At 46.9% G+C, this 126,320-nt stretch overlaps 3 protein-coding genes across 5 annotated transcripts; 2 read left to right on the top strand and 1 right to left on the bottom strand.

Moving 5' to 3' along the window:
• Window positions 1–969: 969 nt before the first annotated feature.
• ABCC5 (ATP binding cassette subfamily C member 5) lies at window positions 970–50,791 on the bottom strand. 3 transcript variants are annotated; one of them, XM_059822596.1, is made up of 30 exons: window positions 50,772–50,791; window positions 49,190–49,364; window positions 33,903–34,060; window positions 33,497–33,652; window positions 32,580–32,727; window positions 27,677–27,910; window positions 27,391–27,564; window positions 25,911–26,058; window positions 25,251–25,399; window positions 24,489–24,596; window positions 22,360–22,710; window positions 20,801–20,872; window positions 20,547–20,671; window positions 19,848–19,920; window positions 19,083–19,286; window positions 18,280–18,423; window positions 16,370–16,472; window positions 15,477–15,661; window positions 14,253–14,399; window positions 13,328–13,457; window positions 12,649–12,802; window positions 12,374–12,502; window positions 10,794–10,980; window positions 9,365–9,454; window positions 6,872–7,061; window positions 5,990–6,149; window positions 5,481–5,559; window positions 4,476–4,589; window positions 3,255–3,419; window positions 970–2,525 (listed from the first exon to the last, which is right to left on the bottom strand). In XM_059822596.1, the coding sequence occupies exons 2-30, from the start codon at window positions 49,316–49,318 to the stop codon at window positions 2,424–2,426; spliced, it is 4,308 nt and encodes a 1,435-aa protein (XP_059678579.1). In that variant the 5' UTR covers window positions 49,319–49,364; window positions 50,772–50,791; the 3' UTR covers window positions 970–2,423. The 3 variants fall into 3 exon arrangements, with proteins under 3 accessions (XP_059678579.1, XP_059678580.1, XP_059678581.1); XM_059822597.1 differs by having other exon boundaries at window positions 33,903–34,063; XM_059822598.1 differs by lacking the exons at window positions 16,370–16,472; window positions 19,083–19,286; window positions 19,848–19,920; ... (11 more) ...; window positions 49,190–49,364; window positions 50,772–50,791 and having other exon boundaries at window positions 18,280–18,319.
• Window positions 50,792–68,741: 17,950 nt separating this feature from the next.
• On the top strand, window positions 68,742–88,426 carry EIF2B5 (eukaryotic translation initiation factor 2B subunit epsilon). Its single transcript, XM_059822503.1, has 16 exons — window positions 68,742–68,894; window positions 70,114–70,238; window positions 70,953–71,138; window positions 71,236–71,413; window positions 72,495–72,575; window positions 73,315–73,392; window positions 73,473–73,785; window positions 74,415–74,560; window positions 74,871–75,009; window positions 75,638–75,739; window positions 76,383–76,490; window positions 77,383–77,473; window positions 78,254–78,377; window positions 83,857–83,982; window positions 85,509–85,619; window positions 86,681–88,426. Exons 1-16 carry the CDS (start codon window positions 68,742–68,744, stop codon window positions 86,744–86,746), a joined length of 2,127 nt encoding a protein of 708 aa, XP_059678486.1. The 3' UTR covers window positions 86,747–88,426.
• A 3,905-nt stretch (window positions 88,427–92,331) lies between these two features.
• On the top strand, window positions 92,332–123,890 carry DVL3 (dishevelled segment polarity protein 3). The gene is made up of 16 exons (XM_059822392.1): window positions 92,332–92,498; window positions 112,862–112,931; window positions 116,761–116,882; window positions 117,290–117,396; window positions 117,975–118,110; window positions 118,394–118,487; window positions 118,897–118,966; window positions 119,256–119,395; window positions 119,593–119,669; window positions 120,099–120,166; window positions 120,527–120,577; window positions 120,699–120,848; window positions 121,686–121,817; window positions 122,070–122,237; window positions 122,882–123,094; window positions 123,387–123,890. Exons 1-16 carry the CDS (start codon window positions 92,332–92,334, stop codon window positions 123,809–123,811), a joined length of 2,190 nt encoding a protein of 729 aa, XP_059678375.1. The 3' UTR covers window positions 123,812–123,890.
• Window positions 123,891–126,320: the final 2,430 nt, after the last annotated feature.

A 126,320-nucleotide genomic window follows, 5' to 3' on the forward strand; every position in this document is an offset into this window, starting at 1 on the left:
CAAGATCAGGATGGCTCCCCTTTTGCCCAGACTGCCATTAGCTCAGCCTTAGCTGCAAAATGAAGCCACACTCTGACCCCAGTGGCACTTGAGAACTAGGTACATTAGCCCTTTTTCTTCTAGGGAAATACTGAAGTTCATGGGGTAAAGTCAGTTCTGCAGGGCCCAAGACAATCCTGTCCTTGACAGAGTTACACATGACAACTGACTGAATTGTTTTAACCACAGTCAGGCAGATGCATTTCTTGTCCTCAAGTTTCTGATCAAAAAAGAACCCCCCACTTAGCTGGGTGTTCTTTGGAGAGAGGTCTATTACTTCTCCCTTTCCTAACCACAACATAAAGTCAACTCTGTTCCTTGAATTGAGTAACACTAAGCAAAATGGCAGCCAGTCCCTGACAGAGTAAGCTTGGGTCCAGGCCTGTGAGCAGGGTAAGATCTGTGCTAGTTAATTCTTGCTTAGGACAAGACTTAAAGAACAACTACAACAAATGATGCTTTATGTGCTATCTTCAAGCTACAGTCTAAGCTCTGTTAATGCCATGATTTGCCTGTGGTATTGGTAGGTAGAAATGCTTGTTGCTGTGACTTTGTAGTCATGTCACATTACAAACAGTAATGCTTGCAGGTAAAGAAAGCGGAAGAATCTGAGCCTAAGAAGGATATTCTGTATTCCATCTGACCTACCCCCTTGCTACTTGGCTTGAATACTTTCACTGTAAATTATTAGTGCCTGTACTACTCAACACAAACATACATATATTGCAAGCCACCTCCATGCTGGAGGGCACAAAAATTACCCCCTACACTTTTAAAGAAACACTTCTACTCTGAAGGAAGATAGATCAGGCCACGGTACATAGACAAGAAAAAAAAAAAACAGCCTGCAAAAACTGTCCCCCAGGGCTCAAAAAGGTAAGAAGTGACTTACATGCCCAAAACAAACCACTTAAGCCAATAACGTTTACAAAACCCAAAATAGTTTTATTTATTTTTCAGATTTCTGCCTCAGTGAGACATTTTGCAAACATGCTAAGGCTACAAAATGTCCAAGTTGACAAAGACATGCAACGCTGACCATTCAATAAGTCACGGCTATTATAGGAGCGACCGTGCCCACCCGGGCCACAGGTCCCATAAATCAGGGATGGTGTACAGTGATCATGGCAACGTACTACACAGGACCTAGTAACCTGAGGTAGGTCTCTTTACAGTAAGAAAACAATGTCCTACACCAGTGTTACATCCTGATCAACAGGAACCTGTTGAAAGTTCCAGAAGATGTGGGGTGGGGGACTGTTTCCTTAACAAGTGTGCAATAAAGAAACAGGAAATATTGATGTTGTTTAACCTTAGTGTAAGTGAGCAGAACAAAGAGTTAGTGTTACCCATGCCAATGAAAGCCAACCTAAACCTCTGAGGAGTGTTAGCAGCTTCAAGATAAAGAAGCCAGTCAGCTGAAGCAACTCTGAAAAGGCTTTCCTGCTAGCATACGGGTACGATTTGAACCTTATGATGAACTTGTTACAGATCATTCCACAAACAGTAAGATTTTGGTTGCGTTAGATCAGCGAAGCAGGAAGAGCTTGGGCTTGCTTGCATTAAAATAAACCCTGCTGATACAGTAGGAAATACTGTATCAGGACACTGAGAAAATATGAGGCATTATTGTGACCCAGAAGTGGTTCTCCACTCAGGAGATCACTAAAAACTCTGCTTTGGGAAAGCATCATGGGAAGCAGCAGCCACTGCCGTGGTGAACATTAGCAATGCTCCAAATAGCTTTGATAAATTACAATGCAATAGAGTTACACCACAGAGCTCTTCTCCCCTGTGCTAGACAACAAAGATGTGACAATAAAGGACACTATTGCAAAGCTTCACTTCTACTCAGACACGCAGAAAATCCGGCACTAGGAAAAGACCAACTGTAAAAGACAAAATGGTGTCTGATACAGTCCGATAACAAAGCCAGATCTCTGGAACCGTAAACTGTACAAAAATGATAGAAAAGAATATGCACTGTTATTAATACAGTGCTTATTTTAATATAAAATAAACAGCTTACATTTCCACTGTAAATATAGGCTATATACAGAATTATGTATAGATATAGCTACATGTATAAAGCTTCATTATAGGCCTCTGATACATTTATAACTATGGCTCCCTGAGCCATTTGTAGAGTGCATTTAATAACAAAAAATTAGTACTATGATTATGGAATAAATACAATAATAAAAACATGAAGAATTTTTCTGACACAGTTTTAAAAATCTCTCTGGCTTGACACATTGTGCTAAAAATTAAAAGATGAAAAGGCAATAATCTGCTTGAAGGAGGAGGAGGAGGAGGAAGAAGAGCTGGCCTGCCACAGGCAGGGAATATAGCTCTCCAAAATTAAAGTGACTTTGCCCTGAATTTTAGCCCTTGACAGCAACCTTGTTCTCCGCAGCAGCAAACATAGCATAGAAGCGCGAGTTCTCATTGGCCAGAAGGGCAGACGGCGTGTCGAATTCCACTACCTAAAAGCAAACAAGGCAGGTAAAGTATGTCAGTAAAATCCAGCAAAGAATGGATTCCCACCCCTTGGACTTGTGACACAGTAGTAAAGAAGCCAAAACATGGCAGTAATCTTTAGATGAGACAACAGGCGATGAAAGTATGTGCATTTATGCATAAATACAGTAACCTGGGATGCTTCAAACTAGCTCAGACAAACACTGGAACAACCCATCAGGAAGCAACCTCTTGTGGCTCTGGCAAAAAGAGGCAGATGCTATGGGTTTTTGCCTTCTCTACCTTTAAGAGCCTTGCCAAGTGTTCTTACATTTGATTTAACTGTTTATGGCTCCCACGCAGAAGCCTGAAAAGCGGGTAAAGTATCTCTCACATGCCTGTTTGATAGCACAGGGCTTTCATGAAAGTAATGGGAAACTGTCACTGAGCCCCAGCAGAGATACTTACGTTATTACTCGTCTCAGAATTAACGTACAAAGGGAGTTTTAAAAACACTTTTAAAAGAGCGATTGTTACTCTAGGGTACTGTCTTGGAGACTAAAAGAAATTTTGTCATCTTTGATCCTGTCACGGTCAGGCAATAACTGATTCTGTTGGAGTATTATTACCAAGGATGTGAATGAACACAGAGGATTTTCTACCCTGCAATACTAGCTGTTCCTTCAGTTCAGCCTGCACATATGGCACCACCAGACTGCAACAGGAACTGCAGCCACAAAAGTCTTTCTGCTTACCTGTCCTTGTGTTAGCACCATGATCCGATCAGAGCCCAGTACCGTATGCAGGCGATGAGCAATTGTTAACATAGTGCAATCTGCAAATGCCTCTCTGATAGTCTCCTGAATCAGTAAGTCTGTCTCTGTGTCCATAGCAGCTGTTGCTTCATCCAGTATCAAAATCTGAAAGCAGCACATAATCCTGGCTGTTACCTATAGTAACACTTTCCCTCCCTGAACATTAAAATACATAGAGTGGGCAGAATTACCATAACCAAGAGTTGTCACAACTGGCAATCATTATGGAGCTGTGGTCACAAAGGTAGTTTTTACAAGCACCCTTCCAGTTTTCTTTATGTAATTGCCTTCAACAAAGTTACCTTATGGATCACACTGCATTTTATGGTCACATCCTAAAGTCACAAGATGACTGGGTTCTGACCTGGGCCTCAAGTTCCCACTACTTTCAGTTTTACATTCAGCAGTTAAATCTCAAATACAAATTTTACTGGTAAACTAATCTCACACCTGCTTGGTAGTGACAGCTCTTTCTGGAATGAGTCAATGTGACTAGGCTTAGTAGCTTTCTTATGCTGGAAAGAACTACCCTTCCTCTCAGACTCAGACATAAACTGATCTGGACTGGTGTCTTGTCAAAGCTAAACTAGACTTGGTTTGTGCAGGTACTGCAGAGAGAGAGCAGTAATTTCTGCTGAGTAGTCTTAGCTTTAAAACAGATGCAGAGGGAACCTTAAAATATGGTGTGCAACATTTAAGAAAAAAGGATGTTAAAATCAGAATCCTGGTCAATCTCAAATGTCCTTTCTCACTGTAATTATTATGTGTCTTCCATTCCTGCAAAACCCTTAACTCCACTGGTACAGCATGGGCCCAAATTCCACTTGGAGACTACATTTTAGTGGAACACCATGTAGAAGGAAAGTACTTGGCTGTCATTTACAAAAAGGTGGAAGAAGGAAAGAATCTGATGCTCGCCATTAACAGGTCACTGAATAAGTGATTAGGCCAGTCTGACACACTATTATTAACACTAATGAGCAATACCTTTCTGCAGCTGGCTACAGATGCCTTTCTAGCTATTTAACCCTACACCATCTGTGGGTCGCAATAACTGTTGGTGTGATTCCTCTGACAGACAGAATGAATCTGGCACAAAAAAGGCTGGCTCAATGCTATCCATTTGCTATCTCCAGCTAGTTCTCTCATCACTATGCTCACCTTGCAACGACGCAGTAGAGCTCTAGCTATGCACAGTAACTGTCTCTCTCCAACTGAAAAGTTTTCCCCATTTTCCATCACTTCTGAGTCAAGTTTCATAGGCAGCTGGGCAATCTATGTTGGAAAGAAGAGGCAAAAATCTTAGAGCATTGTACTTTTTGTATTTCCATGGCATGAGACAAACAGTTGCTCCTCCTGCAAATCTGATTTTGCCCATGTTCCAAAACATCTGTCACACTTTGCTGACCATCTCTCCCTCTCCCTGTTGAGGAAATTAGTAACAAGCAACTAATGCTAAAACAACAATACAACATCAGACCTACTCAGTCAGGTTGAAATGCCTGTGACTCAGTGATAGCTCCTGAGAACACTACTAGTTGTTAAGCTAGAAGAGCTATATCCTCTCAGTAGGCAACTTTAGAATGACTTAAGTACAAAGTATTTAATTTCTAGAAAAAAGTGTGCCATGTACAAAATCGTATCACCATGAATACAGATGTCCTGACAGTCTTTCTCACCAAGAGAAAAAAGAGTGAACCAAGTCCCTGCAGGAATTACTGCAGTGTACGTAGTATAGCCACACACGCTGCCCCATGCCACCTTACTTACAAGAAGAGAAGAATTGGAGATGTCATGGCAGTGAGACTTGCTGCAGAGGGCCATGCAAAGGGCATATTTTAAGCTCAGTATAAATGTGCATGTGTGACACTTACACTCACAAATATAAATGCAGAATGCTCACTTAAGGCATATATATAAAAATATCATGTGAAATATTGTAATACCCTAAGAGTCCCTGTGATGAAGCAACACTGCTATGCTACATACTAAAAAAGTAAACATCCAAAATACGGCACGTTCTCCAAATACTCAGTCTCTTTACTAGAAATAACGCATAGCCAATAAGGGAAAAAGTTAAAGGTCTCTGAAACAGCTACTAACAGAGCATGTAGGTTTGAAAGCCAACACACAAACATGTATTCTCATAGGGCACATAATACTTACACACTCCTTCATGTGAGTCCTTTCCAAAGCATCCCAGATTTGTTCCTCACTGTACTGATTGAAAGGATCCAAGTTTGATCTGGAGAGGGAAGCAGAAAACATAACCAGAATTTTTATTCAGCAATGAATAGCAAAGCAGCAGCATGCTAATTCATCCAGATGGATGATTCCCATCTAGCCTTCCACTGACAGAATTTCCTTGCCAAGGAAATCAGATGCTCCCAGCACACTAGGGTTAGATTAGACAAAGAACAAAGAGTAGCGATGGAAGACAAAGATACAAAAGCTTCAAGCAGATCTAAATGGAAAGCAAGACTTTCATAGCAGAGGAGCACATCCAGTTCTGCTTTGGGCCAACTAAAATCATTTAGCTGTGCTTTTTTTGCTTCAGAAACAGAGAACAGAAGCTAGGATGGTTGAGAACTAGTATCTCACCAGGCACCTATTTGAGTTCAAGTATAAGCTGGTAGCCCTTTTTTTCCTTCTTGCCTTCTTATGGTCTCACTAACCTCACAGTGCCACTGAATAGCACAGGTTCCTGAGGAATTATTGAGAGTTTGCTGCGAAGATCTGCCAAACCAATGTCATTTATTTTCACACCATCAATTTTAATGCAGCCTCCAGATAGCTCAACCAGACGAAATAGTGCCATTCCAAGGGAAGACTTCCCTAAAAATGAGACAGGAAAAACAATACTAGTTTATACAGTCAGAGCAGCTTTGAGATGAGAAAGCATTTTAAAAGCTGCCCATGTGTAAGAAAAGTGTTTTAAAATACCATAAAGTCCTGGCCAACAATGCTGGGGGGTTCAGCATTTAAACTTCTAAGCAATTGTAGGGGCAGCTCCTAATCTCTTCTCACAGAAGCCACCCCTGCAGTGGCACCCCATCCCAGCTACCAAAAACTTGCTACATAAACCCAATACAGCAATATTAATTGCTTATTTAGAAAACTACATTTTGGAGCTGGTTTAAGTCATCTCAAACAGGGGTTTTGATTCTTCGCATTACAGATTTCTGAGATAGTTTAGAGACAAACCTGGCTGCAGCATCAGTACGGAAAACTTTCAAGAGAGTCAATGAGCATGTTGTAGGTAGCATTCTGTGCTGGTAAGTGGCTTGGGGTGTTAAACGTTGTAAACATACTGGCTCAGGCATAGTAGGATATCCCTCTACTTCAAATGAAAACTTGTTTTCATTATTGTTTACAGGGATCCTACTTACATATGCACAGGAACAGAATCCACCACTGACATACTGCTGGATACTCCTGGGCAATTAATGATTTATTCAAACAGAAAAGACAGAGGAGAACCAGCATGACTGCCCCACTCTATTCCATTCCTATTCTGCAGAAGTAGTAATTTAACTCTGCTTAGTGTTTTTCCTTACCTGAGCCTGTCCTTCCCACAATGCCAACCTTTTCCTTCGGTTTGATAGTAAAGGACACTTTTTTAAGTACTAGAGGAAGGTTCTCTCGGTACCGCATCTCTGCGTTTTCAAAAACAACTTCACCTTCCTGTGGCCAGTCCAGAGGAGGAGTTTTATTCTTAATTCGAGCAGGAGCTTCCAGGGAAAGTGTCTTTAAAATAAAATCAGAAGTTCAGTTTCCAGTAAACAAAACACCAGAAAGGAAAATTATCAGTTGCAGCTTTCAGCAGGAGTTCTTCCCTGCACACTCGGCCCATATCAGTTTATGGCAGTTTTATACTGAGCTGTGTGGCTGGATGCAGGCCCAGTGGTTCAGAAGTTTGCTGTGTTACACTGGCCACGCTGCTATTCCCTTCCCGTTGCCTCAATGACGACATTGGTCCTTCTACACAACAATGTTTTTCATCAACGGAATTCAAAATATATTTTAGGCCTACTATTTATGAGCACAATCCTATGAGTTTTGTGGCACTCCAAAGACTGGATGCTTCTGGATGCAAAAATCTGCTGTATTTCTAGGTCTCATTTACTATGCCATGCCAAGGTCACCTCTTGATTCTGACACAGAAGAGAACGCCCATGTGACATGTTATACAAATGCTACCCTCCTCCTTCTCTTCCTCATGCTTCCCTGTTCTATTAAATCACTGAGCAGTCGGGCCCCTTCCCGCTTGCTCACTTTCACTATTTTACTCTGCCCCTTAATAGGTCACTCATTAAGCAGTTCACAGATTAAACAGAAAACCAGAACCTCTGAAAACCAAACATGTGCCTTTATAGCATGTTTAGAATGAAGCCAAGGTCGCTTTCCCATATTTGGCACAAGCAGCCTCAGAGAATGGCAGAAATCCTGTCATGGGATTCATCTCGTGTAACTTTAAACACATACAAAGTAAGAATCTCCAACTGAACCCGGCCCCATCAACTCCTTTATAGTCACTACAAAGAAGCTAGCATTTCTGGAGTGTGATTTTTCTCATTCTAATGTAAACACTTAGAATGAGTAATAAATTGCCCTCCAGAGACAGCCATTTCCTACACTGACTATAGAGAGATCCCACAGGGACTATGTCAGTTGTGGACATCTGCAACATCTAGTTAGAGGCAGATTAATTGTACCCCCAGGGTTTGAGAAAAACAGCGATCTTCTACAACAGTACTCCAGTTCTTTGAGCTTGGTGCTCCTAACAGCAACCTTGGAGCCCGCACTGAAAGAAGCCAAGCCTGCGACTTGGTAAGACACAGAACCTGCATGGCATTTCATTGCTCACCCATCCTTTCACTTTTGATTCAAAGTAGTTTTACAGTTTCATAATGAAATGGCTGTCTAGAGATCCAAATAAGAAAAATCACAGAAAGTGTTGCTTAATGGTGATATAAAATGATAGACAGTAAATTAAAGAAAAAAAACCCCAACAATCTACCTACAACAGGTTTTGCCACTGAAGGCCTGACAGTGGTAAACCCATCTCAGCCCAGTGAGATACCAGGCAGTACTTGGCATATAGTTCTCACAGTTTGTGTAGTCACCAAGTCTTCCATACACAGAAATTTTCTATTTAGATGCCACAAGAGGACTGGGGGAGTGGGCAGTTTTAAATTTTTTTCTTCTCTTCAGTATTAAATCCACAGGCTAAAAAAAAATTCTACAAATATCAACTACTACATAGCCCCAATTTACCAAACAGATATGTATCTCCCTCTGAAGTTCACAGGGAATGTGTACTATGTATTAAATAAAAAAGCCTTTCACCTCAAAGACCAGACCCAGTAGGCAGCTTTCCCCTGCCTACACTTTCCCCATTGACCTACACCCTGTTCTGCATACACAAATCCTAGTTATGAAGAAAGGGTTACAGATAATCAGAGCAGCTTGCTAAGCATTTAGCCTGGCACATTTCTCACAACTGCAATGACAGCAATTCCTTGACTTTTTAAGCATATAGAAATATGTTATATAAGATAGCTGTGGAAAAAGAAGTAGACTTATTAGGATGAAGCAGAATTACATGTAGATAAGTTACAAACAGTTATCTGTGTTTAAATGAAGGAGTTCCGTTAGGTTTGGAATGAAGGATGCCAGACACCATCCTTTTACTGTACAATGTTGTACTGAATTCCCAGTTACTCCTTTCACACACTCCACTCTCTACTGAGAATGTCAGCAAACTTTCAACATCCTTCTGTAACTTCAGTGATGCCAGGCAAGTGATGCCTGTAAGCTTAGCCACGTACCAGCTCTTGTGCCATTCATCTTGCCAATGCTTACATACATGCTTCATAAAACAAATTCACTCTGCAGTATTACAATAGATGCATTAATGTGTTTACAAGATCAGAAACATACATTCTGTACTAAGGCAGACTATGGCTGACTTTCTCTTCTGTTATGCCAGCAACATAACAAGCAACAAGAAATTTTACAACAGGCAGTTGAATATATTATTGTCCTACCTTGATATAGTGATCAATCCTCTCCACTGAGGTGAAGCGAGCTTCTGTTTCTGAAGCAAGTCTGACTGTAAACTGGAATAACCCTGTTAACTGGAGTGATGGGAGAAAACAAAGACACATTTAGAAAGCTGTGATTTATTATTGAATTAACAGACAAACCTAATGGATACTGTGGCCAGCAGGACTAGGGAAGTGATCATCCCCCTGTACTCGGCATGGAACCTCAAATACTGCATTCAGTTTTGGGCCCCCTCACTACAAGGAGGACACTGAGGTGCTGGAGCATGTCCAAAGAAGGGCAACGAAGTTGGTGAAGGGTCTGGAGCACAAGTCTTATGAGGAGCGGCTGAGAGAGCTGGGGTTGTTTACTCTGGAGAAAAGGAGGCTGAGGGGAGACCTTATCGCTCTCTACAACTACCTGAAAGGGGGTTGCAGCGATATGCATGTCTGTCTCTTTTCCCAAGTGACAAGTGATAGGATGAGAGGAAATGGCCTCCAGTTGCACCAGGGAAGGTTTAGATGGGATATTAGGAAAAATTTCTTCACTGAAAGCGTTGTCAAGCATTGAAATGGGCTGCCCAGGGAAGTGGTTGAGTCACCATCCCTGGAGGTATTTAAAAGGCATGTAGATATGGCACTTAGGCACCTGGTTTAGTGGCGGACTTGGCAGTGTTCAGTTATCAGCTGGACTCAATGATCTTAAAGGTCTTTTCCAACCTAAACAATTCTATGATTCTATGATATTTGATAAAGTAGTCTTGGCATTGGACACCATATAGCTAAGGTGCCCAAGGCAAGTTAATTTTAGTTATTAGTTAATTTTAAAATAACCATAATTTATTAATCACTTGGAAAACCAGCAGTTTAGAAAGGCTTCCCAGAAGCAACAGCTTTAAATATTAGCCGTCTAAGTTTTGTAATTTCACCTTATTACCACCAGGAGGCAGAAAAGGCCAATAAACGTCTCTAATAGCAAGTATTGTGTGTGAGCACTGAAGTCTCTCCAACCCCCCCACACCTGCAACACTGGATGCTCTTCGCTGTGAAAACATATTGCAGGCAATACATTAAGAGATCAGTTTGGCAGATGTCTGATGTACCATCAATCCAATTTCTGGAAATATCCAGGAAAATTGTAATATGCAGCATATTAAGAGCCTCAAACGGTTTCTACTTCATCATTTAAAAAGAGGCAGCTCCCCAAAACAATAGCCTTAAGGTCCTAGGCTCCTCTCATAATTTGTAATTTCGCTGCTAGCAAAAGGTCCTGACTCTGAATTGCTTTCCCCTCCATTACCAAAAGGGGGTAACAGTACCTTCTTCCATTCTAGTGTATTAAGGAAAGTTTTCAATGGTGTGTTACTTTTACTTACTAGCAATAACTACATTAAATGAGAAATGAAATATTACAGTACAGGGACATACTTACCTGCACAGCATATGAGATAGCCAGCCCAGCATAGGCAGGAGGAATCTGGCCATGCATTAAGACAATCATAAGGCCAGTGGTTGTGATAAGAGCAATGCTGATAATGTCCAGCCGTACAGCTAGCCAGCGCATCGCACAGCTGAACAGGTAAAATGGTGCTTGATTGTCATCTAGGAGCTCCTGATACCTGAAACAAATACAGGAAAGGTTAGTAGATCTCCACAAGCCTGATGATCTACAAATAGCAGACTACTTAAACCCCTGTTTCAGTATCGGAATTCAGGGTGGGAAGACTAGCACATCATTGACAAAGTCTCAAACTAGGCCATGAAAGCGGTGTTTACAAACTTTCCTGAATAATGTCAGATACCTACTTAGCTCAAACTCTCAAAGTCAAATTACCAAGTTTCTGTGTACAACAATGAATTATACTGGGGGTGAATCAAAATTCAGGGACATTACACACACTTTCACCACAACTTCACCTATGCAAGACCTTCCAGAGGATGCTCAATGACTACAAATTACTTCACAGGTAACAGGAGCAGTACTTCAGAATATGCACAAAACATGTGCTATTTTATACACAAGTGTAAAAGTAAAGTTACACTAAGTTTTGACAGGACTGGTGACACTAATTAAAACACATCAATAACCATTTAATTTACAATCCTGACACTGTGGAGCTGAGAAAGTATATTTAAGGGGAGACGCTTGAGAGATTCACAAAGCCAGTAACTAGATTTTCTGATCATGCAACTCAGTTTTACACCAATTGCTGTTGCACAGTATGTGCAGTGCCTTAGTGCTCTAGCACCAGCAATGCTAAGGGACTGCTATTCACACCTCTGCAACCTTTCATCTAAGCTGGTGTAGCAGTGTCTTTCCAGAGCTTCTGTGGCAATTTTCCCTGTGCTCCCACGCTGTTGGTCTCATGACCTTGCACCTGTAAAATCCTGATATTGTTATGGCAGGTTCTCACGGGAAACAACTACCACTCACATGAGAAGTGTTTCACTTTCCCACACTAACATTTGTTCTGCAGCTTGTAGTTTATACTAGAGAAAACCAAGCATAGTGCACAACAAGGTGGCTAACAATCACTTAAACACTTGATAAATGGTATCCAATTATACATGTGCTCAGAGATTAACAGCTCATTAATATGCACACTGAGGTTTTGTCAGCACGCTCTAACCAATGCTAATACCATCATAAGGAGAAAAAAAAACAATAGAAAATATGAGTAGGACCTGATGAAAATTATGTACTACTAGAGAAAAAGTATGGCCAAAAAGTTGCCCTCACCATTATCATTGCCACCTGCTGCACCGCAGAGAACTCCAGAGGAAGGTATTCACCTGGGACCCCATCGCTGTTCTTCCCTATTTGCTACTGGGGAGTTTTCCCTTTCCTTTTTCCTTCTTGTTCTCCCTCATTTTTTCCCCCGAAAAGTAACTTTCGCTCTTAGAGCCAATGTATGCCGTCAGCTATAGACCCCATTAATAAATCTTTCTGAATGTAAACCTGTTGCACCCTGCTTTGTGCTCCACCACTCTCAGATGGGTATCTAGACTGACCTGTGCAGAAATTCCTGTCCTTTGTGGTAGGCATGGATTGTGGAGAGACCCTGTATGCTAGATGTAATATGAGACAGGAATGGAGACTGTGTGATGTTGTCCAGACGCTTGAGCTCTCGAATAAAAACTCTGGAAGGAAAGAAGGACTTTTAAGTGACATGTACAACCATCATATACCAACCACTACATTGATGCATATATACTTGAAGAACCTTATGTCCTTACTAACAGGTCAAAGTATCTCTACTTTTTGTCAAAGCAGCTGATGCACTTACCTAGACACAACATGCAGAACTGTGAACAGGACAATGAGGGGCCCAACTGCCACCAGGAACCAGGGGAAAACCCCAGAAATCACCCCCACACAGAAGAACACAAGGATAACATTCTGGATGAACATTTCTGCTTGAAACGGCAAACGAACATCAACTGGAAAAAATGGAAGGAGAAGAGGAAGATCTTGAGTACAGAAAGCTAAAACAATCTATATAAAGCAATTCAGTCCAGCTGTACATCATCATTGAAAAGGGCAGTGATTTCTCATGGCTTATTCAAATTAAAAATGTACATTTTCATTAGGTGTGCTTTTATCTTCTGAGATGCTAGTAGACTTTCCAATTATTCCCATTTGCAGAAATAGCACTGGTGCAACTCTGACCTAACTACCACCTTTGCTGCACATAAGCTTCACCCTGACACTCTAGGTTCCTCCTACATTAACTGCTAAGAGTCCATGTGCAGTCTGTAGGTACAAAAGCAGCTGCACATTTTCTTCTTTATATGTCGACAGACCTGAGATATCAGCTGCCTTCTAGAATCATAACCCAGGTACGTCCCAATTCCTGCTTTGTCTATTACAAGTACGCATTTGGCAATCACCCCAACAGCAAGAGACCAGAGAGTATTAAGGAGTTAACTGGGAGGTCTGAATGTGGGATCTACAGTGAGAGATACCTTCATCCATGTCTTTGGAAAACCTGTTGAGAATCCGCCCAGTGGGTGTAGTGTCAAAGAACTTCATGGGGCTACGCAGAATCCGTCGGAAGAGCTCATCATGGAGCCTTGAGGATGCTCTGAGAGTTCCCTGACAATGCAGAAAATGTTGCAGTGTTATGGAAAGAAGGACAACAAAGCTGGTGAGGGGTCTAGAGCACAAGTCTTATGAGGAACAGCTGAGGGAACTGGGGTTGTTCAGTCAGAGGAGGAGGCTCAGAGGAGACCTTATCACTCTCTGCAATTACCTGAAAGGGGTTTGTGGTGAGGTGAGCACTGATCCCTTCTCCCAAGTGACTAGTGACAGGACAAGAGGAAATGGCCTCAAGTTGCGCTAGGGGAGGTTCCACTGGGTATTAGGAAAAATTTCTTTACTGAGAGAGTGGTGAAGCATTGGAACAGGCTGCCCAGGGAGGTGGTGGAGCCACCATCACTGGAGGTGTTCAAAAAACCTGTAGACATGGCACTTCAGGACATGGTTTAGTGGGCATAGTAGTGTTGGGTTGATGGTTGGACTTGATGATCTTAAAGGTTTTTTTCCAACCTTAATGATTCTGTGATACTGTGAAAGGATGTTTGCCTTCCTGTCACTGCTCCTCCCCTGGGCACCAAAACATTTTGCTCATTGCACCTCTCCAACCATAAGGGGTTTTTTTCTTGCATTCTGTGCTTCCAACCAGTGGAAGGAAGCTATTAATTCAGAAGAAGTTTAACAGAAAGCATGGTGCAACCCCAAGAGAGGACTTTTGGAAACCTCACAATCTGTGATCTGACTTCCTCTGGTTCAAATGTCTCTCTTGGGAGGTGATCAAAAGAACCACGATGACAGCAATATGCTGGGGGGTGAGGGGAGCAGGATAAGAAAAACCACAGCATTGGTACATACCTTTACAAAGACGACACCACGAACAGCTTTCAGGATCAACATAACTGCCATAGACAGTGCATAGATGCCAGCATAGTAATGCATGTGAGGGTTATCTTTCATACTGTTGCTTATGACAGTTTCATTTCCCAAAGTCACAGTGGTGTTCTGCAGAAAATTCAAGGTTTCAGTGAATAGTTAAGACAAGGATTAAGCATGTACACATTACACATGGTAGAATTTAACTGTCTTGTGTCCCCTCCCACCATATTTGATATTTCTTCTTTAAATACAGTACTCCAATGATCTTTGAATACTTTAGAAAGTTTTCCCTAGCAGAGATACTTGACTTGTAGATTTGTAGCCCTTGGCCTTTTTCCTACAATATCTTTGTAAATACTACCCCAATACCTACTTCCTTTGATTCCTAATTTCTCATTTCATGCTTATCATTTCTTGTGTTCTTCTGAACAATGCCAGATACTTGCATACCACCACTCCTATTAGACAGCAACATTCACCTTGGATAGGTTATACAGTCTTCTTATCAAACATGGTTGTTATTTTCTGCCAGTACGCAGTAAATTCTCTACGGTCACTGTTGTACATTTTCACTCTCTTGTTTTTTTTTAAATCTTTAAGTATGTTTAAGGATCACATTGCTTATTTTATTATTGTTGGCCATCTGCACTTCATTATCGCTTCTCTGAGGTTAGTAGTTTGCTCCCACCGCCCCCCAAAAACATCTTGCAGATATATTTAAATCTTTAAATGCAACAAGACTTGCAATCAAAGCCCCTAGAGTGGGAAAAGTCCTAAACCATCCCAGGTCACCACAGTCTTCAAAGCAACTCCCAAAAAAGTCATTTGACTTAAAGCCATATACTTTAACAAGATTATCCTGTCAGATGTAAAGTCACATTCAAACAAAAACCAGCACTAAAATTAGTAATTCCTCCTGCAGCTTGTTGGCCCCTTTCACATTTTCACTTCCTTTTCTTAGACTAACCAAGACAAGGAACAAGAGGGCAGTATAAAACCACATAAGCTATTATATCTTTCTTATTAGTGGAGCTCTATTATTCTTGGAGATGAACTCTCTAGTGAGACCACCTCCTGGGGAGCCTTACAACTTGCTTAAATTAAGAAGCACCATTTGGTCTCATAGGACTGCTTGGGATTAGTCTAGGAGAGCAATCCCCCTGCCTGTTAGTCACAAGAGAGTAGAAAAGCTATTTATCTTACTCCACTGCCTTGCTTGATCCAGAAACTCAGCCACCAGTTGCTAAAAGCTGTACTGCCCACATTCAGCACAAACAGTGCCATGATGACGAGGAACGCAAAGGGGCCTCCAGCTGCCTGAATGTAGATACCATAAACAGACCAGGGGACAGAGCCTTTGCCTTTCTCTTCCATCTGGACCAATTGGCCTGTGAAACAAAAGAGGAGGAGGGAGTGAGGAAAAGAAACCTGTTCCATTAAACTTCTCTAAGTTTGTGAACGCACAAGAAACTACAGTCATTTTCAAACTGTACAGAGTACTTTCAGAAACACAGACATTTCTTAATACGTAGAACTCAATGGTTCAAAACAGTTTTTCAAAAAGTCACATTTCCTCTGCAGAATCATTCACGTCACAGTATGTCTGAAAAAGCGTAATCAGCACAGACTTAAATACTAGGCTGGTATCAGCCTCACTATTGCTTTTTAAACCCTGCTGAAGTTCAAAGTTAACATTAAACAGAGAAAACCACAAAACAGAGGTCCGATCTTCCAATTCTTCATACATAAATGCTATGTCCTGCCTAGGACTCTGCGAATATGAAGGTATACAAATTGCCCTCTTAGGACAGGACAGAGAGGTGGTGTGGGAGACAAGGTACTATAAGCTCCTTTGTGCCGACGGCATCTGACCAGCAGCAGCCTGATTGAACTTAAAAACACTGTGCAGGCACCCATATTTAATAAATGAATGTCCTTTGCCCACTGCCTGTGTCCTATCAACCACACTGAGTGACCAGGACTTGAGACAGCTTTCAAAACCTGAGAGGTACATTCATAATACACTTTGAAAGCAAATGTTTTGAGCTTATTGGTGTATGAAATAATTACAGCCAGAAATCTGATTACATAGTTACCCTCTTCCTTCTTTACAACTTTTTCCTTCTTCACAGACCCTGTTTTGGTACTTTTATCCTGGGGTCTTTTCAGTGAACTGTTTGTGTTCTTCTTTATATTAATCTGCAGGAAAACAATGACACTAAACATACCGGAGTAATTTGCTTTGACATTTTCATATCTGAACCCAAACTTTTTATAAGCTACCTCCTAAGGACAAAGGCTTCCAATAGCTTAGCATTCTTATCAAGGAGGATATTAACTTTGCTGTTATTACAGATGACTGCCAAGTCTGGTGGATTAAATTCTCCTCCTTTATGAATCTGAACTGCTTCCAATCTGTACTGGTAGTGTGCAAGGTTAATTTCCAGAATCAGTGACACTATGAGTGTACATGGTAGAGGAACGAGACCCCTACTACTGAGAGAAAGATACAATCCCCCTGTTCCTTGTAAAAATAACTCACAGTTTTATTAAGAGGGGGTTTTTTTTTCCCCCAAACACCCTAGTACTTCACTCAGGAAAGCTCTCATGAAATGCCTCTAAGGATGAAGTCAGGTTAACTTGGTCTTCCAGAAATCAAATGTCCAAACACTAAATTGCATACACAATTACTGTTCTAAACCCAACCATCCTCCCACAAATGGAAGTTACTGCCTGTTCAGAGACAGCCTACATTAATTGGAACGCCCTACACAGCATCTTCAGGGTCTTCTTCCCACACTTTACATGAGAAGAGACATCTCACATGTCAAACCACAGAGAATCTAACTTTACCATCCATTTCCTCTTATCCCATCAGGAATGCAAATTAATGCTCCTTCCATGAGCTAGTGTTTACAGCGAGACAGTGAAGGTCAGCCAAGCACGCAGACTGGAGAATCTCATGTTAACTGTCATTACATTAATCTTAAAATGGCAGAAATATAATCTTCATGCCTCAGAAAGGACATGCAGAGTAATGCATTATATTCTTTTGCTTCTTTCACTAACCTCTCCCAGGTGAAAATTTCACCAAGAACCTTCTCTATCTGTGTATTTAGCACAATGCTACCTTTTCAGAAACTTCTTTTTAAATGTCTGCAACTTGTGAATAAGGAGCCTCTCATCTCTAAAAAGCACATCAGCAGTTTATTTTTTATCTCTTCTTACTAAGAAAAAATGCACAAAACACTTAAGAGAAGTAAATACTCATCAAATAAAAAGCAACAAAGTTGCTTACTACAAAGAATAACTGCAGGAAACAAACAGGAGAAAGGTGGGAAAAAATTAAATTGCTGAAAATTTAAATGCATGTCTTACTGAATGGTTCTTATTATTTTCTAGATTTACATTTTTTCCACCAACTAAAATACTAGAGCACAAATCCAAGTTTGCACTTACAGACATTGTTTCGTAACAGAAGCAGTGTCAAGCCACAATTTTTTTTTCTCACAACCCCCCAAAACAAAGCATTTTCAGTTACATTTCCAAAAAACTGTTACATCTAACTTTTGCCAAGTTCTGCCACTTTTCCTGTGCCTCAGTCACACCCCATGTGAAAAAGTAGTAATAAACCAGTAACAATTTTTTCACATAAAGGTTGGTCCAGGTCTGTGCTAATTTGGAGGTAAATTAAGAAGTGAGGTGGTACAATAAAAGAGACAACAAGCTTCCTGCGCTGAGCATCACCAGAGGAGATGATACATTACTTCGATGTTCAACTCATGAGCTCACTGGCAGAGTCCTCCCTACTATGCATTCCCTAAATACGAACTGTGACTGCAAATACGAAGTGCTAACGAAGCACAAATTATCCTACAGCAAATCTATTGGTCAGATCAACACATGAACATGTGAAGCCATTTTCCAGTCTTCCAACTATGTCATTTGGCTCATCTTCATCAGAAAAGCCATCATTCACAGCACCTTAAAGTAAACAAACAAGTACCTCAATATGTGGTGTTTCTCCCAGCTGTAGGTTATTAAAAATAGTTGCATAGTCCCCATTTAAATTCATCAGTTCCTCATGACTTCCTCGCTCAGTAACACAGCCTTCTTTCATGAAGATCACTTCATCACAGTCAACAAGATACTGGAGAAAGTGGCAGTAAGAACAAGTCTTTATCATTATGTCCGATAATTGGACACATTCCCACACAATCCTTTTCAGTAATTTATAGACATTTGCACACAATACACCTCTTCCAAAGTAACAGACATCTGATTTTTAAAGGTCCTGCATTGACTAGAGCACCATGATTACTCTCACTGTACAGAAATAAAAAGTTTTTACGTTCTATCAAAAACAATCTGTTATGGAAGACATAATTCCGGATACTTCGACACTGCAAATACTAACTATTAATATTTCTATACACAGAAGATAACAAAAAAAAAAAAAAATCTCAGAATACATCCATTCTGATTTACTGACACCAAATCTAAGTTTTTCTGATGTGATAAACTAGCTTTATAGCAAATTAGCAAAAGCGGTTTTGAACAAGGCATTTATTTCTCTGGTAAATTTTCTTTAGCCAAGTGTTACCAGTCCAAAGCAGACACCAAGCAGCACTGGTATCAAATAAAGAATTAGATTGTGCTCAGTGCATATTTGCAATGTAAACCATGCAACCCATAGATGTACAGGGCTGTGCTGTAACAGGTCAGGGCATAGAAATTTCCAGTATTAAGACAACTGACTAAAGAGTATTTCAAGAAAGTCCAAGAAAGAAAGTATGAGAGATGTAGTACCTGAAGCTGATGAGTGATGAAAAGGACAGTCTTTGACTTCAGGTGCTTCCTTATTGCACTGTTAAAAATGTGATTTCCAACATGAGCATCTAAGGCACTAAGGGGATCATCAAGGATGTAAATGCTCCTGTCACTGTACAGGGCTCGAGCCAGACTGATTCTCTGACGCTGTCCTCCACTCAGGTTAGCCCCTCGTTCACCAATCTGTACAGAGACACATACGTTATTTCATTTCTACAGCACCATGCAACACAGATATTCAGAGCTCAAGAGGTGACCAGAATGAAGCAGACCGTTATATATATATATATATATACGCACACCCCATAATATCATATATTGTTTTAATGCATATATATTCTAGTTTAGGTGTCTGCTTCTCTGAAGTGTGTTATATGTTATACTCAAGGTTAATATGCTTGGAATGTGGCAGTACTTTTTTGCTTATTTTACATTTTTTGTATTAACATAGCCATGCTTTTTTCTTAGCTATATTAAATCATGTTCAAATAGGTCCTGTTAAGGCAGCTAAATTTACAACACAATAAAAAACTCCCAAATTGTCACCGTCTTGACTCAAAAACATGGCACAAACTCCCAATGGCCCAGGGCCTGCATTGATAAGCTCAACTCAAGAAGGTGCATTCAACAGCTTAGCTTATATGCATACCAGACTGATGTGCCCCTCACTCCAGTCCAGTCTACCAAACCAAAACTCTGCTTTTCTCCATCTACTAATTAGTTTACTATAAGCAAAATTTATACCTCTGTCAGGTCCCCATTTGGAAGGATGGCTAGGTCAGGCCTTAGACAGCAACCATTCAACACCGTATTGTATCTAAAAAACAATTAGATACGTAGTAAGACCACTGGTTCCCCCTCCCCCAAGTATCTAGCCAGTACAGCATTATCTCACTTTCTTATACTAACAGCAGACATTCCAGCAGCCTAAAACAAATGATCTGCCTTGGATTCCCAGAAGGAAACTGAGGATAATAATTAATCACCTACTTCTGAAGTTCAGTGAAGGTAAGGAGGCAATTTCTTTCCAGGGATAGCTAGCACAGGCCACAGGGAAGGTCCCCTCTGGGGGAGGGCCATGGAAGGTGCCAGTACATTGCAAACAGCAGTTGTTGCATTTAAAGAGGGCAAGGGCAGGACAGCAAGAGCAAATGTCAATTCAGTGCTGCTCCACAGCAGCTGCTAAAAACAGATCAGACAGTACTCCAGCATGAGGTACGGCCCCCACTGCAAACGAGCAGTGACAGATGCACTGACAGCCATCAGCCACAGTGACCATGTGCAAGAGAGGCAGGCTCTTAAATGAGACTTAAATGAGTCTTAAAGACAGACTCTAAAGGGATACATAGGCTTTAAGTGCAGCATACTCTGCATTAAATTTTCCCACACTTGGGCCAAGAACTACTAAGCTTTCATGAAAATCAGCAAACAGTTCTAACAAACCTTTCTTCATCATATTCCTTGCCAAAAAGAATGTTGTCCCGAAGTGTAGCATTGAGAATCCAGGCCTGCTGGGCCACATACGCAAATGTTCCACTTACTGCAATGCTACCTTCTAACAGGGTCATCTGAAATTAAAGACAAACTGAAATTATGCTATTCCATGTTTAGAATAGACTTTCTTCTACAGAGTACAAATAAGTGAAATAGGAGATAGGAAAGAGAAGAGCAGAAGTAGTCAAAATAGAATTTCTCACCTGTCCTAAAATTGCTGAGATAAGTGAAGTTTTTCCGCTCCCCACACTGCCACAAATTCCAACAAGTTTTCCCTAGAAAGAAAAAGAAAATAAAATATGGTAGTCATTTTTTACATTCTCCGTCCCTTTCAGAATTTGGACTACCTTTAGTACCTCCGAGGGTCAGCTGGACATTAACGACAGCTGAAAAAGGACACAAAAGACAAAAAAGACAGTATTTTAACTCTCAAATAATAAAGTGTAAATACTATCCTACAGTGGACTAAAACTGAATCAACTCTACAAGTAAAAATGAATGTATTAAGATCAGCTTCCCTTTGACTACACCTGATACAGGCCCAGAGAATGCTGCACTCAGCCAAACGCACCAAGGTTTGCCTGAACAGAATGCACCAAGATGCTTTTGAGAGTGGTAAGTAAAGGTATAAAGAGGGAAAGACCAAAAGAAATGCAGAATTTAGGATATGGGTCCAGTAAAACTCCCTGCCTATGAGATGCAGGTTGCTAAGGAACACAAAGCAAGAAAAAGCTAGAATCCAGTCATTTTGAAGCATTTCTCTGCAATAAAACAGGTGGGTTGATACCCACATTAAACAATTCATCAAAACTATTTTTGTTCCGTTTGTAAAAAAAGGTAAAGTGGAAAAAACAGGTATTTAACCACTTGTGGAACACATTGCTGGCCTCCTCTTGTTCACAAACTTCTGACAGAAAACTAGCCCTTAGATTTTCAAGTAACTGTGTACTCCTTTTTCAAAACTATTTTTTAAACTATATGCATCCTTCTCAAAAGTTTAAAATACAGGGAGTTTATAGTTTAAAATAGTTTAAACTATCCCTCTAGTCATATGACTACAAGAGACAATTTAACCATAAATATCTTGATAAATGCATGGATCCCATTACTACAACATCCAGCTGCCAGACTGCAAAACTTTTGTATTTGTAGAAGATGCCATGTACTAAGTTCAATGCTTTCTCTTTGACATTTTACATGCTTTTACCCATCTTGGAATGAGGACTCCAACCACTTCTAAACTCTTGAAAATCTCTGCATCCTTCTAGTGTACAAAAATTCTCAAGGAAGAAAATTGAGCATTCTTCAATGAAAAGCACTGTTATGCTCCATTAGAACACCTAATCACCTAAAATGTTCACCCAGAACATAGCTGAAACCCTGCAAAATTATCAAACCGCCGCAGGAATACACCATCCACCAATACCCCACTGATACCCCTGTTGCCCAGTTGATTCTTTAAGCTCAATGACTCATACACTGTACTGAGAGCTACAAACAGCAAAACCATCAGTTAGATGTGAAAGCTATACACCCCGCAGTTGTTTCATGGTTCTTTGCAAAGATCTAGTTTGCTAAAATGGCACAGCTGTTTACATCAAGAGCAGACACTGCATCCTGGATACTGCAGTTGCCATGGATATTACAGGAGTGCACAAAAGCAATATGCTCCATTTCATGCAAAATACACAGCTCTCTATTCCAAGGGACAGCTAAAAATGAGGTCTTTTGAAAGCTCAGATTTCCTCCTTTCTTCTCTTACCTTTTCTATCTCCAAGTCAATGTTGTAGAGAGTCCTCTGAAGCCGAAGGTTAACCAGGTGGATGATTTTGTTCTCCTCTTCGGGGCTTGGATGGTCATCATTGTCCACTAGAAGATGGCCCTTCTGTTCTGCCAGCACAGCTTGCTGTCCCTCATTCTGCAGCTTCATTTTCTCTTTCTTGCCCTTGGTGACTTTCTTGTCTTTTTTCACTTTGGGGGTCAACTTTGGTGAGCTCTGGACGCTGGCGTGGGAGAAGTCCCAAGCCAAGGTAGCATTTTTCACCTCTATCGCGGTGTGAGGATTGGCTGGTTTTTTCTTTATCATATGAACCTCTTCCATTAGAAATAAACTCTGATAGGAGTTGTGAGAGAGGTGTAAAGATGAGACACCTGATCAAGACTGGGAGACAAGCCTATGGCACACTCACGCAGCAAAACACATCAGGCTATATAGTAGAAGGAAGCTGAAGAGCAAAAGGTAGCTCATTAGTGTAAACTAACTCCAGCCCTGCTAAGTGGCCAGGGCATTCCTGGATGTGGTGGAAGCACTTAGGTACACTAAGACTTTTGGAGAACTGCAATACTCTGGATGCAATACAAGAGGGGCTTGTTCTTTTAACACTGTTTGCAGCTGCAGCTCTGTAATTTCCGTATTAAAGACACATGAGTAGAATACATGGGTTGGAAAGCAGAGGTCACTTCGAGGGAAAGTGACTGACTTATCCTGCGCACCAACTCATTATGGAAAGAGATGGAATGACTTTTAACTTCAGCCTTTACCCTTCAACTTTTCTGCTGGGAAAAAGTAATCTCACACAAGTTTAGCTAACCTATCTTGGGCTGCTTGACAATAAGTAAGACATTAAGTCCATTGTATCATGTTTTCCACCACATCCATCAGTATTTACAATCAAGACAAATTAGGAAGAGATTTTTCACACAGTTCAATTACAAGATAAAATGTTTTCTACTTACATAATTTATGTTTTGAACTAAGAAGCCTTTTGTGATTAAAGACTTCTCAATTCTCAGTCTTATTTACTCTTGCAATTGCTATGCCCAAATCATACATTCATAAGAAAGATCATACTCATTTACACAGCCAAAAAGTAGTTACATTTTTACTGTGATGTTAGAGTATCCCCACCTTGTGTTACACTCCCTACACAGATTACATTGTTTACAGTCAAACTGGGAGATATTACAATTTCCCCCCTCCTTCCCTTCCCCCCAAAACTCCCTTCAGTGCATTTGGATTTAAGAAAGCCTGATTTAGGGTGACTCAGAAGATGAAGCAAAAATGCTCAAAAGCAGTGGGATCTCACAACCATTCTGCAGATCCCACTCTTCTCACACACAAATTTGTTTCATGAATGCATTACACAGAATCCATGTATCTGACAATATTTGTAGAATCTTATTTGGAAATTTCTGCACTGTGCAATGCACTACTGTCTTCAAGAGAGAAGACAAAATAAAGGCCTGTCCTCCAAGTTCATACTAAAGTACACACAGTGTATTCACTTCACAGCGATTAAAGGATGAGATAGGATTGCTTGTTTTAAGGGTTATAATTTTCTGCCATAGATTCTGTTTCATCAGATCACAACTACATTTTATTCATATAGTGGAGTATCGCTGAGTCTGCTCTGGAAGTATAAAACTGCAATTTTTCATCACTACAAACAAAACTCTACTAGTTTGTGCAAAGCTGCCTACATAATACATGACACTTGCAAAAAGTTTCACTAGCAAAACATGACATTTCATTGCAGACATCTTGCACTGCCTTTTCATGCAGATGGTCTTAAAAGAAAGTTTAAGAATTTTTATACTGTGAGCCATCTAGTCCTGTATTCTATCTCTTAGAGCAGCCAACATAAAAATCCTAAAATCATTAAATAAGAATATTTTGCTTCCTACACTGGTTTTATCTTAAACTTCTAGTAATCCTTGACTAGATTTATAGCACTCCAGATTATTGGATTCTGCAAAAGGGGTAAGTGTAAAGAAAAAGAACTCCTCAGACATTAAAACAACATTACCTTCCAAGTATTCCCTTAGCATCTATTACACACATAAAACACTCCACACCTACAGTTAAAACAGCAAAGCCTTGTAACTGCTTACCTTAAATCTGTCAACAGAAACAGATGCCTCAGATAGAGACTTCACTGAGAAAGGTGTTACTTTTAGAGCAAAAGTCATTGAATTAAAGACAGTGACCACTGTGAATGCCTAAAAATGAGACAAGAGAATCACGTTTGAATGCAATATACGCCCTAATAATTCCAACCTTCTAAAGGCTGAATTGTCATAGCAGCCATTCAAAGCACAGAAAAGGCCCCCAGTCCAAGAATAGCTATTTAAATACTCAACATATTTTCGAACAGCAGAAAACAGCAGGTCTACCCAACTCCTTCCCCAGTGCTTTGTAACAGACCAAGACAGACATCTTCAGTATTTGTAGGTCTATTTAAAGCAGCAGACAGCAAATTCTGCATTGGCCTATTACTTGTGAAGACCCATGTTCAAATTCTGTTTTAAGACTGATTTCTGCTGTTTGCATCCAAGCGCACTGTAAAACAAAAACATCCAGTAATCCCAATGTCCTATCTGAATAGCAAACAGGAGTGCTTGTTTACATTCAGCTCAAAGACTGTTCTGGGGAAGGTCAGGACTGAAACAGCATTGAGAGATTTTGGTGCAAAATGTAAGACTACATCTGCTGTGTCACACCCATCAGATGTTCACTTCTGTGACCAAGGCTACAGCCTGGCCACACAGGCACAGTCACAAAGCAAAGAATATGATGAAGAGAAATAAATGGCTGAGCAGAAAAGCTACTGTAGCAATATTGTAAAGAGTATTTTCAACATTGCAATAAGTTACCTGAGCTGCTGTGAGATCGTAGCCAAGGATCATATGGACAGAAAAAGTCACCACACTGGCAATGACTACAACTATGGGAGCCACACCCACAGTGATGCTCTGGAAGTAGCCCGCACGCTCTAAGATTTTACGTTCTTCCTCACGAATTTCTAGAAATATAAATAAGGGCACCATATTTGAAGTATGATTCAGGGGGTACATACACAACAGACACCACCATAGCGCTATAAACACTGAGTAAGAGAGGCCTAACTCTACGCTTTAGCACTTATCACATTATATACCTTCTTATAAAGATCGCAGTTATAGAGGAGAAAACTATGATGGTCTGTAAATATCCATAAGAACAGAGGTCTTTTTACTTTATTAAAAACAGAGCAGCCAGCACATTTTTATTAAATGATAAAAAAATGGAAAATAATTTTAAAAATTAACATTAGTGCCAAGCCACAAACATCATTATGCTAGAAGGTGAAACTTTAGAAGCTAGTCTGTTTGTCCAACCCATCATGCATAACAAATAGGAAGCCTGAAGGACAAAAGTGTTACTACACTGCATGTACATCAACGTCTATGGTACCAAGCTAGGAGGATGCACCAGGATACTAAGCAATGGGGCATCTGCACAAAAGGAAACATTTACATATTGTGTGAACTCACTTTGAACATTCTGAGAAAATGGTTTGACCCAGGCATACATTTTAATGAACTTAATGTAATTAAGAACTTCATTCATCTTCTGCACACGCTCATCTGTTGTTGATACACATTTTCTTCTGAAATAAGCTGTGAGCCGTGATACAAACATCTGAAAAAGGCAACACCGTGCAACATTAATAGCAACTCAGAAAGAGCAAGTACATTCAACTTCTTCTCGTTACCAGAGAAAGCCAATTTTGAATCTGAAAAAGGGATTCAGGGATGGGGCAAGGCAACTGTTGTTCTAACATAAAAGGCAGGTTGGAAACACTATTCACATCCTCCCACCCCATGTGTACTGAGCACTAGACTCACAATAGCAACTTTCAATAAAAATAAAATTTGTGAAAATAAAAGTGCGGGCTTTTACCAACATTGAATAGTACCAGGTTTGTTAAAGTTTCTGAAGCATAAAGACTACAAGCACATAACCTAAAGACACACCCAAATTGGCCTTCATGGCAAATGAACCCATTTTAGCCAACCTTTTAACCTGGTCCCATAAGACAAAAGAACAAGCTGGACTTTGCACAGCCAGATCAATTTCTACCATATACCAGTGCTATGAAGGTGGTAAAACAGTTTTAACATTTTTACTAAATCAATCTAAAAATAAATAGTTGTTCATGTGTTTCTAAGTATCTGCTACTCTTACATTCATCCCATTCCTGGTCTGAAATTCAAAACCAGCACACTACATTAGGAAGTTTTCAGCTCTTTGCCCTTCATACTCCTGGCAATCTCTTTTGGAGTCCCCATCAATAGAAGAGGACTGCTGAAAAGAACTGGAAAAGATGATCAAACTCCACTCCTTATCCCCCTCTTTAAAATATAATTCCCATTATTTTAATCCTTAGTGTTGGCCAGACAAATTGGACTGAAGCAGACCTCACAGTACTCAGCCTCCATGCTTTTAAAATGTGTATTATGAATACAGCGACAAATTTTCAGCAGCCTTACAGGGCATTTTAAAGGCAAGAAGGTTTTGGCTTGAACTAGCCTATTTCACAGCTCAGTAGAACCAGAGGCAGGAGTAACTAATCAAGAATACCATTTCCCAGATGCGGTGCTTTTCACCATCTTTTGTTGAAATCAAGAGTGGTATGCTCATACAACACCAAGTCCCTGTACACAAACTGGAGACCTTGTGTCTCTCCAACCTCAACCACAAGCACCTGAGCATGCTGCAGTTTAATTTAGCTACACGTATCTATCTTAGTGAAACCTATCAGCTTTCCTATTTCCATTTTCTAATTTTCTTTATAATTTTGAGTTTACTGTTTCCAAATTTCTGCTTCATACACCATCTTTAGAAATACCTTCAATAACACGCAGCGCCATAAACGGGCTGAACCTAACACATTTCAACACCTTCTATTCAGAACTATACATACATCTGGCCAAATAAAAATGAAGAAAGTCTTAACTCTTTCCTACTCACCATTGCTGGGTAAAAAAGGATGAAGACAGCAGAGCCCAAGAAGCCTGTTGGACCCAGAATAATCACATTATAAACCATTCCTAAGATGGCCACAATAGGGCCCCCAGCCAACAAACTACCAACTGCTGCAGCTTCAAACATCCTTTGACCATCATTGGAACATACATTTATGAGCTGAAAAATACACATAACAGATTATTTAGATTTAAGGCACAGCTCATTCTCAAAGGAATATATTGCATATCCCTTTTCACACTGCGGTTTCCAAAATGATGCTGCAGCTTACCTCTCCAAGAGACTTCTCCTTGATATTCTTCAGCTTAAGAATTTTCTTAAACGCCATTGTCAAGATAGCTCCACGCAGTCTAACCCCCGTGCGGTAATTCAAAGCCCAGGTTAGTGCAAGGGACCAAGATCGCACTATTTCCGTCATAAAGATGCCAAAAACTAAAAACAAGCTGTACTGCAGGTTGGACTCACTCTGTTGGGTATACTCCAAAAGATGTTTCACAACGAACGCCTACAGGAAGAAATGCAAGCTTGCATGAACACCCCATCATCCCAGAAGACCATGTAACAACTTTATGTTAAGTTAGAAATAAGTAGGCTACTTTGCTTTTAAAAGAGCCGTTTGAAATAGAAAGCATCTTCTTTCTAGAAGTAAAAGGTGTCAATACAAGAAGTACTGTAACACAAAGCCCTGCTGAGAGCCAAGCACTGAGTCAAATTTAGTAAGTAAAGAGAGTTTAATTTGGAACCATATTCCTCGCAGCACGCTTCTAATCCTCCGTGTCTTCTAACTTAACATAAATCAGTCAGTTAGCTGAAAGCAATGCATTATCATATAGAAGTTTTAAAATATAGTCACTACTTATACATCTGCGCACATTAAGAAACATTCGTTTACGTGACATTAAGACCTTTTTTATTTTATCTTTGGTTTGCTTCAAACGTGCTTATTTGATAAAAAGGAACAATGTACCTACAGTTGTAGAGGGGAAGAGTGAGAAGGACATTTGCAAAACATTCCTGGAAATAAACATCAGCAGTTTAATAGTAAAGAAAAAAACAAGCAGAAAGCACAAGGTACGCAATACCACAAATCATCAGGGACAGGGGAAAAAAAAAAAAAAAAGAGACAAAAAATTAACCATTCAATCCCTCCCCATACCCTCTCCCCCCAAAAACATAAACACTTTACCTCAGGAATCACATTTCAAACATCACCTGCAGAAAGAGGACAGCCCCCAGAACCACCGATTCCCACCTCCAGCTTTTTGTGGTCCAACGGCACAATATAACATCATACAACTCACAATCACCAGCAATATTAAATACTATTGACTGCGAAACAATAGGCTTTTATTTGAAATAAAGTGCCATCTTGAATGGTAACATCTCAAAAACACTGTACAACAAGTAGAGCATTGTATAAACATACAATCTGCACATACAGGATAATTATGAAGGGCTAGTATCTAACAAGTCAGTCTTAGCCGCTAACAAACTAGATTTGAAACTACACACAAAATTGTAAAGATACAAAAACAGAACAGTATGTGTTCATGAAGTCCAAAAGAAGTCAAACTTGCAGGTGCCAACAGAGGAGGCTTCTGAGGCTGCACAAATTCTGAAATCTGGTTTAAAAAGTATCCTACAGCAAGGCTTCACAGACAGCAAAAGACTTCCTAGAGAGCTTTTCAACAAATGATGCTTTAAGATACTGGTGCTTTTGATATGCTAGTACAGAGCAGAGAATTACCTTTGCCCACAATAAAAAGCAACAAAAAAAATCTGAAACCAAAGAAAATATTTGAGAAACCCTTCACATCATAGTCCGTTGAAGTCCTCTTGGCTAAACCAGGTTTTGCAAATAAGAGTTCTGTATAGTTTGAAGAGAGAGGAAAAAAACAAAACCCCACTACTTCAGCAAAGGTATTGATAGCTATAGCCCAGCACCAAATAACAGAAAAAAATGGAGATCAAATTCATCTGTTCTGAGGAAAATAGTTCTGCACATCAGAACCAAGGAAACATGCTGTAAATAATTTTGCTCTTTCTTTTTCACAGGTGTGAATTAAAGCCAGATGTCCACCAGGTTCTAGAATGGCCACTGAGAAAATTTACATACCAATCCCTGAACAAATGTGAGGAGCTCACATTCACAGATCTATTGCATTCCAACTTCCTCCTTACTTGGATTTAGTTTTACATCCACTGTTTGGACCACAACTGCATACAGTGGTTTGCAGTTACTAAGAAGATTACTGACTTCTTTTTCCAGTATTCAATCCAACATATGCAACCGAGTCACTGAGCAATTGGGGTGAAAATCCCCCTTTTTCCTCACGAGCTGTAACTCAGCATGGTCGCAGACTGCAAGCATTTTCTCGCACACCACAGCATTGCTGAAAGTCTCCAAGAGAGGATGTATAAAGATAGCAGATGTTTCCTGGGGTCTCATTCCTCCCAAAACTTTTTAGTGCAATTTTTCAGCACTATTTTATAGATTCAGCATCTCCCGTGATGAAACAGAGACCAGCTTACATTATACCCCCATTTTTTTTTCCGGAAGAAAGAGAAGAGGAAAAAGTAGATTAAAGAATTTTGAAAAGGGAGGGGAGAAAAGTCACACAGAATTAACATTTACATCTGAACACATACTATTTGAATTCAAACTAGTTTAATGACAAGAATCCAGCATAAAGTTATTTACAAAACAAGAAAGTTACAGTACAAACACTAAAACTCAAGCTAATGGGGAAAAAGGAACTCCTGTGACTATTACCGTAGTAGTTGGTATTAGCTGCTCGGCTGTCTTAAGCATTCCCATTGAATAAACATTACCTTACCTTTGCTCTTGGCGTTGGCTCTGCCCAGCAGGACTGTCTCATTCTGACGCAGAAAACAGCCATCCTGAAAATTCTAAAGAACAGCTTCTGTCACTGGTCCCACTGCAGTGCCGGCATCCCTGCTGCAGCCAGCGTGCGACAGCACGGGGCAGGCTGCAACTGGAGCCAACTGGGAAATCGGGAAACTTACCTCCAACAGCTTACCACTCCCCCCTCCAATAACTGACCAAACTGTCAAGCTGTACTCCACTAAGATAGCAAGTTTCCCCATCTCCCAAACAGGAAGAATAGCTCTGAACAGTTGCAAACAGGTACATTGTTCAGACCTGGAGTTAAACTGATTATGTTTAGTAATCAAAAAACTTCTTTGCTCCTCAACCTGAACATGAAAGTTTCGATAGCTGATCAAATGGCAGCAATATTCGCTGGAGATAAATAGTATCTCACCTATACTAGTACATTCTGATGGTTACTACAAGGCAGTCTGACACGTGCGGCTGTCTCACCAGGTTATGGATTTGGATATTGTGCCAGATGCAGAATTTATCAAAATAAAAAAAGGTAGACCCTTGAAGGATCTATCTGATATAAAAAGAACCCAAAACACCCCATACAGAAAGTCAGCAACAACTCCTTTCCAGTTATAACCATCACAATGCTCATTAGCAGAGCCAGAGCTGTTGGCTGGCATTTCAAGGTCACAGACATTCAATTAAAATTTTTGAAGTTTAATATAGCGTTTAACTCCATTTTGATAATTTTTACCAATACATGAGGTCAAGTCAAGTGCTTTTCCTGATCTCCCTTTCCACCTTCACATGACTGAAAGGGTGTAACAATACAAGAAAGCACTGATACTTCTGAGGAGACAGCATAGGCATATCTATGAGGCATGCCATTTTTTAAAAACAGGGAGGAGGGATGGTAAAGACTTATTTTTCATGCCAAATGATGGTACCAAAAGGGAATTGTTCCTTATTCAGAGAAATGAATAAGGTTGCCTGTAAATGGGCAAATGTCTATAGATAATTTTAAATTACCCAAATTGAGCATCAATTGCAGAGGTAGCCCCTAGCCTAATCAAGTTGGTTTGTTTTTCTCCTTCCCCTCTCGCCCTCTCTCTCATTCAGCAGTTCGGCTGAGACAAATTGAGGAATTTACACTACAGAAATTAGGGGCAACCCTGCTGCAAGTTCTTTGCTAAAGGTAAAAGTAGCTACTAAGCCCTGTAGTGAAACAATGACAGAAGCTCTTCTTGGGGAAAGCTAGTGCTGTTAAAACCTTAATCATGATTTATGGTTATTTACCAAAGTATGTTCATATGTCTTATAATACAAGCTACTACAAATTATTACCAAGAAAACAATACCACAGAAGCATTTATTGTTATTCGTATTACATGAAACAAGGCAAACTTTAAAAAGGTTTAAAAAGTAGAACATCATTTTGATAAGACATTTAAAAGCAGGAAAACATTTTAAAAAGATATTTCACCTAACAGTGGACCCAAGTGTACTTACCCAAGAAATGAACCTTCAGCTTACCAGCACACTGAAACGTGTACTACTAGCAGTAATACTGCTCCTACTCCTCAAGGGAAATGTGTAGAGAATAAATTTAGTCAAAATTTCAACTGTAAATCTGCACAGCACGTGCAACAAACAGGTGACAAAAAATGGTGTGAATGTCAAGTCCCATATGTTGTTATCTTCATTACGACCCATAGCAACAAACAGCAGCAGTTCCTAGAGGCAATAACGTACTCTAACACTTCTACATGAAACCTGTCTGACCATTCTCTGTCACATCAGTAAAGACTATACCCACAGACTTCTTGAGACCTGCTCACATTAGTTTAAGTAGTGCTCTAATAATATTGTTTCATTCCAATTCTTGAAGACTGTGCTATTAATGCCAATAATCTAAGATTAGTTTTATCAAACTGGATTTTATTCCAAGATAAATTTACAGAATTGCAAAAAGAAAAGAGAACAATTAAAAGACCTGCACATAAAAGTTTTATGCAAAAAGACCACATACCACTTAAGGAAGAACTTTAAACTATACTCAAAACCAAAGAGAAAAATCAAGTGTGCATTTCCTCCAAGACACCTAAACTCCCCTTCCCTTCTCCAAGAACTTGCCTCGGCATTCAGCAACTGGTCCACCAGCTGTAGGAAACCTATCTTGGAATATCGAATCACTCTGAAATTTTGCCCCAAAATTTCTAGCTAGTCAAAACATTTAAGTGATTCTGCAATGAAACCTTAAGATTTTACAGTTGGCCATGAGATGGAGCTCTCTGGGGTTGTTAAAAAAAGGATGGATATTACTTACTGGTCCACTAAAACCCGCGAGCTGCGTGATCATCAGACACACTATGGAAATGATGAGCCTGGTGCGGCAGAAAATCCACACAACCCTCTGGAGAGAAGCATCATCAGGCCCACTTTCTTTAAGTTCTTCCTGCCACAATCTCTCCAGCCTAATAATAACAGAAGCCTTGTGTTATAAATTTTTCACCATGAAAGAAGGTACAATCTCCTAAGTACTTTTTTGTGAAAATTCCAAGCAATTCCTAGCTCAGAGCAACAAAAATTACTAGATATCAAGAGAAATAAATACATGGTACACTCTGTGAGGTAAAGAGAAATATCTGCATCTTGAAATATGTCTGCATCTTGAAATAACTATGTTGTGTTACTTCTATAGAAGAGAGGGATGAAAAACACAATTCCTTTTGCTTTGCCTGGAGTATCTTTGGCAATCTTAATATACTGACTTGTCATACTCTTTACTTGCTGATCTGACAGAAGCGTTGTGGAGTCAAAACGTGAGAAAAATTCTCATTAGCCATGAAAGACTAGCCTGATCACAAGATCTGACCCATATTCAAATCACCTTGCTACTGTCAGTATTACTTATCATTATTTTAGCACAATATCTTTTTCAGTGTAGCCTTGAGAAAGAACTTTGTTTTAATAAAAAATAATTTAAAGACATGCAAAATCAGAAAAACAATTGTAAAACACTCCCAGAGACAGAATGCTCTAAGTTCACTGAAATCAGCAAGAATACAGAAATGGTGCAGCAGGAAGAAGTGGTCTATGAAGGATAAAACTAAATTCCACTAGTCTGAGAAAGGCAGAACAAAATATAAGTGCTGCTTTTCTAGGGCAATACTACATCATTGTCTGTGAACTAATGTACAAAAAAAGGAAACAAGAAAATAATAAGGAACAAGATGTCTCTACCTTCTACAATTGACATCCGAAGACTCATGCCTTGATAAAGACCATATATCATCCATAAACAATTCCCCTTTCTTGTACGCTCTGTGGGCCAAAGGAGTGAGCCAGGAGAAGGTCATGCAGGAGAAAAGCCCAGCATTATCAACAGGGTGCTGGTGTCTAAAACAAAAAAAAAAAAACACAACAAAAAAAATCACAACAAATGAAAAAGGAAACAAAATTGTAAATCTGTGAGAAAAACAAAGCCTCCTCTCATTGAAAGTACTCAGAGTACCAAATGGCCCATGCCAGTCATACTTGCTAAACAAACCCAATGTTTTCAGTCAGCAGACCTACAGCTGCTATCCTACTTTGTGACTGGTTTGAAAAGCAAATGCTGTATCAGTTCTTTTGTAGCCTAAAACCTTACTTGGAAGTAGTCCTTATGGGCTTCAGCACATTCAGGCCATGGCGGTATTTGCCCTTGTGATGCTCTTCGTCCAGCATTCTCAGCTGGGAATGCACAGAGGTGTCCAGTGGCAGGCCCTCTGCCCGAGCAGCTGCTTCCAAGGCATCCTGGCATTCAATCTGCTTTTACAAGGAAGACGGCAGAGTCAGACTTCAAAACTATGTTTAAACTCCACAACTCCTGACTCCACCAACTTTGCACCTCTTTCTTCTGTAAATTATTGTGCAACAGCAATCACTATCATTTAAATGTCTTAGAGGACAGGCTTCAGCCTCACAGCAAAGACATGAAAGGCACACATCCTAGATCTGCATTAGATCACTGCATTTGTAAAACATAAATTAAAACCAGTATTATGCCTTGTGCATTCAAAGGATAAATGGATAGACCAGACTAATCTTGCATCCTGCCACAGGAAATGCAATGAGGAAAATTACAAAATCAAGTACCTATGACATCAGTTCAGGAAATCAATGACTGGCTTATGCAGTGAAATTAAGACATACATTCTTGATGAATGTACACCCTCTTACTGTAATTTACATATTCTTATCCACAGAAAATTCAAATTATTTTCAGAATACTACTAAACTCCCTTCTTCAAGAATACCTTGGATTAGATAAAAAAACAAATATGCACTAAGCAGAATTGTGCCTTCCTTTATCATGTTTCCTGCTTTTTCTCTTCTTCCCTAAACTAAAGGGAACAAAGATGACATTTTCTCTGCTCCCAGCCACACTTCTCAATTGCTCAGCAACTTTATTAACAACCATTTAGAAGGCCAGCCTTATCTCAGAGGAGTTTTTCCACAGCCCCAGTGAAAGGCAGACCTAAATGCTCATCTAAGAGGAGAAAGGAAACAGCAATGATACAGACTAGTCAAAATGCTGCAGAGTTCAAACAAACCTTTTGATCAGAAGCTAGATGTGGCAAAACTATCCCAGGAGATTAGCTTGCTATCTATACTCCCAAAGGGCTCACTACCGGTTCTGCTAACTTAATACACCATTTATTGCAGTGCCATGTTACCTGTTGGCATCCTAATTTTTTGAAATGGAGCTACTTTCTGGAAAAAACTCAGCTCTGAGGTAAAAATCTTCCTGGCATTCTCACAAACAGAGATACCATGTTTATCCTTATTAGTTGCCTTACCAGAGCAAAGTTATTTTATGTCTTTGAAAACAGCAACTGTAAGTGCCTTGTAGCCTCCTAAAAACACAGTATCTGCAAAGCACTAAATGCATATCAATAGCAAGCACTTTGTTCCTACCTTCACATCATGTAATTTTTGTCAGAAATGCCACCATTTATTGGAGACTTAGTCTGTACTACATTAACATGTAAGCATATAGCACATTAAGACACGTAGCTTCCACTCATGTAAAGGACAAGAACAGGAAATTGATAATAGCATAAATCTGTCCTTTATTTAACCAAAGTACTTAAACAGTGCTTAAGCATGTTGTCAACAATCCATGGTCCTGATCTCAAAAAACTTATTCACTAAACCTAAAGCTATGATTACAAAAGGAGATAGCAAAGTAATAAGAAAACAAAAGACTATTACAACGTTATGACACATGGAGTGACTCAAAAATATGCAACACTTGAAATCTGAATTAAAAGACTTCTCACTCAATTTATATTAAATCACGGACTCACTAAGGTCAATACCTCCTTACTCAATCTACCCAAATCAGCATTAATACAGGACCTGCCAAAGATACCTCAAAGGACTCAGTAGTGGGGAAAAGTTCTGCACCACTGATTTTCTGGTTACAGCAGAGGAATTCATAGCTAGTTTGGTATGTTACCCTTTGCAAGAGCCCCAGGCAGATCTGCCCAAACGCCCTATTGCTGATAACATGCTTGTTTGTAAGTGATGCCACAGGCTATTTGCAGAATCATTGTTTTTCAGACCACACAAAAAGTGTCTATAAGTTTAAAAAAAAGTCTTCCAAAACCGCTGTGTTTGTCAGCATAAACGAAGTTTTTCACCACTTACTTACAAACAAGAATAGTTTTTTAATAAGAAAGCACAATTACAAGACACTATTTTTAGGCAGTCCAAAGATAACGTTCTTAAACACTCACTGTGAAAAACAATTAAACTTCACAGAGCTGCTCAAGAGAATTCTCTCAGCAAAGGTGGAAAAGATGCATTGATAAGAGACTAGGGCACTGCCTTTGAAAGTCCTTTATAATAAGGCAAGTGTAAGCACAAACCCCTAGTCGAGAACATTCCTCATCTCCATCTTGGCAAGACTGTCAAAATCCCACACGTATGACTATCAAGAAAGAAACGGATCACACTACTGCACAATTAAGTTTCTAAGAAAGACCATACAGTTCTGTATCATGTTAGAAAACCTTGGAAGCATACAGTTCAGCAGGAAGAAATTAGACTCCTAAGCAGTTCTACCATGCATTTCTAGAGCAAAAGAATGAAGTACAAAAATTAGCAACAACCCCAACACTGTATATTTAGGTTTCTGAACCCCTAATATTTTTTCAGGTGTTCATCATTGCTGATATCCTGATTGCCTGCATGCATATACAGTTTTCTTGGAAACTAAAACCTTGAAGAATTCATTAGCAATGGGATATAACAGGCTCCAGCACTGCTCTTGAAGCAAATATCTAATAAATCATGGCTGCACTACCAAACAGAGATCAGACAGCACTTTTTCTAATTCAGCAACTTATCAATATACCAATACAAGCAATGAAACAGGTGATACAACCCAGTATTAACTAAATAAATGCTCACAGAAACAAAACAACCCTAAATCAGATCTCACTGGGGGGGTGGGACAAGACACAGAATCATTCAGACATTTCTTGAAAAACAGCAGCTCACTACTCAGGAACATCAAAAATGCCAAAAGACAAGGAAGAATTGTTACAAAAGACACAAAGAATAAAGCAGGAAATATTACCATACCATATAAAAAAACCTAGGGTTTGCCTCCTTTTTGAACATTACAGTCAGTCCCCTATCACTTCAGTTCAAAAAAGGGTATTCTACTTCAAATTACTTTCTGCAAAGAGCAATGAGAACAGTTGGGATTGGAACAGCTTCCATGCAAGCATAAATTTACAATTTTTCAGCTGTATAGAAGAGACGAATAAAGATAAGATACAGGTATTTGAGAAGTCCATAACGTCATGAATGGCATGGAGAACTAAGGAATGATCACCAACTGTTCTTACAATAAAAGAACTAGGGGCACTCAGTGAAATTATGTTTTTCACACAAGGCATACTTAAATTTAGAATTCTGTCATAGGATGCTGTAAAGGTCACATGCATAAATGGACTAAAATTGGGAGAATTAAACTCACATAGGATAAGTATATCATGGCTTATTAAATGCATGACAGAGGGGAACAGCAATTATTTATGCAGCATAATAGCCACTGGATTCCAAAAAAGTTTCTGAAGCCATGGGCTGCTCCTAACAGAGGGTAATGGTTCTGCACTCCACATTTGGTGAAGCTGTGGCACACCTGGGTGCAGGCTGATAGATTCAACAGATGACTGAGAAAATTAACACATGAAGAACACAGTTAAGCTTTTAATCCTGAGGGCAATCTCTGGAAGTATTGAGGGTACTGAGGAAGTATCACTACACACATGATCTTGTTTTGTTCTTTTACCTTCACAGCCAGCTCACAGACAAGCAGAGAAAGAAGCATGGCCAGTGCTGCTACCACAGAGCACACCTGCTCCCTCTGACTTTCTGCAAACGCTACCAGCAGCTGTTATCATGATTTCTTTGTCCAACAAATTGGTCATAGCAGTGGTAAGCACATAAGGTAATGTGAGAGCCAGAAAGATAACATGGTTGGCTCAAGACATGTCATGACAGGAAGTCTGGGTGAGGTGAGGAAAGTAAGTTGTTTAAGAGCAAGGAAAAATATTTGCTCATTAAATGAGACAGCAGTAGCAAATTCACAATCCACATACCAAGGTCATGTGAGGCAGCCATGAAAATACAGAAAATTTAGGAACCAAGCTACAAAGCTGTCAAATATACAGAATGTCAGAGGTAAGCAAGACAGAAGTTCTGTAGGAAGCAAGAGGGGCATCAAGAACATTATGCAGAAAGGCAAGCAAACTCAAATATGTGAAACAGAAGGAAACTTCCAAAAATCTGCTAAGCAGCCAACATGGGCATTTATTTGAGGATGTGGAGCAGGCAAAGAGAAAGGAGGCAGCTGTGTTCTATATGGGGAAAAAACCAACCAGTGAGATCGTAGCCTTCCACACAGGCAACCTCATATTTAACACAGAAGGTATCAATTTATTGGTTTGACAACTGTAACATCAGATGATAATAGCAAAACCAGACAAGCCTGGAGGCCAAGCAAAACAGATTTTCCATCCCTTACTCATCTTGCAGAGAAAGAATTTGATGTGTATGTAGTCAACATACGAACAAAACCCCACCCACCAAACAACTATTGCATCCTCTTCCATAAGGCAGAACATTTTCCAGGGCTCAAATCACTTCAGGGAAGAAGCTGCATCTCTTCTGGTCCAACTGCTACCTGACAGGAAACTACAGCAGGCATGAAGGCTTCTTTTATTAATTAGAGAATACAAAAGCTACTGTGGTTGATTGACTATTACACAAAGTTAAAATTGTTTTATTTAAGTAGTGAAGAACTTTGAGTTGGCAATGCTGCAGAACCACCTCTTGCATTTAGAAGGCAGAGCTCGGCAGGCCTCCTCACTCCTTCATTCAAGTTCCCAGTGAGGAGAGGCAAATGGGAAACTAACAGACCAGCACAACAGAGCTCAGGACTAGGCAGGCATATGGTGAGAAGTAGAATTCTATGATCACCAGTCCTGCTCAGTGTTTAAAGCATTTGCCATATTAGAATTCCAGGCTGAACAGCAGTTTTAAAATATTTAAGAGACTTCATTAAAGGACTGGTGTTTCAAAATGAGACTTCATTAAAGGACTGGTGTTTCAAAATGACATTAGTTATTAGTTTGTGTAGGCTGGGGAAGACAGGATAACTGTCCCAGTTAGCTTAAGGATAGCTACACCAAAACAAAACAAGAGTCTAGGAAAAGATACTCTGAAGTTTTAATTATATCCTTCTTTCCAAAAACTACTGAGTCTCTCCAAGCATAACCCCACTTTAAAGTAATTAGGGTTTTATACACTGCTTTTGCAGGTAGCACAAGCAATCCCTAAAGCACTGTTGTCCAGACTTCTGCAAGTCACCAAACCCAGGAGCATCTGAAAAATGATGTATTAGGTTTGCAGGTCCAAACACTGTCACATCCGCCATCACTTGGTGAAGCAGCAAGCACTCTATGAACTTTATATTCCACTAAGGAAATCTTCCTCTTCTCCTTTCACTGGATTTGATGCAGTATACAATCTACAAAAGTATTAATAAGGGGATTTGCAGTATTAAGACTCCCAGCCTACTCCATAGCTAGACCACTTTATAATACCCTGCCCAATTAGAACATAAGCCTCTTTAAGACTAGTTTGGCATATCATCCATCCATACCAGCTGTCTCCCTGAAGTAGGGGCAGCAAGGAGCAGGCACTGGTCTAGATCACAATGGGTGTGAGGAAGGAGGCATTGATCTTTTAGACACCTGCATGCATCGATTGCAAATTACAGACAGCAGAGTGAATTCACACAGCACCAAGAGGAGACCACCAGTCAGCTTTAAATACCTAGAAATTATGGTTTCAGCTTCCAGGATTGCTGCAATGAACTAAAGTCATGAGGTTAGGGCCTCCATTTTCTTCCACCTCCTGACAAGTGGAACATAAATGAAAGCTCATATCTCTGCTGCCTTCCCAGCTTCTGCTACAGAGAAGAACAGCTCTTTACAGCACCAACCATATATCCAAATGCAGGAATAAGTGCAGCTGTGCCATATTTCTCTTAAGTTAAAGAGAATTAGCTGTTCAGAGGTGTGCTCTGATTTGACACAAGAATTCAGAGATTCAACAATTTAAAAGTCCAGTCACTTACTCTAACACACTCCTATATGTGACTTCATTACACAAGACCTCTGCAGTTGCTCTTCTGGGCTAGGATTAGCAGAAGTAGAATTAGCATTCAAGTCACAGTTTCAAAGCTAGCCTGAGTTTATGTATCCTCAGATTAGAGCAGAAGTCTCCCAGTAGTGTTTGGCACTGATATCAGGGCTCTGTACCTGAACAAGATCAGGGTATGTATGTTTGTGATGAGCCTGAGTATTTTACAGTTTACTCAAGTGGCAAATGAACTAGTAAACTGAAAGTAAACACCACAGGGCTCCAAACATGTTGACTCTGAAATACTGTAACCTTAGTCCTCAAAAAGACTGAAATACAGATTTGGGTTGTGGAACAGCCTGTTCACAGTACACAGTTCAGACTGCAACTGACTACTCCTTAGCACTAGGATATGAATGTTCAAAAACGAATAACTACCTCAGTGTCTCAGGGTATCAGAACTGCCTGCCTATCAGTGAGTTTTGACTCATTTCAAGTTAAGCTCTCCAGTAGTTTGGATAGATCCATTAAATCCTTCTGGCAACTCTTATAACTGTACACTGAGTTTGAGACAGCCACAGGGCAGAATGTCTCCAGCCCTAATATGGAATACTACAATGCAAAAGATACTGCAAGCTTTCCTTCACTGACAGTTAATCTGCTCCTTACACACTTTTGGTCATGAGCAGGCTGATTTACAAATCTGCTTTGGACAAAGGAAGAGCAACCAACAGTAGTCAAAGACAATACTGGCAAGTGGCCAGATTGGAGGTTTTATCATGTGGCTAAGACTTAGACAAAAGATGGTTAGTGCACTAAAGAGGACAGCTGACTTTAAATGGAAGCCATGAATTAGCCAGAACACCATGTTCCTCTAGAGAATGTCTCTGCCCAGTGAAGGGTTTTGCCTTTTTGTTCCTCCTATTACTGAATGTAAGTCTTCTCAGATACAGTTAACCACCCTCCAAGTTTCAGGTAAACTTTTGATACATGACTGGCTGATGGATATGCTCCTTTCTCAGCTGGTAATATGTACATATATGAAAGGTAGAGATATCACTTCTTCAGAGTGATTAGAGAACCCCCATAAAACATTCACCAACCACCAAGTCAAGGATCTTGGATCAATTAGGGAGTACTTTAGTAGCAGAAGTTCAATAGTAGAATTTGACAGAACATGATTCTAATCAAGATAATACATTCAGTTGTTTGGGCATATCATGGAATTAATGCATCTTTAGAAAGCAACATGAGTCTTTGCTTCTGCATAGTCTAATTGTGTTCAAAGTTTTCAAAGATACAGAAATACTGACAAGACAGATTTAAGTTCTGCTTTCATTTGACTTTAAAAAGTAAAAATAGTTAACATTTAGAGAAAAACATGCCTTCAGTACATAGGCACTTGTCTAGATTTGCCTTCTTGAGCTCATTACATGAACTTATCCCTGAGCTCTGCTGATCACACTGAGAATCTTCAGAGAAGTTTCTGAAAGAATCACCAGAACAATAGCTCAAGATTGAACTTGAGAGCGTTTTACAAGCTCCTGTTACAGCTGCACTGTCTACTCATCCCTTAACCACTTGTAGACAGCATAACAGTAAGCCAAATTAGAAATGCTAAGGAAGACAAAAGTTTCCATCTTCCTCTCCTTCCTGTGCACTGCTTAGAAAGGTTGAGTATCATCAATTTTATAACAGGAAAATTCTCTACAGCTTTTAACAAGGATACACTCACAGATATTCTAGGCACTGTCAGGGCAGTTAAGTCACTGAAACTGGGTTTGATGAATGCTATCCTTCAGTTTCATGCACTGTTCACCTTAGTCTCCTTCAGCATGGAGGCTTATGTGTTCCTAATTTTAACTTTCCTTTATATCTAAGAACCTCTCCTTCCTGCCACCTCCCTCCTCTCAGCATGACACATTATGGTGGCTGCTTTTTCCCCAGAAGACTCCTGCAGTGGCCTGTACCAGCAGTGGCTTCTCTTTGTCTAAGAGTCCCAGCCTACAGGCACTTGTTCTAGAATAATGAATTGCAGAGGAAAACGATTGCTCTGAAACAGAAATTCCCCACCTCCACAATTTTAGAGATTTATTAGCACAACATGATTCTACCCACCATACTGCATGTGTTCAGACACCACACAAGTTGCATCAGAGTTGCAGACTCTGCATCATGCTTTGTTCTTATGACAGTATATACACCATATAGTGTTCAGCTAAAACTGTACCAACAAGGAGATTAAAGTTATGCAGCACCTTACAGGCACTGTCTGCAGAACTTGTCTAGTCATCAACTCACCTAAATTCCCTGCTACTTCAGCTGCTCAACTACAGCATTAGACTTTTAGCCCTTGGAGTTGATTTTACAGACACTGTAACAGATCTGATCCACTGTCTGTTAGTCAGTAGGAATTGGTTCATTTTAGAACGTATCACACCTACTCCCTGCATAAGCAGCCTTACACTGCAGCAGTTTGTTCACAGAAGGGAAAAAACACACCACAGAATCACTAAGGTTGGAAAAGACCTGTAAGATCATTAAGTCCAACCATCAACACAACACCACCATGCCCACTAAACCTTGTCCTGCACTCCTACATCTACAGGTTTTTTGAACACTTCCAGTGATGGTGACTCAACCACTTCCCTGGGCAGCCTGTTCCAATGCTTCACCACTGTCTCAGTAAAGAATTTTTTCCTAATATCCAGTGTAAACCTCCCCTGACGCAACTTGAGGCCATTTCCTCCTGTCCTGTCGCTTGTCACTTGGGAGCAGATACCAAATCCCACCTCACCACAACCCCCTTTCAGATAATTGTAGAGAGCAACAAGGTCTCCCCTCAGCCTCCCCTTCTCCAGATTGAACAACCCCAGTTCCCTCAGCCGCTCCTCATCACACTTGTGCTCCAGACCCCTCACCAGCTTCGTCGCCCTTCTCCAGACACGCTCCAGCACCTCAATGTCCTTCTTGTAGGGAGGGGACCAAAACTGAACACAGGATTCGAGGTGCGGCCTCACCAAGTGCCAAGTACAGGGGCACGATCACCTCCCTGCTCCTGCTGCCCACACTATTTCTGATACAGGCCAGGATGCCGTTGGCCTTCTTGGCCACCTGGGCACACTGCTGGCTCATATTCAGCCAGCTGTCAATCAACACCCCCAGGTCCTTTTCTGCGGGGCAGCTTTCCAGCCACTCTTCCCCAGCCTGTAGCATTGCATGGGGTTGTTGTGACCCAAGTGCAGGACCCAGCACTTGGCCTTGTTGAACCTCATACAATTGGCCTCGGCCCATCGATCCAGCCTGTCCAGATCCCTCTGCAGAGCCTTCCTACCCTCAAGCTGATCAACACTCCTGCCCAACTTGGTGTCATCTGCAAACTTATGAGGGAGCACTTGATCCCCTCATCCAGATCATCGATAAGATATTAAACAAAACCAGCCCAAAAAACTGAGCCCTGGGGAACACCACTTGTGACTGACCACCAACTGGATTTCACTCCATTCACCACAGCTCTCTGGGCTCAGCTGTCCAGCCAGTTTTTTTACCCAGCTAAGAGTACACCTGTCTAAAACCAAACACCAAAGCAGGATCCACAGAGGAGCATGCCTCACCTAGCACAGAGACTTTTATATAAAGCTTCCATCGATCACTGGACAAACACTGTTTTCTTTCCTACTTCATAGAAGAGTCAAGTGAAAATACAATAATGTTTAATAGCATTAGTTTCCAATTTTGTCATAACAGTCCCAGGAAATAAGTATTTCCTTGCAGTCAGACTGTAGCAGAGTACACAAATGCACTACATTGCAAAACCTGAAATTTAAGTCTAGGTTTAAATTGGAAGAATTCAGATTTATTGTTATATACCTGCACTTGTGTCAATTTTACATGTTTTATGGCAACATGAGCTAAACTTAGTCCTTCCTCACCTTCTATGCAGCTATAATCTGAGAAAATAAGATATCTAAGACTGCACTTGTGTGTAGTCTGTTAATAACAGACAAGAGATCCTCAAGCTGCTAAGCATAGTCATAGATGAGCATGACAGCAGCAGTTACAAGTTTCAGAAACACATAAACACACATTCAGATTTGCTCTATTCTTGCACATCTAGCACAGCCAAACACCAATGAGATGCTCAGCTGGGTGGCAGCTAAAATGAATCTAGCACTTTACCAGTTATCTTGATCAAGTAGTCAACTGCACTTTCACCTTCTCGCACAGTGAGCACTCATCAGCTCAAACTACTGCAGCTTCTAGCTGTAATCTAAGCCAGCCATATAGCAGTATCTATAGATGCAGGACACCTAGAGCCCCTAAGAGCCTACTCAGGCTGTGATTCCTAAAGCTCTGTGTTTACTTAATTATGAAAATATGAAATCTTGTTGAAAAATGTGTACATATCCAGCAGCTTCAGCTACAACTAACAGCTTATAGTTAAGCCACCTAGAAGGACTGCTCTGAGCATGGAGTGCCAAGGCACTACTACCCAGTCTACATTCACATGCCTATTTTTGAATATGTTGTTCAGCACAGTTGGTTCAGACACTTCAGATGCTCCAGAGGTTGAGAGGCAGAGTTGGTCTGACCATTGGACAGTCAGGCAGTGATAAATCACTTCAAAGCTATCAGTGCTTGAAGAATTTATACCAACTCCATTAAGTTCTGATCACCTTCTCTGCTGTCTTTGGCAAAACATGTCAGAGACAAACCTGAAAAATAAAAGATCAAGGTGAGGACAGGAGCATTAGTAGGGCTTCTGATAGCTAGTTAGCAACATGTTTCTCCTGCATGTTTAAAGCAATCTCTACAGTTCCACACTGCCCAGTGTCTTCAAATGCAGCAATTTGCACTTGAGGCTTACCACAGATGCTGCAGATGCAGTTATGCTTCAGCAGCAAGAACCTGATCCTGACTACTACATTCAGTCAGAATCAATTACAGCTTGGAGTACAATTTGTAAATTAGCGCCCTAGCACTGTTAACTTTGGGACTAGAATTTCAAGAATTGAGTTCTCACAAGCATTGTGTATCACGAGAACAAGCTGCTTTTACATCCTCTTCTGTTGCAAACATAATGGGGTAGGGGAGCAAAATACTCACTTGCTTGCTGTTCCATCAAATAAAACACGAAGTCTACATTTGAGAAGGTCCTATTCCAAAACCACTTTGAGAACAAATTATTTCTCTTCCTCATCTGTTATTTTACAGTATGTTTCAGGGACACAATGGGATCTGTCCTCCTCAGGACACACTGCTTCCATGAGAAAAACTAAATACAATTACTTCAGGTACCACTTGAAGGGCACACAAGCATTCCAAGAACAAAGAGTTCTAAAGGTATAAGTATAAAACAGTATTTCAAAACATCCCTTAATTGGTATTCACTGGTAATGTAACAGTTTTACAGATGAAGACGACTGACCATAGTGCTAGGCAGCAAGCACACCTTGAAGTCATCTTCATTCAAAAGAGCCATGCACCCACATACAGTAAGTCCAATTAGTATGGTATTATGCATTGGGAACATGTAGTTAACACCCTACTTTGTAAGGTACATTAAGGTCTCCAACAAAGACTTAAAAATCAATTGTTATAAGAACACACTGCAGAAACTTATTCATGAGGTGAATATATGCATTCACAAACTGAATAAAAATTGTTTCTTGAATTTCAGTCCCAGAGTGCCTATTACAGAGGTCCAAATTTCTATAGCAACATTCCCATTAAGCACCACGAAATGTTGGATTAGACCTACTTATATTGCAGCATAATTTCAATTATGATTCCAGGAAGTCTATTTGAAAAGCTCCTGTCTTCCAAAGAAGTGATCTTTCAGGCTGTGACCAAAGAGTGTTTAAGCTTCTAAGGAAACAATCGCAAGTTCTTTTTCATTATTGTCATGAACACCCATTACAGCATCCTTTCAGCAGGAAACCTGAACACCAGTATGGAGGTTTCAGGACAGAAAGAGCAAAGTTGAACAAAACCTTTATGCAAGGCAAAGACAGAGACATAGAAAAAGGCCCTGGGATCTTGGCTCAGTAGTAAAAAAGGACTTTCACCTATGAAGATCTTGATCAGGCAATCAGTCTTACCCACTTCAAGTTAAGGATGTGTAAATGCAGCAATACAGACAACAGGAAAACCAATGAGTCATGTTATTGATCAGCCAAATGTACCTGTAGCCCTGCCAGAACTGGTCACCGCCACCGGCCATTAACCAGTGGTCCTTGACTACCAGAGGCAGCATGTTCCTGTATTCTCCTCAGAGGGAACTACACAGTTCTACCTCGCTCTACAAGGTATGAAGTACCCATGCAACATGTCAGCAAGAAGTCTACCTCATGCAGTATAAGTCTGTTGCAAACAGTCCCAAACCTGCATTCCACAAAGATCCGAAGTTAGTGGTGAAATAACAGCCTTAATCTGCTTGCAGCTTGTTACTTGTGATACAGATCATACTTATAGCTTAGTAATTTTCTGGTCAAGCTAGTTCAAATCCTGAGCTAGGTTTTCTACAAGAAATTTGAGACTCCCAAAATCTCTACTGATGGCACAGTGGACTTTGTTGTCCAAATGACAGAGTCCCACTACAGCTTAACCCCCCTATCTGAACTGCTGTGGTCTTACCCTTCCTCATCACATCAGCCCTCCATTGTGTTTGTCACTCACCAGCTGTGCCAGCATGTACCCAATAAGCCAGCTTAGGCATCTGACCCAAACCCAGGTTTCATAAAGGATAAAGTAGTGAAGGACACAGTCCCTTCTCACCTTGAAACACCATTTTCTTGAAACACCATTTTCTTAACAGCCAAGCTACAGCCTCTACCCTTTTGTTACAGGCAGAGAGGACATGTTTGACCAAACAGGCAAAGCTCAGCCTTATGAAAGAGAATTCTTTGCTTATCCCTGTTACCAAAAGTATAAAGCATCCCAACAAGTGATAAGGCCAAGAATGCTGCTGAAACCAGAGCTTGTTTCAACTAGAAAGGACAAAGCTTGGTACACACAAACGTGAAGATGTAACAGACAAGGTGTTATGAATACAGCTCCTTTTACTTAACATCAATATTTTGCAAGTAAGCAGGATTTAATCTCACTGACATGCAGCAACAAATTCAGAGCTGTTTGTTTATGGACTGTGTACATCCAAGCTGTAAGGCTAGCAAAACAAAAAGGGTACCAATGTTTGAGCAAAAAAATTATCTCAATCCTGGCATACCAAACAAGATAACTAAGCAAGTAAAATGTCACAGTAACCATCTGTCAGAACTAGCCAATTCCATCAGCAAGATAGTTAGGTTCATTCCTCTACTCAAAGAAAGCAAAACAGATAAAGTTCTAGGTAAGAACTGGGGTAAGCCATTTTCTTGCATCAGTAATGACAAATTTTACAGAATCACCATTTTGCAATCAGTTATCTGGGTCTACTACCCTGTAGTCATAGGCAGCAAATCAAATGGTAGAAGGGTAAACAAGACTACAGCAACAGAGTTAATCTGACCTGAAGCTGCCTCAAAGTTAAATATTTTAATGCCACGCTGTACAGATGTGCAGGACGAGCTTACTTTCAGCCTTCAGAAAACACAAATGTGCTGGTTTGATTGATTTCATTCATTTAAAAAGTTTAGAGGTAAAATTAGGATTTCGTCCTCAGGAGTTAAACCAGGCATCAATATGATTAGATGATGCAGACCAACAGGCAGAGATAACATGCTATGATTACTGCTTAACTCCACTGCCACTAGTCAGGAAACAAAGCTGTCCCCCAATGGCACTACTGTTGTCACCACTAATCTGACAGAGCAGATTTGCTACTGGATGGTGTACAGTGGATGGCAAGCCCATGACATCAACAAAATAAATGCCATTAAGAAGCTGCACTGTTACTCCAGAGGGCTCTTGGTTCTGCATCAGTGCCTGCTCTAATGCAATCAGACACTCTACCTTCCTCCGAACACCGTCAGCAATAGTCTGCTGAGTCATAGAGCCTGTAGGAACACTAGGAGCTGCAGGGCCTGCAAGTGCAAACTGCACTCAGCCTGCTGCAGAGCAGATCGCTCTAATCTCAAAAAACAGCAGTGCAGCACTGTTAGCCCACATAAAAACCACCTGGCAAAACCCTTTAAGCCCCAGTGAAACAAGGTAAGCCTTATCTGAAGTACATAGTATCTCAGGGTCCTCTATAATGGAGCAAAACTTAAGCCTTTAAAAAAAACCAGTCTTCACAATTCCTCCATACAAATACGGCAAGTTCCCCCATTTCCAACCCTCTCACACCAAGGCTGTCATGGGCAATCTATATGGCATGCCCAGCAACACATTTGCAAGCACCTTGTCATTGCAAGAAAATCAGACATAGGCAGTATTAACTTTATTTGTCTGGCTTCAGAAAGTTCTACATTAGTATTTTAGGAAAGGTTAAGAACAGGACATGCAAGAAAATATTTCAGTGCTAGTATTCAGAGCAGCTAATATTTTTGATCTTCTTCAGCTGGCACAGGTTATTAGTTTCAGACCATATCTTTCACCACTGTGGGTGTTTCCATTTATATGAGCATTTTTTTTTGCACTATAGCACTTGGTATATGCACTCTTTTCAGTGAGAACAAGCTCTAAAAGTTAGAAGCTTAGAACAATGACATGCAAGGTCTAAGCCAGCAGTTATTTCAAGACTCAGCTCTCAAGTTAAACTAGAAGTAATTATGACTGCACCTCACCATATTAAATACACAGATGCACAAGAAACAGTACTCAATACAGATTACTTTCATCTGAGGGGAAAAAAGTAAAAGTCTTGATACTAGAGCAAGCTAGACATCTGCTTTAGAAAATTAATCCTTGAGAAAAACTTGGCATGATTAAGAGTTTTTTCAGCTGCCAGCACTGAATGGTGCATGATTTGTGCTGAGCTCTTCACTATTCTTTTGTGGTTGTAATGATTCTCTTAAGTACAAAAGCTTAAAACATTTCAAGATCTGAATACTAGAAAAGTCAATTTTGTTCAAATGTTATTAAAAAGTCACATTTAAAAGTAATACCTAGTAATTGCTCAGACTTGTTACTAAGATGGCTACAGTACCCCTTGGAACGACCTCTTCCAAAGAAAAGGGAATATTCATTATTGACCTTCAATGCATGAATCTATATAGAGCTGGCACAGCAAAAAGGCTGCTGCTGCATGTAATTTAATAAGCATAGACTGCAAAACAATGAAAAACTGACCTTATGTTTAGTATGCTGAAATTTTGACCCTTCCTGCTCTTCATGCTGCACTGAGTTGGCTCTCTCCCTCACACTTCTATACCCAGGACTGGGTATAATGTACTCTTTTCCTATGTCGATGTCTTTCATCTTCTGTAAACGCCAGGGTTTACACGTGTATTTTCACCTCAAGTACCTGAAAAATAATTAAATTCCATTTCATTATATGCCATGCCCAACACACCAGTTACTTTTAGACAACTATTTTTAAAGTTTATTTTTGAAATACAAATCAGAAAGCAATTATAAGACTTTTATTACAACAGGACTGTAATAATGTGACTTTAGAAACCCACACAAGACTAACTTCTCCTGAACTAGTTTAAACATACCCTGAGGTAACCAAGTAGTATGACTCTCAAGGCACCAGAGTACTGTCATATTTCCTCCCTTAGAAGTCCAAAATACAATTATGCAATCTGGCAGATTAAAGTAATAACTACAGTGTTTAGTTGAAACCTTGAGAAACTTGACTTGGAAGATCAAATCCCTGAAATCTTTTGTTAGCATCTGAAGTTGCACATACCCATCGAATTACCGGTACAAAGTTTTGCAAAACTGATCCCTCTAGAGATATCGCATGATAAAATTAGTCATTCCACACACACTCTAGAGAAAAATACATTCTTTTTCTATAGCATTATTCACTTACTCCATAGGCTTGAACTATCACTAAGTACGAGCATGCACAGGATGGAGTCACATCTTCAGTGCTGCAGGTTTTCCCCTCAGCCTATCAAATTGCGCTGTACAGTCAGAAGGAGAATCAGAGTCCCAAAAAGAAAAATCACCTCCTACTGCAAGACTTTATTTTATAACTCAGTTGTATTGCATTCTGTCACTTGCCTTGAACTAACACGATGGAAGAAACCCGAGTAAGTTACATTAGTCAGAACCTGCATCAGCAGGTTTGGCTCGGTGCACTGGGCTGCCACCTCTCCGCCGCCTGCAGAAACAGCCTCCTTCCCCCCTCCGCTGACACAAGTCCCCTCCAACGCAGCCCTCCAGCTGCCAGCCCCAGCTCACCGGCCGCCCCCCACCCTGCACAGCTCGGCGCTGCTCCCCCACCCCCGGGGCCGCAAGTGCCAGCGCCGGGCGAGGACACTGCAGAGCAGCAGGGCCCGGGGCTGCTGCACCCTGCTGGTTCTCCATCCCTCCTGCAACAGGGATGCGAGCCAGCCTCCCCCGACCTGCCACCCCCCGGACAACACGGGGCGGGGGGAGGCGGGGGGAATCCCCCCCTCTCCTATTCCCCCCCGCCTCCCCGGCGTGAACGAGAGAGGCCCTCCCCGCTGAGGGACAAATCCCCCCCCCACTCCAGCCGGGGTGGGACGCACAGCCCCGAGCTGTCGGCGGGAGGGAGCACAGCGCAGCCTCTTCACGGGGGGTGGGGGCTGCTCGACCGGCCTCCTCAGAGGAAAGGGGGCCGGGGCGGCAAAGCCGCCTCCTCAGCCGCGCGGCGACCCCTCACCCACACAAAGGGTCGCTTCCCACCCCCACCACAGCACCCGCCCCCGGTAACGGGCGGGGCGGCCCCGCTCACCTCCGCCCGGCAACTACCCCCGCTGCGGCTTCTCCACTCAGCGGCCGCGAAGCCAAACAACATCCCTTATAGCGGTTCCGGCGTCCCCACTGCGCCTGCGCGAGGAGGAGGGCGGGGGCTGCGGCGGCCGTTCCTTCGCGGCGCCCCACGGGAAATGTAGTTCTCGCCTCCGCGCTGGCCGCCCACTGGCTGGCGGCCGAGGAACTACGTTTCCCAGAAGACCCCGCGCGGGCCCCCTCCGTGTGGCCGCCCGTCCCAGCCGTGCCCCGCCCAGTCCCTTCCCGCCGCTCCTGCCGCAGCGTGGGGGGTCTGGAACGTTCGCCGCCGGCCGGCGCGAGCCGCCGGGGTGGGGCGCGCGCCCCGGCAGCAGCGCGATGCAGCGCGCTGCAATGCAAATGCAATGCGGTGCAGCGCATTGCAACGTAGCACAACGCGAGGCGGTGCAACGCAGCGCAGCGCAGTACCGTGTACCCCGTGCAGTGCGGGGAGGACGGGGCCAGGCGCCCGCCCCGAGCCAATGTGGGGCGGGAAGAAGGACCCGGCTCTCCGCCCGGACGGCAGCACGCAGAGCCGAGAGACCGAGGGAGCGCCGCGGGCACTGCCGCCGCGCGGCTCCCGGCAGCGGGAGCTGCCGCAGGGCGCTGCCCGGTTTGCAGCGGCGGCGGCCGGAGCCGTAGGGGCTGGCGGCCGGAGCAGGGGGAGCGGCGTCTCCGCCTTCAGCCTTGGTTGCAGCCGCCTGCTCTGCCGGTTGGTGGTTTGCAGCAGCCTGTCGCTTGCTGCCGGTTATTTACAGCCTTTCGGCCGGGGAAAGTGCGGCTGTGGCCTTACCTGGGGCTTAAGCTTTACCACAGCTTTACCACAGCTGTGTCACCGCTCAGCTGCGGCCGCAGGCCCGCGACGCTCTTTGCAGCAAGCCAGGCTTGGAGCAGGACATGGGGGAGGCAAAGAAAGCCGTTGCTGTGCTCCTCTGAAGGGATTCAGACCAGCTAAAGGGACTGTGAACTTGTCCCAGGGCTTTCCCAGTCAAGCTTTGCACGCTGGAAGGGATGGAGCAGGGGGGAGGGAAGCTGCGGCTGTGCATCCCTCTGTGGCGGTGGCTGAGGGGCAGCAAGGGCCCCGCTCCCCCAGAAAAACCTGACAGGGTATCCAGCCCCTGCCTGGGGGAAGTCGGTGAGGGAGGAGGAGGACACAGCCCCATTTCCTCTCTCAAAGGGCTGTAAATACCCTTAACAAACCCTGAGCTGTAGCTTCTCCCCTGCTGTGTTTAAATACCTTGTCCTCATCTGACATCGTCTTTCCACCAGCCAAATTTGGCTGAGGTCTCATTTAAGTGGTTTATATAACGAGTGCCTGTTTGCACTGCAGTCCTTGCTCTCCTTTCAGGAATGTTTGTGAGAGTCAATTTGATAGAAAAGCTGAAATAAACTCAGGTAAAGATGGGAGATGGGAATCTGGAAGTAAAACTGCACCCAGAATACACCTTCCAAGCTCACAGGCCAGCAGGACAGGTAAAAGGTGTCACAAGCAACAATTCAAGGACACCCTTAAGGTACCAGAGAATCCCTTCAGAGCTCCCTGACACATACGGTAACACACCCGGTTGCAGCACTCCAACTCCAATTCTGGCAAGAATGAGAATTGGCTCCATTGCAGGTGCTCTAATATTTTGGGGTAGGAGAAGTGACAGACACACAGAAGCAGAGCCCTTCCCATGGCACAGCAGGCAAGAGCACACGTGGCTGCTACATTTTCCTGCAGTCTGTTCCCCAGGACTCACACAATTTCAGATTGGTTTGACTGAGATTTTATTGGGGAAGAAGCTGCAAGGTGCACTTCATGCTTTATAACTGCTATGTCCCAGCAAAGGGTGGATTTTAAGACAGAAGCCAGTCATTAAACAGACCTTTGCCTGCATCAAACACACTGGAGTGTAGGAGTAAATAGATGTGCAGTTACTGAGCAACATAGTTAAACAGGATAAACAGAAAGGACAAAGTATGAATGATGGAGAGAATTAAAGTGTGTTAAAGCTTCAAGGTGAATCACTTGTACTGTATTTTAGGGTGTTGACCTGACATTGTTCTCAGCATGAGCTTGTCTTTGGCCCCTGGGCTGTGGAAGCAACCAGAGCTGCTTTTCAGAGGTGGCTGGCTGTTTTTGAACTGATGACATGGTGAAGCCCAAAGGCTCTGGATCATGTGCCTGGAAGGAAAGAAGAACATGACCCTCCATTATGCCAAAGTGTTTGCAAAATGTGTTAGGAAAGATGAACAGAGAGTGGTGTTCAAGCCAAGAGAGCCAGGGCTTGTTCTGTCCTCTATTTCACCAGTGCTGGAGCAGATCCAAGAGTAAAAGGGAGGGTGTGAGTGCTAGTAGAAAACTGTGCTGGTAAATAATGATGTGTACACTCCACTCAGACTAGCTCTGGGTGATGGGCTGGTGGCAGCATCAGCAGCGTTTTCACACCTGTGGTCCTGCGAGTGTACATACTCCCTTAGTATGATGGTGGGAGGAAAATGCTTATGTAGGCATAACCCACTTTTAAGTGTGTCACGAGTCTCCTCCAGCATTCGTTCTAAAGGATATAAATGTACTGGTGCTACCAACCAGAGGAGTTACATCTTCAGCTCCAGTGGCACCAGCTAATGCTTTTAGTGCTGCAAGTCCCAGATTCATCCCTGAGGGATGGCAGCTGTTACATAAACAAGGCCTGTACAGTATTAAAACTTGCCCTGATTCAAGATCTGGGATTTGCCGTAATAAGCCTTGACTGCAGCAAGAAAAGCACAGCCAGACCCAAGAGCCAGTGGCAGCTTCAAAGCCAAGACCTGCAGACCATGTGGGCTAGGAAGCAACACCTGACAATTAGTTTTCTTTAGAGGTGTACAGTATCTGCTCCCCCACACCCCAAAACAAACATCAGCAACAAATTTAAAGCAATGCTTGAAACAAACTGACTTGAGCCATTGGATCTGGTAGTGGAGCATTGCCAAGTTGACCAGGAAAACCAAGGCTTAGTTTGTGGGAGTGATGGTCTTTATTTATCCAGCTCTCCTACCACATCTTTCCCCATAGGATCTGAGGACCTGCTTCTGCCTCCTGGGGAACATGGAGCACATTCTGCCCGGCAACTTAACTGAGCTGAATCTTGGACAGAAACAAACAGATGTCCCTTCAGGAGATCTTCTGAGCTTAAGGAGCATTGCAGCGCTAGTTTGGGTTCGCAGCACTGCAATCAGCCACACAAAACCCTGTTACACACAGGACTGCAAAGCAGGGAGTTACTTGTGCACCGATGGGATCCAAATGCCTGGCAAGCCCAGAAGACGCTGGCTGCACAGGTCGAGTGCGGGGAGCAATGAGGTGGTGCAGTCACTGTTCTACTATTAGCAAAAAATTGCAATGGGGCGCTAGGATGAAACAGCTTTTCTCTTTGCCTTGAACAAAAAGATATCTGCCAAAGAAACAGCGAGATGTGATTGGACTGATGTCCGTGGAGATACGTGGAATACCAGGGGATGCCTTGGGCTAACAGGAGTGAAGAGCTGTCACATAATGCTTGCCACCCACCCAGCGCCTCCTTCCAGACCTGTGGGCTCTGCGAGGCTGGCTGGGGAACACAACATGCTTCGGTCAGAGCGGATTGTGCTTGAGGAGGTGTCCTCCTTTGACACAAATCCAGACACCCCTGTGGAGAGCTGTTCTTCCCTCTCTCCCCAGATCTCCTTTCCTATGTACCTCATACACAGAGGACATCATCTTCTTGCCCTTCCCCACTGGGATGCTTGGTCCCGACTGTTGAGGCTTGCATTTTTGGCACGAGTTTTGTGGGGTCAGCCCCTCCCGATGAGCATGCTGACAGTTGTTATGCTTGCTGGTGCTTTTTTACTCTCTTGCTGATCAGAGCTCTCAGCCATGAAGTGCAGAACTCAGAAATTAATTGGACAGCTCAAGGAAAAGTCCCATGACCTCAAATTTAGCCTGCAGCACTGCAAACCGTAGCAAGTCCAGAAATAGGGAGGTCTGGAGAGACTGCATTCATCAGCTTGTTCCTGATTCTCTATCCCTGTGCAGTGCCCGATCTTTTATTGTCCACCATTTCCAGGTCTCCCTCCCACACACAGCCTATTAGTTCAGGACTTTAAGCTCTCAGAGCAGACTGGAAGATTTCCCATTGCACTGCAGCGGCTGCCAGTCACTCTTCTGGAAAGCAATAATTTAGCCTCAGCTGGGCCATATTTCTCTTTCCTAGGAGCCGCCAACCCATGTGGGCAGCTTGGCAGATTGAAACAAGCCTCAGAGGTCTAGTGCTGCTGAAATACCTGTGCACTGCCTACAACTGGAAAATGGAGAGACCTCGCTACTCATTTTCCTTTGTATCTTATATTGACCTTCACAGTTTAAAAGGAAGAGGAGAATATTTGTGGTAAAAGCATTAACAAGAAGATCACTGAGAATAGTAATTCTTAGTGTATCATCCTTAGGCTCCAGCGTTAACATCCCGTTGAGAAGACAGGGAGGAGGGCAGGAGCCTATGATTTGGTACTTGCAGCAGGGCTGTCAGAGACTGCTGTGACTTGGTCAACCATTCCCCTTTTAAATCTCAGAAGCATACAAACTATTTCAGCACATCAGTGGGCTGGGCTTGTCACATGAAAATCACAGTCCCGTTTCCTGCAAACAGTTTCCTGTTAATAATCAGCAATAATGTTATTGCATAATAGGTCATTACTTGTTACAGTAAGAAATGGGTATGGTTGCATTTAATTTAAGAGAAGTTACAGTACCTACTGGATTTGGTCCTGGTTTGCACTGAAGAACAAGAAGAGTCACAAATATTCCCTGCACATATTTAGTGCTGCTAGTGTCCAAGTCTTCCTAAAAATCCCATTGCTGTGTGTGGGGTCAGGGGAGGCTCGTGGCTGCTGCCCTCCAAACTGCCTACAGCAATACCTGGTTGGACCACAGATGCTTGCCCACAAGACTACACGCACACCACCATACACGCTTCATGCCTACCTGGCTCCATCCAAACCCACAGCATGGAGCTAATAACCTCCCCATGTGGACCTGGTACCAAAACCCTCTCTCCCATCCCAGTCATAACTGCACAGAAAGGGGTTAGCAGGGTTGGAGCATGAAAGACCCAGTGCCATCAGCCAATCATTTCCTGGAAATCAGCACTTTCCATGCGGCTGCTCTGATTTTCAGGCCATGTGGGGCACAGAACCCTGTGGGATGCTCAAGACCTAAGCAACGCCACAGGGACCCCTTGCTTTGCAGCATGGATTCTGTGATTCTGTGACCCCCTCCAACCTCCCACCTTTTCATTACTGCAGTCTCCTTGTGCTTGCAGCTCTGCAAATGACTCATTCAGACATTGAAGTCTGTGTACTTTATGTTGCTTCAGTGCTGAACAATCCATGTTGCAGATCAGAAACTGATCTCACGCAGTGCAGCGGGGAGCAGTGATTTCCCCACCCTTCCCCCGCAAAACTACAGAAGAGGGATGTGATGCATTTGGATGTAGAGAAAAGATGAATCTTTCCCGTTCCTCCTGACCTGTTTTAGGCAGGAGGAGTTCATTAATATCTTAATACACCTGTTCATTCAGCTTTCCTGGAAATGAACTGTACTTGCTTGATGTTTGTGCAAAACATTAACAGTGTGGGCGTTCACAGTGATGGTGTTTCAGAGGACAAGGCTCCTAGGCTGATCCAGGCAGAGATACTGCTCCAGAATACAGCAGTACCACTCATCACCTTCCCTTCAATTCACATGGGAGGATGAACCTTCCTAGCCAAGCCAACGGTGTTTTGTTCTCAAAAGCATCTACAAATAGCTGTGCTTTTGCAACAAATGCCTTTCAGTGTTATTTTATATTTTTTTAGGTTTTGATCATCCTGACCTATTTCTTCAGCATTTATGCTTGTCAGAGTGCAGAAGTAAAAGGTGCAATACTGCACTGTATCATACAGATTGAATTTGGTCTGTAATTCATCATTCAGGTCGGGAGGAGAGAGCATGGAAAAAGCGCACCACCTTATTTCATGTGCTACTTTCTTTGGGCTTTGGGAGAATGGGATACAAATAACACCTTCCCGACACAATTACCCACAACTAATTCAAAACTGTTTTTTTCTTACAGGGAAAAGCCAGAAGGTCTCAAAGCTGTTGCAAGGTTTAAAGTGTAATCCAGCACAGAAAACCAGTTCAAGGCAGTTCATCTCCAGACTGATTGTTCGATCTTTCTTCTATAAACCTGATTATTCAGAGGACAAGATCAATTCAAGGGCAAAGCACTGTCCAGAGACCAGAAGCTGGTGCAGACCTATGCACAGTAGCAAGTTGTGTGGTTCCTACCGCTTGCACCACACCCATGGTTAATGAGTAATGGACAGAAATCTGCAGTATGGGTCAAGCTGGAGCCTGCCCGCTCTCACAGGCACAGCAGGCTTGAGCCTTGGGTGTGTTGTACAGCTGGTTATTTGATGAAGTTAGCGAAAAGGCCAAAAAATGCTGAAATAAAAAGAAAACAGGAGATGTGTCTAGATGAACATTAACAGGCTGGGATGCATCCCAGCTATGGCTTTGGGAGTTACTGCCTTTCAGCTATTAGCTGTAGTCTGTAGATGTGCAGTAGTGGCTTTGGTTAGTCTGCAGTGCTAAGCATGTGGGGAGCAACCCCTCTACCCCCTCTCCGAGAGCAGAGCAGGATTGTCCCCAAGCCAGAGCATAAGGAGAAGACAATGGCCACGTCAGAGTGGTGGGTCAGAGACACCGTGTGCTGGACACGGGCTGTGGCAGGGGAACTGGTTTAAACCTTACAAAACCCGGAGGTGGTGACCGGGGCATGACGCAGCACAACCTTCCCATCGGCTCCCAGGGACACAGTCACAGCCCGCTGCCAGGGCAGGGCACACTCTGTCCACTTGTCTTCTGCTTCTGCGAAAACAGGGCTGTAGGCTCAGCAAGGTGAAGGTGTCACTGCTTCCAGCTGTGTGGAAACAGCAGAGCCGGAGGTGGTGACAAGGTCCCTCGGCTGACCTGTATTGAGATGTGGTTTTCTTACCCAGCTGCTTATGTGGCTGCGCAGGGCCTGCTGGACGGGCATCATCAGGACGTATCACAGAAAAATTATGCATGGATGCAGCTGTGAGAGCGACAGGTCAGCGTGCAAAGTGCTCCCTCCTGCTGCTCTCCCTGCCAGCATCCACAGTGCTGCAGATCATCCGAGTAGCTCCTGGTGCACGAGGCGCACATCAGGCATGGACAAGCACCACCTCTTTGATCTTCTGGCAGATGATGAACTTAGCAGTAACTGTGTGTTCCCTCTCATTCCTGCAAACGGTCCCTGTTTCCTACATCCATTGTGAAGTGACCCTGTCAGCATCCATCCAAGGTCTCAGTGATGCTGCGTAGCAGTGACGCCCAATACCTTCCTCTGTTGCACTCTCCTCCCCCAGGACACAGTTCATGGGTGCCATTAGCTCTCTCATCACCTGCTGTCATCCTCTGCAGAGATGCTTGTTGACGATAGCTCAGATGGTCATTACATACTTCACATCTGTGCCAGCTGCGCTGCTGGGAAGACGGGATGTTTCCCCAGTGCCTGGCAGCAGGTCTGTAAGGAAGGCAATGCTGCAGGGACTGCCACTACCACTGGAGTCAAGATCTCTATTTCCCCACATGTCCTCAAGCCCTTGGGCTTTTCCATTGTGCATCCTCTGCCCTCCAGCCTAGCACATGCTGCCAGAGAACTGCCAGCCTGCGTTTGCCCTTGTGCTCCCGAGCGTCCCTCAAGGTGCGTGGGAAGGATAAGCCAGCCTCAGCGAGCACACAGCAAGCAGCCTGCAGGGAGAGGAGCTTTCTGTCCCATAGGAAACACCACAAGCAGCATGAACGAAAAGGGCTTCAAAAAAAGTAGAAAAATAATTAAAAATGCTGGGAGCCCATGGTGGTGCCTGGAATCCCATGTGGCAGAGAGGAGGCCAGCTGGGATGCCAATTTTGGAGCTTGCCAGTGTGATCAGTCAGTTTTAGAAGCAAACGAGGACAGCCAAGGTCAGAGAGCGTTGTGCCTCTGGGACTGCCGCTGTGCAGCTGAAAACTGGGAAAAAGGGGAGGCTGCAAGTCAAACGCAGCTCTGTCCTTGCTGCTGCAGCTGGTGCTGGGGCTCTCCCAGGTCCCGGAGGGGCCAGTTCCCAGGGGACACCCCTGCTGCACGCAGGGGTGATGGGGGCAAGGAGCTGTTTTTTGGAGACTCCTGCTTGGGGTCGCAGGGGAAAGCAAGCAGCTCTGTGTCCAGACAGCAAGGGGATGGGAACTCAAGGTAGCAGTGAGTAATTAGCAGGGCTTGCAGAGACTTGCTCTGCTCTGTTCCTGGGGGAGAAAGCAGCAGAGACAGTTGTCTCCTGCTTTCTCCCCCTAGGAAGATGAGGACTGGTTTCGCGGGGGCTCCTGAGACAACCCCGCTGCGTGCATCTTGTTTTGCTGAGCTAATTGCTTGTGCTTCTTCGGGAAGCTCTGCCTCAGTACCAGCAGCCATGCTGCAATGCCACCACAACACCCAGGTGGCCACGTCCTCTGGAGCCCCACACTCCCCTCCGTGCATTGCTAGCCCCCACGCCTCCCAGGGCTCTGTGTGAGACTGGCACAGTTAATGGCGAGTGACCGTGTGTCCTGCAGGACTCTTGGTCCCTGAGTGATGGACTAGAGCCACAGTGCAAGGAGGATGGGTCTCAGTCTGGGTGGCCGCAGCACCCGCTCATATCTCCTCTCATTGCATCAACCAGTGGGACACCAAAATGTTTGGGACAAAGCCTGGGCAACAGCCTGTGTTAGCCAAGGCAAAGCATGCAGTGAAGATGTACCCCAAAAGGAAATACTGATCAGTTTGAAATCTTGAGGCTGTTTGTTAAGGCTCCAGAAATCCCCGAACAGGAAAGCGTACGTCTGGAGCAGGTCTGCTTTGCCAAGCAGAGCCATGTCACGTGCCTGTCCCATGCTCTGCAGACGAGGCGGGGGGAGTCCCCCAGCTGTTTCTGAGCCACTAATAGGAAAAGCCCCATGTGTAATCATGGCTTAGGCGGGTCAACTGGAAACAAAGCACTCCGGCTGCTCCGTGCTGCTCTCCATCGCAACGCGGGAGGACAGGAACTTTCCCAGCTGTGGCTGCAGAGATGAGGCTGGTGCTTGAGGAGTGGAAAGCAGCTCTAAGGTCTGCAGCCTGGTTAAGACAAATCACAGCCCCACAATGCTTATAATAACAAACCCAGCCTAATACTGATAACCGAAGAATGACACAACCTCCAGAACCCCCGTGCCCTCTCCCCAGGACTGGGAGTGCAGCACGTGGGAGCATCAGAGGATGTAAAGATGGGAAGCATCAGAACCACCTCCTCCAGCATGTGGTTGCATGATGGGAGTAGGGTGATGGTGCTCAATTCCTGGGGTGGTCACCAGCTTATTCTGTGACCACAACTGTATCACATCTCCAACTCGTGGCTCAGTTCTTCCTCCTAAAAAAGGCATGACTGCCGGAAACCGTGTGACAGAGGCAAAGGAGGGTCACTGTATGAAAAGCAGAGCACAGTCTCAAACCACTGCTGTGCAAAAGATCCTCCCCCTCAGTAAGCAGCATCTGGTTTCCTCTTAAAGACAGAGGATTGAACCAGTTTGAACTAATGGAAAATACCCTGTTCAGACCCAGCTCCTTGTTGGAGTGAGGCGCACGTAGCATCAATCACCAGCTGCTCCTGCTTTGAAAATATAGCAGCTCCTCATGTGGGTGGGAAAAATGAGCTCAAGCATTGTATGGCCTTTGTGAATCCTATTGCTGCCTCCCCTGTCTTTAAAAAAGCCAGGGCCTGCTGTCTGCAGTGCACTTAATACGGCTACAGTCTGATACGAATTAAGTCCAACTTTCAATGTTGGTTTGTCGCTTTCCTATTTCCTCGTTGTATTTGCAGTGGTCGGCACACAGGAAGGCACAGAGATGGTTTAAAACACATTTTACTGCAGGTGTTTATCAGATCTGATGTCGTGTGATTGCAGGCAGAGATACAATTTAGATCAAGTTTCTAGCTGAACGCCTGCATCACCTATAGGTAAGAGTAGGTCTGGGTAATGTCTCTGTTGCAGGGATGTTCCCTCCAGCCATGGAGGGGGGAGAGTTGAGCCCTGCCTGTGCATTTAGAGCTGCATGGTCTGGACTCTCGCATCACCACTGAGTTACTACAGCTGTGGTGCCTTTGGGCTTACCTTTGCCCTGTTTTGCACTTCGCATCATTGCGGACACCCCCACAAAGTCCAAGCCAGGTCTTCACATATGCCTCTACCCAAGCAAGAGGTTGGTTGTGTATCTGCACTGCGCAGGGATCAGAGCTGCCAGGTTATCCCTAAGAGCCAAGGATCAAAGCTGAGTATTACAATCCTGCTAAGAGTGTTTATTCCCTTATATAGTATTGGCACTGCAGCCATGCCTGGAGTCCCTCTTTGGAAGTAGCGGCCCTGTGATGGGGACAGACAGCCCCAGAGGCACTCCAGCCCAGCTCTGACAGCGTGCATCAAGCCTGGCTGGGTCAAGAGCTGTCTGAGTGCCGAGGAGGGGGCATATTCCTGCCTCGTGGAGCTGATAATTTCATTTCATCTCAGGTGCCTGCATCAAGCAAGAAACAAGTTTGATAACTACAAGGTGGCAGGTATCAAACCTTGTGATTGGTGGTGTCACCAGTGCTTCAGACTGTGGTTGATTGCGAAAGGATGAAAAGAAGTAGAAATAATACATCTGTTTAGGGCACCCAAGCCAGCACTCGAAGGAGAGTGCTGCAGACAAGTGGAGACTGGGAAGCTGCTCCCAGAGATAAGGTATCTCAACTGCCTGTGCCTAATTTTCCCACTGATGTGACAGAAGAGTGGTCGGAGCACCGCAATGAATTCCTCAGCATATCTTAGGTATAGACCCTCATCATAAGGCTTAGCACATTGCGTTATAGCATTATTAATTTCTTTGACTTGGAAGCAACAGAAAAAAAGAACCTCTAATCCAAGAGACTTCATTTTTTTCTGGTTTACAGTATATTACCTTTTCTTTGGTACCTACTACAGCTGGAACCAGCTCATCTACACTACCAGGAAAAAGGTCATTAATCAGTTATTTCCTTCTACTTTTCTGCAACCATGTGCATATTACAGCTTGAAATATATCCCCAACAAATTAAAAGAAGTGTTGGAATGAGTCCATGGGAAACATAAGTTCAGTAACCAGATCTGTAGTGTACAACATCCGTCAAGATAACATGATCTCTCATCGGCTTTGATGTGATGGAAGAGGGCTGCTGAGTTCCCCTGAGAAAGTTCCCCTTCTCTCTCTTTATTAATTAATCTTAAGGCAGCCCCAACACAAAGCTTTTCTAAAACAAAACTCTGGGTGCACGAGCAACTGAATGGATCCTTGAAATCACACAGCTACCGAAATATCACTCAGTTCCCAGCCTTCACTGGAAATGTGAAGCCCTTTGGGCTGAGAGCTCTGATAAATGTGCCCTTCCTGTGGAGCTTCGGGCTCGCAGGGAAGGAAGGGTTAAAGGAAATGTGCCCTCTCCTCTGAACAGGACCGTTGCAGGAAAGGCAGTGATCAGAGCACAGATAGCTGTGCCTTGATCAAAGCTCCCCCTTGCTTCTGGCAGATCAGGCGGTGGGAAGCAGGGCTACCTCCTTCCCGAAATGGTGCATCTGGTGCCAGCAGCAGGGAGAAGGCAGAGGGATGGACGACTCCTCCTTCAGCATCTACTCTAGGCAGGGCAGGGACTGCTCCGGGAGGGGATGCTGCAAGAGCCCTTTTCCTCCCGTGGACTAGATGAGGGATGAGGAACACCCTGTGTTCTGCCTTTGCACAGGAGAGGGGAGCAGCCCCATCTCTGAGCGAGGGAGGAGGAACAGAGCAACAATTCCTACTGGTGGCTGCTCTTTGTCGGTGGCATAAGGCCCTCGTGTGGGAGGGAGTGGAGGGATGGGCTGGAGCCAGCTAGGGAGCTCTCGAAATGAGGCCCTGGGTCAGAGAGTGGCCAGCCATCCTTCTCCTGGGTATTTATTTTCCCTGGCTGTTTAGAGCCAGGGAATTCCCTCCTTGCCCCCCACAGCCCTGGCTTGGCACCGCAGGTTCCTTTCCCGTCATGCAGGAGACACCAGGTCCTGTCCCCGTAACCCTCTGCAGCACAGCATTTCCCTGCCCATCCCCACAGTCCCAAGGCTGTGATTACCCAGCTCCACATCTTGCTCTGCTCTTTATCTTTCCAAAGGAGACATCTTTTTCTTTCCAGCTTGGATCTCTTCCTACCAGACACTGTTTATTACTGAAGTGTGAGCTTCTCTGGGCTACCCCTACATACCTGCTTGGGGAGTGCTGTTCCCAGCTTCTCCCGCTACAGGAATCCATGTGGATCAGATATGGAAAAGAGAAAACAGGAGGCAGCTCTGCTACCTCCCACCTTGTGCACCACTGAACTGGGAAAAAGGACCGGCTCATGGGCTGCCGCATCATTTCACATGGCTCAGTGCAGAGCCAAACAGGAGCTGGGGTAAACCCTGGACTAACCTAGGCTTTGGAGGCTGGGGACCCCAGGGAAGGAGGTGTTACCAGTGTAGCACTGGTGCAAAAAGTTGTATGTGAATAAGGAACATAGAAAGGGCAGGGGAAGTATTAGTCTGCAGACTCATGAGCCTTACTCAGGGAGAAAGTGATCTCCTGGGTGTTTATGCTCAGGCAGTCCCCTGTGTGATCGGGAGTGATGGTTCCCGTGACTGCTCCAGCACTGTCCCCGATGGGAAATGTGTTTTGCTCTTCAGACTTGAGCCGCTTCTGGGGTCGTGCAGGGTGGCTGCCTCCAGGGCTTGCCATCCCCGGGGCTAGAGCACATGCCCAGATGGCCTCTGACTCATTTCCCACCCCAGGCAGGGTGTCCTAGCCGAGCTGAGAGATGAATCAGCAAAGGATGGAGCCGGAGTGTGAGCAGCGATAGCAGAAGAGCAGCACATCCATGCCCCTGCATCTGCGCTGTCGTTAGCTGGGTGAGACCATGTCTGTTAGCTGGATGTGAGCACCGTTGCTCCGGGGCTGGTGTTTCTCCTCGGGAGAGCAGCTGGTGAGGGATTATGGAAGCAGTGTCCTGAAAGATGCATCCTGTCATACAGACTTCATTCAAGGGCTACCTAAGGAGTCTGGAAGTAGCTGTTGCTTTCTGAGGCCATTGGGAAAGAGCAAAACCATTGCAAAGGGGAGAAACAGGAGTTAGGCTTGTAAAGGGCTGGAAACTCAGCTTAAATATCCAGGGCAATATAGCCTACAGCCCAGTCTGTGTCTGTGAGGGGAGAGCCTGGGACCAGGGAAAGCCCCAGGGAAGAAGTAAATTAGAGGGAAGTTTACTCTGGGACTTTGCAGTGCTTTCCCCACCTCTCCTCTCATTTCAGGTTCCTGAGCTCCAGGCAGGGCTCGTCAGTGGCAGACAGACTGTCACATGGATGTCCCTTCTCCAGGCACTGGGGCACTTCTGCTGTCCCCTGCCCCTCCCAAGAGACCTGTGCCACCCATGGGGAACCTGCTCAGCCTGGCACACCTGTGTGGTACCCAGCGGCACGGGATGAGCATCCACCAGCAGCACTCCATGCTGCACTCTGCTCACCGCAAACACTCTGCTCCTTGCAGTGGGACCCCCCCAGCCCTGTCTCCATATTCTGGCAGTTGGGGAGGTGCTGATAGAGCAGCTGCCTGTCTCACTGCACATCCCATCTGGCACAGGGGCAACACAAAACACAGGGCAGCTGAGCTACGGGGGGCTATGGCAGCCCAGAGCTTGGGCAGCAGTAATGCATCCTTCCTGTTAGCAGGTGAATGATGCTGTGCCCAGCATCTCGCTTGTGGAAAAGGCCACCAGGGAGTTCTGCGAGCAGCACCCCAGGATAGGTGGAAACCCAGGGGGATGCAGGTAGGGTGGCCTTGTGTCTTTGGCTCCCCTTTTCAAGGCTGCCAACCAAACAGCAGCAGGATGCCAAGAGCGGAGGAAGCCCAGCAGTTCATCTGGCAGAAACCCTCTGCTGAGAAGCACAGGAGAGGCCGAAAAGAGCAAAGAGCAAAGAAATAGCCTGTGAGTCAGTGTCCCTCCCCAGCTTGGCCAGAGCCCAGGGCACGGGAGGGAGAGTATGCAGCAGAAGGGTCGGGATGCAGAGTCTGTCTGGCTTTCATGTTTGCTGACTTACTTGAGGTCTGCAGTTTTCTTTTTACCTGCAGGCCTTGGTTGGGTGCTAAGATAAATCTTGTGTGAAGCACAGAGCCATTCAGGTGTACAGGAGGGCTGGACAGCATAAGCATGTCCTGGCTATTGCCTCCTCCTTCTCCCAGGGGCAGGAGCTCGTCCAAGGGTGCTTGGGTCTGGCAGACCCCTCTCTACACCTGCAAGTGAGCATCAGCCATCCTAGGTAAGCTCAGGACAGCCTCCTGAGCCCAGACATACTGCTCCAGGGTGCAGGGCCTGCCCCATGTCACCTCTGACACTGTCTGGGGAGAGCCCCAGCAAAACCAGGCTCCCTGCCAGCATGGCATGGGCCAAGCAGAGCTGAGTTTAGGCACTAACTGCATCCCTGACCTGCAGTCAAGATGACATACATCCCATAGCTCTGCTGAGGCACCGAAAGATGCTCCAAGGGCATCAGAGCTGCTGGCCACCAGGCAGGACATATGAGTGGAAATCAGCCTCGTGCTAGGTACATCGTTCCTCCATCACCTCCTGTGATCCTCTCATTGCAAATCTCGCCACGCTGGGGACACAGGTCCCTCTCAGCCCTGATGAATACAGAGCCCCAAAGCTGTCTAAAACAGGACCAAATGTGGAGCTGCCTGCCAAGGCTTAGCAATGCCTCATGGGCCATCGTCTATGCAGAGGGAAAAGCCAGAGATCAACCAAATGCTCAGAGAGGACAACAAACGGAAAAGAGGGAAGGGTTAAAAATGTAGGAACAGAGACTGGGAGGATGCCCCAGAAAGCACAGCATCCCCACTATGCTCATCATTCCCGGAGCTGATGGATGCTGCCCCATGATGGTCTCTCCAGGGGTGTCCAAGGATGGGGGAGTAAGAAAAAGCCCCACAGCCTATGCGTCTTCCCACTCCCCTGCCCAACCACTGTGGGATACTGGGATTGATGGACGTCCAGTATAACCCAGTCCAGCATCATTTCAATTTTCATGCACTATTTTTTATTTTAAAAGCTCCCCTGGAATTATATTGCTTTCAGAAACTGTTTGGCCTGGGTGTTACTAGCCTGCAAGTCCCCAGTGAGACCAAAGGGAAATGTGTGTGCAAAGCCTGAGGAATATTTATCAGGCTGATTTTGAGTTCAGTTCATTAGCAATTACCTTGATTTGTCTTCCCCTGCTCTTGCCAATTTACCAGGGCAACGTCTTGGAAACTCGCCTCATTTGGAAAGAACAGGATGTAATTAGCCAGATAATCTGCTGATTCTCCTGTTGAGCTCTGTGTGCCCAGTCTCGACACAGGCAGTGGCTGTGCAGGCTGGATCAGACCTGATTTCTGGTGCTGTTTATGCACTTAGTGCTATGTAGGCAGGAAGGAAGATGCTGTCCTGCCCTCAGGCAATGTCAAATCCACCTCTTGGATCATTCCTCAAGCTGTAACCCCTGGGCTGAAACCATCTGGGAACTTTTGTTCTGGGGCTAGCTTCTTTGAAAAAGGATTCCCAAGGGTATGCGGATACCTATTTTTGAAAAGGATGGGGATGATTTATTTCCCTAGGGCAGCTCATTTATATTTTCTCACTGTGTCCATCTTTGCTGTTTTCTGAACCACTAGCTAAGGTCAAGCAACTCAGCCATAAGGTGCAGCACAGCAAGGGCTCAGTCACAAGTTACTGGGCGCAGATGGCACCATGTAATTGATGCCTGAACCATTTTAACTGGTAAGGGAGATTTCAGGGAATACCCAATGCTGCAAAGTCCTTCAGGAGACAGAGAGTTTTTTTCTACTAACTCAGTCCTGAACCTGTAATTCAAGTAATGAAAAGGGACGCTGCATGTTGCATATTATACTCTTCTCCCACTCACAACCCAGCAAAGACCCCTCAGCACTGCCACGGGGGCTATACAGGCTGCCTGCAACACTGGGACAGTACTGTAGGTCTACCATTGAGTTGTGCCTCCCCTAATTACCCCCATCACCAGGATGGAAAGGCCATACTGTGTGCCTTGGGCTGATAAGTGTGTGCCACGTTCCACCCTGGGGAAGGGCGCTGTCTCAGAGGGGGAGGTGCAAGCACCCTGCACTTCTTTCTCGAATCGCAGTTGAACTGTGTATCAGCTCCTTGAGTCTCTGGCTGGTCAGTCAGTGGGTAGGTGCAGAGTTGCTAGCAGATGAGAGCAGCGAGGACCAGAGCAGGGTGTCATAGTGGGGCAGTTTATGGGGAGCAAGGGATGACAAGAATCCAACAGAGGCCAAGTGAGGAGACAGAGCAGGGGCTGTGAACGCCTGTCCCACATGGAGAGGGGCAGAAGTGTGACAACGGGGCAGGGCAGCAAGCACCAGGTCCTGCAGCACCCAGCACTGGTAAGGGCCCTCCTGCCACCAGGCTTGAGGCTCTCCAGAGCCCCCCTGCTGCCAGCCTGTTAGGAGCTCCCTGGAGAAGTCTCTCAGCCTGTTTTCCTGCTTTTGAATGCAGGGGTTATCATCGCACAGTTTTCTCTAACTGAAAAATGAGCAGGCAGCAGTGCTGCGTGAGCTGCGCCAGGCAAGAGGGACTGCAGCACTGTGACTGGCAGGAGAGAGGGGTGGCAGAGGAGGGATTCAGCCAAGGGCATGCTTTCTGTGCCGAGGACTGGACGCAGCCGATCCCCTTCTGAGGGCCAGGCCAATATTAAAGCACGTTAGGAGGGACGACCAAACCTGCATGAGGGCAGAGCCCAGGCTGGGGCAAGGGTGGCTGGGGAGATTGGGATGCACAGAGCTGACAGTGTCTGAGCAGAAGGCACAGCCAGGCACCATCACCTACAGCACCCAAACCGGGGCTGCTTCACCAAGCTGGGGGGAAGACGAATGCCACCCCCACCCCCAGAAACCATGTCTTCTTTCCTCCCCTCCTCTCTTGAAGTGTCTCTGGGTGGGCTCCGAGAGGTCCCTCAGGGACTGTGGGTTGTGGGGGTCAATCCTTGATGGAAGGTGTGAGTGCTGAAGGGCTGGTTCACAGCCTTTGCAGAAACAGCGCCTGGACGTCTGGAACTGCAGCACAAACACGTCACAGCTAGGAAGCGTAGCAAGAAAATGTAACTTTTTCTAAACTGGAAATCCCTGGGGTCGCATCAAAGTACTACGCTCATCCCAAGGTCATCTGGGAAATGCCTGTGCGTGGGAAATTCGGCCTTCCCCTCGCCTCCCCTGGTCCTGGCTGTGCCCTGTAATGGCAGGGAGCGCTCCTCTGCTCTCCACCCTCTCCCTCCTTGGGGGATGCTGATAAAAACGCCTCTCCCCTGCTCCTGAGGGGCAGGTATGTGGGCCAGCAGCGTTGTCACAGCCTGTGTGAGCGACTCGCTCCCACAGCTTTGCCCGAGGAAGATCCATTTGGCAATGGCGGATCTTCACGCAGGTGCTGTCGGGCGGGGCGGAAGGCCGGGGAGGCAGCGAGGAGCTCCTGAGCCCCTCCTGAAGCTGCCCTGTCAGCCTACGCTCACCCCGGGCCCTGCGTTCTGCTAGGCTGGCTCATGCACAGGGAGCGGGGCGCTGGCGAGGCCTGCCCCGCTCACCGGGGCTGGGATCCGCCGAACGGCCCCCCAGGGGCGGGGACCAGGGCCGCCGCCAGCCCGCGAACGCGCGCCGCCGCCCCGCGCTGTTCTGTCCCCGCCGAGCTCCCGTCGCTGCTTCCGGCGCGAGCCCGGAAGCGGAAGGGGGGAGCTGAGGCAGCGTGAGGAGATGGCGGCCCGCGGCACGGCGAGGCGAGGGGCTGGCGCGGGGGTGGCCCGCGGGCCCGACCCGCAGGAGGAGCCGCCGCCGCCGCTCCAGGCCGTGCTGGTCGCCGACAGCTTCAACCGCCGCTTCTTCCCTATCTCCAAAGACCGGCCGCGGGTGAGAAATCCCCCCTGCCTGCCGCCGCCTCCCCCGGGCCGGTTCCTCCGGGGCCGCCGATCCCGGTCTCTCCCGTCCCTGGGGGGCCAGAGCGGGCCAGGCCTCTGACGAAAGGCGGAGTGCTTGCTGGCGGCGGTGGTTGGGCTCGCGATCGCGGCGTGCCCCGCCGTGAGAGCCCCGGGCCGGGTCGGGAGAAGGCGAGGCCCCCCACCCGCTCCCGGCAGGTCCTGGGGTGTTGCTGGGCCCCAGCGTCCGCCCAGGGCTTGGGCAGCCCCCACCGCCGCGGCTTTTCCCGCCTTCCCCCACGCTGTGGAAGCCTCTGACCAGTTTTCCTCGCTTGTAAGAGTTTATATTCCCTGCTGGAGAGGCAGCGAGGATCTAATTGCTGCGTTGGTGCTGTTTGCTTTTCTATATGGCAAGGCAAACTGTGCTGTTTGCTTTTCGTCTGTCGCTGATGCAGGAACGGCAGTGGGCTTGGGCAGGCTTGTTTCTGGAAAGAAGCAAAATCTTTGTTCGTGCCAGCAGTAATGGGTAAAAGAATACGGCCAGAAAAATGGATGGGGAAAGCACTTTAATTATCGAGATCAGAAACCTGTATGTTAAAGGAAAGAGCACTTCTGGAGAATTTAGGTCTGAACAATTATCTTGCCGCGTTTGCAGTGGTCATAATTATACACGCGGGCTCAAGCCTGAAACAAAACATCACCAAAAATTAATTAAAGAATAGTATGAGATCACTCAGTTGTGAATCAGTAACTTGGTTTAAAAGTGTGGCTTGAATCTCAAGAGAATACTCACTTCACTTTAGATTGGGGTTTTTTTCCCACTTCTTTAATTCTGGACACTCATATTCCTGTGACTTCATCATTCATGTCTGACAGGTTTTTCTTGTAGCAGTTAAAGCCTGAGTCAGGGAATCGGCACTCTGGGATTATTTTTTGTTAGTCTCTGTCACTTACTTGAGTCATCTTGAAGAGTTTTATGTGTGATAACTTCACTTTTATGCTTTCTTCTCTGAAGTGAGAATCTGCCTCTAGAAGGTCAGAAACTAGCTCTTGCTGTTCAGATCAACTCTGAAATTTTTTGATAAAAGGAGGTAGAGCAGTTATTTGTATTGTTTTTCTGGTGCTGCTATGTTCTCAAGTTGGAAGGGACTGTTGCTGATGTTGGGGTACAGAGTGTTTGTTCTGCTATCTGTGTGTCTTTTTGTTATTTTTAGGCTCTTTTACCTATGGCAAATGTGGCCATGATTGACTATACCTTGGAGTTCCTAACAGCAACTGGAGTGGAAGAAACCTTTGTTTTCTGCTGTTGGAAATCAGCTGAGATAAAAGAGCATTTACAGTAAGAATCTCTTCTTCTTTTTAGCTTTATCGTGGAAAGGATTCTTCTATCCTCTAGCAAGCCTCAAAGGTCTCACTGATCCTTCTGATGAAAACTGTGTGCAAGAGATTCCCTTTCAACAGTTTTCTCCTAGCACATCTCAAAAAAGATCATTCTTCCTGTGAAGGAGTGTGGTTGTGCAGCGTATTAAAGGTGTTGAGTGTTTTGGGACTGCATTTATATTGGCATTTAACTTTTCTTGTCTAAAAGCAGGGAATTCCTCTGAGTAGCCATGTAAATTATGCATCCTTTGCATTATGCCCTGTCTTGGCATGTCATGCAGCATATGGAAACAGCTCTCTTGGCACCTTTGCCTCTGCATGCTGCAGGTTTGCAAGCTAAAGAGACCCATGCAGTCTTTTCCCTGCCTGAGGTACTGCTTTCCAAGAAAAAAAGTTTGGGTTGTGTGTAATTTTTCCATCCTATCAAAACTTGGCTCACAGTGGAGTTGGGTTTCCTAAGTTTCCATAAGCTATGGTCTCAAAGTCGAACCCTCTTCAGTTCATCTGCTGTGTGCAAATGAGCATACCTAAGCCTATTGATAGTGGGCTCATTGTAATAGGATTCTCCTTGCACTCACTTACAGATGAGGTGTGCACTGGGGCACTGTGTCCTAGCATGTTCTCTATAGGAATATCCTCTTTATGCCTTCCCAATGTGTTTTTCTCCTTCCAGAAAATCCAAGTGGTGCCGCCACACCTCTCCCAATGCGGTGCGCTTTGTGACTTCTGACCTGTACCGCTCCCTTGGTGATGTGTTGCGAGACGTTGATGCCAAGTCCCTTGTTCGTTCTGACTTCATTCTTGTCACTGGAGATGTGGTGTCCAATTTCAACATCTCCAAAGCCCTGGAGGAGCACAAGTAGGTGTTGAAAGAAGCGTACACTTGCCTGGTGTGCTGAGACTCTGGGCTCTAACTCTCTGAAGAGTGATTTTGAAGTTCTGCCCTTCTTTTTCAGGTTGCGTCGTAAGATGGAAAAGAATGTTTCTGTGATGACCATGATATTCAAGGAGTCCTCACCTGGTCACCATGCCAGGTGCAAAGAGGATGACATTGTTATTGCTATGGACAGTGCCACAAACCGTGTCCTTCACTACCAGAGAACCCAGGGCCTGAAACGCTTCCGCTTTCCTATGGTGCGTCTGGAACCTGATGGGTGGAAAAGGGCTGCAATAGTGAATCAGCCCGCCCCAAGGAGGTCCTCCTTGAGTGAGGGCTGGGGAACTGTGCTCGCTGCTTCTTTTGGAGGAGCAGATGATAGGAAGTAACGCTTGGTAAACTGGCTTTTTTTCCCTTTAACCTTTATTTGAGGCTTGGTGAAATTGTGCTGGGATACATAAGTTTGGGATTCATTTCAGAGCTGGAAGACAGGGCAGACTTATTTCTCACAATTCAGTTTTTGCATTTATTTGATGCCTGTTCTCCATGTGAAACAAGGGAGGTGGATGATTTGTGCTGTTGCAAGGGTTCCCAAATTGGGATGCATATGCCACTGTGATACACAAACCATTTTGAAGCGGCACTGAGCCTGGCACGGGGGGTGGAATAACAGCAGGTGCAAGGGGTAGTACCTCCTACCTCTGCCTGTACTGTTAAAGGTTATGGGCTCTACTAATAATGTAGTAAACGCTCTGTAAATGTCTGTGGAGGCACTTTCTCCAGTGAGATATATGGACCTTTTTCTTTTTCAACACAGAACTAAGACTGTGATTATATGGCATTTTCATTCCCAAATCTGTAATCAGTAGATTATTTTTTACCTTCAAATGAAAGCACAAATCACTGTGTGAAACCAAAAAGGAAAAAACAAACCAAACAAAAAACAACAACAATGACAAACCAACCCACAGCTGTAAAAATCCACAGGCGATATGGAAGCTATGAATATTGCATTTTGATTTTTTGACGTTCTTTGTACATTTGTAGCTCCCAGCGACTAAGGTAAGGAGCCTTCAGGAGGAAAAGTGATTGAAGTACAAGCTTTTTCTTGGAAGCTGCACTGTGTAAGGATGAGGGCAGTCTCTGCTGACTGACACGCAGCTCTGTGTGTGACCAGGCTGTGTCTGCTAAGTTTGTGTCCCAGCGTAGATTGTAGATTTCTCTGATCCTCAGAACTTCAGCTAGTTTAATAATTCAATCAATACTGCCCCTGGCTTATAGAAGGCTTCTGGGGTTTGGGACTGCGAAAAAATTCATCTGAATTATTTCCTCTTTCAGAGTCTGTTCCAGAACTCTATTGAGAACGTTGAGGTGCGCCATGACTTGCTGGATTGTCATATCAGCATCTGCTCTCCACAGGTGAACTCTGCCCTTCTGAGGGTCCAAAATTCAATCTGCATTGTTCCATTGGTGCTGCTGGTGCGCAGGGGGTGCATGTGGCCTGAGGGTGCTAGCTTTGGAAACCAAAACTCCTGGTTGTGCTCAGTGACTGAGCTGAAAGCCTGAGTGATATGTGGCAACGCTTTGCAGACTGAGAGAGCTCAGTCTCTATCTGGCATCCAGTACTCAAGCCCAGGCAGAATTAGACAGTAGATGCATCAGCAGACTGACTGATATGGCACAGGATGAAACTATACTGGAAAGTAAGCAATCTCACTTAAAGTATAATAACGTCTGTGGAGTAGAGGTGATGGCTATGCTATGGAAAAGTGTCAGTACTTGCGAGCTGGTACCATGTTAGGGTAACATTCAGGGTTATTCTAGCCTAGGCTCACCAGCATCTCTTCCACATCTGGAAAAGCTGATCTACAGCCTTCCTTTGGGAGTGAAACTACAAAGTGAGGCTGGGTGGCTTGCTTGGAAATGCTAAAGCAATGTTTTGCCCCAGAATCTGTTCATAGTCTCTGTTAGGAGGAGGAGATGGGAAGGTCAACACTCCTAGCAGAAAGAATCAAAGCTTTATTCAAGGCAAGAGCATCACTTACCTATACTGTATAACTCGGCTCTCTGAGAACCACTGAACCACCATTAAGTATCTGGCTTCCCTGGCAATATTTTCTGATGACTATATTATTTCCTTATATTTTATTCCTGTCAGGTGGCTGAGCTATTCACAGACAATTTTGACTACCAGACACGGGATGACTTTGTTCGTGGTCTGTTGGTGAATGAGGAGGTAAGGAGAGGGTTGTTACAAGGGAGATCCTATTACCTTACATTAGAGAATCTTCTGACATGCTTCTGCCTGTCTCCCAGGTCCTGGGGAATCAGATCCATATGCATGTAACGACAGAAGAGTACGGTGCCCATATATGCAACCTGCTAATGTACGAAGCTGTGTGCTCTGACATCATCCGGCGCTGGGTTTATCCTTTGACTCCAGAGATGAACTTCACCGATGACAAGAATCAGAGTTACACCCATTCTAAACACAACATTTACCGAGGGGTGGATGTTAGCCTTGGCCACGGTAGCGTGCTGGAAGAGAACGTACTCATTGGGCAGGGAACAGTCATCGGCAGCAACTGCTCCATAACAAACAGCGTTATTGGGCAGAACTGTAGGATAGGTGAGTACAAGAATGGGGAACGTGCAGGCCTTGCCAGGCAAGGGCACAGGTTGTTGGGATTTAGTTTTTAAAGTGTATTTGGTTCTGAGAGAGGACGATAGGTGGGTACTGATTGACTTCTAATGGGAAGAAAGGAGAAAAGCTTGATTTTCCAGCAGAGAATATAGGTTAAAGTTTTCAGGGTACCATAATGGTGCTGAAAGCTAGAAGTCACTTCATGCAAATAAGTTGTTTCAGCAGTAGAGAATGCATGACCTTTACTGATCCAGAGTTATCACTCACCAGCATCCTGCAAATGAGGGACATCTGTCCCTGTTTTTGTCAGCTGCCTGGTACTCCTTCTTCCTGGTATTGGCTGGGATTTTTTTGTGATTTGACTGTATTTGTGCAAAACCAAGATGTCAGTTGTTACTGTCAACTTGTTAAGTCTCTGTAGAGAACAAACTCTTCTTTTAGCTTTGGGTAAGAAGTAGCTGTAGGTCTCTAAGGCAAATTTTTGCCTTACATCTAACATCCATCATGCATCAAGGGCATTGGGATTCAGTAAGATGCTTTCTAGTGGACTCAGCAGTGTGGGAGAACAGCAAACTGCCTTGCTTAACATATTTGTGCTTGGTGATGTGTAACAGGTGATAGAGTCATTTTGGATGGAGCTTTTCTCTGGGACAGAGTACACATAGCAGATAATGTGGAGATCTACCATTCTGTTATCTGCGATGAAGCTGAAGTGAAGGAGAAGGTAGAGCTAAAGCCCCATTGTGTCCTCTCTTCTCAGGTGAGCTGTATTTATGACTGTTCTGCTTTCTGCCTTTCTTGGCAGGTTACTAGACTTACATACACTAGACCATACCAGAATACAGGGCTGCTCCAAGCCTTTTTGCAGAGGTGCGGGATATACTACTACTCCCACCTTTTTCTTCCTTTTGTTTGGCTAGGTAGTATGGTATGTGATCTAGCAGTGCTGATGTCTTCAGTTATGCTTGTTATTATACAGCTTGTCTGGAGCAGCTGTTGTCCCTGCTGGTGGAGGTACAAGGGGGCAATCAGGGTATTTCTTCATTAAGATATGTTGTACATATTTGCAGGTAGTAGTAGGTCCCAGCATCAGTCTTTCTGAGGGCACAGTGATCTCTCTGCACCCACCAGATGAGGAGGAAGAGGATGATGACCAGTTCAGTGATGATTCTGGTGTGAACAAGGAGGAAAGCAAAGTGAAACTGAAAGGTATGAGAATCTCTGGCTCCATGCACCCAGACTATGCAGAGGGCCTTGCCTTCCATGATCTGTTGGGGTCTTTCTGTCCCCATTCTAGACTCTGCAGTGCTGGGCTAGAGCTTAGTGCTGCATTCAGCTTGGAACATGTGTGTTTTCAGAAGGGCAAGCAAGGATATTCGGCTCAAGTTGGACAGTGAGACATACCTCAGTACCCCAGTATTAAAATCTTTGGAGACTCAGCTATTCTCCATAGGAGAAGTAGGAGCCTTGTAGGAGACAATAAGCTGAAGTTGGAAGAGATGTTCCGTTCAAGGCACGTTGCAAGATCTATGTCCTCGTACATGGACTGTGTCCAAGGACTTTGTCCTTCTGAAATACTGTTTCTACCAGTCTGGGTTTGTCGAGGGATCTAAATGTGGTCAGCTGAATGTTGCTGCTCTAGGGAGGAGTAAGTCGGTCACTTGTCAAGGCAAGTGAGAAGATAAAAGCTGAAATCCGTATGCATCTGCAGGAGTCCCAGCTCCCTCTTGATGAAGGATATTTAGGGGCAGTAATATACAGGTTATACTAGTATGTTTCAGGTTTGCCTGTAAGCAGATCCAGGACATCTACCTCCTAATCGCTGTTTCTTTTTCAGGTTACAATAAAAAGGATGTAGGCTCAGAGGGCAGAGGCTATCTCTGGAAAGCAGATGACAAGAATGAAGAGGATGAAGAAGAGCAGAGACAAAGCCTGTGGGGTGAGGAAAAGTTCAGTGTAGTCACCTGGGGATGGACAGACAGACCTGTGTCAGGGAAACCAGCTGAGTGGGACGTTGATGATTGTGTCTAGAGTTAAGACGTGGGCTTTGTGAAGCAGACTGGCTCCAGATAACATATGAGTGTGGAGGCAAGGTGAGAGGTGAAAGCAGATGGTGGACCAGATTGTCTCTCTTTCTGTGCTCTGTGGAAGATGTTATTACATCTTTGACTTATGCTAACACACACAGCTGTCTGTGCCATGAATGGCACACCATAGGATACCAGGCCCTCCCCTAGAGGGAATATGCTTTGGCTATTCCGGGTACTGCTGGCTTTCTTCCTGCTAGTGACAGTGCCTGCTGACATTGCTCCATCATGAGTCAGCAGTCTGCGCAAAATGCATTTGCTTCTGTCCCTGTCCTTTATTGTCTGCCTGCAGACACTTAAAAAGTCCCATTATCCTAGTGCCAGCTGTAGCATTCCCTCTGCAGCAAATCTAATAATCTGGACCTGTAAATAGAAGCTTCCTTGCAAGGACAGATAGTTGCTGACTTGGTTGGGAAGTCCCTGGGATGCTTGGTTTCGCATGCATATGACAACTGCAGCTTTTGAGTGTTGAATGCTGCATCTTCTCTTCATCAGGCCCAGCTATGCATTCAGAGGAAGAGAGCGAGTCAGACAGTGACCTGAGCATGGGCTCTGAGGAGCCAGACAGTCGGGCAGCGTCCCCTCAGCTAGATGACATCAAAGGTGAGAGATGGGCTGTTAAGAAGTATGGTGAGTCTGCAGATAATGCAGTGAGTGTGAGATTTGTGCTGCTTTCTGTAGGCATACTGGAAAATTTGTGGCTGTCTATATGTTTGTTTCCTGGCCTCACTTCCTGCGTTTTCTACAGAGTTCTTTAATATTCTCTGTATTACTGTTGTTTTAACATAAGGTAGCCAAGGATGAGAAGCTAAACAAAGATCCTCCATTTTTCTCACTCATGATCCCTGGACCTTCATGAAAGTGACCTCCCTGAGTTGTCTGTTTAAATGGCAGTGTCATTTTCTAAACTCAGAGATTGTGTGAAGGTCCAGCAGAGTTTCCCTGTGTGGACAGCTTACTGCTGTAATTGTGCTGGAGAATTAAATGTCCTTGTAGGAGCTGCCTCTTTTGGCGGATACGTTTTGGTTTTCTGTTTTGTTGTGTTAAGCTTAACCTGGATTTGAAAGGGGTTCAAGCCCTTGGAAAAAAAGGCTTTTTCTCATTAAAGTGTCTCCTCAAAGGAAACTAAACCAATAAATTTTGGGTTTGAATTCACATCTTTAGTTAGGGGATGATGAGTTTTGTCTGAATAGGAAAAGCTAGATTGTGAAAGTATAATAGAAACTCTGCTCTAAAAGGTTGCAGAGGTAAAAAGCTTGGTACTGGTTTGTGTGGATAGATCAATGATATCTAGTAGGTCATCTGCTTTATTTGAATTATATTCCACTATTTATAAGTATAGTTGGTCTGGGTTTGTGCCAGCTTATGGAGAACAAACAGACGTCTGTGTCAGAATGCTTCCTTTGGTAAGGGCATAATTTCTTCAGCAATGAACAGTTTGAAGAATCTGTACTTTTCCCTCTCATGTCTCACTACCTGTCCTTTCTTTCATTAGTTTTCCAGAATGAGGTTCTGGGTACGTTACAGAGGGGCGAAGAAGAGAACATTTCCTGTGACAATCTGGTCCTGGAAATCAACTCTCTCAAGTGAGTGTTCCCTTAGGGGTGCTGTCCCTCATGCTGAACAGTTGGTTTTGTCAGCAGACCTAGAAGGAAGAGGAAAAACCATGTGAATACCTATGTTTGATTGTTAAATGATAATTTTATCAGTACAGAGCATGAGAAATGCAGATTAGAGATCATGACTGAATGACAACAGGAATTGATGGAGGGAGCCAGCTGCATCTATAGCATCCTCAGTGGTTAGGCTTTTCCTGCCCCAATTCTGTAACAAGAGATTGAATTGCTATTAAGTAACTGTGGACTGAAGAGAGCAAGCCAGTTCTTGGCACAGCCTGCCTGTGAGTTCATGTAGGGGCTGCTGCTCTGTGCATTGCAACATTCAACCAGCTGCCTGCAGCTGGGGCTGTGCTGTGGTTGTGGCTTGTCCACTCTGTTTCTACAGCAGCAAGTCTAGAACACATAATCGGAGTGCCTTTTACCTATTTGTATTTCTCAAATACAAACCTGTTTCCCTTCTTTTGCACAACAGTATTCCTACAGCACTCTAGTAACTAAACGTGAGGGTGCTGTCCCTGCAGCAGCTTGTTCCACTGTGATAGCAGATTTTCAGGACTCGTGGCCTTATGCAGGGCCTGATGCAATGCAAAGTGGTTTTATTGCTTGAATATTTGGAAAACGAAACAAACAAATAAAAGACAAGTCTGGAAGATGAAAATCAAATTTTATGCCGTATCTCTGTGAAGAGCCAGTCTGCAGAGATCAGATTGTGTGAAATGTTGGGATTTTTTGCCTTTTTCCTCGTAGGTATGCATACAACATTGGCCTGAAGGAGATGATGCAGGTGCTCAGTAAAGTGATCCTGGAGTTCCCACTGCAGCAGCTGGATGCAAACCTGGACTCCCAGAACTATTTCTCAGCGTTACTTCCTGTGAGTCCTGCTCTATTTGACTCTTCTTTGGGCTTATCTCCTAGTGTGTAGGAGTCTGTCTGGATGCCCCAGGTAGTTCCTGGCTGAGAAGTCTTTTTGGTTAAGCCTGATGCCACTTGAACTCCTTGAGTTCATGAGCCTCTGTCTTCCATAGAAGTAAAAGTGAACTGAAACTATTGTACCTGCTTGACAGAACTCAGCTGAGACCGTTGGTGTGAGGAGCTCTACTTCAGTACTTATGGTTGTTTCTCTTTCCTGTGTGTGATAGTAGAAGTGCATCACTTGTAGAAGAGAAAAGAGGGGGACTGTTAGAGATGTCTTTATAGGCTTGCGTTCCAGGAACCCAGTTCCAATCCATCATAAGCCCTGTCCCTGGGGCAGCAGGGAGCGCTCCTCTCCCAATGGGATCCTTTCCAAGGTCTTACTTGTCTGCATACTGTAATTGGTGCCAATTTTTTTCCAGCCAAGTACTGTCTTTGCGCGAAGATACAGAGTTCTGTTGTGTCTCTAAAGAGGCGGGTTGTATAATTGCATGAGAGCGATTTCTATTTCCTGACTTAAGGGAGACAAAATAGGGTAGGATCTGCTTTAAAAAGCAGACAGTCTTATCTTAATGGTTTTGTTGATCCAAGCTGAAGCTGTTGTGGTATTTTTGTCTCTTTGCTATAGCCTATTTATGTATTTGAGTTTGCAAACTCTACAGCTTACGAAGGTGCTATTTCAGAATGAATGGGTCTGACATGTGTTTGGGAAGGACTACTTCAATTTTTTTAGGAGATGGAGCTAAAGAGGAACACTAGACTTCCTCATAATACTTTCTCTGATGAAGTATGTGCTTTCAATTGATGGGGAAGGGTGGAAAACTAATTCTTCTTCTATGTAGGTGTAAGCATGGCACTTAGTTCATCTCCTGGATGTGTGGAGATGCCTTCTGCAGGAAACATCCATGTGAACTGATCTGTTCATCAGATGGCTTAGTGAGATTTTGTTGTTCACTCTGTTTAAATTCTGCTTGCTTTTGTTCATTTTTCCAGACCATTTTCTTGAATACCATGACCTGTCCGGGAAAAAGAGAATTGGAGGAGGAGGACTGAAGAGAACGTTAGAGCAGGTGTTAGACTCTAAGTGGAAAGCAGTACATCTAGACAACAGGTTGTGTGGAGTTGGTAGCTGTGTAGGATGGTTTGGGTTTTTTCCAGCTAGGATATGGCATCTCTTACGGTCTCCCAGATTGGGCTCCTAATCTAGCATGAGTAGGACAGGAGAACTTCACTGCAGCAGCCAGTCAGAAGAGGTTCTCGTCTGGGATAAAGTATACTGTATAAATGCATAACATTTTGCGTAATTGCCCAAAGCTCCTTAGAAGCTAAAGACAATGGAAGTACATGAAGGGCTTACCTCTGGGTAACTTTGTCCATATATATTTCAGTATAGAAAAGCTGATGCTCCTGTTTAACAGCAGAGACAGCAAATCAACTCACCTTTAGTGAGAAGCAATAATAATCTAAATGTAATATTCAGCATGTCCATGCCCTGTGCCATGGACAAGTGGAATTTCTCTAGGCAGGGAATTGTGTGGCATGTGCATTTATGAAACACAAATTATCCTTGGATTTATCAAAGAGAGTCAAATGTCAAACCAATTGACTATCATGGCAGTCAGTTACTCCAGATGCTCCTTTGTAAAGAACAACCAGGAAGTTTCTTAGAGAATCCTCTGGGACAGTTTTGTGCCTCAGTGTCTTTACTGTGTGCAGAACTGTTGTGCTGGCTTTCTGTACTGAACTCAGCAGGAAGGCGGTATCCTGGTGAGGTATACTGTTAATGCTCTATTGCACGTGTGAGGTTAGTCACAGTTATAATAACCCAATATGTTTGAGTTGACATGTGCCTCTAATGGAGTAATGAATCAGCCTTCAAAGGTTTACTAAACAGACATCGATGGTCTTCCTGGGCAGCAGCTTTGCATACTTATCAACAGTGCTCTGAAGAGAAGAGACCAGTTCTTTGGGCAGTACATGCATGTTTGTACAGCATCTGAAACCATGGCTTTTCTGCAATTTGTGGTTCCCTAGTTAGTAAAAAGTACACTCCTTTAATTTACTAATACCTACTTACACCCTGAGAATCCCAAGCACAAGCACTAGTTAGCACTAGCTAACCTATAATACACTAACTTTGTATAGATTAATACATAATGAAACCACGTAGCTGAAGTGTGTAGCTATGCAGCTAAAACTGCCTCCGTCAATAGCAGGGTTAGGCTGAGATCTGCTTATGATGGTTTACGTATGGCAAAATATTATTTTGTATGAGATGGGGATACTTGCATTCTGAGGGTGGTGAATATCAGAAGCCCACTGAACTTTATAGAATTGTTTTATGTTTCTCACTCTCTTTGTAGCTCAACTCTGACTAAGAGATGCTGAAGGAGGATGGGTTCCTTGTGTAAGAGTGATGGTAGAGCAGTCCCAGACAGCTCAAGAGGGGAAATTGTGGAAATACCATAGTTATGATGTATGGTTTGACTTGAAACCACAGTATGTGCTCTGAAGCACTGGCCCCTGAGCATGAAGCTCTTAAGCGTTGCAGCAATTTTAGGAAACAAGCATCTGGTAAAGGATATGCCCGTGGGTATTTTTCAGGTGAAACATGGAGGCTTGAGAAATAGAGTTATCCAGTTCGATGTATGTCAGACATGTTGTTTGGCTCTTGTACAAGTTGTAAAGCAGAGATGGTACAGAAAACCAGACCTTTCCTAGAACTGTAGACATGATTTGAGCAAACATGGCTGAAGCTGCTGATAAACTGAAGGCTGTGCTTCTGTTGTCACTGAAGCAGCATCAAACGAGGTTATGTAGGTGAGGATGTCTGAAGGAAGCTGGGGGAGGCAATATAGCAGTTCAGTTTGCTGAGCTGGCCAGTGTCTGCACTGCTGCCCGGCGGCTAGCATGTGTGGTGCACCTCTTCGGGTTTCTGTTAGGGAGCCTTACTCTTTCGTAATGTCATGCAAGTGAACACAACATGGGATCGCTTATTCAGGGAACAAATGGAACTCTGCTTTCACTGAAGCAATTCATGGTGATCAGCACAGATGCTGTTATGGTGTAACAGGTTGAAATTACAGCTTTGTCCCTTGCGCTTTGCATGTACTTCATGATGGTGTTCTGTGCTGGAGGGTAGGGGTAAAATAGGCCTGATGTCAAGACTGTCCTTCTGACAAAAGAAAAGTGCATCACAAACCTGTTTGAAGTTGATACAGCATCGCCGATCAGATCTGATGAAAAATGAATCGACCTGTCAGAGGAATTTGATAGCTTTCTCCAGACTATAGATTGTTTCGAGGAGTTACCCAGGGTAGAGTCAAAGCCTGGAAAGTTATGATATTGTCCATAGGGCTCTTTGTCAGTTATCTTTTCACATTTGCCAGTCTTTTATTCAATCTAAAATAATTGCAAGCTTCTAATTCCCCAGTTCAGATTTTCATGAAACTCCCAAAACAGCCTCTCTGATCATACAGGCTCATGGGCGTGTTTTTCTAGGGGCTCTTGGGGCTGAGCCCTACTTTCCCCATTAGCACCAGTTACAGTACAGTGCATGTTCTCATCTTGAGATGATATATTTTTTCTTCTTTCCCTTTCCCAGCAATAGGCATACTGGATTGAGTCCTGGATTTGTGAGTGTTTATAGCTGTGCTTTCTTTGATTAATTTGCTTTCAGAAACTCAGTAGCTTCTGATTAGAATTGCGCCCACTTACGATTTAAAGGCATTAACAGAAAGGTATTACAAAATATTTCTTAGCCTGGAAGGAACTTGATAGTAGGTTTACTGCATTTGAGGTGAAGAATTCCAAAGGATAATAAAAATGCAGGAGGTGGTTGTAGAGGAGGGAAGAGCGTTTAGGATTAAGCATTTTGCTAAAGGCTAAAATACTTTCTGGAAATACGCCATGTAACTCTCAGGGTTTTTTGTTGTTGTTGTTGTTGTGATACCATGATGATTAGGATCATTCTGTGCTGTTACTGTTGTTCCTTGAGCCAGTTGATGTACTACTCTACAGATCAGTTTGTTTGTACTAATCCCCTTCTTTGTTTCTGCTTGAGGCATGCAAATTCCAGCATGGTTGCATAGCACATGTGTCTGAAGAGGTGATGGAGTGTAGTAGTACTATGGAGTAGTTGAGCACTATTTCCTAGTATAGGCTACCTTTGGTAGTCCACGCTAGCCTGGGTTCTAGCTCCGCTATGCGTCCTACAGCTCTCCCTCTGGCAGGGGTACTGCCTGTTAGCAATTATCCTGGACAAAATAACCCTGAATGTAGGTGACTCAGAGCTTCTTCATCACACCTCAAGCCCCTGTGAATTACCTGTTTCCCTTCAAAACAGACCAGATGTGTTCTGTAAGGAGACACTGTTGAAGGCATGGCAAAACAGTATATCTGTACGGGCATGCCAGGGATGTAGTTGTAAGAATGCCTGTTGTTTAATTAATCCATTGAAAAGGATGTGGAACTCTGATTTGATTTCCTACAATGCTTTTGTAGGACGGTCTGGTCATGATGTGGCCAATGAATAATTTTTGTATTTTATCCTAGTTCTGATATCTTTTAAAATTGTTACAGACAGGGGTCTAAGTATCTTTATTACCTCCTATCCCAGATTCAGGTCAGCCTGTGCTGCTTTGCAGAGCTTTCCCTGCTGCTTGCTTTCCAGATATGTACAACAGGCGAAAGAGCTGTGGGAGACTCAGACAGAAATACTGTTTGAAGAGGCAGCACCAAAATCATTAAACCAAAGACTTCATAAAAAATAAGCCTTGGAGGAGAGAACTGAGATCAGCTAATAGTGTAACAACTTCTTGCCTTTCATCCTTCCCACCCATTCCCTGCAGCTGACTCCAGGATCCAAACCAGCCTGTAGGCACACAGCAAACGTGTGACTCGCACTTAGGGGCTGCTCCACTGCATTCCTGTTTTAGGGGTGGCTATTTTGCACTGTCCACTTCTACTCAGCTGGTAATTATCCTGACACTATCTTTTTCTCTTTTTTTCTTATTTGCTCTTCTGCTTTGAAGGAAAGTTCCACTAAAACGTCAGCTGCTCTGCGGGGGGAAGGTTTGAGTAGCGTGTATGTACCTCTCCTTATCAGTTTGCTGTGAAGTGATTTTTTTAATGGAGTGCCAGACTCCATTAAACACATTCATTGTGATAATCTAGTATTCCATCCAGAGAGGCAAAACCAAGAAAGCTAACGGATATCCTCAAAGCTGCTTAGTAAAACCAGGTCCTATCTGCGCATGTGAGACTTAATAGCATCTGTTTCATGGACAGAGTGGGGCAAATACATTAAGTGGTCAGCTGAATGGTTCCTTAAAATGTTTCACTGGGTTAGTTTCTTAATGCAACATAGCCGACAAACAGGGCTGAGTGCACACATCCATCTCATAGCTCAGGAACTCTTCTGTGTTTTTCCCCTGCAGCTGTTGAAAAACTGGACCCCGTTGTTTAAGAACTACATAAAACGGGCATCAGATCATTTGAATGCCTTATTTGCCATTGAGGAATTCTTCCTGGAACATGACAGTCTCTGCACTTCGATAGCTAAAGTGAGTATCCGCTCCCAACTCTGAGGACCTGTTTTTGCTAGATTGATGGTGAAATGCATCATGTTTGCATCATCGACTTGTCAGCTTTAGAGGAGAGAATTTTGGGGTTTTGGTGGAGAGTGTGTATAGAAAATCCATCTATAACGATCACTTTAAAAAAAAAAAAAAGTTCTATGTCTGCCTGTGCCTCTGAGGGAGCACAGCTGAGGGTGAGTATTAATTACCAGCATGCAGCCTGAAGGGAGCTATTATTTTGCAGCTTCTAACCTTGATGCCCTTGTTGTGTGATGCTGGAAGAGGCGAGGCCAGAGGCTTGCTTTAGGTCATTTATCCCTCCATAGTCCCTGGGATCTAACTGCCAAATGGTTTATCCTACTTTAGAGTGCAAAACAAACAAAGCTGGGAATAAGGGTGGGATTGCTTATTCAAGCTGAGCTACTTATGAAACTGGGAATAAAGCGGAGTTGACGTGGCTTATTACCTATCTCCCCTCTTCTGAGAGTTTTCAGTATATTCCTCCTCACCCTCCTTCACAAATATTTTGTCCCTGTGTTCTTTCTGCTCTATCACATTGAGAGCGTTTGTCTTGGATCGCAAGTCTTTCCTTTAGCAGTGTCTTGGGAAGCCCCTGTCTCTTTTGGAAGAGCTCTCCTAGAGCATGTTTAACTCTTGGTTCCTCAAGAAAGAGTAATCCTAACTTCTGCTACCAGTGCTTCTGGCTAATGCCAAAGCACTTAGGACTGGAGCCAAAATCCTTGTTTGGTGAGCCAAAATGTCCTTGAATTACAGCAATTGTTTGGCACGTGTCCATTGTTTTAGGGGCTTGGGTTTCCCTGGAGGCTGGGAATTGAAGTGACACTTTACATTTGGAGTTGGCAGCCAGCTGTGTCAGTGCTCTGCCACAAGGAGACCAACTGCGAAGTGCCTGCTCTGCCTGAGCACAAAGGCACCCTGAGAAAGCATGATTGCATCTTACCCTCATTGCACTGCGCAGGAGTTTGAGCTGATGAATGACCAATTGCTTTGACACATGCCATAAGGCACTTTTAAAAAGAACTGGCAGGAGGAGGGAGCCTGGGGCAGAGCTGGATAGATAACATGCTCTTCTCTGCACATGTCACCGTCATGCGTATGTGGGCCTGTGTAAGAGTTGCTTGTTAGATCTGCTTTGGGGGTGGGGTTTGGGATGCTTTAGAAAGAGAACTTAAGTACCATCTTGAACTGACATCCTCTGTGACCCTTTGTTGCCCACAGCTCTCAGTCATACCCTGCATCCACAGAGCTGAAGCTGATGGGGCTTGAACTTTGACTCATTATGTGTCATAGCATCTAACTGTCAGCAACATAAGGCTTGGTAGGAGAAGCACAGCTATTTTTAACAATAAAAGCAAAACGAAGCAGACTGAGTGCCTTCTGTTGAAGATGGAGCTGGGAGACACAGATTATGTGCAAACTTTGTGCTTGGACATGAGCTAGCCCCAAAAGAGTTTATAGAGAGCCCTGTTGCTCTTTTCTAATCGATGCAGGTGTTGATGACGTTTTACCAGCTGGAAATTCTGGAAGAAGATGTAATTCTCAATTGGTTCTCTTTGCGGGACACGTCTGACAAGGGAAAGCAGCTTCGTAAAAACCAGCGGGTAAGTCCCAAAGGTGTTTAAAGGTGGGGGGCGGGGGTGGAGAGACAGAGACAACAGCTGCTGAAAGAAACTTTGCGTGGAGTTCAGTGCCACTGTTGCCTATGTGGTAGGCCAGTAGTGCACCAGTGCATTGAACACTAAACAACACAACTTTATTCTCCAGAATTTCTGCGTGTTCTGCCATAATCATCCTGTTTGAATGAGGAATGGAGATAGTAGGAGAGGGAGATTGTTTTTAGTGGGCTCTCTGTAGCACGAGGCCAGCACTTTCTGGAGTAGCAGCATGGCTTCTCTAAGCCAACACCCATTTGAAATGGGCTTTAGGCCAATGCCCTGTGTGCTGGCCCCATGCAATTCCTTTGAAGCTTTCATTCCTGGCTCACCAGTCCCTTCACGTATATTTCTAAGTGTTTGCTGTACTGAGTGGTTTCATTTGGCTTGTGTTGGAAGGAGCATATAAACTTCCCCCCTCCATCAGGCAGAACTTTGTGCTGCAGTTTGGCTGAGCCCTGTTCCAGTCCTCCTCCCTGGATCTGGAAGAGGAGCAGGGGAAAAAAGCCACCTCTGAAGAACTCCAACGTCATTTAAAACCTTTGCAAAGTCGGCTCTTAGTATAGGTCAGCAGTGCTTTCAGCTGCTTATTCAAGCACAGTTAAAAGGTAAAATGAGCTGCCTTCTTTATAGCAATTTCTCAGGGAGTAGGTTTTTCCCAGCACAGTTTTCCTAACGTGTCTTAGCTAAGGTGCAGCTGTCATCTCTTCTCCCTCAAGCTCTGAAAAACTCCAACTATTGTCTTTTAGCTGAGTGTTGTGGGGATTGTCTGACTGGAGGAATCTCCCTCAGGAATCTAATCAGTGGGTTTGTCCATGGCATCCCAAATGTTTTTCATGTAAATTTTTCTCTCTCTCTCCCTCAATCTGCCTCTGTTTCTGTGTCTCCTAGAAACACTTTCTCTTTCTTATGCATGATAGTGGTGCTGACTGACACAGTGGAGTTGTTGAGTGTTCCCAGCATCTGTTTGGTGTCACTTGTTACCCAGTTACATTTCATTCTCTCTGCAGCTCCAGAAGTTTATCCAGTGGCTGGAGGAGGCAGAGGAAGAGTCGTCTGACGGCGACCAAGACTGACATGGTGGCTCTGCATGAGAAGAGGCACTCTCACTGCCTTTCTGGGCTGGGTGGGCAGGGCAAGATCAATGCCAGTGCATGGTGTGTAGATGTGGGGCCTGACATCGAAGTGACTGACAATCCCATCATTAATTAAGTTGTGTGTTCCCAACTTTGCCACTTCCCTCCCTCACTTGCTCAGTGGCACCTTTGTTGGATGGTTGCAGCCCAGTGTAAAAACTGTAAGGGAAAAGCAGAAGGTGGTGATACCTAGAATCCCTCTGGAGCCTGGATATGATATACTATAAGCTATCTTTTGGGAGGTCCTTGTTACTACTACAAAGGGAGCAAATAGATGCAAATGCATACAACACCCTTATAAATATAACCATTGGGATTGTGGAAGAATGGTCATACAGCTAAGTTACTTGGAGTCGTTTCTGGAGCTAAGAGAACTCCTGCTGAAGAGACACTGGCAAGGTTGGTGAATAGGAGCATGTGGGTTAGGATCTGGAGTGCAGGACTGGGATTTAGGAGTTCCTGTGCCTGGAGAAGATGCAGTTGTCTGAGGATGCCCAAGGCATTTTGCAGCCTAGAAGGCACTTCTGTGATCTTTCCAAAAGGGAAAATCTCTTGCCATCTGCCGTGCTAAGATCTAACACAAGGTTGCACAGTAGAGTTGGTAAAACCATGTGTTTCCCCCTTCTGTAAAAGAGGGGATAATACGTGCTTGGTTCCCCCTGCGGGGGTTGGCTAATAGTGGATGTGCACTGGCCAGTGAAATGCTGTATGGATCACTACATCTTAGATGTGATCTGTCTTCTATGTGTCCCTGGCTTAGCAGACATGTTTTAGAAAAGTGTCTGTTTATTTTTATATAAAAAGGGAGCAGAGGTGCCTGGCTTCTCCTGCTGCACCAACTACGCTTGTGTTTTGCTCTGGGGGCACTGACCGCAACAGCTGCTGTAAGGAGAATGCAAGTTCCTAAGTTCTGCTCCAGTGTGAAAAGGAGCAAATGGTATTTCCTTCAACGGCACGTGCTTTGTGTTTCCACACGTTTTCAGTTATACAAGCTTGCTTACTTCATGTCCTTTTATTTATTTGAAAACTTCCCTTTCATCAGACAGCAGGGAAAGTGCTGCAAACCCACTGTGAAGTTCAGCAGCCACAGAGCAAGTCAGCATGCAGCAGGGAATGTGTGTGCCTCTGGCACTTTGTTGCCACCACAGACAATGTGTGGCAGCAATAAGACCTTTAAGAACAGCTTTCTTGGAAGTGTCACTGTGCTGTGTTCTTCCCTGCTCTCAAAGAACAGAGCAAAAAAGGCACAGCAAGAATCGGCTTGTGTTCATAGGTGGGTTATTTGTCGGGTGTGCTGACCTTGCCTCTGCCCCTTCAGGAGGAGCGTGGAATAAATCCTTTGCGGGGGAAAATGCACTGGAGCTGCCCACTCAGGATATTTACTTGGCTGTTCTGTGGTGCCACAATTGTCAGTGAGGGGACAGTGTTGGATGCTGGAGACCAGGGATACTGCCTCTTAAAAAAACCTGATGTTCAGGCATGGCGATCTTGTGCACTCACACTATCAGTTGCCAGGATTGTGCATCAATGTGCTTGTTTTCTGACATTGCAAACTCAGTCTTGTAAATGTTGGGGAAATAGTTGGTATCTGAATTTTCTGTATCTGCCAATATTTAATTCAGGGAGCAAATAAATACTATCCTGGTGTTACCGGCTTTTTTGCTTTGTTTGACTTTGAATTGCATGTCTCCAGTTGTGGCACATGCCTGAGCAGGGCTTAACGGGTCAGCTAAATAACTTGTCACTACTTTTTCCTCAAGAGATTTTAAGCACGTAATAGGCAGGTAGGAAATCGGTGCACCATTGAATTGGTGTAAATGTTCAGTGATAACTCATGACCTCACTGTTTACAAGTAGAATAGGTTCTTCTGAACTGAGACTCTTGAAATGGGTGAGGTTTGGTTTTGTACAGGATTATGTTGCAAAGATGAACCTTAAATCCTATGAAACCTGTTACCTTTTGCCATGATGAGAATTAGTAGGAATGTTGGCTATTAGGTACTGCATCATGCCCTCCTGATGTTGGGGAGTAAGAACTGGCAGATAGGGGGAAGGAAGGCTACAGAGCTCTTAGTAAAACCATTTACAAACCAGCTGCAAGACTTGGTAATTTTAAAATCTCCTTGGACATCTTACGTATTTTTTTCCTTTTACAATGTAAAGATGGCTTAAAAAAAAGGTTTAATGTGTAGTTCTGTAAATGCCTCGGTTTTGCCAGAGGGTCTTGACTCATTGTGCCAAGTAACAATTCCACTTCTGTTTTTTCCACATTCCTTCCTCCTTTGCTCCATAGCAGCCAACTTCTTCACAGTGTGAGCTGCTTTCTTACCCAGGGGTTAAGATCCAAGGGGAGAACGTTGCTCTATGGCCAAATATCCTTCAGGCCTCGGTGGTGTGTGTGGTGGGCTGGTTTTACAGGCGCTGAGAATAGAGTAGCAAAAACGAGACAAAGTAGGACACTTGATACTCTCCAAGGTGGAGTTCTGGCATGGTGCAGCATCCTTACGGGCCGGTAAGTGTATACTTTTTAAAGGAGCATTAATTGCATTGCTTAACTGTAGGGTGGGCTTGGTGCTTTCTATGGCTTTCAATCAAGATTTATACTTGGTTGGAAGACTAGAAATGCCTTTGAGAGCAACCTTGATTGTGCAATCGTTGCTATCCATCTTTTTGAGCAATGTAAGCAGCAAGTATTTTTATTTTTTCTAAGGCCATAGTAGTCAACTTGTCTGACTTCCCATCTGATGTGGATGGATGAACGTCACCTGGTGTTGCTGTATCCAACCCATAACTTCAGTTAACAATAGTGTGCCTTTTAGAAAAAGGTAATAGTTTTGCGTTGCCTAAAGCTGTAAGTGATGGAACTCAAGTACATCCACCTCTGCTTTGGGCTGTTCCAAGATGCACTAAAATGCCTGGAGCCTGTCTACTCTGTAAGGAGAAGCAATGCTACCAATGCTGCAATTTTTAAATGTAGACATAAGCCAACCGAATGTTCAGAAACTCTTCCTTGTGGACCTAGAGTGTTCAGCACAATGCCCTACTACTGATTTCTTTGGCTTTGTGTTCTTAACCTCCATTCATTGAGAGTGAGTCATACTTCACAAGACCTCTGCGAGCAGTTCAATCAATCTATCGATTGACTGTTCAATCACTGGGCCCGTTTTAAAAGAAAAGGCAGCTGTAACAATGAGATTTCATCTACTACCACCCTGGGTGGGTGTGGCACCCCTTCTCTGGGCTGCATGTTCTCTCGTGGGAGCTCAGCACTTCAGAAAATTGCCCTTTTGGTAACAAAGGTGTCTAACGCGTACGATACAGGCTCCAAGGGGCAGCGACAACTGTGCTGGGAGGTGGTCAAGAGAGTGGCCCTGTCAGGGGAAGACTAATTTCTTTCACATGGGCCCAGCTTTTGGGGTAGGGAGATGTTGCAAAAAGACTTTGAGATTAGCTTTGTCAGGGTTGACACAATAAGAAGCAGCTTCAACTAAACTTTTCCATTCCTGACCTAGATTCTTCTTTCCAGGTACGCCGGCTTTTACCACAGAGCTCCGAGCATGAGGAAGTGACAGTCTTCCAAGAGCTGATGTGGAAGCATGGGAGAGCCTCATGCCTCTTACAGCTTCTGCTTACCTGAGGTCTTCCCTTGATTTTTTGGTTTTTTTTTTCAAATTTAATGTCAGATTCTTCACCCAGTCTAGCAGTGCTGCCCAGATAATTGCTAGCAATGCCTACGGGACTCTAGTGCATGAGGAGGCTATTTAGCTCACGCCTGCCTGCCAGCCTGAGGAGCTTGGCTTTGTTCCCTATAAGATCTCCCTGGCTCCTCTTCCTACAGCAGATGAGTCTGGCACTGAGGATTGGCGATCTAGTCTCACACCCCGTGCAGGCCCATGGTGTGGTTCCTCCTCTGCATTTGCTCCTTCTAATCCAGGACTGTGCAAGGCAGTTCTTGCCCTTCCTGGTGGTGGGTGTTCCCCGAGCTCCGTCCACCCCAGCTTTGCTCTCAGCCACAGCTCCAGGAAACTGCTGATGGAGACAGCTCCTTGGCACCCCTTGGGTGCTGGCGAGGTGTCCAGAGGGGAAGCCAGCCAGCCCAAGACTGCTGCGGCACAGAGGCAAGTCCTAGAGGCTGGGGTCACAGTGCTGATGACTGTAGGTAAGAGAGCGGTAGGGTCGAGAGAGAGAGAGGGTGGGAAAGAAACCACAGAGCCAAGGGGCTGTTGGAACTGATATGTGCACATCTGAAGAGGCCACGGTATGTGGAAAGGAGGATGCTCATGAAGAGCAGTGGAGGGAGTCTGCTTGGTGAGGAAATGAGGCTGGAGAACTTGAAGGGACAGAGATGTCCAGTGCCTGAATATCAGCGATGTTTGTTGGATGGTGACAAGGGATTTGGAGGGAAGCCACAGCTGGAGAGGAACTGGGGTGGGAGGTACTGTGCTCCTCTTGTGCAGCAGAGTCCCTCTGTGGGGTGGCCACCAGGGACGGAGTATGGGGAGTTCAAAGGGGTCTGGATGTGGGAGGACAGGGTAGAGCAGGTTATGTCTCATGTTCTGTAAGCTGTACTCGAGGAGCATTTAGTTGTATGAGGAGCGTGGGGAAGGCTGGGAGGTGTGTGGAAAAGGATCAGGGCTGCAGAGATGGAAGGGGAGGCCTGGGGTGTGTATGTGAGAAACAGTGGAGGTTGCGGGACGTAGTGTGGCACAGGAACGGCCATGTGTGTGAAGCAGCGTCAGTGGGTGTAAGGGGATGAAAGCTGAATAGGGGTGAGGAGCCTGGGAGGGGTATATGGGCGCATGCCAGCCAGGACTGGGAATGTGGGTGCATGGGGAGTACTGTATGTAAGGATGTAAAGTAAAAATGGGGCTGTGCGGGGCCAGGGAGGCGATGAAGGGCGCAGCCCAGGGGGTATGCACCCAGATGGGGTGCAGCAGGAGCCGCGGTGGATGTATGGCCCTGGGGAGAGGGGTGGATGGGTGGGGGTCAGAGGCTGATGGGGGTCAGTTCCAGCTGGGGGTCTCGTATCAGCGCGGGATCTAGCCTGGGGGCAGGGTGGGGGGCTGGGTCGAGGACGTGCTGCACCGTACTCCTCACGGGGTGCCGTCGAGCCCCGGTACCGGCTCCGGGCGCAGGCCCGCCCCGGGCTGCCGGCTGCGGCCCCGCTCCGGGTGCGGGCTCGGCCTCAGCCTCAGTCCGCGGCGCGGCCCCCGCGGGGCGCCGGTTCCGGTTCCGGCGGAGCCGGGGCGGCGGGCGGGCGGGGGAGGAGCCGCCGGAGCCCGAGCTTGCGCTCTGGAGCCGGGCGGCGCTGGGACCCGGAGAACAAGGGGCGCGGGGGGACCGGGCGCGCGGAGGCCGCAGCCGGGCCGGGGCGCGGGCGGGGGCCGGGCTGGGCCGGGCGGGAGCCGGGGCCGGGGCCGGGGCCGAGGCCGAGGCGGCGGCCGGGGGTCGCGGGCCGCGCCGGGCCGGGGGGCGGAGGAGGAGAGGCGGAGGCGGCGGAGGCCTGGCGGCCGGGCAGGGGCGCCATGGCGGCGGCCGAGACGAAGATCATCTACCACCTGGACGAGCAGGAGACGCCGTACCTGGTGAAGCTGCCGATCCCGGCCGAGCGCGTCACCCTCGGCGACTTCAAGGGCCTCCTCAACCGCCCCAACTACAAGTTCTACTTCAAGTCCATGGACGACGACTTCGGGTGAGCGCGCACCCGGGCCCGGCCCGCCGACCGCCGTGGGGGGAGTCCCCCCGTGTCCCCGCGTGGGCGGGCGGGCTCCCGTGGGCCTCCCGGGGGAGCTGTGGGGGTCCCGCGTGGGGGGCGGGCTGCGTGGGCCTGGCTGGGGACACTCGCCCCGCACACTCCTGGGGGCTGGGGCTGGCTCCCCGCGCCGCCCGGGGAGGGCCTCCCCCCCCGGTGCAGCGGGGCTGGGACCCCGGGGGTGGGGGGGGTCCGGCCCTTTCGGGACTGGCGGCCCCTCTCGTGCCCGGTGTGGGGAGGGGGACCCATCCATCCTCCACCCCCGTTGCCTCGCCTTGGAGGGGGACAGGAATGGTGCCCCCCTTGTGCTCCGTCTGGAGGGGGGGACGACTCTCGCGTGCACCCTGTCTATGGGTGTGTGCGTCCCCAGTACCTCCCCTGGGGGGGGCTGGTAGTGATACCCCCCCATGCCCCTTCTCTGGGGCTGGGGGTCCCTGTGTGCTGCCTCTGGGGACAGCCCCCCACCCTCCCTTCCCCCGTTAGCTCTGGGGGAAGCTGCCCCCTGCTAACTCCTCTGTGGGGGAGCTGCTGGTATCTTCTGTGCACCTTCTTTAGGATGGCAGTCCTATGTCTGCCAGAGGCATGTCGGAGGAGACCGTTGTCCCATCTGAGGATCACCCCCTCCCACTCACGACGTTTGGGCAGCGCCTTGCCTGAGAGGGTATTTCTCAGTGCAGCCTACCTTGGGGTTGTATGGGGCGGCATCCCACTGCGTATCCTACTCAGGATTGTCGTTCCCCATCTAAAAGGCCTGGGCATCCCCCACTGTGCTTGCCTGGGGAGGGTTTCCCTTGTTCTCTCCACCGGGAGGGTGCAGGGGTAGTGCCCCCTTCATCAACCCTTGCCAGGGAGTGGATTTGGGGATGGTTTCATTCTCCTGCCATCCATTTTGGGGAGGGCCATCCATTTTGGCAGCTTTGTGCTCTGCATCTCATCTGTGGGAAGAATGGGTAGAGGGGACCAGCTTTCTCCTCCTCTGCCTCCATAGAGGAGGAGTGAGAGCTTTCCACATGCTGCCCATCTCTGAGCAAGGGGTGTGTACAAGACCTGCTGTACCCACATGCTTGTCCCATCCTCAACGTAAGATGTCCCGTACTCAATCTCTGGGATGGGTCTGCATGGAAGAGGGGTGCAGCCCTGCCTCATATCTCAATCTCCTGCAGGGCACCCCTCTTCCAACACCAGTATTTTCATCACTTCTTTTGTGATACCCGGTGGTTCCTTCCATCATGTGTGGCTGTTTGGAGGTGAGGAGGTGTATTCTGTCTCTTGTTTGGATGGTTGTACTGACTAATTTTCTGGGGAGCCCCTGCTGTCTCCAGCCGTCATAGTTGGTGACTGTTCTGTGGAGCAAGTACCACATGAAGCCAACTTTCTGTAAGACCCTTTGTCCCCACTCTGTTTTGTCCAGAGTCTTTCTACATCTGACTCATCTAGCCTTTTTGAGGACCTCTGTTTCCATCCTGGGAACATAGCTTCTCTTGGCTTCCACAATGTGTAACCCTTTACTATTACTAGCACTTTGGTATTTGAAAGAGTTGCGTGATACTCCTTCCTCTGGATTTTTTAAGCCCTCCGAAGATTTCGTGTTTACAGTAGGTCATGTGTATGGAGGCTGGGACTGCAAAAAGCTTTCAGTTTTATAGTCTTCCTAGTGTCTTCTTATTGCGCCAAATACCTCCATAGGCTGTGATCTTGGCTCATACCCGATGTTGAACAGGGCTGGGCCTGTTTGGGGCTTGGATGGAGATCCGTGTGGCTGCCTCGGCAGGGGGTGCTCTCCCCTCTCCAGCCAAATTATCCCAGTGCCCAGGTTCCCGTTAGCTTGGGAGGTGCCAGCTTTCAGATGAGGCTTGAAATTTGGAGTCACTCCTTTGACCACAGTCTGGGACGCTTTACCTCCCTAAATTACTCCTGACCCAGTGGAGAGCTTGAGTGCTCAGAAGCTTCCCCATTCTCTCCAGGCAAATAGAAGTCTCCAGCCCTCATTTTCCATAAATTTCCTCAGCAATATCAGTTGTCTGTGGATTGTTTCCTGCCCCTCAGCTGTTGAGTAGCGTTGGGTGCTATGAAACAGCTGCCTCTCCCTGTCTCAGAGGGGACCGTGTTCATTGGTGGGAGAAGTGAATTCTCCGTGCATGCTGTTTGTAAACAAATGCTTTGGGATGCTTTGAAAAGTTGTTCTTGAAGTGAATTCAAACTTGTCTTGAATGAAACATTGCCGTGTGGGTGGGAGAGTGTCTGTGTAACTATAAACAAAGTTTAGTAATAAATAGCAGCGTCTCGTGTTGGGAAGAGGGGTCTGGTGGCAGCAAAGTTCTGTGCTGTGCCTTTTCATCCTCCTCTGTTTCTTTAAGGCTCCGCAAGAGGAGGCAGATGGTAGATTAATGAAACTCAATGATAAAGCAGCATAGGGAGTTGTTGTGGATACGAGCAGGGAGAGGGGAAAATCACTCAGGAAGACGCAGCAAGTTTAGTTGCGTCAGAAATGCATGGGATGAGATTTTTGTTGGGACCAATTCAGCTAATTCTTCTGGGAAGAGTGAACCTCTCTGGAAGGGAAGGTGCAGCTGAAAGGGGTCAGAGGCTGCGTGTCAGCAGCCTGTTCCTTGGCGAAATCCTGCGTGATGAGTTGTGCAGTGGGAGCAGCATGTGGCAAGGCCTTGTGTGGAACAGAGGGGAGAGAGACTCTCGTGGTGCCACCATGGATGCCCTATCAGGAAAGCTGTCTTTGCTCCTTTCAAGAGAGCTGAAGAATGTGTTGGTGGTTGACTGGAACACTGGGGGGGAGGAAGAGCCAGAGCAGTCCAGCCACAGCCTTGTCCCTGAGAAGCCCTGGAGCCCCGGGCACCACTCGAAACAGGTTCATAGAATCAGAATCATTTAGGTTGGAAAAGACCTTTAAGAACATTGAGTCCAGCTGAAAGGGCTTGATCCCTGGTAATTGGTGTCCAGGAGAGAGCAAGTCATTGGTCTGCAGGGAGAGACATGGACAGAAGGGCAGGAGGCACCTCAGCTGCTTGACTGTAAATGCACTGGCAATTAGTGAAAACCAGGAGGAGATTAATGATGGCTGTATTCAGAAACTGTGTGCCAGGGAAGGGTGTTGCACCCTCGCACGTGTATCCCTCTCGGCCCCTTCCCTCCAGGTGCCCTCTGCCCAGCATGGGGAATGGCCTGGCTTGTGCTGACAGTTTCTGAGCTGGGCTGTTTTTTGTCACTTGGGCAGTGTCCAGAAGTAGTACCCAGGATAAAGCCCCTTCATGAAAGAGATGAGTTATTAACAGTGGATGGCCTTATGGCAGCTGATCAACGAGGAGGAGACCTGCAGATCCAATGGCTCATGCTTTTCATCAGCGATTGGACCTTTTGCAGGATCCCTGTGGTATAAGACTAAGTTCTTCTGTCATCTCTTGTTGGGAATGGAGGCATCTCACCTTCCAGGGTCAGCTGGAGCAAGATGTGGTCCAATGTTCCCTCTCACCTCTGTTGCCCAGACTGAATCTGTTTCTCCCTCTTCCTCCTCTTTCCAGCTGTGGATCTCCAGCCTGGCATTCCCTTCAGCTCACCCCATCCCCAAGGCAGCATTACAGCCGCAGTCTTGGTGTGTGGGATTTTTCATTCTTTTGTTTATCTTGTTAATATTTGTTTGCTCTGAGAATCAGGGCGGTGATGGAGCAGCTTCAATGTTTACATCTCCTTGGAAATGTGAACTGAGGCTCCCCTGGGTGACTGTGCAGTTGTTGGGCTATGCCAGGAGCTAATCCTAGTCAAAGCACTCAGCCCCAAATTAAGAAGACCCCAGAAGATTTCATGCACCCCATCCCGGGGAGAGAAGCTCTGAGCAGTAGGAAGGCTGCAGGGTTTCATTGCCTGGTCTACCCAACATGTAGTGGGCTACGGCCGCAAGTAGAGAAACCAGCCTGAGCCCAGTGGTGTGGAGCAGTGACGCAGGGTGCAGATCTTTGTGCCCTTGTTGGCTTTGTGTATTGCTAATCCCAGAACTGCAGACATGTGGAGGAGCTAAGCAGACTGATGGTGGAAGTATGGCTGTGCATAGATGTGGTACGCTCTTCTTGGACCTGAGATACTTTGTGTGGATGTGCCTCGCTGTGAAGTGCGGAACTACCCTTAGCCTGCTAACCTTGCCCTCATTAGAGAAGGAAGGGTTGTTTTTCCTACAGCTTGAGTCTTTTTATTCAACATCTTACAGGTAAGATCTGTGTGCTGTTCAGCAGGGGAGAGCCTTAGATCAGTGCAGTGCTGTGACCGCTTGTGAGATCCATGTTCTCCATCAAGCCACCCGCAGGTTTTTCATGGGGTTTTGAACAGACTTTTTAATTTCTCTCTTTTTTTTGTTCCTAATCTGTAAAATGGAAAGTCTAACAGTGCTCCTGTGCCTTGTCTTGTCTACTTGACACTGTGAGCTTCTTGGGCAAACATTCGTGTGGATCTTGGCATGACAGAGCTCTCAGTTCTATAGAGGTGCTGCAAGAACGGTACTGTAAATTCTCCTGGGGACCTGTGCAGCTGGGAATGGAACAACCGTGTTGATGGTCTGTGGTAGTTTGTAGTTTGCTGGGATGTGGGCTTCAGCGATGTGTAAATTGTTGCCTCCTGCCCAAGTCCATCATGAGAAACGTACCTGTCTCTAGGCAGCATGGATCTGCGCACCAGCCAGGTTGTCTCCATGTTTGCCCCGGCTGAACTACAGGTTTGACTTTTCATCTGCCCAGGTGCCTGGTACAACTCTGAGGATATTCTTACATCAATTGAAATGTAGTTTCTTTTGACTAATTTTTTGCTTGTAGTTGGTGCTGCTCATTTTGTATCAACCGAAAGGTGTTCCCACAGGGGCATGCTAAAGTTTAAATTAAAATTTTCAAAGCAGTTTCAGTTAAATGAGTGCAATTTGTGCATCCAGGTAAGTCCTTAGCATCTGGCCTGAAGTTCCGTCTTGTCTTTCCGTAAATTCTGGAGTGCCTGAAAGTTTAAATTTCTTCTGTACGCGGATAAAGCACTTGGGTGATCGTTTTGTTTATCTCCACTTCACTTGGCCAGCTCTCCTGTTCCAGGCTGGAGAGCAGAAAGGCCAGCTTCGCCTGCAAGGGGACCATCCCTCCCTCCCCATGTCACCTACTTGTTCTGCATTGCCAGGAGGACACCAGCGATTCGAGGTTCAGTGGTGGAATGGTGCTGCTCTTCCCACCGCTGTTGGTTTCTCCCTCTTGCAGGTCTCGATTCCAATTTTAACTTCAGAGCTGTGGTGAGTGATTCCTATGTCTCAACTGTGACGTGAAAATTGGTATCCAACTAATCGCTAGCTCGGTATCTAATCCAGACCTGCTTAATTATCACCTGCTCTTCAAAGCTGGGTATGAGGCAGTGATTAGGGCAACACTCTGGAGGCAGAACAAAGCGGGCGCTGCTGGAATTCCCAGTGCAGGGGTCAGATGCCGTTGGTATTTGGCGACCTCATCTCCTGCACATGTGCATGGGGAAATGTGTTGATGCTCACTGAAAGGCTGAGTGATTTATTTTTATTGCAGGGTCTTTTTGAAATTGATGCCAGCAGTGACTGTCCTTCTGGCTGGAAGTGTTTGGAGCTGGGGAAGGGATCCTAAACTTAATAAGCGGTGTCAGTCCCTAAGCAGTGGTGAGCCGCTGGCATGGTGCCCCTGCCTTTCCTGCCAGCTCTTTGTAGCGTGAGTTGGGGGAGTTGTTTTATTTTGATTTTTGGAACTTTTTCTTTTAATTTTTAATTGGAAACTCTGCTGTCTGCAGAAGATTGTTGCCTGTCCCATGCCCCTGGTGGAGAGTGCTTCCATATCAGTGTGGATTTCATGCAGGGAGAGATTGGCAAGAGGTCTGTGAGCAAAGAGCCTCCAAAATTGCGTGTGACTCCTTTGCATGCTCACGTCCTTTGTGGTGCTTCCGTCCGAGTGACAGCATTGGCTGGGCTGTGAGGTGGCTGTCGCTTTTCTTCATCTTCTGGCCAGTCCCTGTCCTTTCTGTGCAGCAGGCAGCACTTAGACGTGCGAGAGGCCACAGCACCCCATCTCTTGTGCTCCCTGCTCCGGACGATGTGGGGTTCCCTGCCTGCTTACGTGAGATGTGCTGCCCTGGTTAGCTAGGGTCCAGCGGAGGTTATTTTTTGGACATTTTGCGTGTAGGTTACTGCAGCCTGTGCCTCTGTCTCCTGGGCTGCTGAGGATTTGGCAGATAGCTGCTAACCACTCTCTGCGCTTGTGGTGGGAAGTTCCTGTAATGTTGCCTGTGCTGGGGGGTGGCCCATCGACGCTGGAGCTGATCCTGGCTGTGGCTGCTGCTGGAGGCTGTTTCCAAGTGTTGTGGCGGTGGTGGTGGGGGGGCCGCAGCAGTGCCAGGGCTGGGGTGCAAATGGAGAGCATTAGTTGATGGTATTCGCTCCTTCCCTGGGTTGTATTGTCTGCGCCTGGCAGTGTGTGTCCTGTTGTTCAGACCCAGCTATTACTGACTCTGTAGGTGTCCGGCTTTGTCTGTTGTGGTTGGAGCTGTGCTCTGAAGGCCACATTGAATGGCAGTCATAGCCTGGTTTCTTTGCCCAGGGGTGGTGTTCGGAAAGCCAAGTTAGCCAAATCATGCTGCAGACCAATTTCCCTACGGCCTTGTCTGTACTATGCAAACAATGAAGCTTTACAACAGCTATTGAACTTGTTTGCAGCTAGAGCTGGTCAGAATTTTTTTTTGACTGAATGTATTTTCTCCCAAAATATGGTGCTATGTTGAAGCCATCATTTTTCTTGGAGAGGTATTGTTTTCCATTATGTTTTTGATGGGACTGTTTCTTAATTTTAAGCTTCCCTTGTCATCTCTGGAAAAAAGAGAAAGAAAGGTCAAGAAACCTTTGCCCATCCCTGAGAATGCAGCTGTTTTCATGCAGTTCTGTGTTTTGAAATCATCTGGAGGACTCTGGTCCTCCAAATTCCTGCACAGAGCAAAAACCTACCTCGATGTCTCAGAAATTGCCATGAAGTAAATCTGTGCACTCTGACTGTCTGAGGTGCAGCTGTACTCCAGCGTAGTTCAGCCTCTGAGGTCAAGGCCAAACATCGTTAAAAATGGTTCATAAACCACCATAATCTGGGTCATGACCTGAGTAATGTTCATTGTTGTGGGATGATAGTGGTGGCCTCACTGTTCAGTCTTCTGGTTCCTGCTGAAACACAGCTTCTGAGAGTTTCATCTAGAATTTGGGTGTTCCCAAATCCCAGACCTTGGCTCACCCGCAGAGTGGGCACTGGATCTTCTGGGTGGTGGCGTAAGGAGTGGTGTTCCTTCCTGCACAGCTATGGTGAGAGCAGGACGGGCAGCTGGGGATGCCTCCAGCATTTTTTAATGGACTCTGAGAAGGAAGGTGCTGGCTTGTAGGGGTGGAAGCAGGTGGCCCATGAGCCCAAGGCCTGTGTGCTTGGAGCACTGAGCCTTCAGAAAGTCCCTCTTCTCCAGTATGCTCCTGGCCTCCTTCACCTGTGATTTCCACACCTGGTCTCCCAGCAGGCAGAGACATCTGGGTCTGCAGCCTTGTGGCCTGAACTCTTGAAGGTGGAAGTAGTTACCCACCACCATGCGTTTGGGGATGCTCAGTGAAGAAGGGCGCTGTGAGTATAAGCAAAGAAAATCTATTTTCCCCCGCAGCTTTTCTGCTGCACAGATGTGTTTGGCTTTGGTCCTCTCTCAGGGTGGGCATCAGGCCCTCCATCTAGACTTGAAGGCTGTATATGTAGAGGTGTAGGGAGCATAGTTAAAATTCCTCAAGTCCTTTTTGAGCTCATGGTACTTAAAGTGGTGGGAAGCCTCTTGCGTGTCTGCACGGCAGTTGCTGAACTGTTCTGAGCTGAGGGTATCTGCTGTAATGAAGTGCTACTCCTCCACCCTTGACTGCATCCAAATAGATATAACAATGTTGTGGTTTAGGATATTTGATCTGTGTAAAAGCCCACGAAGGAGAGCTGGGCTTGCAGAACACAGCGGAGACTGTGCCTGCAGGAAATTGGCTTCATGTTGTCGCACCAGCTTTGCATCATGCTGCGCATCTGATGAGGCAGCAGTCAGGGCTGTGTGTTTTTGGTGTTTCCTATTGATTTCCTCCTCTCTCCATCCCTTGTTTGTTATTCGGAGCCTGCCCTTCTGACCTGTGCTGGATGGATGGTGGTTTTCCAGAAGGGGGATGTGGCACCACGTGGCTGTTACTGTTTGTCCCGGTGGTGCTGGCTTGTTAGGCAGCAGCTGGCAAGTTAAGTAAAACTTAATCCTGCTGGTGGCTGCCGTTGGAAATTTTTGGACCAAATCCTTTTGTGAAAGCTTTTTGGAAAGCATTGAAGTCAGGTACAAACCTGGGAATTAGTCTAATGTCTGTGACTTTGTCTGCTTTGTCCGTGTGCTTATCTATGTAATGCCATGGTGGCCTTAGGAGAATATGTGAGTTCTTGGGCCGTGAATATCACTGTCTCCAAGGACTGTGTAGCTTGAAGAGCTGAAGTATTAGTATCTCCCTGAGCCCCTGCTTTGAAGCTCTTGGTTTCACTTGTTTCCATTGCTGTCTTGTTACTGCTGTAGCGCTAATATTGAGCCTGTCCAGGAATGGGCTGGAATTCTCTGGAGGCTTTGGCAGGCAGAGATGCCTGGTGCTGACCTTCCTGTGCTGTGTAATCCTGTATCACAGTGGAGGGTTGGGACTGTTGTGGTTGTTGTATCAGTTATTTATTGAAGGAGATGTGCCAGAGGCATTGTTTTTCTAGTAACAGCTAGCTATTGAAGGCAGCAGAAGCAGCATTTGGGTACCCTGCTCCACTAAGTCCTCTGTGTTGGTTATCCTGTCACTGGGGCATCTGTCCGTGTGTCTTATTGACTAAAATTTGCTATCTTGTGAGAACTGGAGAAAAGAAGATACAGTGATTAGTAACTGAACCGCTGCAGCGGGAATCCATCCTTCTGGTCCTGGCTGAAGACGTGAGCTGAAGGGGGGAAGGCTTCCTCATGTGACTTGGAGCAGACGTCTGTTTCTGGGGGAGCTGGCACTGGCCGCTGTGTGGGAAGGTCTTTCCTCTGCTGGTTTTTGACCTGCCCCTAAGGTTGGGAGAGGAATTTATTTGCTACGTGGCCCCTCTGATCGCTGGCAGCTGTCTCTGTGATAGGCTGGGAATTCAGGGTCTGGGTAACAGGGGCTGTGGGCTTTTCCTTGTTTTCTGATGGCTGGCAGCCCCTGCCATGTACAGGCTGGTTCTGCGGACACTGAGGGTCTGCCAGAGGGGCCTGCGTTTTGGGAGCTCTGGCTCTGCATGGATTATCATAGTGGGGAAGCTGGTGCTAGCACGTTAGCCTGCCCCACTTGCTGGGCTTCAGTTTGTTCCCTCAGCATTGCTCTAACTTACTCTGACCTGCTTGAGATTCATGGTCCTTTTCTGTCTCACCATCTGTGAACAAATAGGTTGTCCCCTGTACACTGCAATGTGCCGTGCTGCCACTGTTGATAGCCAGAGCAGTGTCAGAAGTGTGGTGACAAACCTGGCTTTGTGGCCTGATGTGATCAGCAGGGCAGGGGCAGGGAGAAGGCTGCTGCTGTGCTGATGGCTGTTAGCTGGGTTGGCCCCAGGGCGCAGCAGCTTCTCCAATTGAAGCTTTTTTCAGAAGCCGTGATGGATATGCAAACTCCATACTTCTGTTTGCATATGGCTAACAAGCTGTCCCAGTTCATTCAGCCCTGCCTAGCTCAACCAGTATTTTGGTGCCATTCGCAGAGGCACTTGCCTGTAGGCCAGGCTGAGGCTGTGCTATACTGGAAGCCCATATAGGGGCTTAATGCAGGAAGTCTTGCCATTGCACTGTGTTAATTTGAATTTTTTCTTTCTGGCTTTTGTAGCTCTGAGAAGGGTGGATTTTCATGGATCTAGCCACACAGCTGAGTCCCTTATGGCAGACCTCCCAGTTGTCTTAGACCCCGAGCTGGTAAATGCACCTTTAGGTCCTGAAGGGGCTCCTGTGAGATGGATTTTCCTTCCAGAGTGAAAACGTTTCATTTCAGCAGGGGCCAAAAGATGTGTTAGTTTGGGAAAACTCTTAAGATTATTCCCTGCCCAGTCATCCTGGAAGCAGCAGAGGAGTTTTGGGGCAGCAACATTTGCTTCAGCTTAGGGTACGCTCTGTCTGGGATTCCTTGGGACAGCTCCGACTTACTGCAGAGGTATGTAACATCTATACAGGTTGTGCATGTTGAGTCTGATGTGTCTGAGCTGGGTCAGACTCGTGCAGCATGTCTCTGTGCCTCTGAATCCCCCACGCAGAAACACAGGAGCCTACTACAACAGTCTTTTTTTTTAGTATTACCAGTGTGGGACACTTTAAAAATCTTTTGGTGCCTTCATATGCTTTGGTGCAGTTGGTACCTATGCTCTGGTAATAGGAAGCTGCGTGGCACACGTGCTGTCCCATGTAGTGAGATGTGTAGACTTGAGGTGGAGGCTGTGTCTGGCCATGTTATCTGCAGGGACCAGGTGAGCTCCTAGTTGGTCAACACATGGTGCTGGCACAAAGTGTTTGTGGTGACTTTATGTGTGCATGCCTAAAGGAGAGATGCTTCATGGGAATTTGATGTCTATCACGGATAATTAGGAAGCTCGAAATCAGGGTCTTGGTGTTACTTGATTTATCAGCAGATCCACAGACATGGGAAATGGCCCTATTGCAGTAATAATGTGTGATGAGTCTGGGCTGCTGTTGAGAATAGTTAATGTGTAGAGTGACCAGTTCAACGCAGTTACTGAGCTCATGGGATATTTACAGACTGCAGACAGGTTGTGCTGCCTTCCACTGCACTTCTCCATCCTTGAAGGACCTGGGAATTGACAGCTGTGGTTTTGAAACCCTCCGCAAGAGGAGCATTTCACATCACGTGTGATGGTGAGTTGTGGAGGTCACTGACAGTTTTCCAGCCTTTGGTGCAGTTGTCAGAGATGGCAGGTGGGAAGGTTTTGAATGGTATGTGACAGGGTCAGGCCTGGGAGTTCACAGTGTCAAAGAAAAGCAGCAGCTCTGAGTTGGACTTGGTCTTGCAGAGATGGGTTATGTTGCTGTAGTAATCCAAAGCACCGTCCTCTTCTAAATTGTGGGGAAACTTACCCTCTTGTTGAAAAGGCTGCTGATCCCTGGTGTAGAGGCGAGTCCCGGCAGGATCTGGACTGAGTTCTGTGTGTGGCACCTCACGCAGACTACAGACTAATGCCAGTCATTGCTTATAGCTGGGCTGCTGAAACAGAAAAGCCTGTCTGCTTGCACGAAATGCCTTTCTTCCAGAACGAGACCGTGGCCTGCACCCTGTTTCAGTAATCTCTGACACTCCTTTGGAGGAGTCCTAGGCAGGTGATGGTCTCCTGACTGCCTAGATACTGCTTGGTCCAGTAGAACATCCATCAGCTGTCAGGAGGAGTCCTGTGGGCCAGGGCTTTTATAAAGGAAGCAAAAAAAAAGTGAGTATTTTCGTTGGTGAGAGAGTAAACCAGCAGCACAGTGGAGACAGCTCATATTTTCCCTGCTTCTTGGCTAATCAGATTCCTTCTAATTTATAGTAATTGATTAGCTCCTGCTTTATGGCTCTCATCTGCTTTCTGGACCTCTAGTTGAGTGAGTTGTGTACCAGCACGTGCTTGGTTTGGTTAGGACTGGAGCATCTTTCTTGTCTCACTCTTCCAGCAGTTGAACAGTATTTGCTTGTTTGCTGGGTGATGGCTGGAGGGTAACCTTGGCTGGCCTGTTAAAGGATGCTTGGTAGGAGATTGCTTGTTGTATTGTTCAAGGCTTGGCCCTGTGTCTTGGAAGGAGTTTGGTGAAGATGACTGGTATTAGCTGAAATAAATGAAGTGTATAAAAGGCTACTAAAATGTGCTCTATTTGCTGTCTCTCTGTACAGGGAATTTCCCCTGCACTGACACCATCAGAAGCAGGAGAGCAGGTGAAACAGCTAGCCTTCCTCTACCTTTGATTGGTTTTGCCTACTAGTAGACCTATGTAGGAGTTGATGGTTTAAACCATTGGTTTTCTCTAAGTTCTTCCTGGCTTGCTGACAATTTCCTGAGAGTGAAGTCAATAGTTCAGGTTGCCCCAAAAATTATCCAGGGCCCAAAGGTGAGGACGAAAAAGAACACGTTTCCCTGTCCTAGCAATGGTCAGAAATGCTTCTTATGAGCATTCAGACCCCTCATGCTGTCTGCTGCCTCCTGCATTTTAGGACCAGAGGGACGTAGTATCACTGCCCTTTTTTCGGAGTGCTGCAATAGGCTGGGATCAGGGACAAAGTTCTTTCTTTGCCACCATGCAGCTGTTGTGGCTCTGAAAGGCTCTTCTTTCCATGAGTCCTTCTCAGTGTCTTTGGCAAATGTTTTGTGGTGGCACTTAAGTGTTGAGCTTTATTAAGTCCCTGTTGGTTTTATAGGGGTTCTCTGTATGTCTTATAGACCCAGTTAGCAGAGATGTTGCTGAGGGTAGCCCAGCTGGATGCCAAGAGTAGGTGCAGTCATCTAGAGCCTGTTATGCTTCAAGGCCCCTTCCCACCGGGTGGGAGGTTGGGCTGGTTTCCTTGGGCGACTCTTGCGAAGTTGTTTGTGCCGGGATAGAGTAATGTGAGCTGGTCAGTGTCTCGAGGGCAGGACACGTGTGGAGGCTGTTTTGTCATCTCCTGGTCATTAAATGTCATTAAATATGAATTAATTGTTAACACGATGGGGGAAGCGAACCTCACTCCTCCTCCCCACAGACACCTGCCTTGGTCTGCGCCTTCCCAGACCGGCTCTGGAGGTGGCTGGCCAGCAGAAAGGTGCTCCAAGAGCCGGGGGCTGGTGCTGGGCAGGGCTGCTGTGCTGGCAGTCCAGGACAAGGGGGTGCTGGCGAGCAGACTGCTCTGTGGCAGCTCCCTGCTTCCCCAGGTGTGGAAGTCCAAGCTTTCAGACTTTGTTTCCCACCCTCCCCCTCTTCCCGTTTTCCCCCCTCTTCTCCTCTCCTTGCTCTCCCGCTGAGTTGATGCTTTTCCAGGAATGAGCTGTACTGCTGGCCCAGCACATTCCACAGCAGCAGCGCTTTCTTGGCAGGAGCCTCGCCTGCTGTTAAGAAAAAGCAGGACTCGCTTGGCGTCCCTCAGCTGAGGGCCAGAAGACGAAGGCCTGGTCCTACCTTCCTCACGGTGCGTGCAGAGCCTTCCCGGGCATCGTGCCTCTCTCCCTTGCCTGTTGTATACGAGCTAACATCCCCCTAGCAGTCTTTGGAGCTCTCTACAGCTCCTCACTGTCGTCTTAACCGGCATGAAGTCCCTGGGCATTGCAAGGGAGCCTGTTGCTTTTCTAGCCAGCCTAGAGAGGGGTGAGTGACTTCTGCTGAGAATTGCAAGGAATTCCCTGTGGCGCCCAGACACCTCTTCCACGAAGTTCTTGGTAAGATGTTGTTGCGCCCTTTGTGTTTTGCTACCTTCAGTAGCTGGGTAAACCCTTGTTCCACCTCTCTGCACAGTCCCTTTCTCTTTTGGTGGGAGCTGCTGTGGTGCAGCTCTTCCCACCATCCGCACCCAGATGGAGCGAAGTGTCACACCAGACCAAGCTTCCTCCGGTTTGCTTGCCATCTGTCAACATATACATGAACCGTAGCAACTGCATCAGGATTTTACCTTGTCTCATGCATGTCTCGGTTTGGCTGAGGCCTCTTCGGGCCCGTTTCCTATCCCACCTTGTATTCAAGGCCAGCTTTTGGTCACTGCTATGTCTATGGATGTCTCAGTTCCCTGAAGGTCGTTTCTGCAGACGTTTAACCTCAAATCCTTATTATTCACCATGAGTCCTTGCACTTGTATCCTTGTATTGGGCCATGCAAGCTCTTAAGAGTTGTAGAGGAGCTGAAACTGAGCTACCAGGGTGAAGAGCCTGGCTGCGCTTCTGCTGGGAGTTCCCATTTGTCCTTATTTCCAATTCAAAGTGACTGAAAGTGTCACTGAACCTTCAGGGGCCTGGAGAATGCTTCCTTTGATGATGTCTCTAAACGTCCTTCTGGGGGTTGGAAGCATGGCTTGGGCAGGGCAGGATTAATTAATGTGGAGGTGCCTCCCGCAGTCCCAGTGCAGCTTCCTCCTCCCGGTCAGAGGACAGGCCTGTTGGGCTTGTTTGGAGAGCAGTGCTGCAGCCAGATGGTCACTCCTGAGATCAAGGCGGGAGGGGCCGCCAGGGCTCTTGGGCTCGCTTCGAAATCAAAGTCTGTAGCATTGCTTTGATAAGTGCTGCTCCTGGGTAGGCCTGTGAGGTTGGGTGGCTCGCTCCTACATGCCATTCCTTTTCCAGTCCTTGGACTAGATGAACAGGAGGTCTGTCCTCTGTCTTCTCCCACCCAGTGATGCCTGTCGGACCAAGCACAGGTCCAGCTGGAGCCAAGCGTCTCCTGGACAGGGGGGCTGTAGTTGTCCTGGTGATGTCCAGTGGAGTGATTGCAAATGTGTTGATGAGGGGTTCTTGGGGAAAACAGTTGCAATCTTAGATGTCTGTTCAGCCCCTGCCTGAGTAACTGCAGGGGGAAAGCACAGCAAGCTGTGGGGCGCATGGGGAGGCTGCGACGCAGCAGCAGCGAGCGCGGTTGAGGGAGGCTGTAGACATGACAGCCTGAAAAGAAAAGAGGCTGTTCCTGTGCTTTCGCTCATGGGCACAATGTCCCCCCTCCTGAGGAGAGCGGATAGTAGCTTGAAATGGGGTGACCTGCTCCCCAAGGAATCCTTGTAAAGCTCCCTTGATTTGATAGGAGAGCAGAGGTGGCCTCTTCTGTGTTACTGTGTTAGCAGGACAGCTGGTTTGTGCTTTTTGATTCTTAAAAAAAGATGCCAGGTAAAGACAGTGCTGCAAGGGAGCTCACATTCACACAGGGTGCAGGGACAGATGGGAGGACAGCAGCTGCTCTGGGGAGGAGGGTCTGACAGAGCTAAACCACACACAAATCTGCGTTTCCCTTTTTACCCTGTGCTACAGCACAGAGAAGCAGTGGTGAATACCCTGTTCGGGGACTCAGGAGGGAAATGGGAGAGTGATGGTCTCTGCTTACACTCGGAGAGCCCGTCTCACCCCAGTGCACTGTGCAGTTTGTACTCCTCCTCCTTGCACAGGAGGTAAAAATACAGTGAGGAAGACCCGAAGAATGCCCTGGCTTACGGAGACAGACGACTCAAATCCTCTAATCCTGTTTGATGTATGCTGTTTGCCTGTGAAGCCCAAGGTCTCGCCGATACACGTGTGTACTCTTTGGTTGGGCCTGTAGCCCTTGGGGGGATTGTATCCCTACGGGAAGCACACATGTCATGTCTGGGCTTAGTCTAACAGGCGAGTATTTCCCATCCAAAATCCCAACTTTGTTGGAGAATTGCCCTGTCCGATTTTCTCTTCTGGTGAAATGGCTGCAGAGTTCGTCCCTGTGGCCCCAGCATTTGATCTTGCAGAATGGAGGAGGATTTTGCTCTAGAGCTAGGAGCTGCTCACATTTGGATAGTAGCACATGAAGGTGCTTTCTTTTGCTATGCAGCATTATTAATCTAGGCAATCATTTGCAGACAAGACATCCCTGCCCTTGGGGGTGTGTACTACAGGTCTTGAAAAAGAGATCACATTTCTGGTGTGTAAATCCCTGAAGCTTGTGCTACTGGTTAGAAACGTCTCCCGGTCATTTTTGTTTGGTTGGGGTTTTTTATTTTTTTGTGGTTCTGTGGGCTGTAGGAGATGAGGGCTGTTAAGGTCAGGAGTGACCTACCTAATCTGTGCACTTTTGCGGGGCTGTAATAGACTATGAAGTTTAACATTGAATTTCTGGCCTTTGCAATGTTGAAAAAAATGTTGCTGTTCTGTGAAGGTCTTTCCTCTCAATAATTGAACTAAATGAAGGAAAAGATCTTTTTTTCATCTGCTCTATTAGCTTTTCATCTTTTTAGTGTGAAATTGTCACTGCTCAGTTGTCTTCTCAATCTTTGTACCTCCCCTAATAAGACCCCTTGTCATCCTGGCCATCAAGCTGTCTAACACGCTTGATGGGTCCTCTTCCCTGACCTCCCTTCTTGGTACTGACCCCCCCCCCCCCCAACTCCAGATTCAGCTTTTCTGTTCACTGCTGCATCCCATGATTGCTTCTCTCTGAGTATCCTCCCCATTGCAAACCCTTAGATAGTTGAGTTTGGGGACGGGACCACCAGAGATGAGCAGCGATTGCTGCTGAGCTCCAGCCTGCATCCACACCTGAAGTTAAATCCTCCTGACAGAGCCTTTATCCTGGATTTCTTCTTTCCCTGGGCTTGTGTTACTCCATCTGAGTTCTTCGCTGGGATCCCACTGTGGTTAGCGGGTCCCGCTCAGGAGAGACCGGAGCTGGCTGAAGCTAGAAACTCCCTCGTATCCGCAGCCTCGCCCGGGCTGGAGGCCACCGAGGGGAAACGGAGAGGCTGGGAGCGCAGCAGCTGCGCTGGAAACGGCTGCGCAGTCTGGGGTCTCTGACACAGCACAGCCGTCTTGGAGGCTTGGGTTTTATGGCTTCCTTTCTTTCCTGTGCACGCTCTCTTGTTCCCCACCTTCCCTTCATTCCTAGGACATGACTCTGTGATATAAAATACCCTCTAATTTCCTGAGCCGGGCTGGGGCTCCCTGGAGAAGGCAGCGTCTGCCCGCCTGTCCCTCGTCCGCGTCTGCATCCTTGTTCCAGGCTGCCAGCTGCTCCCGCCGGCAGGGAGCGGGAGGGAGGCGGGGAGCGTGGCATCTTCCCAGGCCATGGGGAGAGGGTCTGCCGGCTCTTCCGGAGAAGCCGGCGGGAGGGTAGGGATGGAGCCAGGGTTGGAGCTGAGTTTCCTCTGCTTCCCTCCCTGCTGCCGGGGCTGCCCCTTCCCCTCCCCCAGCTGCATGGGAGCAGATGTGCTGCTTGTGTCAGCCCTGGCAGCCCCCTCTGCACACCCCAGCCGGGCTCCTGTGGCAGCCAGAGCCTCGTCCGCTCCTCCCCCCCATCTTGGCTTGGCCCTGTGTCGCTGGGGATGGCGGTTGAATCATCCGCCCACTCCGCCTGCCTCCCCTGTAACCCTCCCTCTCTCCTTCCTCCCTCCTTCCTCCCTCCCGCAGGTCTCTTTGTTGGAAAATTCAAGGCAGATGAGTGCCGGGGAGCGCTGGGCCTGCGGGCCAGGCAATGAGCATGCAGCTTGGCCGCAGCACGTCAGCCGTCCCCGGGGACAGGACGGGGGCCGGCAAGCGCCCATTCCGCTAGGCAATTCTCCGTGCAGAGCAGCAGCGCCGAGGGGCTGGACCCACGCTTGCCTGGGCGAGGCTTGAGCTGCCTCTCCATAGCAGAGGGGTTTCCCTGGCCGCCATTCTCAGCCATGTTGTCCCCAGCCCCCAGCAGGACTTTAAACACGGGAAAATCTGAAACCGGGCTGCCCTGATGGAGAGTAAACTAAAAGCAGTCCCTTTGAAATCAGCCTTGGGCAGATGTTTTCCCTGGGTTGTGGTGGCTCCTGCCAAAAGGGAAGGCTTTTAGAGAACCGAGAGAGCCTGAGCTCCTTTCTGGGTCTGCTTTTTCGGGGTTCCTGGGCTCAGACCCTATCAGCTGGAGGCTATTTACTAGCATATCCATGGGATGGTTTTCCCTCCCAGCACATCCACAGGAAGGTTTCATCTCATGGCTGCCTCCCCATGCAACGGCAGAGGAGAAACGTGGCACCGCGCACAGCTCCCCCAGAGGCTGCTCAGTTGGTGGCTTCTGACGTGAACCTGCGGTCTTGTTCGTGTGAGAAGTGTGACTTGAGGAGAGTGGTGAGAGGTGGGGGGAGAAAGGCTACAGCTCAGAGCTGAGGCTGGAGAGGAATGCAGGGCACGAATAGCTGGGACGGTGTGAGGGATGACAGATGTGAGCAGGGCTGCGGAGATATTCCTGCTCGGCATGTGCCTAACTCCAGCACTATCAGTTTTTGCTCTGTAGAGTCTAAATATATAATCCATTGTGCTCTGGCATGTGGGTGATAAATAAATGTAGTGGCTGGGGAAGGAGGGAGAAAACTGCTCTGGGGTGGAGCTGACCCCTGGGATGTCTGGGGCAACAGCGGGGTAGTAGGAGCGACAAGGGACCAGCTCTCGGGACAGAGGGAGCTTGTTCTCCATCGGGCATTGCAGTGAGGGTGGGTGGGGGGTCTTGGGGGTTGGTTTCCTCTGTCTCCACTGAAAGTGGAATAGTTCATTTGTGCTTAGCGGTTGGTAACCTTGACCCTGCAAATATATCACCCTGTCCCTTCACCCACAGGCAGGGCTCTGTGTCCCTTAGCAGGCAGCATGCAGCATTGAAAATTGGCTCTGCCTGAAGTTCTCTCTAGGAATTGGATGAAGTCCAGGCTGCTGGCGACAGTATGAATGGATGCTAGCGCAGCCAGGCCAGGGTGCGTGTGTGTGTGTGCGCTTGTAAGTAAGGAGACAACAACTTGCCTGCATTGGAAAGGGGTGACGTGGGCACCAAAGGGGACAGGTCCTGGGAGGACTGCCTGTGTTTGATACTTATCCTGGGCTGCAGGGGCTTTGGGCAGAGGCTGGCATGGGGCATGCTGAAGAAGCATTAAGCCAGCAGGGTTTTAATCCATCCTCACTGCTCCTTTCCTTCCTAATTCGCAAGAGGAATTAACGCACATCCGGGGAGTGGATTAGACTGCTCAAACCGTGACCTCTTCATCTGTGCCTTCTGGGGATGGGTAGCATTTGTCCATTTCCTTTGCTGGCTCTCCAGTTTGGGCAGGGATCATGAGTACCAGCTGCTGGCAAAGACATGGCGATGTGCTGCCTTTCACCCCGTGGGACAGCCCTTTGCTGAGTGTGCGTGATACTGGAGCAACCAGCACGGCTGGCAGGGTGGAGCGAGCCTGCTCCCCGGGTTTTGGTCTTCCAGCACTGTTCATTTGCCTTTTGTTTATGCCTTGCAAGTGTTGGCGAGCCTTGCCATCCTATTTTCAGTGACAGTTTGGGCAGCTGTTGGCACACCAGGAATCGCAGCCAGGAGCCCAGACTACCCGTTTCTCCGAGCCCCAGCCTGCTGCAACTCGATGGCAGTGCATGGACTGCATGTCAGTCAGGGGCAATGGGTCACAGCTCCGTGTCCTGTGCTTGCATACTCTTCGATTCTCCGTGAGTTGGGAACTGGCTTGGGGACCCTTCAGAGCTGTTGATGGGATCCCACCTCTGTGTACTCTTAGTTACTTATAAGCTACTTCTTTTTAATGCATAATTTCCCTTGGTTTCACATTTGTTCTTTTGTTCTTTTTCTGTTGGATTCTTTTCCCCCTAAAACATAATTTATTCATTGTTTAGTTACTACACTTTTTTTTTTAAGCACAGTATGTGTCAAGCTACCTTAGATATAGTATGGAAGGGGAAATTAATATCACAAACTACTTGTAAGATGTCTTTGTATTAAATAAGTGTTTAAAATGTTGTCATTGAGTAGAAAAGAAAATGAGCTTGTTAAAGCCTGTTTTGCCATTAAATTTGATTTATCAAAGATGGTATTAATTGAATTGGGTGAATTTACAAGTTGTTTTGATTGCAGACTCACTGTGGAAAAGTATTTAGGTGCCCAGTGATATTTAAAATAGAAAGAATACATTTTCTATCCAGAGGAAACTGATGTTTTTACTGTTGGGGGAAAAAATAATTATCAGTGCTCCCTCCACTATGATGGCTGATAATAACATAGCTGTTTGTGTAATGGGGGCACACGACATTGTGGCACAACTATAAAGCTTGAAGTGATGTTGAAAGATTATGTACATAATTAAAAAGCAACAGTAACATTTGGGAGGCAGCATGTTTAATGTATTTCACTTTCATCTGTTGGAAATCTCTGGCATAGGTTGTGATTCTTTCAGATCATTATAAAGGGGTTTAAATTATGTATTTCTTTAGAAATAAGCGAACTGGTGGATTTCTTAAGAAATAAACAAACCGGTGGAAATATGCATCTGATTTTTTTTTTTTTTGACTGATGAAAATGTGAATCTGGGGCAAAACAGCTGGATGCACACAGGAGAGCCTATTCTGCCCTTGTCTTACCCCCTCCTGCCTGCCAGTCATGGCTGTGGGCATAGGAAGCTATAGCCTGGCAGCAGGAGGGAGCTGCCGGTCCTCTCCATGCCCCATCCCCAAGCCTGGGCTGTCTGTTGCTGGGTGCAAACACCTGCCTGAGAAGGTCTCCTTTTCCTCCAAAATCCTCGACCCAGCTCTGACTGCCTCCTCTCCCCTCTGCAGGGTGGTGAAAGAAGAAATCTCGGATGACAATGCCAAGCTTCCCTGCTTCAACGGCCGGGTGGTGTCGTGGGTAAGCAAGCCCCTTGCTTCAGTATCTCGCTGCCTGTTTCTGCCCTCTCTGAAAACCAACATTTGGTTGCATAGTGCCAAATAAGGCATTGGGACCACTCTGTACTGTCGAAGTGCTGACTGCTAATGAAGCTGATGAGCTGGATTGCCATGGTCCAGTCCCTCAGCTGGAGAGGAGGCTGCATAGTGCTGGGTCCCCCATGCTGGGGAAGGTGTGGGTTGCCTCTGTGGAGAGCTCGCGGTAACTGATGCCTGGCAGAGGTGGTGGTCCTGGCCTGTCCACTGCGTAACCCGTGTGCCCCTATGGCAGGATCAGCTTTCCAAGGAAAGTCCTGCTCCGGTGACTGGCGCAAAGGGCTTAAGTGACTTTAGTGCTGGTGAAGCGGACTGGATTTGACTGCCCTGAAGACTAAAGGTACTGCCTGGGCAGCTGCAGGACAAGCTTCTCCATCTGTGCCATGCCGTGCACATGCTCTGTCCCCTGCCCGCATGCCTCCCTCTGCCCCAAAGGGGACCCTCTGTTTGCGGGGGGAGAGGGTATTCAGTCTCCATAGCCCGCCATCCCTTTTTCCCCTCTGCTGAGCTGCAGTTTGTGCTGATGGGGGTGCGTGAATCTACGTCGGGAGCAGAACTGAGACCCAAGTGCCTTTTTCCAGAGGCCGCCAAATAGCCCCTAAACAGTGAAAATCTTCAGCAAATCAGGCTAGGTCGTACCTAATGCTGCTTTTATCCCTTCACCAAACAGCTAGGCCTTGCCTGGGGGGCCATGAAGCAACTGTGTTTTGGGAGGGAGGGCGGGGGCCCTCCTGCCAGACTGGCTCCTGCTGGGATGCTGGCCAGAGGAGCAGCGTGCAGGGTGGGGTCCTGCCCGCACCCCGCACTGGGAGGAGAGGGTGCGCTGGGCTCCCACACAAAGAGCCGGACGCCTGCCGTCCTCCCTCTAGCGGTTAGCCGGGCCCTTCGGAAAACAGCCTGTCCGGCGCTCGGCCACCATCCCTGCTGCTGCTGCATCTGCCCTGAGATACCTCCCCACCCCTCCCTTTCCAGCTGCCTTTTGTTTTCACCTGCTCTATGGGGAGTCCCAGAGTCTCTGAAACCTTTCCATTGCTTTTTTTACCTGGCCTGCTTTTCCTTGTGATCCATGCATCCATGCCGCTGCTGGATTTCCTTGTAGGGGCTCTCTCATTGCTCAGCGTGAGTGGCACGGATCCAGCGCAGCTCCATCTGGTGTGACCAGGGCACCATGCTGCTGCTCTGGTGTGCTAGCTCCTTGCAGGAAACTTGTGCCTGGAGTTAGCCCCGCTACCAGCTCTTGTGCACAAAGGGTGACGACAGTCTCGGAGACCTTTATGCACAGCTGATGATCCTTTTTTCTATATCTGCTGAGAGTCTCCTTGTCCATGGGTGGTTTGGGGGCTGGAAGGCGGGGAGCGCTTGCTTTGCTGCTTCTGCCAGACAGGCTGGGATGAGGCTATTTTAGCAACTTGGTACTAATTTTAGCTAGAGGGAAAGACGGGGGCTTGGATCCAAGTGAATATTTCCTGACAGTGCAAGAGGCAGGAAAAGTGCGGGGTGGTTATCAAAACCTTCCCTGGAGGAAATCCCAGCCCCAAGAGTGTTAGAGGAAGGCAGCATCAGTCCCCCTGCTTGGGAACACCCCCTCTCCTCTCCTCTCTTCTCCTCCTCGCTTCTGTTTGACAGCTGCTTATGGCTAGGTCTCTCTGTCCAGATCTATTTGCCTGGTCTTGCCTTGAGATCTTTAAGCGTAGAGCGTTATATGACTTTTTCCTAGGCAATGCTGGCCACTTCCAGCATCTCTTCTCCCCTGTGCTCCTGGGCAGTGGCTGCCAGAGCAGGGATGTGGTCCTCAGGGAGTGCGATGTGTCCTGGGAAGACAAGTCACTGGGAAGGTACCGGGAGCAGAGCCAGGCATGTGCCTGGGGCTTGCTGGAGGAAGGGAAGCTGAGCCGAGTGTGAGACAAGAGCTGGTTAGGCAGTTGCCAGAGCAGGAGCCGTTGGGCTTGTCCTGGGGCTTGTGGGACGGGCTCTGCAGCTTTTGGCACCCCAGGGTGCTCTCTGCCCTGTCTGCTGCCTTGACTGTGGCTTTTTCTGTCTTCCTTGCCCCAGTTGCATCCCTGTCTCTGTTCCCAGTGCCTCCCTGGCAAGCAGACCTCTCTCCTCCTGTCCTAATGATGATCTGTGGGGTTCATCCTTTATCATGGTTTCCCCAGTTCTTAAAGGTGGGCAGGGCACAGCTCTGTGTTTCATCAGTGATGCTGGGAAGCACTCAAGACCTGTGTAAATGGGCTGTGCCTCCAGCACCTGGGTTGACATCTGCTCCTGCCTCCATGGACATGTGGTCCCCTCACAAGCAGGCAGCAGAGTTGCCTGTGCATTTACACTGGGCATTACAGTTTGGGCAGCAGCTATCAGCTCCTTGCCAGCCCACGTTTCATGATTCTTCTGCCCTGACCCACAGTGGGACATCCCTCACCTCTGTTAGATCAGACCTTTCCTGTGATGGCTTGACAGTTGGTTCAAGTGTACACGCTGAGGCCTGACCCCGTTCCTGGTTTCCTCACCTCCCTGGACTGGCTCCAGGCTGACCCACAGCCTGTTTTGTCTGGGGCAGATCAAGGCACTGGGCCCTGTGGCCGCTCCCTGGCACTGGGAGAGAGCCAACCCCCCTGCTTGCCCATGCCATGCAGGGGACAGGCATGGAGCAGACTTGAAAGGCATGTTGGAAGGTCCTTAAAGATGGAAATTGATCTTCCCTTGCTTGTGAGCTCTAGCCTGTCCCTGGGGACTCACTCCCTGGCCAAGGAGGGCCCTGTCACCTCTGCTCTGGGGGTCCCTGAATGTCTCTTGCGAGGAACAGGCTTTTTGTTGCTTTCCCTGCCCGGCCCTATTGGGATTAGCCCTGCTCAGTGCAGCTTGAAAGTGGGGAGAGTGCAAACCTGGGTGGGGGATGATGTTGGGGAAACCATTTTCCATTGAGCTTATTTGAGCTATCCTCTGTTTCATCCCACTGGTGAGCCTGTTCCTCCCAGGAGAGGCTCCTCATTATTCCCTGAGCCGTGAAATTGGTGGTTTATCTTAGAGCCAGAGGCACAGATGTAGGTGTGCCTGGGCTGCCCCAAAGCATGGCTGGTATAAAGAGTTCCTGGGTTTTGACCCTTTCTTGAATTTCTATGCTGGGGAAACTGTTGAGCCTCCCAGAGGTCAGCTGGAGGTTGTACCCAAGCCAATTAGCTGGGCACAATCTGAAAGTTTATAAAGTATGTGTGGAAGCCAGAAAAAGAGCATGTTGGAGTCTGTTTCAAAGCCAGCCTCAGCCCTGAGCTCTGTTACCCCCAGCTCCCCTGGACTGGGAAGGTGAAAGTCCTGCTGGGTCCCACAGCTTGAAGGCAGAGGTGTAGAGGCTGGTAAAATCGAGAAAAGGAATGACTGGTAGCTGCCTCTTCCGATGTAAGAGCTAAGGGAATCCACTCCTTGCTACAGGACATGTGCTAAAGGTTACCCGAGTGTAAATAGTGCGGCGTGGGTGTGCAGATGATGTCACGGTCTCCAAGCAGGGCTGTCAGCCACCCCAACTTCACTGCTGGGTCAGGAATTCCTGAGCCACAAATAGCTGGAGTCTGGGAAGGCGTTGAGGGGGAATGTTGCTACATGCTTGGCCTGTTCCATACCTGCTCCTGGGCATCTGCTGTTGTCCACCGTCAGAGATGAGATCCTGGGCCAGGCAGGCTTTTGGCCAGCTCATTTGGCCGCTCTTGTAAACGTTTTCCCAGCGCCTCAGCCATTTCATTCTCTGTCTCTCATCCCTCCAGCTGGTGTCTGCAGAGGGTTCCCATTCAGATGCTGGCTCGGTCTGTGCCGATAACCAAACAGAGCTGCCGCCCTCCATGGAGCGTACGGGAGGAATTGGAGACTCCAGGCCCCCCTCTTTCCAGTAAGTTACCTGGACACCTATCCTGGTTACTGGGGGACCCACAGTGACTTTGCTGTAAATCCAGACCAGGGGCTGGGACATTCCTACCCAATTTGGCAGGGATCACAGCCAGCTAGAGGTGAGGAGGATGGAGCTGGGAGCAGATTCAAAGTGGGGCTGCATTATTCAACAAGCAAGGGCATGCTGAAAATAGTGCAGGGAAGTTGGCAAAGAGCTGGCACAGCTTCCCTCAGTCCCTTGCCCTGCGCTTATAGATGTGCTGTGGTTGTTCCCCACTGCCTCTGCTCCTGTCCCTCAAGAAGGAGACAGCTGATCGTTGGAGGCTCGTGCTGGCCAGCACAGAAGTGGAGAGAGTCTGTTTAAGTTTTTCCCTGTTGGACATATTTGTTCCTTTTATCTCATTGCAGCCCTAACACTGGGGGGAGTAGGGAAAACTTGGACAATGAGACAGAGACAGACTCGGTGGTGTCGTCGCAGAGGGAACGACCTCGTCGGAAAGATGGGCCTGAGCATGGTGAGTGTTGGTAACATGGCAAGAGCTCTGCAGGGCATGGCTGGGGCATGATGGGGGCACCAGCTCCAGACATGGGGCAGCTCTCTCTGCTCTGCAGAACCTTCCCAGCTTAGAAGGGCTGTTCAGTGATCTGAGGCCATAGTCTCATGTTGGAGACAGGGGCTAACACCTGTGTTGCATCAGAGCTCGGTGTTGAAACCTTTGGGGGCAAAGGAGATGTTTCCTGTAGAAGACTCAAGAGCAGGAGACAGCAGTGCCTCAGTCCAAAGTAGAGTGTGCTGTAGCCTTGCCACTCCATGCTACTTCTTGCTCTGCCAAGGAACAAGCTGCAAGTCTTCCATGAGTTTAGCAGCACTGTTCCTGGTGGCCCATCAGCCTCTTCTCCACACTGTAGTGATAGAAGAGGTATCCCACAGAAGATGGATCTGATTCCAGGGTGGACTCAGAGCCGGCTGGCACTAGATGAGGTTGTCTGATAGCCAGATTCATTCTGAGAAGGTTGCCATGAGCCCTGCATAGGGGAAGGGGTTGTTGCCTTGTGGCCTGTCTCAAGCACACTGAGTCTTGTCTTTTCGTAGCACCCAGGGTAAATGGGACAGTGAAGGGAGAGCGGCGCCGAGACCTGGGCGGGTACGAGAGCTCCTCCACGCTCATGAGCAGTGAGCTGGAGACCACCAGCTTCTTCGATTCAGATGAAGATGACTCAACCAGCAGGTAGGAGAGCTTAGGTCCTGGAGGAACACTAGCTTCCCCTTGCCTCCCAGCACAGAGATGCCCTTGCAGGGCACAGTAGTCCTGGGCTCCAGGGTCCTTGCTCAGACCTGTCTCTGTCTCAAGTCTCACCCAGCAGCTCCCTCTGCTATCGTCTGTCTCCCATGTACATGTTCTGCATCTCTGCCCCTGCAGTCCTCTATTCCCTGTGCCATTTCTGTGGCTGTCTTGCTGCTGGAGCCGCCACCCTGGCAGCAGAAGAGCTGACTCTGGCTTTTGCCTCTAGATTTAGCAGTTCGACAGAGCAAAGCAGTGCTTCCCGCCTAATGAGGAGGCACAAGCGACGCCGGCGGAAACAGAAGGCTCCACGCATTGAACGGGTACCCAGGGGCTGGGTGTCCTGGGGAGGGCAATGCAGGGCAAGGTGGGCTGCCTGGTGGATCTCTCCACTCAGTGCTCCAGGACTGATCAGGGATTTGGCTGTGTTTGCTGTGGGCACAGCTGGGGGCAGGTCGTGTCCAACTGCTGAGACTTTATAAAGTGCTGTAAACCTTTCCCAAGCCAATGTAGCCTCAAGAGCTGGGACCACAGACCTTGTCCTGGCTGTGGAGAGGTCATAAGGACTGTAGCTGATGCCCACTGGCTCTGCAAAGTTCCCAACATAAGGCTGGAGTTGTGGGTGGTGGCTGTGGTGCCACAGGGAGTGGCAGGGGGCACAAGTGGAGGGAGCTGGGGCTGGGAATGTTATTGAGGCACAGGAGGACATCTCATATTTCACTTATGTTGCAGTCATCGTCCTTCAGCAGCATCACAGACTCCACCATGTCCCTGAACATCATCACGGTCACACTGAACATGGGTGAGTGGGAGGTGTGCATGGAGCCTGCTGTCCTTCTAGAGCAAGATTGGGTGGCAGAGAGGGAACTGGGGAGGGGGCAAAGAGAACACATGTGGGGAGGAGTGAGGAGATGGATTCTGTAGGGAAGTGGCTTGTCTTGAAGCACTGGTCTCAAGACTTTCTCTGCATCCCAGGACATCTCTCTGGGACGGGTGCAAGCAACCATCATGAGCATGTGGTTTGTCTGAGGTTAGGGCTGCTTGTGCCTGCTGCTTTATGGTGTCTTACTTCTTTCTTTCTGTCCCTGCAGAGAAATACAACTTCCTGGGCATTTCTATTGTGGGACAGAGCAATGAGCGTGGGGATGGAGGCATTTACATTGGCTCTATCATGAAGGGCGGTGCTGTGGCAGCTGATGGCAGGATTGAGCCAGGAGACATGCTCTTGCAGGTACTTCACGCCCACTTACCTCCATCTTTGGGCCTGGGAAAGCAGTAAGAAAAGACCCAGAAGCCTCTGTGCGCACTTTGGCAGGCTAAACCCAGGAAGCTGCGCTTAGAAGAGGGAAGCTGAGTCACTGCTGAGCTGAGCGGGGAGCTCAGCCTCTGGTCACATCTCTGGGACTCACCTCTTTGCATTGTTTGCAGGTAAATGACATCAACTTTGAGAACATGAGCAATGATGATGCTGTGCGGGTGCTGAGGGAGATTGTGCACAAGCCGGGGTAAGTACTCAGGTTGTTCGTTACCTCCGTAGGCAGCTGTATGGTGTGTGCTTGGGGTGTGTGAGTCGTGTCTTCCATCCACCTCTGCCAGTGGCTCTGCAGAAGCTCAGAACTTATGTTTTTAGTGTTGCTTTGATTCCTGGGCTTTCATGCCCAAAGCAAGGATTGCAGCCAACAGAATGGTGGTGAATTGGGGTGTGTGCCCCTTTTTTGTGAGGATGCTGTGTCATTAGGATCATCAGCAACCCTCAGTAGGGTCACATCATTTTGTCCATGTCCCTAAGGAAATCCATAGCTGGAGCGGGACAAGGGCACTTTACTGGCAGCTTCTCCTTGTCTCACAGGAGAGAGCCAGCGTACAGCATCCGCCCATCACACAGGTGTTTGTGCCACTGGGCACTTGTTCTAACTCTTGCCTTTTTGTTGCAGGCCCATCACCCTGACGGTGGCCAAGTGCTGGGACCCCAGCCCAAGGGGCTGCTTCTCGTTACCCAGGAGTAAGTGGATAGCTGACCCAAGCTTAACGCTGGTGCCCAGCTCATGTGAGAGCCCTGCCTTAAGCACTTACTTGGTTGTTGTCTTGTTCCTCCCCTATATGTGTGACTCCATATGGCACTGAATTGGGGTTTGAGGGGGTTTCAGCTCTCCTGTTAGGAGGCTGCTATGTCCTATTCCCAGGCCAAAATGCCCATAAGCCCAGCCCTCCTTCCCACATCACGCTGGGGACGCGTTTCACTGGGGCAGGGGGGTCACTTGTTCGGGGCGCCAGAGGAAAGAGAAACCCCTCCTTGAGCCATAGGGGGATCTCTCCCTCTGCACCTCTCCTGCTGACCCTCCCTCTCTTCTTTCTCTCCCAGTTGCTCCCCAGCGGATCTGGGCTGGGCCAGACTCTCCATGCTCCGATCCGGGTGAGTCCCGGCAGATGCTGGGGATGGAATGGGCTGTGCTGAGTCCCTGTCCCTCCCCAGAGGTTGATTTGATGAGGGGATAATTTCTTATAGCTATTGACTGACTCTTTCTTCACTGCAGGTGAGCCCATACGGCCCATCGACCCGGCAGCCTGGGTGTCTCACACAGCGGCGATGACTGGCACCTACCCAGCGTACGGTATGAGTCCATCCATGAGCACAATCACTTCCACCAGCTCCTCCATCACCAGCTCCATCCCAGAGACTGAACGTAAGTCCTTGTGCCTCCGTGCTCCACCCGCTGCACGGCTTCCTCGCCTTCACTGTGCTGTAAAGGAAGCAATACATCTGCTTGGGGACAGCTGGGATGGGCAAGGTCTGCCCTGCCAGGGGACTAAGGGGGAGGCAGCTTTTGCCAGGCAGGCCCTTGGATCAGTGGGAGTTCTGGCTGGGTGAATTAATACCACCTTTTTCAGCCTTCTACGTAAGGAGAGTAGAAGAGCCTGGGTGCAATCCAGGAGCTGTGGCAGGTACAGAGGAAGGGCTCAGAGCAGTCAGGGGTTACCAGCTGAGAGTGCCGGACCAGAGGGAGTCAGCTTGTCCCTGGAGCAGTTGCCCTCCCAGACAGCAGATAGGGCAGGATGGAGGCAGCTGGGATCAAAGAGCCTTGCAGTTGCTCAGGATCCTGCTGAGCACCGAGCTCTTTGGGTTGCTTTCTGAAGGTTTTGGGTAATTATAGTATACAGAGCCCTGAAGCAAGCATCTAGAGAGCCAGGGCAAAAAGCCAGGAGTTTGTTGTAAGTTTGTGAGGAGCAGAGAATTCCCTTGCTGGGCTATGTGGGCTTAGTTGGCAGCTTTTGGATCTCAGCTGCTTGGAACGGGTTGGAATGATGGAGACTGTAGCCTGGGTTTTGCACAAGGTGAAATGGCTGACATGGGAAGGATAACATCAGAAGGCTGGAAGGGGGGTTAACAGCATGCGCCCCAAGGTTGTCTGTGATGTATTGTTCCCTGGTTCATTCCTCCTGTGTGTGATGCTTCCACGTAGCCCTGTTGTCTTTTCTGTCCCCTCTCATCTCTGCCTCCCTTCCCTTTGTCCACACCACAGGCCTCGATGACTTTCACCTGTCCATCCACAGCGACATGGCCACCATTGTCAAAGCCATGGCCTCACCAGAGTCAGGCCTGGAGGTGCGTGACCGCATGTGGCTGAAGATCACCATCCCCAATGCCTTCATTGGTAAGAGACTGTGCTGCCTGCAGCAGAGGCAGGGAGTGGGGAATGGGTGGCCTGTTTTCCAAGCAGATTCCCAAGGGAGCATCTCGGTCACCATAAATTGTTGACCAGGCCAGAGTCACAATTTGAACCTTTGGCTGTGCAGTCCCTTTGCAACTTTTGGCCCACTTTGTCTTTGCTCCAGCGTGGCCCACTGCCTCAAGGGCCACTGTATTCCTCTTTGTTGCTGTATTTAACTCTGATGTTTGGTGGCAGGTTCGGATGTGGTGGATTGGCTCTATCACCATGTGGAGGGCTTTACAGACCGTCGTGAATCCCGCAAATATGCCAGCAATCTGCTGAAGGCTGGCTACATCCGACACACCGTGAACAAGATCACCTTCTCGGAGCAATGCTATTACATCTTTGGGGACCTCTGTGGAAGTATGTCACTTGGCGTGGGTTGGAGGGAGAGGATGGAGGGGGGTTGAGGTGGGTTAACAGAGGAGGATGGAGGGGGGTTAGCAGAGCCCTGCTAACACCGTGGGGATATAGCTACCGCCATTGCCATCAGGCTGAGCCCCTTGTTCTAAAGACCTTGTTAGAGAGTGAGGAAGAATATCCCAGCTCCCTTGTCATGCTGCTGGGGTGGTGAAGTTGGAAGATGACACTGTCACCTACTATGTGATCTTTTCTCCTAGGCAGCCATAGCAGAGTCTCAGTCTTTACTGACTTTGTCTCTAGGCTCTGAACTTCCAGTGCTGGCAAGGGGGCGGTGCTCAGACAACTGGGTTCTGCTCAGATAAGAGTGATGGGGGAAGTAATTGGCAGGGTGAGCTGTAGCTGAGATGTGGTCCTTTCCCACCAAACTGATCTCTTTATTAGAGTGGCAGCTCGCACTCACACAGCCTGGCTATTGTCCAGCCAGGAAGCGCAAATGGTTGCATTTACTAGCAGGGAGAGTGCCAACTTTTGCATCTCCTTGCGTACCCAATCCCTGTCCATCAGCAAGGGTGAACAGGGAGCTTCTTCATCACACATGGTTGTCTTTCCGCTTAGATTAACCCCTCTTCTCTGCTTTCTTGCAGATATGGCTAATCTTTCTCTTCACGATCATGATGGCTCCAGTGGTGCCTCTGATCAGGACACTTTGGCTCCACTCCCCCACCCTGGAGCTGCACCCTGGCCTATGGCTTTCCCGTATCAGTATCCACCGCCTCATCCATACAACCCCCACCCCGGCTTCCCTGACCCAGGCTACAGCTATGGAGGGGGCAGTGCAGGCAGCCAGCACAGTGAAGGTGAGTAACAAGGACTAAAATATGCCTGCAGGTGGGCAGATGCCCTGTTCAGTACAGGGAAGCAGCAGGAAAAGGCTGCTTAGGCAAGGCCCTGTGCGTGGTGGGGGGGAGCCAGGGCAAAAGCCATCTCAGAAGGGTTGTGGGACTCGGAGTTGAGAGGAGACTGAGAGCATGGACTGTGCTGGCAGACGGCTGTGCTGCAGCGTGCCGTAGTCCTCTCTTGGCTAGAGGAGCATCCTTTCTTCCTGGTTTGTCTGAGCTGTTGCCCAACCTTGCCTCGTGCGCTTCACAGGGAGCCGGAGCAGCGGTTCCAATCGCAGCGGCAGCGAGAGGAGGAAGGAGAGAGAGAAGACCGGGGAGTCCAAGTCAGGCGGCAGCGGGAGCGAGTCGGACCACACCACGAGAAGCAGCATGCGGCGTGAGCGTGCGGCCAGCGAGCGCTCGGTGCCAGCCAGCCAGCACAGCCAGCGTAGCCAGCACTCTCTGGCTCACAGCATCCGCAGCCACCACAGCCAGCAGTCGTACGGGCCACCCGGCCTCCCCCCTCTCTTCAGCCCCCCCATGTTGCTGATGCCTCCACCGCCTTCAGCCATGGGGCCCCCCGGGGCGCCGCCGGGCCGTGACCTGGCCTCTGTGCCCCCCGAACTGACAGCCAGTAGACAGTCCTTCCGAATGGCCATGGGCAACCCCAGTGAGTTCTTTGTGGATGTAATGTGAAGCACCCATCCCCTGTCTGTCTGCTGCCCCTCCTTCCCCCCTCCATCCCCGTCGTTTGTCTCCTAGGACCAGCCCTGGCTTCACCCCTTGTTTTTTGGGTTTTGTTTTTTTTTGGTTTTTTTTTTTTGGTCTTGATAACGAAAAGAAAAAAAGGGAAAAAAAATAATAAATGGAACTAAACCTTGATTCTAATCCCTCCTCGAGCGGGGTGAACGGGCCTGGCAGGCCTGCTGGGTGCTGCCAGCCCATCCCGCCACCAGACTTGTGTATTGCCAATGGTAATTGCCTCCTGCCGTCCTCTCTAACCCCATTAATCCGCATCCATCCCAGCGCCCTGTGCTGCTTGCCCGTGTGTTGCTGCTGCCTCGGTCCTTCCACCCTAAACATCTCTTCTTTCTTTTCACCCTTTTGTGTTTCTTCTATCAAGCAGCAAAGAATTACGGGGTGTTTGACTTTCTCTGAGCCTGCCACCCGTGGGGGGGAGAGCTGGAGCGTGGCGTGGCCCGACAGGAGGACACGGAGCTCCAAGGGCGCTGGGCACGCATGGCGCTGAAGATGGCTTCTTTCCTCCCCCTTGCGGAAGATGCCCTGCCCTTCCCACAGCCCTGAGAGGGGAGCAGGGACCAGCCTTATATATGCGTTTTAAATCCCGTTGTAGTTGCCTTTTGGCTAATGCATGAATGTTCCAGGGCTTCAGTGCCTCTGGGGAGTGGAGAGATGCTGCCACTTCCCTCTTGCCTCCCTCCTCTTGCCCACATATTGGGCCAGGTTCAAGCCTGGCACTGCCCCATGGCAGGACCCTCCTTCACCTTGCCCAGGCCGTGAGTCTCAGGGCTGGAGCTGTACCTCTGCATTCAGCCCGGAGCAGGGGTGGGTGCCTGTGCAGTCTTGCGCCACTCAGGGCCCTGCATCTGCCCTTGGGTACTTGGGGGACATTTAAGGGCAGAGTTCTGCTCCCTCCGTCCTGCTCTTTGCCCTCCTGCCTGTGACACACTGCTGCCTGTCCCGTTTGTAGGGGCTGTCCCATGCCTGGGGCTGGCGGTGGCAGCTGTGGCCTTCTCCCTCCTGCTGTCATGCTGCTGCTCAGCAATGTGACATCTTCAAGGGCCTGGACAGAGTTAGAAGGCGAGGGAGGGGCACAACTGGTTCGCTTTCATGCTTTGGGGAAACGTGGAGGTCCCCTGTATTTTTCCTATGAAGGACCTGAGTCTGCCTCGGCCGAGCGCCACGAGTGCTGCTGGCTTGGCTGCCGGGAGTGATGAGGCTCTGGGGCAGAGCCAGGATGGCCCTGCTCCCTCTGGGCCTTGAACAGTGCCTGGCGGCAGAACGAGCTCTCCAGGGAGGGAGGCTGCAGCCTGAACTGTGGCCTCTGGGCCATTTGCTCTGGTGCTCCCTGCCCTTTTTCCTTCCTCTTCTGGGTACTCTGACATGTGCCTCGGGCTGGGGGCACCGCCTTCCCCATGCCCAGGGCCAAGCACGGTACAGTACAGAGGCACTCGACCCTGCTTGAGTTGGTGCTGGCGCCCCGGCACCCTCTCCTACTGCCGCGCCGTGGCTTTCTCTGCAAGAGTTGCCTCTTTCTGTCTTTCTCGTGCTTGCAGTTTTTACATGCTGGAGATGAAATGTATTTTGCTCCTCGGGGGGTCCACGTTGCCCCTGCAACCCCTCTGCCAGCTCTCACGTGCCATCAGTTCATCTCCCTGTGACTGCCTAAAGCCTCTCCTTTCCCGCTGCCCGCTGGAGTCGGCCTGCCCAGTGCCCGCTCTCTGCCATCCTCCTGTCCCCCGGTCTTGGCACCAGCAAGCTGCTGCCCGTCGTGTCCCTGTCCGCTCCCTCCCCGCCCCCAATGCCACCCAGCAGCCTCCCTGCCCACTGCTCACGCCCTTGCCCTACCCTGCCTGCTGGGTTTTATAGAAACAAAACCGATCTCCTTGTTTTTATTTATAAACATAGTTTTATTGGATTCCTGCCTTGTGTTGGGTTTTTTTTTTTCCAGCCTCCTTTTCTGTCCTCCTGCCTTTCGCTCTGCAGCGATATCCCAGCAGGACGAGCACACCCTGTGCCTGAGCCTGTTTTCCAGCTGACTCTTCCCGGGGTGCCGAGGGCTGCTGTGTCCTGAACCCGCGCTGGGCCCGGCCTCCCGCTGCCGCCGGTCTCCGGTGCAGGCCCTGGCCGCGGGCGCTCGATGCTCCCTGGGTCTCCCGTTTCCAGCGGGCGCGCTGAGGGGAGAATTGGCCTGAGAGCGGGCGCTGGCCCGGCGCTTGGTGCAGCCCCGCTCGGCAGCGGTGCGAGGAGGGGGAGCGGGCGAGCCCCGGGGGTGCCTGTGCGTGGGGCCAGCGCCCTGGGCGGCGGTGGGGCGGTGGGAGCCGGCAGCCCCGTGGAAGGGCACGGCGACTTCAGGCCTCGACGGCGGTAGAGCTGCCTCCCTGCCCGGGCGCATCCCTGTGCCCTACAGGCGGTCCCCACGCGGACCGGGGAGGAGGGGAGGCCCCACGCCCGGAGCCCCGGC

This window comes from Gavia stellata, chromosome 11 (assembly GCF_030936135.1).
Source record: "Gavia stellata isolate bGavSte3 chromosome 11, bGavSte3.hap2, whole genome shotgun sequence".
Taxonomy (NCBI): domain Eukaryota; kingdom Metazoa; phylum Chordata; class Aves; order Gaviiformes; family Gaviidae; genus Gavia; species Gavia stellata.

Excerpts from the sequence above, each read along its gene's own strand:
- ABCC5 (XM_059822597.1), bottom strand. The coding sequence starts at position 49,318 with ATGAAAGACATCGACATAGGAAAAGAGTACATTATACCCAGTCCTGGG. Across the intron at positions 27,911-32,579 it reads TCGCGGGTTTTAGTGGACCA|GCGTTCGTTGTGAAACATCT; the intron begins GTAAGTAATATC and ends TTCTTCCTGTAG. Across the intron at positions 22,711-24,488 it reads TTTCTGTTGACAGATTTAAG|AGTTTATTTCTAATGGAAGA; the intron begins GTAAGCAGTTAC and ends AACTCCTATCAG.
- EIF2B5 (XM_059822503.1), top strand. The coding sequence starts at position 68,742 with ATGGCGGCCCGCGGCACGGCGAGGCGAGGGGCTGGCGCGGGGGTGGCC. Across the intron at positions 77,474-78,253 it reads CTGGAAATCAACTCTCTCAA|GTATGCATACAACATTGGCC; the intron begins GTGAGTGTTCCC and ends TTTTCCTCGTAG. Across the intron at positions 78,378-83,856 it reads ATTTCTCAGCGTTACTTCCT|CTGTTGAAAAACTGGACCCC; the intron begins GTGAGTCCTGCT and ends TTTCCCCTGCAG.
- DVL3 (XM_059822392.1), top strand. The coding sequence starts at position 92,332 with ATGGCGGCGGCCGAGACGAAGATCATCTACCACCTGGACGAGCAGGAG. Across the intron at positions 120,578-120,698 it reads CTCTCCATGCTCCGATCCGG|GTGAGCCCATACGGCCCATC; the intron begins GTGAGTCCCGGC and ends TCTTCACTGCAG. Across the intron at positions 123,095-123,386 it reads AGGCAGCCAGCACAGTGAAG|GGAGCCGGAGCAGCGGTTCC; the intron begins GTGAGTAACAAG and ends TGCGCTTCACAG.